General features: G+C 44.5%; 1 protein-coding gene and 1 pseudogene across 3 annotated transcripts; one reads left to right on the top strand and one right to left on the bottom strand.

Moving 5' to 3' along the window:
• The first annotated feature begins 68,498 nt into the window (after positions 1 to 68,498).
• Positions 68,499 to 82,556, top strand: LOC136519113 (hexokinase-10-like; annotated as a pseudogene).
• A 24,284-nt stretch (positions 82,557 to 106,840) lies between these two features.
• LOC136516647 (uncharacterized) lies at positions 106,841 to 119,006 on the bottom strand. Of its 3 annotated transcripts, none has more exons than XM_066510095.1 (12): positions 116,658 to 119,006; positions 116,087 to 116,573; positions 115,721 to 115,960; positions 115,132 to 115,258; positions 112,531 to 112,683; positions 112,131 to 112,372; positions 111,965 to 112,034; positions 110,949 to 111,155; positions 110,580 to 110,803; positions 108,442 to 108,520; positions 108,226 to 108,363; positions 106,841 to 107,701 (listed from the first exon to the last, which is right to left on the bottom strand). In XM_066510095.1, exons 1-12 carry the CDS (start codon positions 118,795 to 118,797, stop codon positions 107,519 to 107,521), a joined length of 4,290 nt encoding a protein of 1,429 aa, XP_066366192.1. In that variant the 5' UTR covers positions 118,798 to 119,006; the 3' UTR covers positions 106,841 to 107,518. The 3 variants fall into 3 exon arrangements, with proteins under 3 accessions (XP_066366192.1, XP_066366193.1, XP_066366191.1); XM_066510096.1 differs by having other exon boundaries at positions 116,087 to 116,309; positions 116,400 to 119,006; XM_066510094.1 differs by having other exon boundaries at positions 116,087 to 119,006.
• Positions 119,007 to 144,179: the final 25,173 nt, after the last annotated feature.

Raw genomic sequence — 144,179 nt, forward strand, 5'->3', positions numbered from 1 at the left:
GATACCCCTAAGCAGAAAATAGCTAGAAATAGCTAAATTTCTGGACCTTTTAAAGTTCCGACAGAAAGATAGCATAGTCAGCCTCAAAGATGTTAAGATGGTGCTTAAAGCACTATATGAGGTTTTAATAGATTAAACCCAAAATAAGATATTTGAAGATACACTATCTTTAGAAAAGATGAAAAGATCTAGGGGAGCATGGTATATAGAGGTATGTAGAGACCTAAGACTTGAAGAGAAGCGAAACTACGTGCCCACTTCAGTGATTCAAAACAACGAATTTCTTAATACCTATTGATGTTGTATGACTTATACAACACCCGTTGTTGGCTTTTCGAAGAAAATGAATAATGTAAACAAGGATCTTGTCATACAGGAGCCTGTAGAATCAATTGTCTCTTGACAATGAAGAGCAACAACGGCCCCATATAAAAGTGCCAGTAGCTGAGGCCCTAAAAGATCTCAAAGAATTAGTAAACTAGTTTTCTGATGACTATAAAGTCTATGTTAGTAAAGAAATTCAAATGAAGGGTGATCCCACCTCAAGCGTTTACTCGTTTAAATGGCAAGAAGATATAAAGTTGAAATGTATTCGATGAGTACCAACGATGTTTGTGACTTAGAAGTAATTCCTAATGGAGACAAAATAGTAGGTTGTTGATGGGTCTACAAGACAAAATGTGACTCTAAAGAGAATGTAGAAAGATATAAAGCACGACTTGTGGCAATATATTTTACGCAAAGAGAATGAATAGATTACAATAAGAGTTTTCTCTCCAGTCTCATGCAAGGATTCTTTAGAATCATAATGGTGTTCATGGCATATTACGATTTAGAGTTACATTAGATGGATGTAAAGACGGCATTCATCAACGGGGATTTATATGAAAACGATTACATGGTACAACCCAAAAGATTTTGTTGTGGAAGAAAAGAATATATGGGATACCGCCTATAGATATTCATTTATGGGTTAAAAGTAAGTCTCTAGACAATAGTATTTAAAGTTGATGAAACAATAATTTTTTTTGGGTTTTAAAGAAAATGAGAAGGACAATAGCATTATGCGAAGATCAAGAATGGAAAATTCATTTTCCACATCCTGTGAATAGATGACATTCTACTCACTAGTAGTGATGTTAATCTGTCATTGGAGAAGAAGAAGTTTTGTCCTCAAGTTTCAGTGTGAATGATCTTGGTGAAGCGTCATTGATTATAGGAATCGAAATTCACCAAGATAGAAGAAAATAGGGTATTAGGACTATCGCAAAGGCATACTTAGAAAATATTCTAAAGAAATAAAGTATGCATGCGAGTAAACCTACGCCTGCTCCTATAGTCAAGGGTAATAGATTTGGGAACTTTAAGTGTTCGAGGAACCGATATGAGATCGATCAAAAGAATATGGTTCCATATACTTCAGCTGTTGGAAGCTTGATGTGTGTACAAGTACAAGTAAAAACTTACCCTGACGTAGTTTATGTATCTGGAATATTTTAGCAGAAGTCTAGTTCAGATATAGATCACTGGAATTGAGTAGAGAATGTCTTTTAATTTTACAAAGTATTATAGGCCTCATGTTGAGTAAGAAAGAATAAGAACTCTCAAATAGTTGAGGGTACAAAAGGCTAAGTCTTGACGAGATGTGTAGTGAAATCCACAGCAGTTGTTAAAACTCATAGTTAGAGTATTATTGTGAAAAAGCTCCAAAGAAACAGTTGTGGTGTCATCAGTGATGCATACCGTAGTATAGCTTGTCATAAGGCTTAAGAAACAGGCAAAAGGAGGTTAAGGGAATTTGTACCCGGATCTAACAATGGTAGACAACATCAATAACCATTTAAAGTAAGTTAACTCCTAAGACAACATGTCAAGTATGCTGCCAAACACATTGACACTAAGTTATATGTTGTAAAGGAGAAAATCTAGAATCATTTTGAAAGCATTGAGCACATAAGTACCGAGTAAGTACTTGCGGATCCGTTTACCAAAGGCTAACCACCCAGTACGTTCAGAGAATACACAGTCGACATGGATTTATGGGAAAGCCTATGATTTCTGGATACTAAGGGCCTAGTTCAGTATCTGTTTCAAAACAAAGAAGTGTATTATAGCTGTTAAATCTAATGGCAACTGACCGTGATGATGAAGCACGCTCTATGCATTGATCTGTGATGGAATAGGAAAGAGATAAAGAAAGTTGAGTTCAAGTATGAGGTAAGATCAAGGGGCAGATTGTTAGTGTTGATCTCATCCGACTCGGCCCAATGATCGAGTCGAGCGCCCTGATCGGGGGCATCCAACCAAAACCGAGGTTGGTGGCCCCCCATCGCGCTGCACTATTTAGAGGGAGATGGGGGCCAGGGCGTAGACACGAGGTTCACCATGATCCCCACTTCCTGCTCTAACCCTACCGATCAAGGGAGTGCTGAAGCGGCGGGAAGTGTCACCACCGAACCGCAGCACCTCGTGTCGCCGTCACTCACCGTTACTGCACCGCACCACTGCAACTACTACACTGACGTGACGGGACTCGGATAGGATCCACTTTAGGTAACGATGATCTAGGGCGAGTTATATCACCTAGTTTTCTATCTAAGTTATGCATTTACCATCTGCACCTAGAGGTTTAGAATTCCTATCAGTAATAGCTAGCCTCTGATGTTTTAGGCTCACCTAAACCAAAAGACGCTGCTGCACTGGTGACCGAGGTGGACGCCGCGCCATGCTGCACTGGTGACCGAGGTGGACGCCGCGCCATACATTCTGCATCTGCACCGGTCGATCCATCGGTCCATCCATCGTCTCGAATTGGCTGTGATCGATCCATGGCAGCCGCCGGCCGGCCGTGAAAATGCTGGTGGCTGCTGCCTGCCGCAGCTGCATGCATGCAGCAGTGCACCAGCTGCTCCTCAACTGAAAGTAGCACGTACCTTTGGGTTCCAGGTTGACTTTGGGATCGAAAGCTGGAAGAAGACCTTTCTCTGCGCCGTTGCAATCCTCAGCGGTTACGGAAATTGACAGACAGACTAATGGCCGCTGATGATGTCGCTGGTTGCTCGTAATAAAGCCACTTCGTTTGGGTTTGCCGTTTTGCACTTTCTCTGGCGTGTCATTGCGGTTTCAGCGGCTGTGAAAGGGACGAACAATGGACCCCGGCCGGGTTGTTATGTTCAGGCCATTTCTTCGTCAGTCCGGTTGGATTGTGTGCGTTGAGACCGATATATCAATAACAGTTTGTTTCTGTTGTTATGTTCAGGCCATTTCTTCGTCACTCCGGTTGGATTGTGTGTGTTGAGACCGATATATCAATAACAGTTTGTTTCTGCAAGTTCCCTCTTTATTAAGTAGGTGTATGTTTAGGCGGAGGATGGTTTGCTGATTCTGTCAGCGTCCTTGTCATGCATGCCGTGTGTGCTTGTACTAGTCAAGAACTTCGGCTGCAGCTAGGGCCATTCATGGGCAGACCAAATTAATTAAACACTATCTTTAATATCTTCATAAAATTAGATGAACTCCCAAAGATTATGGATGATATATACTGCCTCCGTCCCTAAAAAAAAGTCGCTATGGAAATTGTGCTAGTCAAACTTTCTTAACTTTGATTAGGTTTGTAGAAAATACGTGCAATATTTATATCTTTAAATAAGTTTATTATGAAAGTATATTCAATGATTTACCTAATGATACTAATTATGTACCATAAATATTAATATTTTATTAAATATATTTGTTCAAAGTTAAAAGTTGTTAACGTTTTGGAAAGCGAGAATGATTTTTTTTAGGGAGAGAGGAAGTAGTCAAATAGTACCTTCCACCTTAACTATTGTCTGAGCATGGACCCACAACCACATGCATCTCGCTCTGTGCAGGTTACACTAGAACCGATACTGATAAGGCGGTAACAAAAATCAGACAGTGATAAGTGCCTCCAAGTATTATTATTGGTTCTGGTTAAACCGACAGTGATAAGCTCCTCTATGTACTGTTGCATCTATTTAGAACGCTTGAAATTCTAGAAGTCAGTTTTTCAACCAACTTTCCGTAGCAGTTTACTTCTTGAAAAAGCTTGAACCAGAATAGCTAACGATTTGGTACATTGCCATTTTTTTCTTCCAACTCTCACCTGCTTCCATGGCCAGATTTTAGCGATGAAGACGAAGGAGAGCTCGTGGGCGTTAGCTTTGGGAGCTTGGTAGATGAGTTCGGGGTGGTGGAATCTGGAATCTCATCAGCTTCCACGACCAGATTCCAACGCGTTAGATGCAATGATTTTTCTATCTAACTGTTCTTTCTAAATTTATATAATAGTCACATGTGTTGGATGCTTACACATAGATACGTGTCATGAATTTATGGTAGGTGTCCATGGCTGTCCCATGAGGACAGTCCTACCAAATTTTTCCAAACTGGATAGCACGTGGAGACTATCCTCATGGAGCAACCATAGACTTGATTTTACGATATGGGTCCATACATAATTATCCAACTCATGACAGAGGCATAGCTTTCTATCTATAATTCTTGGCAAGCACCACCATTGGAACAGGAGTAGGGAGCACGACCCAAGAGATGAAGGTCTGGAACTCCTATTGAATCTAATGTCCATAATAGGGGGGGGGGGTCGAAATAAAACGACGGGGCCGCTAACCAAGCTAGCGAGCCCTCGCGCGACACCAAGGGCGTATTTGATATGGTGGCCTGACAGCCTGGCTACGCTCGTCGGCTGCAACTCCCGTGTTTGATTTGCTGGGCCCACCACTCCTAGATTCTGAGTGAAACTATTGCATCTGTTTAGAATGCTTGAAAATCTAGGAGAAGTCAGATTTTCAACCAACTTCCCATAGCAGTTACCTCTTGGGAAAGCATGAGCCAGAAAAGCTAACCATTTGGTACATAGCCTTTTTTCCAACTCTCACGGGCTTCCATGGCCAGATTTTAGCAATGAAGACGAAGGAGAGCTTGTTGGCGTCAGCTTTAGGAGTTTGGTAGGTGAGCTCTGCAGGGTGGTGGAATTTGGAATTTCATAGGTTTTCGACGGTTCAGATGCAATAATTTTGTATCTAACTGTTCTTTCTAAATTTATACAATAGTCACATGTGTTGGATGCTTACGCATGGATACATTGTCATGAATTTATAGTAGGTGTCCATGGCTGTCCCACGAGGATAGCCCTACTGATTTTTTTCCAAAACAGAATAGCACGCAGAATGTATAAAATTAGTGGAGACTATCCTCATGGAGGAACCATAGACTTGTGTCAACGATTTAACGATATGGGTCCACACACAATTGTCCCACCCATGAGAGAGACATAGCTTTCTGTCTTTGTTGGTGTTTTGTAAACTGGACTAGTAAACCTATACGATTGTCGCGCTGCTCTAGAAAGATGATGGTAGCATCCAATAGACACGAGGATTTATACTGGTTCAGGCCAGAGCCCTACGTCCAATCTCAGAGATGATTGAGTGCATGTTCCTCGTTTGAATGCTCTGAAGTTCTTACAATAGGAGGTGCAAGAAGGGTGGAAGAGGTGGAAGGACCTATGCTAGGCGAAGGGCTGCCCGAAGGGAAACTCCAGGAGCCTTACTACAATGGTGAATGAATAGAATGGTAGAGGATGTGAATTCCCTCCGAGATGGGTGCCCTGGCTGCTCTTATATAGAGTTCGGGGCCAGGGCATATACAAAGAGGAGGTTCTCTCGATCGAAGGGTCGAGAGCTTGAGGGAGGGCCTAGCTAACTTGGCTTGCAAGCTACGTCGTCTTCTAGCGCACGACCAGTCGTGGCTATTGTCATGGTCCTTTGGCCACGTTATGGCAGGGTGTGGCGTGGCGCTACTGTACCAACTGTGGCAGCACTGTAGACACGGTGATGGTTCGTTGGCCATCCTATGCAATGTTGTATCCGTCATGGCCTTCGTTGCCTTCTCCTGGTTTCTCGGGGCGTCACATGGGAGTTGGTAGCCATCTTGGGTCGTCGATCGCCTAGTTGCTTCATGGGATTGAGGGCCATGACCCCGACTGTTGGGGTCGGGGCTTTTAGTCGGTCTGGATGGCCTCTGTGTTGAGACCCTTGTCGTGGATCCCATTCCATAGTGGGTGGGATCGTACATACATCTTGTCGGTCCGTATCTGGACGGTGGGTTTCATACCTATTGCCTTTGCTATGCGGTGTTATCTCGTTTGGCGTGCTTGCTCCTATCAGAGCAGGCACATTTAGCCCGGCGCGACCTCTCTCCACCCCTTTTGGGGGTTGTGATGGAGGAGAGGTCGTGCGTCTTGCGGGCGCCGCACGGATTAGACCGGTGAAGGGGTCGTGGCTAGCCCTGGCCTTGGTGTCTGACTCGGCATGCCTGGCTTAGCTGGGCCTTGGCCATTTGGGCCTTCGCTATTGGGTAAGTTGTGGCCACGTGGCCTACAACTAAACGGTGCCTTGAGACACCCTAGGGTCATAACCCCGACAGTAGCCCCCGAGTGTTTTTACGATCACGTAGTGGTCATGAAAGCACTGGTATGCTTGCGCGTTTGGCACATGGGTTGACGTTCATTGCTTACTACCTCATTGCTCGACCCCTTGCGGGCTTGTGTGTTCAATGCGGTAGGTGGCCGTTGCATTTTGCTCCGTCAGGATGCCCTGACGATGTGGTACGTGACTGATGTGCCTTGCCGTGTTAGTGTATTGTGTGTCAGGGCCCGTGACTTAGGCGGGACTGAGCGGTCTCATCGGTGTTGCACCGGTCCTTCCTTTGTGAGAATCTCAATATCCCTGTTTTTTGTAGGTATCTAACATTGGCTGTGACCTCCCATTGTTTACCACACAGCGTAGGGGTTTTGTCTGTCCAGTCCACCTTAGAATCTATAAGCAAAGGCTCTCTTGCTGTTTCGAGCTACTCTCAGCTTGTGGTGATGAGTCGCTTCCTGTCTCCCCACCGATGGAGTACGAGAATGAGGGATATTGGGAGGGAGCCATGGGGTCCTGAACTCGCGTCTTTCTGGGGCATTTGGAAGTTGGTGGTGCTCCTCCCATCGTCTGGTGCCAGAAGGGAACTTCCAAAAGGAGGAGGACGTGCCCATGGTGTGCGCGCTCTATCGGGATCAGACAATCCTGTCTCTGGCAGGACAGGATTGTCCTGATCTAGAGGCTCCCTGCCCGAGCTCCATTGGCATTTGTGAACGCCCACGGGTGCTCGCTCAGGCGACCTTGAGCTGGCACGACCTCTGGGCTTGCCCCCATGGTCCCGTGCCCTAGGAGTTGTCTCGCTATGGGAAGGTTGGCGCGATGCCTGTTCTTCCGTGGCGGTAGCGAGGTTTCCCAGGGCTTACTGGAGATGTCATAGATGTGGTGATTTCTAGATTTGTATCATGACTTGGCCACACGCATCTCTGCAGTTTGATGAGAGAGACCCTTTCTTTAGATTTGCTTGTTTCTTTGGGGTCTCTGGGCAGAGGCCGAGTCATGGTCGCTTGCATTGGTAACGACACGGGTCGGGATGCCCTCATTAGTCGAGGATTACCACATGGGTTTTGTAGCATCTTTCATCGTGTGGGATCAAGGGGTGACCCACGTGACTATGGGTGCCTTCCTTGTGGAGGCACCTTTGCAGGACTTTCTGCTGGTCTGGTTGTCCTCCCGCAATGGGGCTGTCAACCTTCATTGGTTCACGGGACCCGACATGGCAGTGGGCTGGTGACCCAAGACGCTAGGAGGAGATGGTCATGGATTGGCCACAATCCTTATTGAGGGCGCATGGGCCTCGCTCCTTTCTCCCCTGATGTCTTTCATGACCTCGAGGGGTCGCGATACCAGTTCACAAGCAACTTCGGTTTCCACCACACGTGGGGAGAGGCTTGTCCACCGTAACCACATGGTCGGAGCGGTGCGCCTCATCGAGATCAATGGGTAATTCGAATGGGACCCAACATCCTCCCTAATCGACGTGGAGTTTGGCTGTGCCTCACGCGAGACGTCCTGTAAATCATCTGCCGTCAATCCCATTAGTCCCCAACTACCACCGTAGCGGCCAGAGGGCATGATGCCTCCCCCAGAGGGCGTCAACCTAGGAGACTTCGAAGCAGATGACTTGAACACAGGGAGAGATGGTTGTGTGGCTCCGCACCACCGATTAGAGCCATGGGGGCTCATCTCCTCTTAGCCCCTATCTCTTTTGTGGCCTTAAACCCATCTAAGGGTTGGCCCAAGGATGGGTTTCCTAAGCGCGTGGACTTGGGGGCTCGTTGCCTCCTTGGTCACGACGCGGCTTAACGACGCTCATACGCGTGTGAATACATGATGCTCCACACTGCACGATTGCTGCAGCACTGCGGTTCGCTTGCCGAGGGTCCATGGGACTTGCTTCAGGTTGGACCCCATGAGGGGGTGGTTCGTGTCCCAAGTCGCCGCCACATATATGACCCCTTTGGCTCGAGTTCCCTTACCTTGTTTTTGGCCTTCCACTGTTGCGTGCCGCAATTAGGGGAGGAGAGGAAGGGAACCAAACTAGAGGGATTTACCTGGGAGGTGCATAGTTGCCGGTGACCGCTCGGCACCGTCTCCCTCTGCCGCTGTCTCCACTTTTGCTCCTGCCTATGTTAAGGATGAGTGAGTGGGTAGCTTCGACGGTGACGGAGGTGTGGCTGTTGCAGCTTGTCGAGGATGGTCTTCTTCTGCCGAAGGGAGTCACCGGGTGGAGGGCCGTCGCCGGTGAAGTGCTTCCTAACCCACGGCTCGTGGAAGTGGTGTCTTTCATCGATTTCCACGAGCGTGGCTTTGGGATCCAGCATCGGATTTCTTCCAGTGATTCCTTCAGGAGCATGGCATCCAGATGCAGCATCTTCCTCCTAACGGCGTGCTGTAGCTGTTGGGCTTTATGGTCATCTGCGAGGCTTTCCTTGGGATGGAACCCAACAAAGACCTATATCGGTGGCTCTTAGAGGTCAAGAGCTGGCGGGTGCTAGGGTCCACCGGTGGAGCATTGGCCCTTGTGGTGGGATGAACATCCAGATGCATTCTAGGGTGTCCCATTTCTATTCGTGCCTGTCATTGAGGAGTTCAAACTCCGACTGACACAGAAATTGGTTTTACATTCGTGATGACACCTCTGCCACCTTGCTTCCCTTCTCAGTCGCTCCCCCAGTGAGGTTGGCCTCCTAGGGTCGAGTATACGAGTGGAGAGATCAGGCAGAAGTGGTGGAGATCCTAGAGATCCTCAAGGGCCAAGTGTTGGCCGGTCTAGATGGCGTTGCGGTCCTCTGGGTCATGGTCGAGCACCGAATCCTCCCGTTGAAGCGGCGAGCTCATCTGCTATCGGATTATGTTGGAGTTGATGACTTGACTCACAAAGCTCTAGAGGAGCTTGAAGGCGACGTGATTGTGGAATGGCTGGCTGGGCTGGTTGGCGTGGGGTCGTAGTTTCAACCGAGTGCGCCATCATGGCATTTTCGGTGAGTTGCCCTGACCTGGTGAGTTGCCCTTCCTTTCGTTTTTCTTTTTTGATTGCAGCTTGCATTAGTTGGGTGGCTGCTGAGGTGGCTTGTTTCTGGTAGCCCATTTCGTTGTTCTGCTCTCACTTTGGCATTCCTTGACCTAAGAGCACCGATGTCATTGACCAGGAGCGTGCGGTTGCTAGCGATCTGAGGCGACCTCAGGTGGGGGAGCCACTCGAGAGGCCAGAGTGGTGAAGGCACAGGGCTTTGCTACTGAGCGAAGGCGACTTTGATGAAAGCGAGAGTCCAGATGGCGATTTTGACAAGGAATCAAAGGTGCTTCGGTGTGTCCTTGCTAAGTCCCGGAGGTCCGGAGATGGGGCCGGGTCGAGCAGTAGGGGTACGGTAGCATGTGTCGAAGCGAGGACCGGGTCACACAGAAGTGTTCGGCTTCATTGCCGTTGAGGGTGCCGAGCTCGAGGCGCCCCTGTGCCATCGATCGTGGTGGTTAAGGCCTTTCGTTGTCGACCTTGTTCGGCCCATCTTTGGCTGATTTGTAGCCATCCAACCATGAGACAAGTGCTAGTGAGCGGCCAGAGGCCGTTGCTGCCGTTGTGGCCAGCAGTGCCTCATCGGCTTTTGGTTCCGTGATGTCGGATGCGGCGACCATGGTCGTGGTTCCGCTTCCATGGAAACACATGATGAGTCTTGTGAACTACCCCAGGAGGTATGTCACCCCTAGCTTTCTTCTTTTAGCAATGAAGCTAGGGTCGTCTTCTTTCTTGTCCTCAAAGGGCTACATTGTAGGGAGGTTCTCCCCGGGTTCGCGATTGCCAAGCCATTGGGTTTTGTGAATCCACCTAGGCAGCTAGACCCTTTGTCAGGCTATGGTGAGGCTGAGTTGACTGTAGCCTGGCACCTCCCTCTCATGACCCTATGCTCGCCGGCCAGGGGCGAGGGCTGTTCCAGCGTTGGAATAGCAGTAGGTGCGATCGAAGGGGAGGTGTCGAGCACCGATGAGACCGAGAGGAGGCCGCCATCCTAGAAGAAGGGACAGGCTTGTCGCCCATCGTCGATCCTTCATTCGTAGGGTCAACAGCAGATCGTGTTGGTGGGTCTGCCTTGGTTCTCCACGAGAAGAAGATTAGTCCTGGTGAGGATCCCTTCGTTTGTCCACATCTCTCAGATCCTCGCGAAGCCCTATTCGAGGTGCACGATGCGACCGAGTAGGCTGCGTCGGGCGGAGCTTCATAGAGCCATGAGGGGGTCCTTGCGACCCTATCGAAGCTGATCGATGCGGCCGCTGCGGTCACCAAATTGAGCATGGAGACCCAACGGCTAATGGCCGAGGATGTCATGCCCCGCGAATAGGTGCGGCCTTGCTGCTCTATTTTGCCTTTTGGTCTTGCTGCGTGGGTTTCTCCTTTAGCTGAATGATGTGGTTGTCTTTCTCTTCTTTTTCATGAATTGACGAGTACTTTAGAGGAGAAATCCTGGTTTTTGTGTTTGGCTTTTCAGGCGCAGTCGAAGGAAGCCATGGATCGTGACCGCCTGGTGAGGGCAGAGGCGAAAGTGCAACTCCAGTGAGAGGAATTAGGGGCCTCTAAGAAAACACAGGTGGAGCTCTACGAGAGCCTAGTCAACACTATCAGTGGGATTGACTTGGCTCAAGATTGGCTCATAGAACAGCAGACGCGAAATCGGTCTCAGATCGAGGTGTTGATGACCCAGGTGGCTAGCCTCCAGGTTGCAATGGCCGCTCAAGAGGCAGAACGCTCCACGGCGGATGCCACCCGCGATGAGTCCAAGCAGAGTCGTCGGTGACTCAAGGCTAAGTGCAAGCAAGGCCTTCGTTTTACTTACGCTGGTGAGTTCTTCTTTGCCCGTGTTGGGTTTTGGCTTGCTGGTCGTGCCCGATTACAGTTCGACCGCTTGTTTTAGATTTGCGCGCGAAGGCGCTTTCGGACCTGGAGGTGAGGATAGCTGCAGAGCAGACGGCGCGAGAGGCGGCTGTAGAGTTAGAGGCACTAAACAGCTCTGGGCAGGCCCTTTGTGACGTCATGCTTGGCGCCGGCTAGGGGAGTGCTGAACTAATGCTTTGCCACGACGAGGCTCATCATCAACTAGACCCCCTTATCTCTGTTGGGGTTCGGCGTGGCGTGCTTGCGTCCTTAACATCGGTCGGCTTCTATTATGACAGCGTAGACTTCAATGCCATGGGTCAGGGATACTCGTTGGGGAAGTCTAATGCCGAGATCCGTGTGATCGGTAATTCCGCCATTCGTGGTGCAGAGGTCCTGATGAGTATGGTGCCGGCCACCGTAGTTCATCTTCAGTTTCAAGCTTCTGATGTATAGGAGCTTTTGTGTAATTGGCCAAAATTTTGTATGCATACCCTTTTGTAAAAGACTTGTTTGGGTTTCTGTGTGTATGACTGGTACATTCGCTTGTCGTTCGACTGCCTTCTTGCCTTTCTTTCTGTTAAAATTAGAACGTTCTTCATCCCCTTTGGTCCTGTGCCCGTAAGCGCGTGTTTTAGCTTGGGGGCTAGCCCACGGGGCTAAAACGGTACTCGTTTTGTCGGAGCGGTGTGACGTCGAGGGAGGGTCGTAGATCTTGCTCGATGCGAGAAGAAAGTGAATGGGCGACTCGTGACCTCTTTCCCTTTGTTTCCCATGCCCTAAGTGAGTGAGTTCCCTGCTTTCCTTCAGGTTCATGTGAATGAGAAATCAAGACTCGGGTCATCGGCTCATCGTGGCAAGGGTAGTTGCTGGGAAGAGGTTTGAGGTGGATCAGTCGCTCGGACGACGACAAACAGTGCTCATGGTGGAGTTGTTGCTCAAGGTGCTGCGAGCCCCCGAGCGTTTGCCCGCGATGGAGTTGTTGTAGTCCCTAGGCCGTGAACTGATGTGGACGCTTCTTTACCACTTTGAGCGGTCGTAGCTGGCGTGGGTCGGCCTTTCGGGCGGCCTTAGGCTGATCCTTGCCGGCTTGACTTCCTCGAGGGGCCTACGAGCCCCCGAGGTGGGCTTCTTCGCACCTGGCTTGTTGTAGCTTCTGACCGAGAGGGCTCGTGCATTCTGGCACTTGGATATTCTTGGCGCGACGGGTGTTGCTGTCGCCGCGTCTCCGCTTCAGGGTGGAGCTGCCGCTTCTGACGAGGAACTGTCGTGACCTGTCATTGTGGAAGCTGGCCTTGAGCGCAACACGGTTCGATCCGCTCATCGTGGCCCGCGGTGCGCTCTGGGGCCCACTTCCTTGGATGCACGCGCCTCTGAGCGATGGCTGATAGTCCTTCGAAGCATGTTGCGCAGCTTGCCCGTTATGGAGGATCGAATCCTGGTTCCAGGCTTGACCCTACGTGGTGTGGTGCCCGTTAGCGGTTTGATTACTAATGACACCGCCTCATGGGGGCGAGTAGCTGAAAGCTCTAGTTTGGTTTTGGTGAATTGATGAAACCCTAAGTGCTAACCTAGTTCATCAAGTGATCATGAGATAGGTAGCACACTTCAAGTAGAGAAGCAAATAAAGATCATAACATGACAATGGTGATAGCATGGAGATGATCAAGGGCCTAAACTTGAAGAGAAGAAAGAAAAAACAAAAAGCTCAAGGCAAAGGTATAACTTGTAGGAGCTATTTTGTTTTGGTGATCAAGACACTTAGAGAGTGTGATCACATTTAGGTTTGATAGCCGTACTATTAAGAGGGGTGAAACTCGTATCGAAATGCGGTTATCAAAGTGCCACTAGATGCTCTAACTCATTGCATATGCATTTAGGATCTAGTGGAGTGCTAACACCCTTGATAATATTTGTGAAAATATGCTAACACATGTGCACAAGGTGTGTGCAGGGTTGGCACATTGGAGCAAGGGTGGAGAAGATAGAAGTGAGAACAGAGCTGATGCCAGCGTCGGTCCAGTGACCGGACGTTGGATCCAGATGCACCAGACGCTGACTGCCTGCGTCCGGTCACATTGACTGTCGAGACAGTGGCTAGGGTTTACCACCGGACGCTGGCTGTGTCCGGTCGAGGTGGACCGGACGCGTCCGATCAAGGAAAACCAGGTTTCGACCCTTACTGTACTCAACCGGACGCTGAGGTTCCAGCGTCCGGTCAGTTTTAACCGGACATGTCCGGTCGTGGTTAGTACCTTACTGGAAACGACCGGACGCTGGGGGTTCAGCGTCCGGTCAGTTGAAGCTGCTGCGTCCGGTCAGCGTCATAACCGTTGGAATCTGACGAATAACGTTTGAAGGCGATGACACGTGGCGTCCATCGGACGACCAGACGCTGAGGGCCAGCGTCCGATCAGTATGACCGGAGCGTCCGGTCAGAGCGTGTTCTGCCCAGTGAAGGGGTATAACGGCTCTATTTGATGGGGGCTCTATTTATAGCCCCATGGCCGGCTCAAGGGCTGTCTCTTGCACATTTTCATTGACATAGCAACCTTGTGAGCCTAGCCAAAGAACTCCCACTTATCTACATCATTGATTCATCATCATAGTGAGATTGGGAGTGAGCCAAGTGCATTGCTTGAGTGATTGCATCTAGAGGCACTTAGTGATCGTGTTTCGCTGTGGATTTCGCTTATTACTCTTGGTGGTTGCCACCACCTAGACAGCTTGGAGCAGCGAGGATCGTCGAGCGGAGGTGGTGATTGTCTCCGGCTCCGATCGTGGTGATTGTGAGGGGTTCTTGACCTTGTCCCCGGCGGAGAGCCAAAAGGTACTTTAGTGAATTGCTCGTGGCTTGTGTGATCCTCATCTTGTGTTGGTTGTGCGGCACCCTATTGAGGGTTTGGCGTGTGAAGCCAATTAGCGCGTGAACCTCTAAGTGAGTGAATCGCCACAACAAGGACTAGCTTGCTGGCAAGCAAGTGAACCTCGGTAAAAATCATTGTGTTCATCCTTTGATTCCGAGGTGATTGGTCTCCATTGTTATTCATCTTTGTGATTGATTGGTACTTCATCTACATGGCGGTATAACTATCCTAATCACTCTCTTTACTTTACCGCAAACTAGTTGATAAGCTCTTTAGTGTAGCTAGTTGTGAGAGCTTGCTTGCTTGGTTGGTGTGGCTCTTTAGTTAGTCTTTGAGAGCACACTAACATAGAATAGTGTCTTTGCTATTGTGTAAATAGACACTATCTAAACTAGAATTGTGGTAGGTGACTTGCATTTTAAGTAGGCTAGCGCAACATTCGCTTTGCCTCATAATTGTCTAACCACTTTGTTAAGTGTTGTTGTAGAAATTTTATTAGGCTATTCACCCCCCCCTCTAGCCATTAGGACCTTTCAGTAGCTTCGTCGTTCATGTACGCCCTGGCTCATCGTGTTCCGTTGGCGGAGACGCTGTCCGGGGTGAGATTCTACCATAGGCACTGTTCGCCTAAACGGCCATTTAGCCCATTTACACACCGTTTAAACACTACATGGTGGTACACCGTTTCCTATTTAAACACACGTTTTGCCTGAATAATGGGCTAAACAGTCGGTGATCGATGGTTTACCATTTAGCGTTTAGGATAACCCTTCCGTAGGGTCCAGTTTTGCCACGCGGTGAGTCTGGACTAGGTAAGAGCTAGTGATAGGCGTTGCCTCGTTGGCTCGGGCGATCTCGTGGTTCCCTGAGAGGATGTGGCCGCCATGGGCCATTCCTCGAGCGAGGTCGCCATGAGCGATGGCCATCTGGCTTCCTGGATGGAAGTCCTGGTCACGGCTAGTAATGAGAGAGGGCAATGGGCCCCTACGTTGGTGAACTCGAGGATGCAGCCCCCATGTGCAGTTCTGAGAGTGTTCCACCGTAGGCCGTGGGACCCAGATTTCCAAGGTGGAGGTCTGGACCGTGGCTGAAGACGGGTATGGGCGCTGGCCTTTTGACGCCGATAAACCTGTAATTTTCGCGGCGGATGTGGCCGCCGTGGGCCATTCCTTCAACGAGTTCACCGACGATGCGAGGAGCCATCGCTTCTTTCTTAACAATCGAGAGTGCACGATTGTCCCCTACCTGGCGTGCCAACTATCGGTATTTTGTAAACCGAACTAGTAAACTTATACGATTGCCGCGCTGCTCTAGGAAGACAATTGTAGCATCAAACTGACACGAGGATTTATACTGGTTCAGGACGGAGCCCTACGTTTAGTCTTAGAGATGATCGAGTGTGTGTTCCTCTCTTGAATGCTCTAAAGTTCTTAAAATAGGGGGTGCAAGAAGGGTGGAAGAGGTGGAAGGACCTATGCTAGGCGAAGGGCTGCCCGAAGAAAAGCTCCAGGAACCTTACTACAATGGTGAATGAATGGAATAACAGAGGATGTGATTTCCCTCCGAGATGGGTGCCCTGGCTGCCCTTATATAGAGTTTGGGGCTAGGGCTTATACAAAGAGGAGGTTCTCCCGACCGAAGGGTCGAGAGCTTGAGGGAGGGCCTAACTAATAACTTGGCTTGCAAGCTACGCCGTCTTCTAGCGCACGTCCTGTCATGGCTATCGTCATGGTCTTTTAGCCGCGTTACGGCAGGGTGTTGCGTGGCGCTACTATGCCGATCGTGGTGGCACTGTAGATATGGTGATGGTTTATTGGCCGTCCTGTGCAATGTGGTATCCGTTATGGCCTTCATTGCCTTCTTCTGGTTTTTCGGGACATCGCACGGGAGTTGGTAGCAACCCCGGGTCGTCGATCACCTAGTCTCTTTATGGGATTAAGGGCCACGACCCCGATTGTCGAGGTCGGGGCTTTTAGCCGGTCTGGATGGCCTCTGTTTTGAGACCCTTATCGTGGATCTCATCTCGTAGTGGGTGGGATGGTACATATGTCTTGTCGGTCTGTATATGGACGGTGGGTTTCATACCCGTTGCCTCTGCTATGCGGTGTTATCTCGTTGGTGCGGCGTGACACAGAGATAGTGTATGACCAAAGCGCTTGCTCCTGTCAGAGCAGGCACGTTTAGCTAGGTGCGACCTCTCTCCACCCCTTTCGGGGGCGTGATGGAGGAGAGGTCGTGCGTCTTGCTGGCGCCGCGCGGATTAGACCAGTAAAGAGGTCGTGGCTGGCCCTGGCCTTGGCGTCTGACTCGGCGTGCCTGGCTTAGTTGGGCCTCGGTCGTTTAGGTCTTCGCTATCGGGTAAGCTGTGGTCACATGACCTGCTAATTAATTGGTGCCTTGAGATACCCGGGGTCGTAATCCCGGATACTTTGAATTCACGGCAAGCGTTACCATTGGAACTGGAGTAGTGGAGCGTGGCCCAGAGAGATGATGGTCTGGAACTCCCGTTGAATCTAATGGCCTTATTCGTTTCTTATGAAAACTAAAAGGGTTGAAGGGAATTTTGACTTGCAGTGGATTTAATCCCGTTCAGTTTCCTTAATTTTGGGATCAAACGAACATGAAACGGGGCGAAAGAAAACGATTGGGCCGCTAACCAAGCCGGTAAGCTCCCGCGCGGCATCAAGTGCATGCACATCGGCTGGCGGCTGCCGTGTCACCTAGTTGCCTAGGAAATTGACGGAACATTTCCGGGGCCCAGCACACAGGAGCTGCCACGCCGAGAGAATGCAGGGCTGCGTGCGCGCGCGGCGTCCGGTCCATCGGCACACGGACAGCGCCACGCCGGCGGTCGTCGTCCATCGGTGAACGAAGCGTGCGCGTGCCGTGCCGTGGCCGGCTCTGGCAGTCTGGCTGATCTGCCTGCAGCTGCAGGGGATGGGACGCCGACGACGGGACGGGTGTTGGTTGCGCGACTGCGCCACGCAAACGGATGGTTGGCCGTGACGGAGCGGGAGAGCAGTCAGCGACAGCGTACGTCGCCTGCTAGATTGTCCGTGCCAAGAACCAAACTGGAGAGGCGATCGCGAGTCTTTACGTGGCGAGATCTCGACTGATCAAATCAGTCCGTCAAATCCTTCCCCGTTGGTTCGACACACAAGTTGCGTGCGTGGGTGGACTACAAAGTAGTACGTAATACTGTGCAAACCTTGCCCCGCCCGGGGAAACGATCATCAACACTCCCACCTGTGACGCCGAGGACACTGTCCGTCCTTGACACAACCGCAGCGACGCGGATGGGCACGCGGTCACTGGCCTGGCGCGCGTTCCCCAGGGGCCGGGGGGCCGCCCGTGCGAGCACTGATTGCCGGCGCGCGTCCGTCGGCCGCGCTCGACGAATGGAGAAGCGCCCGCGCGGGCCGGGCGCGGACGGGACGGGTGTTGGTTTCCTGGTTGCCATCCACCGCCAAACGCCTGGGACGCAGGCCAATCATGACGGAGTGATGCGAGCAACAGAACGTGCCTGCGCTTCACTCACGAAAACAAAAGCTGAGCAACGAGGGCGAGTCCTATTTAGCGCTGTCTGGTATAGCTTATCTACAAAACGCTTCCTAGATAAACGGCATAAATAGAGTAAAAACAACGATCCAAATAAGCTGGTCTGATTCATCTTCTGCTTTTTAGTATAAATGGGAGCTTAGGGAATAAGCGTGGCCAGAATAAGCTACTGAAAAACGTAACGTTTGACTGTTGATTTTAGTTTATTTTAGCCATAAGCAGCTTATAAACTGTACCACACATGTCCTTATTATTCGGTCTTCTCCCGGGCGTGACAGCTGAACAGAACAGATCCGATCAGACTCTGCTCTCAGCTCTGTCTTTCGTCGATCTTGCACTTTGGCACCAGTTTTTTTTTAAGGAAAAAAAAACGAGACCACTGTTGTTTGATCACACGAAAGCAAATGAGCCTTTTTTTTTTTGAGCTGGCCCGGCCGTTCCATCAGGCTTCCGCCAGATTGCCAGCCCAGGAGGCCACGTTCCACGACCCAACATTACTCTCGTCCTATAGGCCCCCAACAATACTCTCGGAGCTCAGGTCCAGTACTCCAGCTAGGCCCGCCTGTGTGACTCTCGTCGCTGGGATCGGATGAGCCCAGCCGCCAAGGACCGCTCCTCCAACAGGACTCAGGCCCGTTCGGCTGCACTCCATAGCAGTGCTGCCGCGGCTGCTACTGGTCGGTAAAAAAAAAAAAACTGATCGGTTGTAAGAGCAAATTATTGGATTGATGCACGAAAAGGTATGATCACATTGTTTGTTGCATACCGCAGGTACTACATACATTGATGTTGTCATATTTGTGTCCAGTTCAAGATGGCATTGCGCTTCTATGAGAGTTAATTTGGTCCTTGGCAATGGGACAAATTTTTAGAAATACATCAAATGATTTTCTGATATATTAAATCGTTGAATATATCTTTTTGGGGCACATGCCTCCCATGTGGGATTTAGTTTTGATCTTCCTACTCCTGGATGATAGTGTTTTTCTAGGGGTATTAATTAATGATGAGGAATAGGTGATGATATGCATATGACCTACCCTGGATGCCCTATAGACTTTGAAATTTTACCTTACATGTTTTGACACCTCTCATAGAATTTTGTGTTGGTAGCTTTATAATCATGTGGTACAAGAGAGTAGATTAAGAACCCTTGGCAATTGGAGAGCTCAAACATATTAATGCATGGTCGAATCTACTTGAAGGCAGGTTCATCAGCTCTCCATCTTCTTTCTTGTTTTGCATACGTTTATGATCGAGAGGCTGTGAGAAGGTTTGAGCCACGGCATGTGTGGGTCTATTGTGGAGGGGCCTGCAATTCTACACTCCCTATTTGATCTCACCAAAAATAATCCCTTCACAAGAAAACTTTTAAAAGATCGAATTTCCACTAGATTCACCAAATGTGTCATTTTTCCTAAAATTCTGATGCATGGATGGAGGCCATGGACACTACCGGAGGCGGCTTCTTTGCCGAGTGCTTGAGGCACTCGGCAAAGGCCGATATACACTCAAACTCGGCAAAGGGCGCTCGATAAATAGTTTATCAGCAAAGACCTCTTTGCCGAGTGCACTTTATCGGGCACTCGACAAAGGCTTTGTTGGTTGCCAATCCGACATTCGGCAAAGAAAAGTGACCGTAACGGCGAGCGCCACCGTGACGGCGGCTTTGCCGAGTGTCAAGGTCAAGCACTCGACAAAGGTACCCGCTTTGCTGAGCGCCGTTGACTTAGACACTCGGCAAAGGTGGCCACTGTGCCGAGTGCCGCCGACAAGACACTCGGCAAACAGGCGACCTTTGCCGAGTGCCTGGCCCGTGGCACTCGGCAAATCTATGATGTTTGCCGAGTTCAATGGCCATTGCACTCGGCAAAGCATGTTCCCAGGTAGTCCCCAAGTAGTCACTTTGCCGAGTGTCATGGCCATTGCACTCGGCAAAGTGACTGAAACAACTTTTTTTATTTGTTTTTTATATCCCATACAAACAAACAGAAGATATATATAACAAACATCACCAACATCACATATATATCATCAACAACACATATATATCACCAACACCACATATATATCACAAATGTCACATATATATCACAAACGTCACATGTCTCACAATATATCACAAATAAGTTCACAAGTAATCCAAGTGCTCCATCATCTTCAACCATAATTGCAAATAGAAGTACCATTAACAACCACAAGTATCATCACTGATTTGGTGAAGGATTCGCTGAAGCATGAGGATCGTTCGATGCCGCCGATTAATTCTGCACAAAGAAGAAGAGATTGCATGTGTGAGACAAGATAAATATATACCATACATGAATAAAACTTTCATACTCCACTAGGTTTGACCGTAAGCATGAACATATAAACTAAAACATTTATACTCACAAGAGTAGAATATTGAGGAGGTGGAGGTGGAGGTGGAGGTGGAGCGAATAGCGAAGGTGGCGGAACTACACCCGTAGCGGCGCCAAGACTTTGCATGTACTAAAGAATCTCCGCCATCCTCCGCTGCTCGGCCTCCCGCTCGGCCTCCACCCTCTCCATCTTTGCCTGCAGCTGCTCCAGTATCCTCCTCTCTTGTTCCAGCTGGGCCTACAATATATTTACCCCAATGTTACAATAATGCAAAGGAAAGGTATTAAAAAACTAATGAACGATGAATAAACCAGGAATAACCTCAAGTGCCTCCACTCGGTGGTGTGAAGTGTCCTGCCGAGGTCGTATGGCCGGGCTCCTGCTCGTGCTGCTTGCTCGAATCTAGGAGAGACTGGGAGTAGCGGCCGAGTCGATTGCGCCGTCGCCAATCTAGTACCGCCCATGCTTCTTGCCTCCTCCCACCCTCATGATGACTTCTCCATCAAGGTCCTCGATGCTCGGATCGTACTGTGGCCCATGGACCTCCCTTGCCATTGGTGTTTACTCACTGAGGCGGTTGTGGACGGTCGCATTGTTGTACGCCTCGGGCCCGTCCTCCGGGTTGTAGTCAATGTCGGACATCGCCTTGCCCTTGTGGGCCATAGCAAATGCCTTGAAGATGGAGCAAGGCTGGCCACCATGTGACGCCGACTGCGAGATAAATAGCAAGATGATTAGAAATCATGTAGAATTGAGCGTTAGAATAAATAAATGAATTCGCGTACCCATGTTTCTGCATATCCGCTAAGGCTGTGGCTGCCTTGATGGTGTGCTACACCTGGCATCATCAAACGCCGCTCCCAGCACAAGTTGTGCGTCTCCTCCCACTCGCGTGAGCAACACTTGTCCACCATCTGTTCCCAGCACTGGGGATGCGTGGTGCACCAATAAGGAATCATCTACAGGCCATCAAGTACATGACATATCAGAAGATGAAATTAAGCCTACTTAATCTCAAAAGAAATCAGTATTAATGTTCTGTATTTACCTGCAGGTACTGGTCCCGGGTCAGTGTCATGCTCCTTGCGTCCTTTTTGGTGACCTTCGTTCCAAGGACGGTCCCATGGTAAGTTACGGCGGTTTGGATGCGCGCCTCATAATGCATGTCCACGACGAGTTTTTTGCAGCATTTGGTAGCCACCGCATCCGCCCTAGCCTCATGTCTGTCCTGGCATCTAAAGAAATCCTGCATACAAACATGATGTATCCATTCATTATTTCAAGAATATCCAATGAATGCGATGTATTGAGCAATGTAGTGTGGGGAAGACTTACCCATAGCTCTTGCTTCACCCGCTCCGCCTTGTTGTTGAATACCCTACGGGCCTGATCTGCAGCATCGCGGGCGACGGCGTAGTGGTCAAACGAGTAGGCCGGCCCCGTCACTCCGACGTACTCAACCAGACCAGGGAAGTGCTCCTTGCACAGAAGACCGAGGATGCCATTGACTTGGCATGTGTGACCACCTCCACTCGCCACAATCGTCCAGCTCCTGCCCAAGTGATTAAGAAAAATTATTAGTTTCTATTTTGATTTTTAACATATCATATATTAGTTTCTAAAGTTACTTACTTTTCCCCCTCGGGTCGAATCAGCAGGAGTCTCTCACGAGGTATCGGTCGCTGAGGGAGGCTCGTGGGTCCTCGCAAGTAGATGCTCGATGAACTAGAGGAAGCGGAACCCCCTGCTGTCGCCTCTTCCTTGTCGTCCTCCTGCACGTCCTCCTACGCCTCCTCGGCGTCCTCCTAGGGCACCTGCTCCTCCTCCTCCTCCTCACGCGACGGGGCGGCAGGCGACGGCTCCCTCCTGCGACTGCTCCTCCTCCTACTCCCACCGCCCATCATCTTGTAGTGTGCAAATGCTGAGATTCATGGGAATAATTCCTGTTGATCCACAGTATTTCTATAGATAGCACTTTTGACTAGAACTTATATATGTAGCATTCGTATCACTCCATAGATCGAAATCTAACTACTTGGTACACACATACACAAGATCAAAGACCAGCAAGCTGCATTAATCTTGGATTCTTGGTATAACTCTGTCATTTGCCATTCAGCATACACACATACATGCATGATTTTTTTAAAAATTGTATTCCTGCTTCAATTGCATTAAATGTAAGGCTTTCTTTGACAAACCGCAAACATATTGAGAACAAGGGTACTGTATGAGGACTACAGAAAAAGTTTGGAGCTCAAAAGTGAAAAAAATATATGGTTTGCCGAGTGTCAAAAAATGACACTCGGCAAAAGGGCCTCTTTGTCGAGTGTCAGGATAAGACACTCGGCAAAGGATTAACGGCGCCTACCGGCCGTTAACGGAGGCGGCCCTTTGTCGATTGTTCTGGTTTGCCGAGTGCCAAGCCGTCTTGACACTCGGCAAACCACCCCTTTGCCGAGTGTTATTGTTTGCCGAGTGCTCGGCACTCGGCAAACCACCTCTTTGCCGAGTACCAGTTGTTTGCCGAGTGCTTTCTCTCTGGCACTCGGCAAATAGCCTCTTTGCTGAGTGCCCGATAAAAAGCACTCGGCAAAGTTTGGGACACTCGGCAAAGAAGTCGTCTCCGGTAGTGGGAGCTAAGTAACATTCAATGATGACTAAAAGGAACATTATTGAAAACCTCGACTGGAATGGTGAGAAAGCTCGCTCATTCTGATCGGTGTTGCCTTCTACCTCTTGCTACATTTTCTTGCGAATTCAAATTTTTATTCATCTCTTTCCTTGGTATGAGATAAAATGAAGTTATGCAAAAGTAACATATCTTAAAATTACAACCTTCAGTGGAATAATTCTTGTAACACAAGACATGTTATGATTTGATAAGAATGATAGTTCTAGGTGTAATAAAACAGATGCATTGGGATACATCAAGTTTCATACCTTTCTAATGATTGGTCAGTTCTGCTAAAATGTATCAGAGGAAGTACTTTGCATCTGTATGATTGCACATATATTATTTGTTGGTCAGATTCTTGTTTATCATCTTGCTTGACCTCTACATCAAACTTTGTGTTTGGTTTGAAAGCTTTCACTAGGCGATACTTGATATCATGTTATCATGGAATCTCAAATGGTTCACATTTTATCTGCAAGGATCACTGATCATTGTCAGGTGATATTTCATATTTTTTCTTGCTAAATAACTTAGTGTGAGATAATTGTATTTTCCAAGGTGAGTACATGACAAAATGAATTTGTTAATTAATTGTGTATGGGTTATATTTTGAGTTCATGCTAAAATCAAAAGGAATGCATGCATAAAAATTTATATATATATATATATATATATATATATATATATATATATATATATATATGTGTGTGTGTGTGTGTGTGTGTGTGTGTGTGTGTGTGTGTGTGTGTGTGTGTGTGTGTGGAGAGTGATAGAGAGATAGGCAGACGAATAAATATAGATACAGATATTGATATAGGTACAGATATAGATATAGATAGAGATATAGATACAGATATAGATACAGATACAGATACAGATACAGATACAGATATAGATACAGATATAGATATAGATATAGATTACTGATACTGATATTGGAACAAATACAGATATAGATATAGATATAGATATAGATACAGATACAGATATAGATACAGATACAGATACAGATACAGATACAGATACAGATACAGATACAGATACAGATACAGATAGAGATAGAGATAGAGATATAGATATGGATACAGATACAGATATAGATATAGATATAGATATAGATATAGATTACATTGTTCATGAGTTACACTTAGGCAAAATCTCCAATAGAAAGGGAAAAATAAATATTTTATAAAGATTTATTCATGCAGATACGTAACTTTAGTCCCATGATTTTTATGTCATTTTTTTATAGCCACGTGTGTGTGTTGCATGTACATGTATTGTTGACCTAAATGATATTCACAGACTATAACAAACAAGGACAAAAGATCCATCAGTGATTATGATGCTTAGATCAAGGGTTTGCTGATAACCTGATACCTCATCTAGACTGGTGTACAAGTTTATTAATTTTCCATCCCATAACTCTAGGGTTTGAATATTAAGTCTTATTTAATAAAATTAATAACTTATATCTATGCTCTATGTTTGTTTGTAATATGTAATGACTTGTTTGTAGAAGAAAATAAGTATAGGTAGACGTAGTAAATAAAGGAATTTGAATTTTGATACTAATTGAATTGTTGTTGTATATGTTGTCGGTCCATATCAGAACACTTTTTATACAATATAGGAATATAGGAATTGGCTTCTCTAAATTTTTATTGTTATATTCTTCCATTATGAGTGGAGGTTTCGTGGACAAACATGTGCACGATGCACATGCTTATCTACTAGTGATACATTAAGGATGGCTCTTTCGCTTGGATCATGAACTTTTCTTGTTGTTCTTGATAACAAGAAGAGTTTTTACCATTACTAATTGTTGACGGTGATTTCATCAACATTCTGGTTGCTCAAAAATGTGACAAAACTGTGACATACGAAAGGACATAAGCTAACCATGAATGATTTTGGTTCAAATAACTTGGTTCCACATGTACATGTCCCTCTATTTGAATGTAGGTACAAAGTGGATGAAAAACCTAGCTTGGGGGCCCAACTTGACACATTGGCCTACCCCCCAAGTATGGCAAATAGACAAACCAACTCTACCATCATGATGCGCAATGCTTCTAGAAGCTACCTGTAGAAGATGGCCTGAGTTGACCCCATATGGCCATCGGGGGACGCCCCCATGGGGCCTATTAGCCACTCTAAGTTTCCATGATCCATGCTTTCTCTCAACGGATGGAGATTAGAGCACATGGATCCATGGGCCCACAAGAGAAGCAAATCGACGTGATAAGTGAAGAACATGCATCATACACACCCTATCCCTATGACATGTGGGACATGCTTCTAGAAGAAAGAGGGAGGGCCCACCTGTCATTGGGGGTTGGGCAAGCCCCTATGGAGCTAACCGGCTCACATTTGCACCCACTGACTTGGTGCATGCTCCCATGCATCTACCTTGAGGTCAATAGTTGAACCGAGGTCGGTTCAAGGTCGATTTGATCCAAGGGTGTGGCAGAACTGCCTAATCTAATGCCTCCCAGGAGTACTTATCTTCCTTTAGACACTAAGTACCCAAGGGAGGACACTAAATTACGTAGTTCCGCTGGACACATCCCAAGGAAAACCCAAAAATCCATATTTTTCCATCAGGATCACAAATGAGAAAATAAAGCTTACATCATTTTAGCCATTTCTTATATCACTTTCCTTGTAACATCAGAGTATAATATTTATTATTTATAATAGCGAAATATGAACATATTATCAGAGTTATGAACAATTTAAGTTAACAGCGGAATATAAACATATGATCAGAATTACAACAGGAAATAAATATCTATTTATGACATGATGAAGCATTGATATATAAACCTATGACAACAAATTATAAAACTTCCATTTATAAAAAAACATTTAGTGAGAGTTATAAATAAAAACTATGATCGCAGCCTAAAGGAATCCTCTCTGAGCCCATCAGGAGAAATCCACATACAAGGGTCAGCTCTAGCATCCACCTGTCACCTATAACAGGGGAAATAAAACCCTGAGTACTCAATTGTACTCAGCAAGACTTACCTGATAGGAGAAAAAGAAAAAGACTCCAAGGATATGCAAGGCTATCTGGCTTGTGGGTTTATTGCATCTGCAGAAAGCATTACTAAGCGTGCGTCCTTATATTCAATTTTATTAGCAATCATCATTAGCTTATTAATTAACCATTCTATGTAAGCACATGTGCTACTTTCAAGCAGGTGGTAAGCAATCAGATTTATTTTAACATCTTTCATCTTCTAGTTCTTACTACGGTGCTAGATTGTAGACAAGTCATACCAACATGGTGGCGATTCGTGAATCAATGAGCCCAGTAGGGTATCCCGAAACACATGTCCCTGCTTATACCCTAGGCACAAGCAGGACCAACCCACTACCCTCCTGTCATAGGGTGCAGGTCCCCGTCCAAACTTGGACTCCAGGCTCCCACTCCTGAGTCCCGGACTTAGTGCGGTGCTTGGACCTCCACCCAAAACCATCCTAAAAGTCAGTTTGGAAAGAGCCAAAACCCATAACAAGAGAGTAACAAGTCTTCCCTGTGCCCATACACAAGTATGTGCTCGGGATAATAAGTTTGTGACTTGCCTAGAGTCCAATACAATGGTCGGTACTTAACCAACACAGACAGGGAAAACAGTGTAAGCAAGCTATACCCCATTGGCCGCAGGACATAACCCATTACACCCACCATTATCCAAACCATATCCCTGCCCGGTCTCCTATTTTTTCTTTCACCATTTATATATTCCAAGTGATAATAATATAGTAACAACAATAATATATTTCCTATCTCTTGTGAGTGATAGGCAATCACTCGAACTTCTATCGGAGTCCTATAGCATAACAATCTACACGATCCCTGGCACCACTAGTAAGACTCATAGGATAAGGATATACATATGCAAGTGGGTTTCATTCAACTCCTTGAAACTTAATGCACAAACATAATATAAAGTACAGAAAAGTAGGGGTTATGCATCGGGGTTTGCTTAGGTAAAATATAACAAAAAATTAGCATTTCATCTCCGTGACATGATCCCTGGCACCACCTTTTCAGCTACTCCAATTGACTCCACGATCCATCATCATCCCTATTATGGTATGCAATGCGATGTAGAGATGATGCAATGATTAATTAACTAGGCAGCAACAACTCTTAAAACGGAGTACATACTACGAAACTAACAAGCTAGCTCTAATGACTAACGTACTAATCTACGTATCAACATCGTCAAGAAAGGTGTCATTTCTCAACAAGTGTTTTAGTTATACAAACCCAAGTTGTCTCTTTATTCCATTCTATCGATTTAATCTCTATTCGACATAGGGCATCATTATTATCTAGCAACTAATTATTCTGGGGCTACAAAAATTACAGTGAGCAGCTAATAATATTAGTAATTTACTATAAAATTTTTAGAGTCAACACCAACACCATTTTCTCATAAAATTCCTACGAACTTATGTCTTATTAAAACTAAGCAATTTAAATTAATTATAGCAACCCTAAAAACATCACCAACTAGATGAACAAATTACGCTAATAGAAAGATCATGATTTTAGGAACTCAACGAAATTTGTTCCACAATTTTTGGACTCCTAAATGATTTTATATTTAAATAACAAAACTAGCTCAGAATTTATTTTAGGAAATCTTCACTAATTCATTGGAAAAAGAAAAGAACACCACGGCCCACTCAGCCCACGGCGGGCGTGGCCTCAGTGTGGCCCATGACCGGCGAGCGCGGCCTAGGTGCGTGAGGCACAAGGCCGGCCCAAGCGCGCAGGCGTGAACAGGCCCAGCAAGCCAGCCCATGCGGCCAGGGCAGGGCGGCGGTGGTACTTTTGCGATGAGGCCCCTGAGTTTTCCTCAAATTAACCCGCAGTACTCTACACTATTCAACACTATTAACATGAGTCATGTATTTTGTAATGAGAACCCTGGGAAAAGTTCTATTCCAATTCTCAGCCTTCTCCTTCCATGGTATGGAATTTGGATAGGTGGGTTTCATATCACATTGATTGAAACACCCACACATGGATTATGGATGTATCTTACATGCTAGATGTGCATGAGATTGCAAATGTCAATTTGCCAATGCATGGGCATGTTGATCTTATTGCATGGTATCATGAGAAGACTTGAACTTCCTTGGTTAGAAGTTTTTATAACCTAAGTATCAAGCAATTCACAATATGGTTATTGATCATTATGACAAGGTATCTAGAAGGTTGGCATATGTTCAAAACTTAAAATGTAACTTTCCTTAGGGATGTAAGACTAATTGGATAGGCATTATTATTGCCCAGGAATATAGAGGTAACCATCTATTTTCATCTAGCTTGGTAAATTCCCTTTGATTGTATGGATCAGAAGGAAGCAAAATTATTAGCCTGTAGGGAAGGTTTTCATCTAAAAAGATGACTAAAGTCTAAGAACATGTATAATGCATAGAAACTTGTATAGGTTCTTAAACAGAGAATAAATACAACACCATGAAGTTAAGCATCATGCAAGGAGCTCTACATTTCAAGGTGATTTTTATAGACGCTTAGGTAACTTTAAGAACCAAGAGCACATCTAAGCATATGTGAGGTGCAATGACTATTATGCACCCAACAACAGTCTTTTTATATTGGGTTGGAGCACTTAACGTGTTAGGTGTCAACCCTATTTGGCATGGCTTAGGCCTTTTTTAGAACTAACATTTTATTGTCTACCCATAGAAGTTATGTGTTCAAGGACTTCAGATGAAAAGCTATATTATATATTTGGCGTATAGCATTTTTTATGGGTGCTCTTCTGTGGAACCCACAAGTCATCAAGAGGGGGGGAGCTCAACCTCATTGTCACACCATGAAGTGAGGCCATACTCCACTAGTCTCGGTGCCTCCATGGAGACCACATTGGACATGGTTTTGTGCTTCATGGAGGTAAACTCAATGGCGCTAGCTAGGAAGCTCGGCTAGTGGAGGGAAATCTTGATAACATAGGGATGCTTGGGTGGAGGAGGGAATCTTGGTGGCAAAGAAGAGCTTGGGTGGTGGAGGGGAATCTCGATGGCAAAGGAGCACTTAGGAGTTGCAAGGAATCTAGCGAAGGGGAGCTTGAAGGCAGAGGGAGGCACGGTTTTGAGAATCTTAGTGGTGGGCGGTAAAGGTGAACTCAGCGGCAGCTTATGGAGGGGCACTCAAGGTCATCATTAGTGGATTGATCAATCATGATTCATGGAAGAGGGGGTGTTTATTAGTGGTAGCATGGCAAGTTTAGCGTCATAGACTAATGGAGGGAGAAAGGCAAACAACAAGAAGCAAATTGTGGTAAAAAAGAGGTCGCGAACAATCGACTCCCGGAAGCTCATTTCATGTTCAATTGGATAGATGGTTACTAGAGAAACCTTGAAAAAGTCTAGTGTTTGGGAAGGGAGGTCGCTTTAAAAACAGAACCTACAAATAATATAGGTCATGTGAAATAGGACTTCTCTTCAATCATCTGTAGTCTTGAATTCTGAGAAAAGCATAAACATTGTTAAGTGTCTGTTTAGTTCAATTGTTAGCTATATGGAAGCTGTTGTCGGCTTTGGAGAAGTTGCGATGAGCTACGAGCTGTGGAAAAGTTCTTATGAGCTATGTGCTGTGAAAAAATGTAAGTTGTTTGGTTGAAACAGCTATAAAACCTACCCCCTCTCTTTATCTCCCTTGAAATAGATGTAAAACATCTCTCTATTTCCACTCATTAGGGAAAACTGAAAGTTGCAAGCCAAAAGTAGGGTCCAAGGTGCTACAAAAATTGTGCTATGCAAAAGCAGCTGCTTCTGGAAAAGCAATTATAGATTGGCGTTATGCTTTATGGCAGTAGAAGCACTTTCAAGAAGCTGAACCAAACACAGCGCAGCTGCCGTTCAATTGAGTTGCAAAAGGACTAATTTAAGACCTCCATTAAACACATGATTCTCAAAACACAGTAATATAAAAAACACATGATTAGAGTGTCCTTGCAACTTAAATTCCGAGAGACAAAAAGCACATGAAACATTGCATGAGTGACTTATTGGATGGAGAAACAAACAATAAGACAAGGAATCAAAAAATAAAGGTAGACATAAATAATTTTCTAATACACAAAGCCTCATGTGAAAAATCCTCCTAAATTCTTATCGAACAAGTCATTAATATTCCGAGTGAATTTCGTAGGAATTTTAAAAGTCCAACTTTTTGTTCCAAGTGGCCCCATAGAAAGATTTCCTATATTGTTTATTCCCTTTATAATTTTGGCTGCATGTTCAATTTGTTTGGCCATGGATTCTATAGCTAAAAATCTAACTACCCTTGTGCAAGGACACAGAAATTATTACGTACCCTTGTTGTTGGTATAATATTACATTTATAACATTACATCTCCTCGCAAAAAAGAGTTAAGGTCGCTTTGCGTTGGCTGCTCTTTACCTTCCCCGCTATGAGGGCTCTGTTGTCTTGGGGAGCGTTGAAGCTTGCATCTTTTTCATACTTTTCTTAATCATTAGGTAGCATACCCGTGCGTTGCTACGGGACAACTAAACTTTTGTACTAAAAATATATGGATCGCAGGATAAGATAATAATAAGTGAAATTAAATACCGACTTAAGTGGTATTTAAATCAAAAACAAAGTTCATGAAATTAACACAGTCACAGAGAGCGCATCGTCGTAGGCTCACCAACTATACTGTATAGACCTTTTCGTGCATTGCAACAGGAACAAATAATACCCTGATAATTTGAGCTTGAACGTGTTGTATTGTTACAAAAAACGATAATGCGAGCGTGATGTTCGGAATATCAATATTACAAATTGAATTTTGTGCATGGCTAAAATTCTCAGTGATGGTTTGCAATCACCGTAATATGCATTTATAGTATTATACATTTGTGCATATGCACATAAAAGTTCATATCATCTTAACAGGATTAATTGATTCCTCAACCTTTTAGAACTAACCGTCTCTTTGAATTATCAGTTTGCTTCGTACAAGACTCGTATACCAAGGCCACCCTTCTTCATATTTAATGTTTGACTGTTACAAAAAAACAATTCTCTAAGTGTGATGAGGGAGTCATTCTACTCTTGCTATTGGCTATCTTCCATAATTTTATTTACTATGGAAGATGATTCTTATTTTTTCCTAAAATAATGGATCATTGAGAAACATTAGCCGTCACAAATAGCCAAGCACATTACAATATCTTCTAGTACTCCAAAAAAAACTTTCACCACTGCTCCAATCATTTGCTGAGTGCTTTCCATGCTGAAGTAATTGCAGCTCTGCAAGGTGTCCAAGCGGCACTGAACTTGGGGGTTAGCAGACTAACCCTGGAGACCAATGTGCTCACACTCCAGCAAGAGTTGGCAGCAGAGGCGTTCTAGTGCAAAACCTGAAGGAGGGCTGGTGCAAGAACTGAAGTCGCTAGCTTATGTGAATTTTTCCTTTTTTGTTTGTTTATTCAAGTGAATGGAATGTAATAGTTTGCTCATGCTTTGGCTGAGTAGGGGTATGCATGTTTTGAAGGGGAAGAGCTGATTTCAAGCTCCATCCTAGACTCTGTAAATATTTTTGTCACTGCCTACCTTATGGTAGACGAGTAATGGAATTTCCAGGTTAAAAAAGTACATCTTGGTAGTCATTGCTCCAGACTATTCCAATAGCTCCGCGGTTGTGGTTATATACTGCTAGAATGAACGTTGTCCGTGATTAGTCAATAGTCAATTCTAAATGAAAAACATTTAGATACTATATGTTTATACTGAATCATAACAGAAAGTAGTTTTCTCTAGATTGCAGATATTATACTTAAATTTTACGTGCAGGGGTTACATGGACAGATGGCATGCAAAACAATGCGCTGAAAGAGTTACAGGGAATCAAAGACAAGCTTCAGAACATCAACGAAGCCTGAGGTCTCTTCCATGGTGCCCACCAATCCATATCCATGGAAAAAAAAACTCATGTAAGCCACATGCATAGTATGAATTAAAATTCATACGTACTAATAACAACGGAGATTAGCTTTCCTCATATAATGATAGAGCCTAAGATAGGAGAATATGCCCAATGTAACAATGGAAATCACACCGCTAATAACAAATAATATATCATGTATCATAAAATCAAAATTCAGACATTCTTGCTATAGGCAGCTAAACTTTTATACTAAAAATACATGGATTTCACGATAAAATAATAATACTATAAAATTAAATACCGATGTTAAAGTGATATTTAATCCAAAAAGCAAAAATTCGTGAAATTTACACAGTCACGGATCGAGAGCGCAGCATCGCAGGCTCACAAACTCTACTGTATAGACCTTTCACTGATAAAGCTAAGATAACATTTTATATCGGCAGAAAGAAATCTCCAATATCCATTTGTTTCGTACGTCAATAAATCCACGAATAAGTTCCGCCGCATCTTCATACCATCCTATACAAAGATTTGGGTATATATATGTAAATATTAGTGCCTGGCACATTGGTAATATTCCATGTCTTGAAAAATCTCTCACATAACCTTAAAACAAAAGTATGTTATACTCATCGTATAAATATGTATTGCTTTAGATCTATTCCACGCAGACATATACTATAGAATACATTATCCACTTGAGTGTTTGTGATAAGATTCACCATCAGCAATATATAGAAATAGTTAAATCATAGATATTGTCCATACTAACGCTACGGTGGCATCTAGAAAAAACTAAAAAGTAAATCAACCGATGAAAGAAACATAAATTCACAAACTAATGAAATAAGACCATGCATTATTATGTGTTAAAAGATATTGGACTTCATAAATAAGAAAGTGAAAAAATAAAATAAAAAAATTGGAAAAACTGGATACTTTAATGAATCCCAACAACATTTGTACTTAATAATTTTTTGTAGGATACCCATCTCAACAACCAATGAGGAAAACGGAATCATCCTTGCGAATCCATTCCTTCCAATCCTTGTTTTTGTCTATCCTAGGCTGTTAGACATCAGTAGCGAGCACCACAGGGCAACAGCGCTGCAACATATTCCTTCCTTCTCCTTGCCTCCATTTTTGTTGCTCCCCCTCTCTGATCTGGCTGATGGCTGTTCCAAGGACCAGGGCATCGCAGCTCCGAAGCGACATATTGAAGTATGCGTGTCATCTTGCTATTATTGTGAAAATGCTAACGCTACGGTAAAAACAAAAGGACAATATGTTTCTTGAAAATGAAGTAAATAGTAAGATAGATTAAGATTCATGCCAAAAAGAGATTGAAAATGAAGATTCATGAACTTAAAATTAGCCTTGTTTTGCCGCCCGGTCAAAATTAACAAGAGCTGTAGCACAGTATAAAATATTTGTAAATTACATTTTCTATAAATTTAGCAACAGTTTAGGGTTGGAGAAATCAGAGAAGCTTAATCACTAACATGCTATCAGTTCACAAGCCATTAACAATTATGCAATACCATATAGCTTGATGGGATTGCTTACTGTAGCTGATCACAAGCTGCTATTTCAAGTGTCTGGATGCAGAGAGCTCACAGTTGCTTGCTCGCTTGCTTTGTGGTGATTAAAAGTGTCGAGCAAAATTGTAGAGCTATTGTTCAGAGAACTAACAGACAGAAGGAACTACGACACCTGAACAACAATATGTTCAACTCAGTAAGTTGCTCTCGTTAGCATTTCTATGCACTATTAGCATAATGTATTCTGCAGGTATATAGATTGACAGATAAAATAGACATGTATTCTGCACAATTGAGATTTGCGAGAAATCAGGACCTATGGCCGGCAGGGAAATCAGGACCAAATTGTGAGGGGGTGCACTGAATAATCCTGAAATTAGAGAACTTCCTGACCAAATCAGGGAAATTAGAGGAAAAATTAGAGGGAGAGAGATGGGGTGTACTTGCACTGAAGAATGGTGGTTCCAGGAACAACAGAAACACCCTTCATCGATCCATTCATATATCCATGAACTGACATCCATTGCGAAGGGGAAAGCAACTCACCACTGTGTATGGATTTATTCTGGATGAAGGAATTGACACTTTTGAGTTTCATCATTCTGCAATATGTATCCACAAAAGTTATTGCTAAATGCCTAAAAGTGACATGAAAGTCACCATTTACATGTTTGATCTTCCAAACAGGAAAATCATCACTATGAAAAGCAGAAACTATAATAAATTAAAGTAAACAAGTAAGCTGAATCGAATCCCCATGTACCTAGCACATATGACTAAATAAGGAACCCAAATCAAAAGATATCTAATTTTGAACAAGGTGTGTTGCTATACCTTGTACTCGTTCTTGGGGGTTTCATAACCCGAGAAGAACATCTGAGCTACAAGCACCTGGTTGGCAATGTCCCCTTTGCGCGCCTCCTTGTACGCATCCTGGAACCAGCGCTGGACGCAGTCGCTGACCACCTCCGACAGCGGCTTCCACTCGCACTCCGACCAGCCGGCTCCATTAGGCATAGCATAGTACTTGGTGTACGTGGGTTCCAGAGCTCAACGGTGCCGACGACGGCTCCGGTCAATTTACCATTACCACCTCCAATTTCCATGTTCTTCCATGCCTAAAATTTGAACAATATGTACCCTGTGCAGATACATGGACCACTGTCCATCAGCACACACCTTGATTACAGCTCCTTCAGACAACACTCTATATCTTCAGATAGAATTGATGTGGGATAAATGTTGCAAGTCTTTTTCCTACCCAAACAACAAACTACAAGCTGAAATAGTGAAGGTAACGAGAAAATGGTATACCAGATACTAATATCAGGCTACCAACGGGCTACGTTCTCTCCTTTCAGGATCATAGCCTTCCTAATGGATCTGCAAAAACCAAGTTCAGATCTGATGAAGGTGAACGGTAATTATCTTGGAGAGGAAGTTAATCTCTGACCATTTCCTGCATCACAGGAGAAGAATGGTCAGAAACATCATGTATCGTCAGTCTTCAAGGTACAACTGAAGATTGGCGGGAAGCAAGATGGGCCGACAATCAATTCTGGTTTTCTTTGTTCTTCTACTTTCAAAAATTGTGCAGAGCTATGAGCTCTCACTGGTTCACTTCAGTGCTCTTACTTATTTCAATTTGCTCCCTTTTTTTTATATACTCCATCTTATTCAATTTCACATGGATGATTCTTATTAATTATGATTCTGTTATTTGCCAAATCCCATACGATGCATAACCATTATCCACCTATGTAGTCCTATTAAAACATTATCATGGTGCATCTTAAGATTCTAAGTACAAGAGTTTTTTTAAGAAAATAATTCTTATTTTAAAAGTAAAAGCATGAAAACAAATAATATATATCTGAACATTCGCATCTCTAAACAAAAACAGTGTAGAAAGTGAACAAAATACCTCCATACCTCACTGAATAATTTTTCTCTAATAAACTGGAAGCAATTTGTATTAGCACATAGATTTAATTTTGTCGTCCAAGTTTGACTAATGTACATATGAGATCATGCAGGTGGAAATATGGTGTAAGTTTTCTCATGCAGTAAAAGAACAAGTCTGAAACAATTGACCTTGTGCATGCAGCAGCAGCGCCGGAACCACAACATGCCCTCCCCATCGAGTTGTTGTTGCATGTGGCATGTGCATGGAGGAGACAGCCTTATTCTTCAGCGTTGAGACAAGTATCCATGGATGAGACCCAGAGGATGCGGATTTGTGGTGAGGTGTGCAACCAGAACGAAAGGGTCCGATAACCGCTGATCGGAGTGGGCCACGCGAGCCACTGACGGCCGGGGATAAGGGGCCGAGTGCCATTGGGAAAGGACCCGAGTATCACGACGAGCCCTACCTAGATCACGACGGCGAGGGTGATGGTGCGGGTGCGCCGGTGCGACGGCGAGGGCGGAGAACTGCGACGCACTTCAGGCTTGGCTAGCTTCTCCCGATGGTGGCGGCCTCCGAGGGCTCATCCGTTTGGCGAGGGCGACGGCGCGGGTACGATGGCGAGGGCGACGGTGTGGGTACGACGGTGAGGGCGGTGACGGTGCGGGTACGACGGCGACGGCGACGACGGCGTGGGTGCCACGGCGAGGGCGAGGGCGAGTGCTGCCGGTCATCGACCGAAGGGGAGGAGATATCGCGGCACGAACTGGGAAGGAAGGTTCAAGAGATCGGGAGCGTGCGGGACTTGGGGAGGAGATTGGGCGCCCGAGATTCCGGTTTCTTCCCTTCCGTCGGTTTGGCACGGCGCGGAATCAACGGCGTGGAGCAGCATCACAGGGGCCATCCCACCTGCCGGTGCCGAGCAGGATCGCAGGGGCGCGCTGCAGGACGAAGGTGACGAATATCCCATAAAAAAGTGTCCACGCTTTATTCTTTTTAGTTGTAGGAGATTAGTACGATGACCTATTCTTAATAGAACCGATCTTATTTTCACTACATGTAATTTCGTGTTTCTGCCGGATCCTCCCTATCTCCTGATCGAACTTGTGTAGGTAGATATTGCCTAATATGGCCACTAATAGTATACAGTATGTTGTTTCAGATGGAGTCAGGGTACTTCTCAGTCACCTCCTACGTGGCGTCCGGCGGAAAACTTTTTCTAAGTGGGGTAAAAGAAATTGGAATAATCATGGATCTCATGCAAAGGAGTCATCATATTTCATTAAAAAGTGTTTATAAAATAAATCTCATAAAACTATATAAAACTATACTATGATAGAGTCTAGCTATATCGATCTACTGATAGAATTGATAGCTTTAAATGCTATATAGAAGTAGTACTATATTTTATAAAACTCTGATACTACAAGATATACGCACCATTTATTTGCATAATAAAAAACTTCTTCCTTCTACCAATATAGTACTAAATTATATCACTAATAATTAAATAGTAAATCATTTTTCTTCCCAAAGATTGTTGAAATTAATGTTGTGCCTAGTATGAAAGAGATAATAATAATAATAATAATAATAATAATAATAATAATAATAATAATAATAATAATAATAATAATAATAATAATAATAATAATAATAATAATAATAATAAAGATGCAAAAATCAGAGTAGAGTATCTGGTGGGCAGAGTGCTTCCAAATTTATGGATTGTGGAGGACAAACTACGGAAAGCACGTATTGATTGTGATCCAAAACTTAGACTACAAGAGAGGGGATTTCAGCCGGAATTTACTGTTCACGACTAAATTCACTGTTCCCTTTCTCATAAATTCCTCCAATTCATCCAGATTTCTCTAGATTCCTTCAAGCGAACAGGGCCAGAAGATATAAGAAAATAAATGCAGGGATTCCATGCCTACTACACAGCATCCACGTCGCCCCCGTCCCTTTCCTCGCCTCGCCTCGCCTATTTATTCGCCCGCCGCTAGCTCGCCGTGGCTGCGCTTCCCCCGCTCCTTCCGATCGCAGTCTCAGTTCAGCTAGCCATATCCTAGAACACCTTCCGGTGCTAGTGCTAGCGCTCGAGCGCACGGGTGGGGCGGGCCGGAGTAAAAGGCACCGCGCTGCGATCGATCGGCCGAGGTCAGGAGATAGGGATCGCACTACCGAAGGCGGCTTCTTTGCCGAGTGCCTGAGGCACTCGGCAAAGGCTGATATACACTTAGCAAAGCCTTTGCCGAGTGTTATACTCGGCAAAGGGCGCTCGGTAAACAGTTTATCGACAAAGACCTCTTTGCCGAGTGCACTTTATCGGGCACTCGGCAAAGGCTTTGCCGAGTGCCAATCCGACACTCGGCAAAGAAAAGTGGTCGTGACGGTGAGCGCTACCGTGACGGTGGCTTTGCCAAGTGTCAAGGTCAAGCACTCGGCAAAGGGACCCTCTTTGCCGAGCGCCATTGACTTAGACTCTCGGCAAAGGTGTCCACTTTGCCGAGTGCCGCCGACAAGACACTCGGCAAAGTGGCGACCTTTGTCGAGTGCAATGGCCATTGCACTCGGCAAAGCATGTTCCCAGGTAGTTCCCGGGTAGTCACTTTGCCGAGTGTCATGGCCATTGCACTCGGCAAAGTGACTGAAAACAACCTTTTTTATTTGTTTTTTACATCCCATCCAAACAAACAGAAGATATATGTAACAAACATCACCAACATCACATATATATCATCAACAACACATATATATCACCCACACCATATATATATCACAAACGTCACATATATATCACAAACATCACATGTCTCACAATATATCACAAATAAGTTCATAAATAATCCAAGTGCTCCATCATCGTCAACCACAATTGCAAATAGAAATACCATTAACAACCACAAGTATCATCACTGATTTGGTGAAGGATTTGCTGAAGCATGAGGATCGTTCGATGCCACCGATTGATTCTGCACAAAGAAGAGATTGCATGTGTGAGACAAGATAAATATATACCATACATGAATAAAACTTTCATACTCCACTAGATTTGACCGTAAGCATGAACATACAAACTAAAACATTTATACTCACAGGAGTAGAATAGTGAGGAGTTGGAGGTGGAGGTGGAGCGAAATAGCGAAGGTGGCGGAACTACACCCGTAGGGCGCCAAGACTTTGCATGTACTGAAGAATCTCTACCATCCTCCACTGCTCGGCCTCCCGCTTAGCCTCCACCCTCTCCATCTTCGCCTGCATCTGCTCCCGTATCCTCCTCTCTTGTTCCAGCTGGGCCTACAATATATTCACCCTAATGATACAATAATGCAAAGGAAAGGTATGAAAAAACCAATGAACAACGAATAAACCAGGAATAACCTCGAGTGCCTCCACCCTGGTGGTGTGAAGTGTCCTACCTGAGGTCGTATGGCCAGGCTCCTACTCGTGCTGCTTGCTCAAATCTAGAAGAGACTGGGAGTAGCGTCTGAGTCAATTGCGTTGTCGCCAATCCAGTACCGCCCATGCTTCTTACCTCCTCCCACCCTCATGATGACTTCTCCATCAAGGTCCTCGATGCTCGGATCGTACTGTGGCCCATGGACCTCCCTTGCCATCGATGTGTACTCACTGAGACGGTTGTGGATAGTCGCATTACTGTACTGCCTCGGGCCCGTCCTTCGGGTTGTAGTCAACGTCGGACGTTGCCATGCCCTTGTGGGCCATAGCAAATGCCTTGAAGATGGAGCAAGGCTGGCCACCATGTGATGCCGACTGCGAGAAAAACAACAAGATGATTAGAAATCATGCAGAATTAAGCGTTAGAATAAATAAATGAATTCACGTACCCATGTTTCTGCGTATCCGCTAAGGTTGTGGCTGCCTTGATGGTGTGCTACACCTAGCATCATCAAACGTCGCTCCTGGCACAAGTTGTGCGTCTCCTCCCACTCATGTGAGCACCACTTGTCCACCATCTGTTCCCAGCACTGGGGATGCGCGGTGCACCAATAAGGAATCATCTACAGGCCATCAAGTACATGACATATCAGAAGATGAAATTAAGCCTACTTAATCTAAAAAAGAATCAGTATTAATGTTCTGTATTTACCTACAGGTACTGGTCCCGGGTCAACGTCATGCTCCTTGCGTCCCTTTTGGTGACCTTCGTTCCAAGGACGGTCCCATGGTAAGTTACTGACGACCTAGATGCGCACCTCGTAATGCATGTCCACGATGAGTTTTTTTGTAGCATTTGGTAGCCACCGCATCCGCCCTGGCCTCATGTCCGTCCTGGCATCTAAAGAAATCCTACATACAAACATGATATATCCATTCATTATTTCAAGAATGTCTAATGAATGCGATGTATTGAGCAATGTAGTGTGAGGAGGACTTACCCACGGCTCTTGCTTCACCTGCTCCACCTTGTTGTTGAATACCCTGCGGGCCTGATCTGCAGCAGCAAGGGCGGCGCGGAAGTGGTCAAACGAGTAGGCCGGCCCCAGTCACTCCAGCGTACTCAACCAGGCCAGGGAAGTGCTCCTTGCACAAAAGACCGAGGATGCCATTGACTTGGTGTGTGTGAGCACCTCCACTCGCCACAATCATCCAGTTCCTGCCAAGGTGATTAAGAAAAATTATTAGTTTCTATTTTGATTTTCAACATATCATATAAAGTAGTGATAACATGTAGAGTTACTTACTTTTCCCCCTCAGGGTCGAATCAGCGAGCATCTCTCATGAGGTATCGGTCGCTGAGGGAGGCTCATGGGACCTTGCAAGTAGACGCTTGATGAACTAGAGGAAGCGGAACCCCCTGCTATCGCCTCCTCCTCCTCGTCCTCCTGCGCGTCCTCAGCGTCCTCCTAGGGCACCTGCTCCTCCTCCTCCTCCTCCTCCTCCTCCTCACGCGATGGGGTAGTAGGCGATGGCTCCCTCCTGTGGCTGCTCCTCCTCCTACTCTCCTCTGTTACAGCGGTGCTTGTCCTTCGGTACAAGGACGTTAGCTTCCTCATCCCACCACCCACCATCTTTGTTCAATCGCCTACAATTAAAAAGAGTAAACCAATAAGCATAGATAAACAAGAAGTACTTAGAAAGATATGCAAAATAAACAAAATGTAATTACAAAATAAAATAGTATTACATGTATTAGAAATAATCTTCATGATCGGGATTAGCCTGCATCATAAGTCTCATCATCACTATCAATCATGTTGAAATAATCAACACTATCCGAATGAGCAATGTTGCCATTGTCATTGTCTAAATGTAATCGCTCAAGCATTTGTAAGTCCTTCACATTTTGCACCTCATCTCTAGCGTCCTCTTCAATAACCATTTCATTGTCTACTTCCATTCCGATCGCTTCGATTAAGTCTATCTCAAACCTCCCTTCTAGTCCCTCTTCTTGAAAGAACTCTCCGTCATATGTGTTTGGGTCTAAGTTGTAATCTTCATCGTTTGGGACAAGCACTTTACCATGTAGCGATACCCTATGCACAATATCCCAACCCTTAAGATGCCTTTTGGTTTGACACGCATATGGGAGATAATAAACTTGCGTGTCCTAGTTGGGCCATAATATAGACATCGTCTCCTGGTAAGACGGAATCCTATCAAATTTCGACTAGACCAAGATTACAATATGTCTGTCTCATTGCTTGAGGATCAAACCAATGGCATTTGAATATGACAGGGATTAAAAGGTTTGGAACCATGAAACTTGAGTTCATATATTTCTTCAATTCTTCCATAATACTCGACCTCATCAACGTCGGGCGTAAAAACTCTAGAACTTGTGGTTCTTCGATTAGGGCCGACTCCTCGTAGCTTGTTGTGCGAAAACGATATCCATTCACGTCATTACCGAAAAATGACCTGACCCTATAGGCAAAGCCATCAGCAACCTGTCTCAACTCAGCACGCATAGACGCATCCCTCTGGCCCTACAAGCTCAAGTAGGATACATCGTTATATTATTCGCACGTACGAGTAACTTCAAATGTCAAACTAAGTATGAGCTAAATTGGACAGTACCTTCTGTTTGAACCAAGAAATAAAATCGGACATTCCATTTTCCCGCACCATGTCTAAGAAGGGTATCTAGCTGCTGATGAGGACATCAACACCGACACGGGAATGGCTACTCCAACTGAACCAGCACAGGCGCCACCAGGACCCATCACTCGAGCTCGTGCACGTGAATTAAACTTCGTGATGATTTTGAAGAATGAAGGACCAGAAGTTTCCTAAGTGCATGCGCCATCTATGCTCATGATGAACCTGCCCAGAATAATGTCTAGGTGCTGCGCCACCTATGTGTTTTTAGTTTTGTCAAGAAATAACCAGGAAGGTGCTGCACCATCTAAATCTGGAAAGGGAATCAAGGAGATGGTGTGTGGCTATTTGGGCACCTATTCCCTGCCTTGTGGGCAGGCTGGGCGTCCTCCTTCCTCCCTCCTCCCCCTATTTAGCCAAGGGCTGCGCCCCCTCTTTAGCTTGGGTTTTGTTTTGCTTAAGTTAGCCATTGCTACTTCCGAAGCTTCGTCTTCGTGTAATTCAGAACTCCACCTTCGAGTAATATTCAGGGTTGCTCGCCTCAAATTCTTGCTTGTTCTTCGATTGCCTGCAGGAATTGATCTTCATGATCAGGTTGATCTCGCACCAGCAAGGTCAATAACCATCGGGAGTTGGTTCAGCGATTGCTAAGGCGCCACGGACTTGTTCGTCGTAGTCGGATCGCGAGGGTCGACACCCACCAAATCGTAGTTATCCTCCACTCACCGAAAGATCGGGTACTCCAGCTCTATCAAGTGGTATCAAATTTCAGGTTGCTCGGTGAGATCTATCCCCTTTATTTGTAGTTTTGTTCATCGTCCTATCATCCACCAGAAAAGCCAACAAAAAACGTTTCAGGTTAGAACCACTGTCCAAGACCTTTTGAGCCTTTGCATCTTTCATTCAGTTTATTGCTTTGTTGAGTTTTTGGTTGCATCGCTGTGTCGTGTTGCTGGTCTTGGCGTCTAGTCCATTAGAGTTTTGAGTTCCTGTCACGTATTAGTTCACATCTTTGCACTTGATCCTCCTTTTCCTTTGTCCTCCATGCTCCTGTAATCTTTCCCACGTCATAGACCCCCTTGTGCACGCCAATTTCCCACCTACAAAAGGAAAGTAATTTATTTCGGGTCTTGATTTATCTCGGCAAGGACACAGGCATTAGCTGTTGCATCCATAGTCCGTTTGGGAAATTTAGGTACAATTTGGAAAGCATATTTCGTGCCCTTTCCAACGGATACTCACTTGCCTTGCGATTCATTTTGGGCGTATCACAGGAGATCATGCGAGATCAGGTAGTCTGTGGCTACACGAAAGGAAAGAGTTCCTGATTTCCTTTTGTTTTCCTTTTTGAGTTGTGCAACGTGTTGGCAGTGTCATCAAACTGAAAAAGGCCAGAGGTGCATAAAACAAAAAAAAGAGCCGCACCAAAAAAAAAACAAAAGGCAAAAGGTGCAAAAAGAGCCGCACACAAAAAAAACAAAAAAAAACAAGAGATGCCAAGGGTGTGTACTCGCTGTCTTTTACTCTTTGTTCTTGCAATTCTGTGTCTATCTTTGTGCGTGGGCTCACGTCTCTAGTATGGTCTAGCCTAGGACCAGCACAACACCAGCTTTGAGTGATTATTCAACTTTGCCTTTGCTGAATGCTTGTGCTACTCCTTGCTACAAATTGAAGCCTTCCCATAGCTCCACAAATTTTCTACAGCGATCAAGCTCTGTGTCCTCTGGCAATCGCTCCATTCAATCTTTGGAAGGTTGTACCGCTGGTTGCAAGTCACCCCTGCGAGCTTGGTAAGAACGGGTAAGAGTTTGATAACAGCTTTAGTTTGAGTGCCTTGATCAGCACCACTTCCTATTAGCTTTAGGACAAATACTGGTTTTCGTGTTCGTTGCTTTTCCACTAACAATGTCAGGGGAGCCAGCTGATCAGGACACCATGCCTCACTCCCCACGCACTAAAGGCATCATTCACCACTTTAATCGCAAGATGAACGAGCATGTGGAGGGCTTGGCAGAGGAGATTAGGATCGCCAACGAGCAAGTGGGTCAATTTCAGGACGCTCAAATGGCCACAAATGCTACGCTCGCGGAGATGCAGCAAGCACAAGCTGCCCATGCCACCAGCCTTGCCACGCTCACTACACGCCTTGATGAGTTGGTACAACAACTTGCTGATCAACGTGCGGACTTTGATTATGGTGGTGATACCGAGATCGACGACCCGGACCGCCATGGAGGGCGCCACCGCAACCGCCGTGGTGAGCGCGTGGTACGTAATCGAAACGACTCATTTACTAAGATTAAGTTCACAATTCCTTCATTTAATGGCAAATATGATCCGGGTGCATATCTTGATTGGGAACTTGCGGTAGATCAGAAATTTCATTGTCATGATGTTCCTGCACAATATCAAGTTAGGGCTGCTACTAGTGAGTTTACAGATTTCGCATCAATTTGGTGGCGTGAGCATCGCAGCAAACACCCTAATAACATTCCCACAACTTGGGAGCAATTAAAAACTGTCATGCGACACCGATTTGTTCCTTCCTATTATGCACGAGACTTGCTTAATAAAATGCAGCGTTTTCAGCAAGGAACCAAATCTGTAGAAGAGTATTATCAGGAGTTGCAAACCGGCATGATTCGTTGTGGTTTAGTTGAGACTAATGATGCTGCGATGGCACGATTTCGTGGTGGTTTGAACCGTGAAATTCAGGATATTCTTGATTATAAGCACTACGATGATATTACTACTTTGTTTGCATTTGCTTGCAAAGCTGAACGTGAAGTGCAGGGACGACGAGCAAGGACCCATTCTAACTCTTTTGCAGGTCACACTACTTTGACCCATTCAACCACTACGACGCCCTATACACCTAGTAGTACGTCACGTGACAAGGCAGCAGCTCCACCTCCAGCGCCCCCTTCAGTTAATAAGAGCGCCTCCTCTTCCACTAGCCGCACAAAGGACATTCAATGCCATCGTTGCAAAGGTTATGGGCATATGATACGGGACTGCCCCAACAAGCGTACGTTGATTATACGTGATGATGGTGAGTATTCTTCCGCTAGTGATTCCGATGAAACTATATATGCTATGCTTGCTGCTGATGTTTCAGGACATGTGGAAGAACACGTGGCTGCCACTGACGCCGACAAGTATGAGAGTCTTGTTGTGCAGCGAGTCCTCAGTACACAAGTTGCACAGCCTGAGCAGAACCAGCGCCACACTTTGTTCCACACCAAAGGCGTTGTGCAAGAACGATCCATTCGCATCATCATTGACGGCGGTAGTTGCAACAATTTGGCAAGTTCGGATCTGGTGGAGAAGTTGTCTCTCCAAACGCGTCCACATCCACATCCCTACCACATTCAATGGCTCAACCAGGGTGGCAAACTCAAGGTAACACGCTCGGTTCGTGTTCACTTCTCCATGGGTTCTTATTCTGATTATACTGATTGCGATGTTGTTCCTATGGAGGCATGTTCGTTGTTGCTTGGTAGGCCGTGGCAATATGATACTGATTGTTTACATCATGGTCGCACAAATCATTATTCATTACTGTTTAAGGGCAAGAAAATTATTCTTCATCCAATGACCCCTGAACAGATTGTGAAAGATGACATTGCTAGGGCTACTAAAGCATTAAAACAATGCCAACAACAACCAGCCACGTCTAAAGAAATTAAGCTACATGCTCCTGTTTTACTTGCTACGCGTGCTGATTTTGATGAACTACATGTTGATAATATGCCTTGCTATGCGCTTGTATGTTCTCATGTGCTGGTTTCACTCGATGATGCACCATCTTTGGATATACCCCCTGCTGTTACTAAGCTTTTGCAGGACTTTGCCGATGTGTTTCCGAAGGACTTACCACCAGGTCTTCCTCCCATTCGTGGCATTGAGCACCAGATCGACCTCATCCCGGGCACCCAGCTTCCAAACCGCGCCCCGTACCGTACCAATCCTGATGAGACAAAGGAGATTCAGCGCCAAGTCCAAGCACTACTTGATAAAGGCTACATTCGTGAGTCTCTTAGCCCTTGCTCTGTTCCTGTGCTACTTGTCCCAAAGAAAGATGGTACCTGGCGCATGTGTGTAGATTGTCGAGCGATTAACAATATCACAATTCGTTATCGTTATCCTATACCTCGCCTTGATGATATGCTTGACGAGCTTAGCGGTGCTGTTATATTTTCCAAGGTAGATTTGCGTAGCGGGTACCATCAGATTAGAATGAAACTTGGGGACGAATGGAAGACGGCTTTTAAAACAAAATTTGGCTTATATGAATGGTTAGTTATGCCGTTTGGATTGACTAATGCTCCCAGCACGTTTATGCGCTTAATGAATGAAGTTTTGAGGCCTTTCATAGGCTTGTTTGTGGTTGTTTATTTTGATGATATTCTGATTTACAGCAAGTCTAGGGAAGAGTATTTGGAACATTTGCATGCTATTTTTGATGCTTTGCGCGCTGCCCGCTTGTTTGGTAACTTGGACAAGTGCGACTTCTGCACACAACGTGTTTCGTTTCTTGGCTATGTTGTTACTCCGCAGGGCATTGAGGTGGACAGCAGCAAGATTGACGCCATCCAGAGCTGGCCCACGCCAACGACAGTTACGCAGATTCGGAGTTTTCTTGGGCTTGCAGGTTTCTACCGACGGTTCGTGCGTGACTTCAGCTCCATTGCCGCCCCGTTGCATGAGCTCACCAAGAAGGGCGTTCCTTTCTCCTGGGGTGTGGCACAGGACGAGGCATTCACCATTCTAAAAGATAAGTTGACACATGCCCCCTTACTACAGCTACCTGATTTCAATAAGATGTTTGAACTTGAATGCGATGCTAGTGGTATTGGGTTAGGCGGTGTTTTGCTGCAAGCGGGCAAGCCAGTTGCTTACTTTAGCGAAAAATTAAGCGGTGCTAGTCTGAATTATTCCACTTATGATAAGGAGCTTTTAGCTTTGGTTCGCACACTTCAAACATGGCAGCACTATCTTTGGCCTCGCGAGTTTATAATTCATTCTGATCATGAGGCATTAAAACATATTCATAGCCAAACTAATCTGAACCGTCGGCATGCTAAGTGGGTCGAATTCATAGAGTCTTTTCCTTACATCATCAAACACAAGAACGGGAAAGACAACATTATTGCTGATGCTTTGTCGCGTAGATACACCATGCTGTCCCAGTTAGACTTTAAAATTTTTGGTTTACAAACTGTGAAAGAACAATACGCCGATGATCCTGGCTTTAAGGACATCATGCTGCATTGCAAGGATGGTAAACCATGGGGTAAATTCCATGTAACCGATGGGTTTTTGTTCCGCGCTAACAAGCTATGTATTCCCGCAAGCTCGGTTCGTCTTTTGCTGTTGCAGGAAGCGCATGGTGGCGGCCTCATGGGACACTTTGGCGTTTACAAGACACAGGAGATTTTGGCCGCGCACTTCTTTTGGCCCCAGATGCGCCGCGACGTGGAGCGTTTTGTTGCACGCTGCACCACGTGCCAGAAAGCTAAGTCACACCTGAACAACCACGGTTTGTATATGCCGTTACCTGTCCCTACTTCTCCTTGGCTAGATATTTCTATGGATTTTGTTTTGGGCTTACCTCGAACTAAGAAGGGGAGGGATAGTATCTTTGTGGTTGTTGATCGATTCTCTAAAATGGCTCACTTCATACCATGTCATAAAACTGATGATGCTAGCAGCGTTGCTGAGTTGTTCTTTTGCGAGATTATTCGTTTACATGGTGTTCCAAATACAATAGTCTCAGATCGCGATGCTAAGTTCCTAAGTCATTTTTGGAGATCTCTTTGGAATAAACTAGGAACTAAATTGCTTTTCAGCACCACTTGTCACCCACAAACAGATGGGCAAACTGAGGTTGTGAACAGAACCTTATCTACCATGCTTAGGGCTGTGTTAGACAAGAATCTGAAACTTTGGGAGGATTGTTTGCCCCATGTCGAGTTTGCTTACAATCGTGCTACACATTCCTCCACGAAAATGTGCCCTTTTCAGGTTGTCTATGGTTACATTCCACGGGCGCCAATTGACTTGCTGTCCTTTGACCCTTTGGACGCCCCACATGTCGATGCTATTGCACGTGTTCAACAAATGTTGGACATCCATGAGCAAACACAGCAGAACATTGCGCACACTAATGCTAAAAATCAGGCTGTTGGTAGTAAAGGACGTAAACTTGTTACTTTTGAACCTGGTGACTTGGTTTGGTTGCATTTGCGCAAGGATCGCTTTCCTAGTTTGCGCAGGTCTAAGCTGATGCCCCGTGCTGCTGGTCCCTTCAAGGTGTTAAAGAAAATCAATGATAATGCTTATATACTTGACCTGCCTGCAGACTATGGTGTTTCCTCTAGTTTTAATGTTGCAGATTTGAAACCATATGCGGGCGAGGGTGAGGAGCTACCGTCGAGGATGACTTCGATTCAAGAAGGGGAGGATGATGAGGACATCAACACCGACACGGGAATGGCTACTCCAACTGAACCAGCACAGGCGCCACCAGGACCCATCACTCGAGCTCGTGCACGTGAATTAAACTTCGTGATGATTTTGAAGAATGAAGGACCAGAAGTTTCCTAAGTGCATGCGCCATCTATGCTCATGATGAACCTGCCCAGAATAATGTCTAGGTGCTGCGCCACCTATGTGTTTTTAGTTTTGTCAAGAAATAACCAGGAAGGTGCTGCACCATCTAAATCTGGAAAGGGAATCAAGGAGATGGTGTGTGGCTATTTGGGCACCTATTCCCTGCCTTGTGGGCAGGCTGGGCGTCCTCCTTCCTCCCTCCTCCCCCTATTTAGCCAAGGGCTGCGCCCCCTCTTTGGCTTGGGTTTTGTTTTGCTTAAGTTAGCCATTGCTACTTCCGAAGCTTCGTCTTCGTGTAATTCAGAACTCCACCTTCGAGTAATATTCAGGGTTGCTCGCCTCAAATTCTTGCTTGTTCTTCGATTGCCTGCAGGAATTGATCTTCATGATCAGGTTGATCTCGCACCAGCAAGGTCAATAACCATCGGGAGTTGGTTCAGCGATTGCTAAGGCGCCACGGACTTGTTCGTCGTAGTCGGATCGCGAGGGTCGACACCCACCAAATCGTAGTTATCCTCCACTCACCGAAAGATCGGGTACTCCAGCTCTATCAGCTGCTGCGCAGTAGGATCCCTTGATTGACGCCAGAATTCATGAAGAAATTCCCTATACCAATGAGAAACAAGGGGTTGGATGCAGAATAGTGATGGCGTATTTAACAAGTTCGTTGAGAACTTACTGCATGTACGGTGCCACTTCGTCAAGGTTGGTCAACACGTATAGCAAGATATGGCGCCACTCTTCATGATTCAAGGTCTTGGGGGTCGATGCACTTGCGCTTCCAAGTTGCCCTTGGAAAAGGCTGAGGTTCGATTTATTTTCGCCAGCATTATAATGAGGGGTAGGATTATGCACGCTAGGGAGGTTGTCACCATAGTATGTTGTTGTGAAATTCGCTACCTCCTCCAGAATGTATGCCTCTGCAATGGAAGCCTCGATTTTGCATTTATTTCTACATTTCTTTCGAAGAACCTTTAGACATCTCTCGATTGGATAGCACCAACGGCCCTACACGCCCCCCCATTCATGCCTCATACGGGAGGTGCAAAATCAAGTGCTGCATCAGATTGAAGAAGCCAGGTGGAAAGATCTTTTCCAACTTACAGAGCAACATAGGTGCCATTCTTTCCAAGCCAGCAATCACGGTCCGAGATAACTCCTTGGCACAAAGCTGGCAAAAGAAATAGCTCAACTCTGCCAGCACTAGCCAGACATGCTCAGGGACATAACCTCGAACCATCGCCGGAAGAAGCCGCTCAATCCATATGTGGTAGTCATGACTCTTCATCCCTAAGACACGCATAGTAGATAAGTTCACTCCCCTCCTTAGATTAGCTGCATACCCATCAGGGAATAATAACGTTTGGATCCATTCTAGTACTTCCCTCCTTTGGGGCTTGCTCAAGACAAAATCGGCCTTAGGCCTTCTCCATGTCTTGCTGCGACTAGGTGGCTTCATATGTTGATTTGGTTTATCGCATAACGTTGCCAGATCCACTCTAGCCTTAACGTTGTCCTTTGACTTGTCAGGAATGTCTATGATTGTTGCCCAAAGTGCCTCGACGACATTCTTTTCAGTGTGCATTACATCAATGTTGTGTGGAAGGAGAAGATCATCAAAATAGGGGAGCCGAGTCAAGCCCGACTTATGAGTCCACATATGTTACTCTCCATATCCCACAAAACCACCTTCTGGATTGACCATGAGACCATCTATCTGTTCATGAACCGTGGCACCAGTCATTATCGGTGGTGCAGGGTCTGTCACTACGACACCTTTCATAAAGTTCTTGATGTCTTGTCTGAATGCATGGTTAAGAGGGAGGAATTGCCGATGTTTGTCAAACGATGAATACTTGCCACCCTTCTGCAACCAAATGAACCTCAGACCTTCCTTGCATACTGGGCATGGGAACTTCCCATGAACACACTAGGCGCAGAATATCCCATACGCCAGGAAGTCATGTAGAGAGTAGTGGTACCAAACATGTATTTTGAAGTTTTTTTGTAGCTCGGTCATATGTCCATACCCCTTCCTCCCAAGCACGAACCAATTCATCAATCACAGGCTCCATGAACACACCCATATTATTCCCCGGGTGTCCAGGAATTATCAACGACAAGAATACGTTCTATCGTTGAAAGCATATGCCGGGGGGGAGATTGAGGGGGATAACGAATACGAGCCAACATGTGTATGGGGCAGCCATCATTCCATAAGGATTGAACCCATCTGTTGCCAGCGCAACATGTACATTACGAGCCTCTTTAGCTTTCTCATGATGAATGCCATCAAAGTGGGTCCATGCTTCACCATCGGATGCATGTACCATCCTATCAGGATTGTATCGTTTGTCATTTTTGTGCCATGTCATCTATTTTGCGGATTCCTCAGTCATGTATAGCTGTTGGATCCTTGGTATGAACGGAAGGTACCGTAGGATTGTCACGAGAATATCAAGCTAGCTCTTCTGGCTATCACCAGAATCTACCTCTAGGAACCTAGAGGATTTTTACACTTTGGACAGTACTTTGCTTCCACGTATTCTTTCCTAAATAGGACGCACCCCTTCGAGCAAGCATGTATCTGCTCATACGGCATCTTAAGTGCACGAAGAAGTTTCTATGACTCGTGCATGCTCTTTGACAGAAGGTGACCCTCCGGAAGCAGGCTACCAATAACTGTCAACATACCATCGAAGGCGTCTCAACTCAGGCTATACTAGGACTTTAACGCCATTATGCGTCTAATGGCATCTAGTTGAGAAACCTTTATCTGGCCGTGAAGGGGTTTCTGTGCCACGGCAAACATGTCATAGAACGCCTTAGCGGTTGCCTCTGGCTCCTCCTCCGTACGTCCTTCAGCAAAATTTGCCTCGTGATAGTCATTTAACATGTCTGCTACCCCCGCATCAGCATCATAATCCTCGGCGCGTGGTCTCACCACCTCCTCTCTCATACGATCGGCTTCACCATGGTAGACCCACCGGGTATAGTCTGCCGTAAATCCATTCTTCTAAACATGTTCCCCCATGACCTTCTTCGTTTTTCTTTTCCTATTTGCACATTTGTTGTAGGGACAGCAAATTTTACTTGCTCCTTTAGCAGCCACGCCAAATGCCCGTTGCAAGAAAGCATCGGTCTTGTCAATCCATTCATTGGTGACCTGACCCTGACTTGCACGGCCCATGTATATCCACTCACGGTCCTCCATCCTCTAACATATATAGCGACGAGTAATATAAACATCAATTGCATCTACACGATGTTCCTACTATCTAATAGGTGAGGATAGGTCCTAATCCCATACGAGGATCCATAGATGAGGTTAGTTTCCATGTTCTACTCCTATCCGAGATAGAATTTCGGCAGCACCTCCCTGCTGTTCTCCAAATACACGTCCTGCTAGGGAGAGTGTGTATCCGGAGAACAAAAGGGAGATGATGCCAAAACTCTGTCTCGGATCAGAGCAGACCATGGAAACTAACCTCACCTACGCATCTGCGGGCTGTCTAAAAAACATGTACAATTCGAAACAGATACGGTTTTAGATATGGAAATATCTGCATATTTCCAACCATATCTCTTTTGAACATGAGACGCCTAACTGGGTTACGTGATCTACGACCATGATACGGAAAAAGGGGTTATACCTAGGGTGGCGGTGGAGTCAGGCTAGCGGGGCCATGGTGGGTCGGTGCAGTGGTGAGGCGACGTGGTGCAGGCAGACCCGCAACGACGAGGAAGGCGATCGGGGTCGCCGAGGTACTCCGGCTCTGCTCCAACAGGCTCTTATCTGCAAAAAAGAAATATAAAACTGTCAATACAAAATTTCGGCAGCACCTTCCCTGCACGGTGAGGTTTCCAAAACCTGCAAGAAAACCAACGACACGATGACCGACATGCACATATATATGAACGGCACGATGGCCGGCATGCACACGAAGGCACCCTAACCAGGACATCTTAATCTATTCATGCATCCACATCCATCAGGCGGAGACGACATAGGGGCTCACCACTGCAGAATGGAGACCGAGATGGCCAGATGCGAAGGCGCAGTTGCTTCGACGGCCTCCTTCTCTTCGTCCTTCTTCCTCTTCTCCTCCTCTCCTCCTTCTCTCTTTCTCCTCCTCCTCCAGCGGCGCTGGCGCGGGCACGGGCGCGCGGCGGCGCTGGCGCAGGTGGCGGCGGCGCTAGCGCGTGCGTGTGTGGGTTGTGTGTGGGCTGGCCCAGCCGGCAGGGTTAAATTCCCCCTTTGCCGAGTGCCCCCGATCTGGCACTCGGCAAAGGTTTTTTTTAATTTTTTTAAATCTTTGTCGAGTGCCCCCGATCTAGCACTCGGCAAAGGTTTTTTAATTTTTTTTAATTATTTGCCGAGTGCCACCTGGCTTGGCACTCGGCAAAGAGGGGTTTTTAAAAAAAAATTTAAAAAATCTTTGCCGAGTGTCTTATCCTGACACTCGGCAAATAGGCTCCTTTGCCGAGTGTGACACTCGGCAAACCATATTTTTTTCACTTTTGACCTCCAAACTTTTTCTGCAGTCCTCATACAATACCTGGTACTCCATGTTCCAATGTGGCACATTTCTCGGACTTTTTCTATATTTCTTTAATTTATTTCATTTCATTGAATTTTCTTGGATAATTCAAATTATAACTGCTAGTCATTCGAATAATCAAAAAAATGAATGGAAAAATAATATTCATGTTATTTAGTATAATGTGAGGCCGTATCTAGGAACAGATCACCAATTTCGAACATCTTGTTCACGAAACATGACCACGAACTTGCGGTCGAGTTGTTTTTAAATTCTATAAAAAGCAAACGAAGTCCGAAAATCATGAAACTTGTCAAGATGTCATGATATCATATATGGAGGTTGTGATAGAAAACTACGAATGTTTCGCGCAAGTTATCACGTACGATGCTTGCAAACCGAAGAATCTCCGAAGAAGTTTCATGATTTCATGAAGAGGGCGACGAGGTGGTAAGCATCGTACATGATAAACTTGCACGAAACCTCCTCAATTTTTTATCACATCCTCCACATATGATATCATGACATCTTGATAAGTTTCATGATTTTTGGACTTTATTTGCTTTTTATAGAATTTAAAAACAACTCGACCGCAAGTTCGTAGTCATGTTTCGTAAATAAGATGTTCGAAATTAGTGGTATGTTCCTACATACGGCCTCACATTATACTAAATAACATGAATATTATTTTTCCATTCATGTTTTTCATTATTCGAATGACTAACGGTTATAATTTGAATTATCCAAGAAAATTCAATTAAATGAAATAAATTAAAGAAATATAGAAAAAGCCCGAGAAATGTGCCACATTGGAACATGGAGTACCAGGTATTGTATGGGGACCGTAGAAAAAATTTGGAGGTCAAAAATAAAAAAAAATATGGTTTACCGAGTGTCAAAAAAAAAATACTCGGCAAAAGAGCCTCTTTACTGAGTGTCAGGATAAGACACTCGGCAAACCACCTCTTTGCCGAGTGTTATTGTTTGCCGAGTTCTCGGCACTCGGCAAACCACCTCTTTGCCGAATGTCAATTGTTTGTCGAGTGCTTTCTCGCTGGCACTCGGCAAACAGCCTCTTTGCCGAGTGTCCGATAAAACACACTCGGTAAAGTCTAGAACACTCGGCAAAGAAGCCATCTCTGATAGTGTCGATGGGGAAGGCGCAGTGGTTGAGCGTGGCCTTGGGCTGCGTGGCGGCGGTGACGTGTACGGTGGCGACGACCCTGGTGGCAAGGCGGGCGGTGGCGCGGTCTCGGTGGAGCAGAGCTGTGGCTTGCACGGGTTCGAGGAGGATTGCGCCACGCCCACGGAGCGGCTGCAGCGGATCGTCAACTCCCTGTCCGTCGAGATGTTCGCGGGGCTCGCGTCCGAGGGCGCCAGCATGGTCCGGATGTTGCTCACCTGCGTCGACGCGCTACCCGACGGGTAAGTGGGTAACGGTCGTGCCAACGCCTGCGCTTTCCTTGTTGGTTCTCTTTCTCGGTCTGCTTCAGTGTTTTCGTGGTGTTCATGCATGGGAGGGTTCATGGCTTCATGCTAGGGTTCTAGCCAAATGAAATGAATTTGCAATTGCTAATTTGCGAAGTTTCTGCTTGCGAGAATGCAATCTTAACCTGGTTCATTCTTTATTGGCCCCAATTTATCCGCATTTGTTGTTCTTTTCTCTGTATCTTCAAAAAGTCACGGCCACGAGCAAACATTATTTGGTGCTTATGATCCTCGAAAAAAAAATGGTCCATATGATGCTCACGACTGACAAGAACTCCGTAACACAGCAAACTTTCGAGTCGGTTGTCATCTTGCATGTTGGTTCATCTTGCAGTACGACACAATTGTTGTGGGACTAATTTTCTGTGAAAATTATGAAACTTTCTATAAAATTGGTCGAAATCTTTTTCTGAAGGCAGTGTCTGAGTCGACACTATATATAGAGTGACGATGTTTTGCCTTGTCCACGATGAGTTTTTTTTGTAGCATTGGTAGCCACCGCATCCGCCCTGGCCTCATGTCCGTCCTGGCATCTAAAGAAATCCTACATACAAACACGAATATCCATTCATTATTTCAAGAATGTCTAATGAATGCGATGTATTGAGCAATGTAGTGTGGAGGAGGACTTACCCACGGCTCGTTGCTTCACCTGCTCCACCTTGTTGTTGAATACCCTGCGGGCCCTGATCTGCAGCAGCAAGGGCGGCGCGGAAGTGGTCAAACGAGTAGGCCGGCCCCGTCACTCCAGCGTACTCAACCAGGCCAGGGAAGTGCTCCTTGCACAAAAGACCGAGGATGCCATTGACTTGGTGTGTGTGAGCACCTCCACTCGCCACAATCATCCAGTTCCTGCCAAGTGATTAAGAAAAATTATTAGTTCTATTTTGATTTTCAACAATTATCATATAAAGTAGTGATAACAGGTAGAGTTACTTTACTTTTCCCCCTCGGGTCGAATCAGCGGGCATCATCTCATGAGGTATCGTCGCTGAGGGAGGCTCATGGGACCTTGCAAGTAGACCTTGATGAACTAGAGGAAGCGGAACCCCCCTGCTATCGCCTCCTCCTCCTCGTCCTCCTGCGCGTCCTCAGCGTCCCCTAGGGCACCTGCTCCTCCTCTCCTCCTCCTCCTCCTCCTCACGCGATGGGGCAGTAGGCGATGGCTCCCTCTGCGCTGCTCCTCCTCCTACTCTCCTCTGTTACAGCGGTGCTTGTCCTTCGGTACAAGGACGTTAGCTTCCCTCATCCCACCACCCACCATCTTTGTTCAATCGCCTGCAATTAAAAAGAGTAAACAATAAGCATAGATAAACAAGAAGTACTTAGAAAGATATGCAAAATAAACAAAATGTAATTACAAAATAAAATAGTATTACATGTATTAGAAATAATCTTCATGATCGGGATTAGCTGCATCATAAGTCTCATCATCACTATCAATCATGTTGAAATAATCAACACTATCCGAATGAGCAATGTTGCCATTGTCATTGTCTAAATGTAATCGCTCAAGCATTTGTAAGTCCTTCACATTTTGCACCTCATCTCTAGCGTCCTCTTCAATAACCATTTCATTGTCTACTTCCATTCCGATCGCTTCGATTAAGTCTATCTCAAACCTCCCTTCCAGTCCCTCTTCTTGAAAGAACTCTCCGTCATATGTGTTTGGGTCTAAGTTGTAATCTTCATTCGTTTGGGACAAAGCACTTTACCATGTAGCGATACCCTATGCACAATATCCCAACCCTTAAGATGCCTTTTGGTTTGACACGCATATGGGAGATAATAACTTGCGTGGCCTGTTGGGCCATAATATAGACATCGTCTCCTGGTAAGACGGAATCCTATCAAATTTCAACTAGACCAAGATTACAATATGTCTGTCTCATTGCTTGAGGATCAAACCATGGCATTTGAATATGACGGGATTAAAAGGTTTGGAACCATGAAACTTGAGTTCATATATTTCTTCAATTCTTCCATAATACTCGACCTCATCAACGTCGGGCGTAAAAAACTCTAGAACTTGTTGGTTCTTTGATTGGGCCGACTCCTCGTAGCTTGTTGTGCGAAAACGATATCCATTCACGTCATTACCGAAAATGACCTGACCCTATAGGCAAAGCCATCAGCAACCTGTCTCAACTCAGCACGCATAGACGCATCCCTCTGGCCCTACAAGCTCAAGTAGGATACATCGTTATATTATTCGCACGTACGAGTAACTTCAAATGTCAAACTAAGTACGAGCTAAATTGGACAGTACCTTCCGTTTGAACCAAGAAATAAAATCGGACATTCCATTTCCCGCACCATGTCTAAGAAGGGTATCTAGCTGCTGATGAGGACATCAACACCGACACGGGAATGGCTACTCCAACTGAACCAGCACAGGCGCCACCAGGACCCATCACTCGAGCTCGTGCACGTGAATTAAACTTCGTGATGATTTTGAAGAATGAAGGACAAGAAGTTTCCTAAGTGCATGCGCCATCTATGCTCATGATGAACCTGCCCAGAATAATGTCTAGGTGCTGCGCCACCTATGTGTTTTTAGTTTTGTCAAGAAATAACCAGGAAGGTGCTGCACCATCTAAATCTGGAAAGGGAATCAAGGAGATGGTGTGTGGCTATTTGGGCACCTATTCCCTGCCTTGTGGGCAGGCTGGGCGTCCTCCTTCCTCCCTCCTCCCCCTATTTAGCCAAGGGCTGCGCCCCCTCTTTAGCTTGGGTTTTGTTTTGCTTAAGTTAGCCATTGCTACTTCCGAAGCTTCGTCTTCGTGTAATTCAGAACTCCACCTTCGAGTAATATTCAGGGTTGCTCGCCTCAAATTCTTGCTTGTTCTTCGATTGCCTGCAGGAATTGATCTTCATGATCAGGTTGATCTCGCACCAGCAAGGTCAATAACCATCGGGAGTTGGTTCAGCGATTGCTAAGGCGCCACGGACTTGTTCGTCGTAGTCGGATCGCGAGGGTCGACACCCACCAAATCGTAGTTATCCTCCACTCACCGAAAGATCGGGTACTCCAGCTCTATCAAGTGGTATCAAATTTCAGGTTGCTCGGTGAGATCTATCCCCTTTATTTGTAGTTTTGTTCATCGTCCTATCATCCACCAGAAAAGCCAACAAAAAACGTTTCAGGTTAGAACCACTGTCCAAGACCTTTTGAGCCTTTGCATCTTTCATTCAGTTTATTGCTTTGTTGAGTTTTTGGTTGCATCGCTGTGTCGTGTTGCTGGTCTTGGCGTCTAGTCCATTAGAGTTTTGAGTTCCTGTCACGTATTAGTTCACATCTTTGCACTTGATCCTCCTTTTCCTTTGTCCTCCATGCTCCTGTAATCTTTCCCACGTCATAGACCCCCTTGTGCACGCCAATTTCCCACCTACAAAAGGAAAGTAATTTATTTCGGGTCTTGATTTATCTCGGCAAGGACACAGGCATTAGCTGTTGCATCCATAGTCCGTTTGGGAAATTTAGGTACAATTTGGAAAGCATATTTCGTGCCCTTTCCAACGGATACTCACTTGCCTTGCGATTCATTTTGGGCGTATCACAGGAGATCATGCGAGATCAGGTAGTCTGTGGCTACACGAAAGGAAAGAGTTCCTGATTTCCTTTTGTTTTCCTTTTTGAGTTGTGCAACGTGTTGGCAGTGTCATCAAACTGAAAAAGGCCAGAGGTGCATAAAACAAAAAAAAGAGCCGCACCAAAAAAAAAAACAAAAGGCAAAAGGTGCAAAAAGAGCCGCACACAAAAAAAACAAAAAAAAACAAGAGATGCCAAGGGTGTGTACTCGCTGTCTTTTACTCTTTGTTCTTGCAATTCTGTGTCTATCTTTGTGCGTGGGCTCACGTCTCTAGTATGGTCTAGCCTAGGACCAGCACAACACCAGCTTTGAGTGATTATTCAACTTTGCCTTTGCTGAATGCTTGTGCTACTCCTTGCTACAAATTGAAGCCTTCCCATAGCTCCACAAATTTTCTACAGCGATCAAGCTCTGTGTCCTCTGGCAATCGCTCCATTCAATCTTTGGAAGGTTGTACCGCTGGTTGCAAGTCACCCCTGCGAGCTTGGTAAGAACGGGTAAGAGTTTGATAACAGCTTTAGTTTGAGTGCCTTGATCAGCACCACTTCCTATTAGCTTTAGGACAAATACTGGTTTTCGTGTTCGTTGCTTTTCCACTAACAATGTCAGGGGAGCCAGCTGATCAGGACACCATGCCTCACTCCCCACGCACTAAAGGCATCATTCACCACTTTAATCGCAAGATGAACGAGCATGTGGAGGGCTTGGCAGAGGAGATTAGGATCGCCAACGAGCAAGTGGGTCAATTTCAGGACGCTCAAATGGCCACAAATGCTACGCTCGCGGAGATGCAGCAAGCACAAGCTGCCCATGCCACCAGCCTTGCCACGCTCACTACACGCCTTGATGAGTTGGTACAACAACTTGCTGATCAACGTGCGGACTTTGATTATGGTGGTGATACCGAGATCGACGACCCGGACCGCCATGGAGGGCGCCACCGCAACCGCCGTGGTGAGCGCGTGGTACGTAATCGAAACGACTCATTTACTAAGATTAAGTTCACAATTCCTTCATTTAATGGCAAATATGATCCGGGTGCATATCTTGATTGGGAACTTGCGGTAGATCAGAAATTTCATTGTCATGATGTTCCTGCACAATATCAAGTTAGGGCTGCTACTAGTGAGTTTACAGATTTCGCATCAATTTGGTGGCGTGAGCATCGCAGCAAACACCCTAATAACATTCCCACAACTTGGGAGCAATTAAAAACTGTCATGCGACACCGATTTGTTCCTTCCTATTATGCACGAGACTTGCTTAATAAAATGCAGCGTTTTCAGCAAGGAACCAAATCTGTAGAAGAGTATTATCAGGAGTTGCAAACCGGCATGATTCGTTGTGGTTTAGTTGAGACTAATGATGCTGCGATGGCACGATTTCGTGGTGGTTTGAACCGTGAAATTCAGGATATTCTTGATTATAAGCACTACGATGATATTACTACTTTGTTTGCATTTGCTTGCAAAGCTGAACGTGAAGTGCAGGGACGACGAGCAAGGACCCATTCTAACTCTTTTGCAGGTCACACTACTTTGACCCATTCAACCACTACGACGCCCTATACACCTAGTAGTACGTCACGTGACAAGGCAGCAGCTCCACCTCCAGCGCCCCCTTCAGTTAATAAGAGCGCCTCCTCTTCCACTAGCCGCACAAAGGACATTCAATGCCATCGTTGCAAAGGTTATGGGCATATGATACGGGACTGCCCCAACAAGCGTACGTTGATTATACGTGATGATGGTGAGTATTCTTCCGCTAGTGATTCCGATGAAACTATATATGCTATGCTTGCTGCTGATGTTTCAGGACATGTGGAAGAACACGTGGCTGCCACTGACGCCGACAAGTATGAGAGTCTTGTTGTGCAGCGAGTCCTCAGTACACAAGTTGCACAGCCTGAGCAGAACCAGCGCCACACTTTGTTCCACACCAAAGGCGTTGTGCAAGAACGATCCATTCGCATCATCATTGACGGCGGTAGTTGCAACAATTTGGCAAGTTCGGATCTGGTGGAGAAGTTGTCTCTCCAAACGCGTCCACATCCACATCCCTACCACATTCAATGGCTCAACCAGGGTGGCAAACTCAAGGTAACACGCTCGGTTCGTGTTCACTTCTCCATGGGTTCTTATTCTGATTATACTGATTGCGATGTTGTTCCTATGGAGGCATGTTCGTTGTTGCTTGGTAGGCCGTGGCAATATGATACTGATTGTTTACATCATGGTCGCACAAATCATTATTCATTACTGTTTAAGGGCAAGAAAATTATTCTTCATCCAATGACCCCTGAACAGATTGTGAAAGATGACATTGCTAGGGCTACTAAAGCATTAAAACAATGCCAACAACAACCAGCCACGTCTAAAGAAATTAAGCTACATGCTCCTGTTTTACTTGCTACGCGTGCTGATTTTGATGAACTACATGTTGATAATATGCCTTGCTATGCGCTTGTATGTTCTCATGTGCTGGTTTCACTCGATGATGCACCATCTTTGGATATACCCCCTGCTGTTACTAAGCTTTTGCAGGACTTTGCCGATGTGTTTCCGAAGGACTTACCACCAGGTCTTCCTCCCATTCGTGGCATTGAGCACCAGATCGACCTCATCCCGGGCACCCAGCTTCCAAACCGCGCCCCGTACCGTACCAATCCTGATGAGACAAAGGAGATTCAGCGCCAAGTCCAAGCACTACTTGATAAAGGCTACATTCGTGAGTCTCTTAGCCCTTGCTCTGTTCCTGTGCTACTTGTCCCAAAGAAAGATGGTACCTGGCGCATGTGTGTAGATTGTCGAGCGATTAACAATATCACAATTCGTTATCGTTATCCTATACCTCGCCTTGATGATATGCTTGACGAGCTTAGCGGTGCTGTTATATTTTCCAAGGTAGATTTGCGTAGCGGGTACCATCAGATTAGAATGAAACTTGGGGACGAATGGAAGACGGCTTTTAAAACAAAATTTGGCTTATATGAATGGTTAGTTATGCCGTTTGGATTGACTAATGCTCCCAGCACGTTTATGCGCTTAATGAATGAAGTTTTGAGGCCTTTCATAGGCTTGTTTGTGGTTGTTTATTTTGATGATATTCTGATTTACAGCAAGTCTAGGGAAGAGTATTTGGAACATTTGCATGCTATTTTTGATGCTTTGCGCGCTGCCCGCTTGTTTGGTAACTTGGACAAGTGCGACTTCTGCACACAACGTGTTTCGTTTCTTGGCTATGTTGTTACTCCGCAGGGCATTGAGGTGGACAGCAGCAAGATTGACGCCATCCAGAGCTGGCCCACGCCAACGACAGTTACGCAGATTCGGAGTTTTCTTGGGCTTGCAGGTTTCTACCGACGGTTCGTGCGTGACTTCAGCTCCATTGCCGCCCCGTTGCATGAGCTCACCAAGAAGGGCGTTCCTTTCTCCTGGGGTGTGGCACAGGACGAGGCATTCACCATTCTAAAAGATAAGTTGACACATGCCCCCTTACTACAGCTACCTGATTTCAATAAGATGTTTGAACTTGAATGCGATGCTAGTGGTATTGGGTTAGGCGGTGTTTTGCTGCAAGCGGGCAAGCCAGTTGCTTACTTTAGCGAAAAATTAAGCGGTGCTAGTCTGAATTATTCCACTTATGATAAGGAGCTTTTAGCTTTGGTTCGCACACTTCAAACATGGCAGCACTATCTTTGGCCTCGCGAGTTTATAATTCATTCTGATCATGAGGCATTAAAACATATTCATAGCCAAACTAATCTGAACCGTCGGCATGCTAAGTGGGTCGAATTCATAGAGTCTTTTCCTTACATCATCAAACACAAGAACGGGAAAGACAACATTATTGCTGATGCTTTGTCGCGTAGATACACCATGCTGTCCCAGTTAGACTTTAAAATTTTTGGTTTACAAACTGTGAAAGAACAATACGCCGATGATCCTGGCTTTAAGGACATCATGCTGCATTGCAAGGATGGTAAACCATGGGGTAAATTCCATGTAACCGATGGGTTTTTGTTCCGCGCTAACAAGCTATGTATTCCCGCAAGCTCGGTTCGTCTTTTGCTGTTGCAGGAAGCGCATGGTGGCGGCCTCATGGGACACTTTGGCGTTTACAAGACACAGGAGATTTTGGCCGCGCACTTCTTTTGGCCCCAGATGCGCCGCGACGTGGAGCGTTTTGTTGCACGCTGCACCACGTGCCAGAAAGCTAAGTCACACCTGAACAACCACGGTTTGTATATGCCGTTACCTGTCCCTACTTCTCCTTGGCTAGATATTTCTATGGATTTTGTTTTGGGCTTACCTCGAACTAAGAAGGGGAGGGATAGTATCTTTGTGGTTGTTGATCGATTCTCTAAAATGGCTCACTTCATACCATGTCATAAAACTGATGATGCTAGCAGCGTTGCTGAGTTGTTCTTTTGCGAGATTATTCGTTTACATGGTGTTCCAAATACAATAGTCTCAGATCGCGATGCTAAGTTCCTAAGTCATTTTTGGAGATCTCTTTGGAATAAACTAGGAACTAAATTGCTTTTCAGCACCACTTGTCACCCACAAACAGATGGGCAAACTGAGGTTGTGAACAGAACCTTATCTACCATGCTTAGGGCTGTGTTAGACAAGAATCTGAAACTTTGGGAGGATTGTTTGCCCCATGTCGAGTTTGCTTACAATCGTGCTACACATTCCTCCACGAAAATGTGCCCTTTTCAGGTTGTCTATGGTTACATTCCACGGGCGCCAATTGACTTGCTGTCCTTTGACCCTTTGGACGCCCCACATGTCGATGCTATTGCACGTGTTCAACAAATGTTGGACATCCATGAGCAAACACAGCAGAACATTGCGCACACTAATGCTAAAAATCAGGCTGTTGGTAGTAAAGGACGTAAACTTGTTACTTTTGAACCTGGTGACTTGGTTTGGTTGCATTTGCGCAAGGATCGCTTTCCTAGTTTGCGCAGGTCTAAGCTGATGCCCCGTGCTGCTGGTCCCTTCAAGGTGTTAAAGAAAATCAATGATAATGCTTATATACTTGACCTGCCTGCAGACTATGGTGTTTCCTCTAGTTTTAATGTTGCAGATTTGAAACCATATGCGGGCGAGGGTGAGGAGCTACCGTCGAGGATGACTTCGATTCAAGAAGGGGAGGATGATGAGGACATCAACACCGACACGGGAATGGCTACTCCAACTGAACCAGCACAGGCGCCACCAGGACCCATCACTCGAGCTCGTGCACGTGAATTAAACTTCGTGATGATTTTGAAGAATGAAGGACCAGAAGTTTCCTAAGTGCATGCGCCATCTATGCTCATGATGAACCTGCCCAGAATAATGTCTAGGTGCTGCGCCACCTATGTGTTTTTAGTTTTGTCAAGAAATAACCAGGAAGGTGCTGCACCATCTAAATCTGGAAAGGGAATCAAGGAGATGGTGTGTGGCTATTTGGGCACCTATTCCCTGCCTTGTGGGCAGGCTGGGCGTCCTCCTTCCTCCCTCCTCCCCCTATTTAGCCAAGGGCTGCGCCCCCTCTTTGGCTTGGGTTTTGTTTTGCTTAAGTTAGCCATTGCTACTTCCGAAGCTTCGTCTTCGTGTAATTCAGAACTCCACCTTCGAGTAATATTCAGGGTTGCTCGCCTCAAATTCTTGCTTGTTCTTCGATTGCCTGCAGGAATTGATCTTCATGATCAGGTTGATCTCGCACCAGCAAGGTCAATAACCATCGGGAGTTGGTTCAGCGATTGCTAAGGCGCCACGGACTTGTTCGTCGTAGTCGGATCGCGAGGGTCGACACCCACCAAATCGTAGTTATCCTCCACTCACCGAAAGATCGGGTACTCCAGCTCTATCAGCTGCTGCGCAGTAGGATCCCTTGATTGACGCCAGAATTCATGAAGAAATTCCCTATACCAATGAGAAACAAGGGGTTGGATGCAGAATAGTGATGGCGTATTTAACAAGTTCGTTGAGAACTTACTGCATGTACGGTGCCACTTCGTCAAGGTTGGTCAACACGTATAGCAAGATATGGCGCCACTCTTCATGATTCAAGGTCTTGGGGGTCGATGCACTTGCGCTTCCAAGTTGCCCTTGGAAAAGGCTGAGGTTCGATTTATTTTCGCCAGCATTATAATGAGGGGTAGGATTATGCACGCTAGGGAGGTTGTCACCATAGTATGTTGTTGTGAAATTCGCTACCTCCTCCAGAATGTATGCCTCTGCAATGGAAGCCTCGATTTTGCATTTATTTCTACATTTCTTTCGAAGAACCTTTAGACATCTCTCGATTGGATAGCACCAACGGCCCTACACGCCCCCCCATTCATGCCTCATACGGGAGGTGCAAAATCAAGTGCTGCATCAGATTGAAGAAGCCAGGTGGAAAGATCTTTTCCAACTTACAGAGCAACATAGGTGCCATTCTTTCCAAGCCAGCAATCACGGTCCGAGATAACTCCTTGGCACAAAGCTGGCAAAAGAAATAGCTCAACTCTGCCAGCACTAGCCAGACATGCTCAGGGACATAACCTCGAACCATCGCCGGAAGAAGCCGCTCAATCCATATGTGGTAGTCATGACTCTTCATCCCTAAGACACGCATAGTAGATAAGTTCACTCCCCTCCTTAGATTAGCTGCATACCCATCAGGGAATAATAACGTTTGGATCCATTCTAGTACTTCCCTCCTTTGGGGCTTGCTCAAGACAAAATCGGCCTTAGGCCTTCTCCATGTCTTGCTGCGACTAGGTGGCTTCATATGTTGATTTGGTTTATCGCATAACGTTGCCAGATCCACTCTAGCCTTAACGTTGTCCTTTGACTTGTCAGGAATGTCTATGATTGTTGCCCAAAGTGCCTCGACGACATTCTTTTCAGTGTGCATTACATCAATGTTGTGTGGAAGGAGAAGATCATCAAAATAGGGGAGCCGAGTCAAGCCCGACTTATGAGTCCACATATGTTACTCTCCATATCCCACAAAACCACCTTCTGGATTGACCATGAGACCATCTATCTGTTCATGAACCGTGGCACCAGTCATTATCGGTGGTGCAGGGTCTGTCACTACGACACCTTTCATAAAGTTCTTGATGTCTTGTCTGAATGCATGGTTAAGAGGGAGGAATTGCCGATGTTTGTCAAACGATGAATACTTGCCACCCTTCTGCAACCAAATGAACCTCAGACCTTCCTTGCATACTGGGCATGGGAACTTCCCATGAACACACTAGGCGCAGAATATCCCATACGCCAGGAAGTCATGTAGAGAGTAGTGGTACCAAACATGTATTTTGAAGTTTTTTTGTAGCTCGGTCATATGTCCATACCCCTTCCTCCCAAGCACGAACCAATTCATCAATCACAGGCTCCATGAACACACCCATATTATTCCCCGGGTGTCCAGGAATTATCAACGACAAGAATACGTTCTATCGTTGAAAGCATATGCCGGGGGGGAGATTGAGGGGGATAACGAATACGAGCCAACATGTGTATGGGGCAGCCATCATTCCATAAGGATTGAACCCATCTGTTGCCAGCGCAACATGTACATTACGAGCCTCTTTAGCTTTCTCATGATGAATGCCATCAAAGTGGGTCCATGCTTCACCATCGGATGCATGTACCATCCTATCAGGATTGTATCGTTTGTCATTTTTGTGCCATGTCATCTATTTTGCGGATTCCTCAGTCATGTATAGCTGTTGGATCCTTGGTATGAACGGAAGGTACCGTAGGATTGTCACGAGAATATCAAGCTAGCTCTTCTGGCTATCACCAGAATCTACCTCTAGGAACCTAGAGGATTTTTACACTTTGGACAGTACTTTGCTTCCACGTATTCTTTCCTAAATAGGACGCACCCCTTCGAGCAAGCATGTATCTGCTCATACGGCATCTTAAGTGCACGAAGAAGTTTCTATGACTCGTGCATGCTCTTTGACAGAAGGTGACCCTCCGGAAGCAGGCTACCAATAACTGTCAACATACCATCGAAGGCGTCTCAACTCAGGCTATACTAGGACTTTAACGCCATTATGCGTCTAATGGCATCTAGTTGAGAAACCTTTATCTGGCCGTGAAGGGGTTTCTGTGCCACGGCAAACATGTCATAGAACGCCTTAGCGGTTGCCTCTGGCTCCTCCTCCGTACGTCCTTCAGCAAAATTTGCCTCGTGATAGTCATTTAACATGTCTGCTACCCCCGCATCAGCATCATAATCCTCGGCGCGTGGTCTCACCACCTCCTCTCTCATACGATCGGCTTCACCATGGTAGACCCACCGGGTATAGTCTGCCGTAAATCCATTCTTCTAAACATGTTCCCCCATGACCTTCTTCGTTTTTCTTTTCCTATTTGCACATTTGTTGTAGGGACAGCAAATTTTACTTGCTCCTTTAGCAGCCACGCCAAATGCCCGTTGCAAGAAAGCATCGGTCTTGTCAATCCATTCATTGGTGACCTGACCCTGACTTGCACGGCCCATGTATATCCACTCACGGTCCTCCATCCTCTAACATATATAGCGACGAGTAATATAAACATCAATTGCATCTACACGATGTTCCTACTATCTAATAGGTGAGGATAGGTCCTAATCCCATACGAGGATCCATAGATGAGGTTAGTTTCCATGTTCTACTCCTATCCGAGATAGAATTTCGGCAGCACCTCCCTGCTGTTCTCCAAATACACGTCCTGCTAGGGAGAGTGTGTATCCGGAGAACAAAAGGGAGATGATGCCAAAACTCTGTCTCGGATCAGAGCAGACCATGGAAACTAACCTCACCTACGCATCTGCGGGCTGTCTAAAAAACATGTACAATTCGAAACAGATACGGTTTTAGATATGGAAATATCTGCATATTTCCAACCATATCTCTTTTGAACATGAGACGCCTAACTGGGTTACGTGATCTACGACCATGATACGGAAAAAGGGGTTATACCTAGGGTGGCGGTGGAGTCAGGCTAGCGGGGCCATGGTGGGTCGGTGCAGTGGTGAGGCGACGTGGTGCAGGCAGACCCGCAACGACGAGGAAGGCGATCGGGGTCGCCGAGGTACTCCGGCTCTGCTCCAACAGGCTCTTATCTGCAAAAAAGAAATATAAAACTGTCAATACAAAATTTCGGCAGCACCTTCCCTGCACGGTGAGGTTTCCAAAACCTGCAAGAAAACCAACGACACGATGACCGACATGCACATATATATGAACGGCACGATGGCCGGCATGCACACGAAGGCACCCTAACCAGGACATCTTAATCTATTCATGCATCCACATCCATCAGGCGGAGACGACATAGGGGCTCACCACTGCAGAATGGAGACCGAGATGGCCAGATGCGAAGGCGCAGTTGCTTCGACGGCCTCCTTCTCTTCGTCCTTCTTCCTCTTCTCCTCCTCTCCTCCTTCTCTCTTTCTCCTCCTCCTCCAGCGGCGCTGGCGCGGGCACGGGCGCGCGGCGGCGCTGGCGCAGGTGGCGGCGGCGCTAGCGCGTGCGTGTGTGGGTTGTGTGTGGGCTGGCCCAGCCGGCAGGGTTAAATTCCCCCTTTGCCGAGTGCCCCCGATCTGGCACTCGGCAAAGGTTTTTTTTAATTTTTTTAAATCTTTGTCGAGTGCCCCCGATCTAGCACTCGGCAAAGGTTTTTTAATTTTTTTTAATTATTTGCCGAGTGCCACCTGGCTTGGCACTCGGCAAAGAGGGGTTTTTAAAAAAAAATTTAAAAAATCTTTGCCGAGTGTCTTATCCTGACACTCGGCAAATAGGCTCCTTTGCCGAGTGTGACACTCGGCAAACCATATTTTTTTCACTTTTGACCTCCAAACTTTTTCTGCAGTCCTCATACAATACCTGGTACTCCATGTTCCAATGTGGCACATTTCTCGGACTTTTTCTATATTTCTTTAATTTATTTCATTTCATTGAATTTTCTTGGATAATTCAAATTATAACTGCTAGTCATTCGAATAATCAAAAAAATGAATGGAAAAATAATATTCATGTTATTTAGTATAATGTGAGGCCGTATCTAGGAACAGATCACCAATTTCGAACATCTTGTTCACGAAACATGACCACGAACTTGCGGTCGAGTTGTTTTTAAATTCTATAAAAAGCAAACGAAGTCCGAAAATCATGAAACTTGTCAAGATGTCATGATATCATATATGGAGGTTGTGATAGAAAACTACGAATGTTTCGCGCAAGTTATCACGTACGATGCTTGCAAACCGAAGAATCTCCGAAGAAGTTTCATGATTTCATGAAGAGGGCGACGAGGTGGTAAGCATCGTACATGATAAACTTGCACGAAACCTCCTCAATTTTTTATCACATCCTCCACATATGATATCATGACATCTTGATAAGTTTCATGATTTTTGGACTTTATTTGCTTTTATAGAATTTAAAAACAACTCGACCGCAAGTTCGTAGTCATGTTTCGTAAATAAGATGTTCGAAATTAGTGGTATGTTCCTACATACGGCCTCACATTATACTAAATAACATGAATATTATTTTTCCATTCATGTTTTTCATTATTCGAATGACTAACGGTTATAATTTGAATTATCCAAGAAAATTCAATTAAATGAAATAAATTAAAGAAATATAGAAAAAGCCCGAGAAATGTGCCACATTGGAACATGGAGTACCAGGTATTGTATGGGGACCGTAGAAAAAATTTGGAGGTCAAAAATAAAAAAAAATATGGTTTACCGAGTGTCAAAAAAAAAATACTCGGCAAAAGAGCCTCTTTACTGAGTGTCAGGATAAGACACTCGGCAAACCACCTCTTTGCCGAGTGTTATTGTTTGCCGAGTTCTCGGCACTCGGCAAACCACCTCTTTGCCGAATGTCAATTGTTTGTCGAGTGCTTTCTCGCTGGCACTCGGCAAACAGCCTCTTTGCCGAGTGTCCGATAAAACACACTCGGTAAAGTCTAGAACACTCGGCAAAGAAGCCATCTCTGATAGTGTCGATGGGGAAGGCGCAGTGGTTGAGCGTGGCCTTGGGCTGCGTGGCGGCGGTGACGTGTACGGTGGCGACGACCCTGGTGGCAAGGCGGGCGGTGGCGCGGTCTCGGTGGAGCAGAGCTGTGGCTTGCACGGGTTCGAGGAGGATTGCGCCACGCCCACGGAGCGGCTGCAGCGGATCGTCAACTCCCTGTCCGTCGAGATGTTCGCGGGGCTCGCGTCCGAGGGCGCCAGCATGGTCCGGATGTTGCTCACCTGCGTCGACGCGCTACCCGACGGGTAAGTGGGTAACGGTCGTGCCAACGCCTGCGCTTTCCTTGTTGGTTCTCTTTCTCGGTCTGCTTCAGTGTTTTCGTGGTGTTCATGCATGGGAGGGTTCATGGCTTCATGCTAGGGTTCTAGCCAAATGAAATGAATTTGCAATTGCTAATTTGCGAAGTTTCTGCTTGCGAGAATGCAATCTTAACCTGGTTCATTCTTTATTGGCCCCAATTTATCCGCATTTGTTGTTCTTTTCTCTGTATCTTCAAAAAGTCACGGCCACGAGCAAACATTATTTGGTGCTTATGATCCTCGAAAAAAAAATGGTCCATATGATGCTCACGACTGACAAGAACTCCGTAACACAGCAAACTTTCGAGTCGGTTGTCATCTTGCATGTTGGTTCATCTTGCAGTACGACACAATTGTTGTGGGACTAATTTTCTGTGAAAATTATGAAACTTTCTATAAAATTGGTCGAAATCTTTTTCTGAAGGCAGTGTCTGAGTCGACACTATATATAGAGTGACGATGTTTTGCCTCTTAAAACATTTCAGGCAATTTGATGCAGCAGGATGTTGCATTTTATTAGCTGCATAGAATGTCTATGTTAATGCCTACTTTTCTTTGAATCGAGATGTCCAATTGGCAACTTAATCGAGTCTTATATGACATGATTTTTAGCATATGGATCTTTTGTTGCTTGATTTGTTGATCAGATACAGTTATTCATATATACATGTGATGAGCAGGAGTGAGGAAGGCATCTATTGCTCTGTTGATCTTGGGGGGACAAGCTTTAGAGTCATGAAACTAGAGCTTGGTTCAGGATCTATGGTTATCAATAAAAAAGTTGAGCATCGACCTATTCCAGAAGACTTGACCAAGGGTACAAGCGAGGTAACTATTATCATTTTATTTCAGTTCCTTTGCAAGATCTATATTGTTCCTAATACTAATGTAACTCTTTGTTTAGGATTTATTCAATCTAATTGCCTTGGCATTAAAGAACTTTATTGAAAGAGAGGGTGGGGGCGATGAGGGAAGGGCACATGGTTTTACATTTTCCTTCCCTGTCCGACAAGTTTCCATATCCTCAGGATCATTAATTAGGTGGACTAAGGAATTTTCAATTGAAGAGGCTGTAAGTTACAAAGTTGTTCCTTCAATTATTCTTCTTTTTGTTATGGGTTGAAGTGAAGTTTCCATTCAAATAGCTGAATCTTTCTTTTAGAGATGATGTTTCAAATTGAGACATGATATCATGCTACTAATGTCTTGTTGGTATATATACATTATATGTTGATAGTATCTTGTTGCATGCTGATAATAACTTGATATGCAATCCTTAGACTACCTTATTAGTAGCCTTATGCAATTAAATTCTATCTTTCTTTCTCGATAGATGAAGCACATAGAAAAGAAGTATTGCTTGGTTGCCTTTGTGATTACAGCTGAGATTATAATTTTCTTTTTCTCACTAGCTTGTTTGAACTTTTTTGCAATACTAGGTTGGAAAAGATGTTGCTCAATGCTTGAATGAAGCCCTTGTTAGGAATAGACTAAATTTGCAGGTCACTGCATTGGTATGTTCCTAACTACTTCTGCTGTGCAACTAGGTTTTCAATCTCTGGATATAGTGGTTTGAGGCAGGATGCTTCATGTATAATTTTTAGTGGCTACATCCCGCTATAGTCTCATTTAGCTTTGCTATTAGTCTGATTTTTTACCGCCTTAGATAAGTTTTCTGTGCTTGTGAGGGGCCCTCGGCTAAATGACATATGGATATTTAAAACATTGCTGCTACGAGTTAGTTTGTATTCAGATTCAGAAAATTAATTCCATTTATAAAAAAAGTCCTACTTGATTGGTTCCATCGTTTATCTCTGTTGTATGCATGTGCTGTCTTAGTTAGCCTTCTTATCTGGAACATATTGAAATATTATCTGTTCTATCTAAAAATTCTACCAGATAATCTTTCATGTATGAGAATTGTCTATGATGTAAATATTTTGATAACAACTGCTTAAACACATATGTACTACTGTTTTCTAGTGTGTGCAACAGACGAAAATGATATGAGATTATTGTTTTTCATTGTTGTCTCCATGGACATGATTGTGGCTTGCTTTTAAATAATAAAGATATATATTACAACCAATTCTATGTATCTATGCTCAAATAAATACCAGTGTTGGATCTAGATCTTTGCATGTTGTATGATACTAAAAAATGGACATTTAGTTCCAGATTTTGTGAACTGCAAACATAATCTTATAATAATCTTATATCTTGTAATTAATGAATAAATATGTGCTTCCTGATTGAGTATAGCAAATTTGCTTTTCAAGTCTGTCACATGCAGTTTATTATTCACTAAAGTATATAATAATATACTCATCATATCTTTCTTTAATTTCATCTGCTACTACAAAATAGGTGAACAATGCTGTGGGTACATTGGCCATGGGGCACTATTATGATGAGGATACAGTTGCTGCAGTGATTGTAGGAGCCGGTAACAATGCTTCCTATATTGAACGCAATGCTGCTATCGCAAAATGTTGGGGTCTTCTTACCGATTCCGACCTAACGGTAATATTGTTTTGTATTATCTTCTTTATTTGTATTCTTTAATGTGATTTGATAAATTTTCAATGTGAAAATATTATTGTAGCTTATACTATTAATTTATATGCTCTATTCATTAGGTTGTCAATGTAGAATGGGGTAGTTTCCGGTCTCCGCAAATACCATTAACTCCTTATGACATATGTTCCAGTGAAGCAGAACGCAATCACTATGACCAAGTAAGAATTTATTAAAGCTTTTCCATTGTGGCATTGTTTGTGAAAATCAAGCTAAAGAGGCTTGTGTTAATGAATCTGAAACTGGCACCTTGGATGCATATATAGGCTTTTGAGAAAAATGATCTCTGGTGTGTATCTTGGGGAAATTGCAAGATTGGTATTCCAAAGAATGGCTCAAGAATCAGATTTATTTGGTTCTTCTGTGAATTGCTTATCTACCCCTTTCATATTCAGGTACTTGTATTTTTCTAGTTATATTGTGATCTTACAAAGTTATATTTTGTAGCACACGATTTTAAGAACAAAACCAGATACACACCATATGTGAACCTAGGAAGTCAAATCTCACATATAGCTAGAAATAAGGGTAATATCAAAAGACAATGCTTAAATACATATCGTATTAGTATAAATATTATAACCTCAGATTATAGATAGCGGAAAGACAACTCCGATCCTCAGGCGAAGACTCCAATTCCATAGGGACAACTGACTGGTTGATCACAAGCCTAATTCCTCCTAACTCTAGCAATCTGGTACCAATCTGGGATTTTTCCAAAAATGTGTAAAATAAAACAAGCGTAAGTACATGTCGTACTCAATAAATATAACATGGGGTCCATGAGGCTCAAAAGGCTGACACTATTTTAACTGTGATTAGCTTTTAATGGTCACAATTTTAGCATAGGAGTAGCAACAAATTTATCTCAAGCCCATATAAACACATGATCAGGTAAACATGAATAATGAATAGCATAAACAGTATTCATTAATGAGCATGTTCATCATCAGTATCATCCGTGTTCATCATCATTAACCATTAGCGATCATCTATTCTATAAATGTTTAAGGCCACTCGTGACCGTGAGCACGGCTGATATACCAGTTTTACACTCTGCAGAGATTGTACACTTTTACTGTGAGTCGTGATTTATTCTTTCGCCCGAGGTCCCGAGCCTCTTGACCTACTACCAAGGAAGGTCCGTAGGGTTCACTATGAAGCCTTTCAAAGGTTCGTCTAACAAGTTAGGGCCGCTAAGGATTCCCCATCAGTAAGCATGAACCCCCTCCAAGGAGTGACTAACAAAATACAAAGAAACCAAAGTGCACCCTCTTGGCAGGCCCAGATCATACAAACCGGAGCCCATCTTGTGCCATAAAGGTAACCTCTAACAAGCTAGAAAAGATCCTCATACTGAGCTAAAGCCAGATCCATATAGCCCTCACAGTTGTACTGTAAGTCCCGAATGATCACTTACAGATAAGTCCTTAGGGAGAGAAATCTAGAGTATTTAGAAAGTAGCTAAATACTCCAGCCCTCTGTTTCCATGTTGCTAAAAAACAACTTTTAGTGTTTATTGCATATACCATTATTCAAGTTACTAGATTATGGTTGTAGTCAAGCACTAGCAAAGCTACCTAATGCAATAACCCAAAGGCATCAAGGTATAAGTACAAATTAGTAGGAAATCCTTAGTGGTAGTTAAGGTAGACACATGCAGTATGAATTAAATGGTTAAAGATGTATAGGACAACAAGGAAGATCCCATGCTATACTTGCCTTAAAATACCGATCCTTCGGTAAGCTTTAATCTTCAATGTTCTTCTTCTTCTTGGTCACCACGTATATCTCACCGACTAGACGTAATCATAAAGCACCACACAAGCATCCATACAATCATATACGAAGCAAACAATAGAACTAAATCAGAACAGTACACTAATCATATAAAAATAAGTAAAAGAGTTTGAAACACGATTCTACGCATTGCTATGAACACACAGTCACGAGAAGCACTCTAATCAGAGCTACGGTTGAAAAGATACAACTACCGAGAGATTTGCTTTATACGTGGAAAAGAAAACTATAGGCTTCATTTGTTTTAACTATATAAATTCATATATATAAGATATTTTATAAACAATATAGATTTAATTAAGTCAATTTTAGATTTGAATTATAAAACTAAAGTAAAACAAATCATATTTTATTTATAAAATCCAGATGCATAATTATTAATCAAGATATGATTTAAACCATGACATTTCAGAAATAGTAATATAATAAACAATGTTACAAACGCGTAGATCTCATCGCTATGAATCTAACACAACTTGAACAGGTCAAATCAGAGCTAAAACGTAAAAGATATGAATTAAATAAGATTTCCTTTAATAAAAATAATAGATTAAATCTAACCTCAAATTTTAAAAGTTGAAAACATATCTAACAGTAGTATGAACATGTAGATTATGAAATTACAAACCTAACGCAAGTTAAACGGATCAAATCGGAGTTAAAACGGAAATTTTATGGCTAAAACAAGATCAGTGGCAAATCTGTAAATAAGTGAAAACGCATTTTGGATCTAAACCGACGAAACTACGCTTTCCAAAGAAGAAAATGTAATCTGTGATTGCGCTTTGGACCGTGGGTTCTATTTTGAAGAAACCGAGGGACACTTTAGCAAAAATGTCTGCGAACCGGTATCTTCTAATCAGAGCCTTAGATCTCCAGATGGACGGCCGAGAGTGAGCGGAAGAAGAGGTCGCCGGCGTGCAGTTTCCAGGCGGTGGCGCCATGGCCGGGTGAGCACGGCCTCGTCGGAGTTCACGTAAAAGGTCCTACGAGCCACGGTTTGACGAACCGGAGACAAGGGGAGAGAGAGGGGGCGACGACGGACTCACCTCGGGCTACCTCGGCGATGGAGAAAGAACAAGGTGGGTGCGGGGCCCGATGAGGTGGCAGCTATTACGACGGCGCTGACGTAGTGCACGGGTGCACTCACTACTTCCTCACCTTTACACAAAGCCAGGTACATGGCTTGGTGAGTCGACGAGACGACGTAGCGGCGAACCGGTCGGCGGCGGATCTCCTGCGGCGCTGCGGCTCGAATCGGAATAGAGAGACGGCACGGCTTGCTCCAGGGCTTGGTGGGGAATAGCACGGGCGTGGAGGCTCTCTATTTAAGGGCTGGGCAGCTTGGGAGGCATGGCAACGGAAGGAGATGGCGTGGGCGTGGATTCCTCGGCGAAGTCCCGTTCGGGCACGAGGTGGAAGAAAGGGGAAAGAACTAACAGGGCGGCCCGGGGTGGCAGCGAGGGAAGGGCATGGGGTCGCTGTGTCAGTAGGATGGAGCAAGGGAGGGAGGAGACACGGTGATGCTGGGCCGCTTGCCAAAGGGAAGAGAGAGAGCACGGGTGGGCTGTGGTCTTCGGCTTGTGCCTTTGGGCGCGAATGAGCGGGAGCGAAGGGAGACTAGGCCGGGGCCAGGAGGGAAAGGAAAGAAGTGCTAGGCCTATGCAGCTGGGCTGCCACGGGCGTATGGGCTGAAGACGGAGAGGGGAGAGAGGGGGTTTTATTCTTTTCCTTTTCTATTTCTTTTCTTATTTCAAATCCCATTTCAAATATGGTTTAAATTTCTTTGAACCAAATCATGTTAAATATTAATTAAAATATTCTTTTCAATTCAAATAAAAATGGAAAATTTTAGTAGGCTTTCAAAAATAAAATTTATAATTTTTTTAAATTCCTTCATTTCCCAATTCTCTTTTATTTCAAAGCCATTTTTAATTTATTTTTCAAAAGCATTTTGAATGCTTTCAATTTGAATCAAATCCACACAATTCAATGAAACAAATGCACCGGCATGTATGCACAAACATGTTGCTAACTTATGATGAATTTTAATTTAATAAAAAATTTTATTTTCCTATATTTTCATGTGCACCAAAAATTCATAAATAAATCATTTTAACTCTATTTTCAAAGGAGCAAATTTTAGGGTGTTACAATTCTACCCCCTTAAGATGAATCTCGTCCCCGAGATTCGGAAGATAGTGATAAAAGAGATATGGATACTCTGCCTTTATTCGATCCTCATTTTTTTCAAGTTATATCTTTCATTAAGAGCCATTCTAAGATCCTAGTTGGCTAATCTAAGTAAGCATGATCGTCTCTCGTATTGAGGTCCTCCAACGGTGTTTGCTCCTTCACACTAACATCTGAAAACTCACAGTCCACATTACTATCCTCATAGGATGTACCTTCTAATAGGTCATTCTCATATTCCTCAGGTGCAGGTTGAATACCCTCATACTCAATTCTTTCTCCTGATGGTGTGGTTAGAAGCACCGAATGCTGGGCATACTTAATCACTCCTTTGCAAGCAGATAACCATCCATTTTCAAGAATAACATCAATGTCCATTAACTCCAAGACTATAAGGTTTGCCTCGAAGTTCTTCCCTTTTATGTTAAGATTAACTTTTGAGCATATACGGTTTGCCTTCTTTTCTCCTCCTAGAGAGTTAACTATTAGGGATTTCCTCATCGGAAGCATAGTTATCTTATGTTCTTCCACATATTCCCTAGAGATAAATGAATGTGAAGCACTAGGGTCAAATAACACCATAGCAGTGTCTGAGCTTACTGCAATCAAACCATAAACAACCTCCTTAGCTCCATGAATGGTAATCAGATCCACATTGTTCAACTAGCCTTGAACGTAGTTTCACTTTAGCTTATTGCTTTGCACCTGCTCCTTATGGACGTTTTGTTCTGACTCCTGCTATTGTTGATTCTGGCTTTGATTACTCTCGTCAAACTTCTCAAAACAACCGTTCTTATAGTGTTCAATCTCACCACAATCATAACCTTCCTTACTAGTAGAAATATTTGTCGTTATCAAGGTGATAGTGGGAGATGACAGACATGGCTCTTGAGAACTAAAATGCTGCACTTCATTATTCGGTTGATGATACTGATCTTGATCATTGCTTCCAAGCAGATCCATAGGGTATGACTGATTTTCTGGTTGTGTAGCGAAATGGAGACGAGTATTTCTTAACTGGCGTTGAAGGTCACGTTTTCTCTTCTTCTCTTCCATCTCTCGATGCTTGTTCTCAATTACAATTGCTCTGTCCACCAATGTTTGATAGTCAGCATATACCACGGTCATCAGCTGTAGTTGCAAACCATCATTCAGTCTTTTCAAAAAGTGTTTTTGCTTTTTAGCATGACAATTGAGTGAACCGGTTACGATACTCATACACTGACATAGATCCTTGCTTCAATTTGAGGAACTCTTCTTGCTTAAGTTCTACCTCACCTAATGGGAAATGATAGGATCTGAAATTATCCTTGAACTCCTACCAGGTGATAGCAGGAGCATTGTTGGGACACCCATACTCAAATGACTCCCACCAATCTTGGGCAGTTCCTTTCAGTTGACCAGAAGCATAAAGCACCTTTTTAGGGTAATCACACTGAGCTTTGTCCAATTGTCGCTCCACAGCTCTAAGCCAGTCATCAGCTTCTAATGGTTTGCTTGTATGAGAGAATATCGGTGGATGTCCCTTCATAAAATCACTACGCTTATCAATAGGTGGCTCTTGATGTGGTTTATTCAACACACTTTGAGCAATAGTCTGTAATAACTGAGTCTGCATCATCAAAGCTTGCTCTATAGATGAGGAATTGGATGGCGGTGGACTAGAATTGGTAGGATTCCTTCTAGCACCTTGTAAAGCACTTCTCCTAGTAGCAACCATCTGTTTTCAACATGTATGAATTAGAACTCAGTCGTTCATAACATCCTTAATTGTAGCTTCAAGTGATGACAAGATAGGATTGATGGCAATTGAGACAAGAGAACACCAAACCCTAGAGATAACTAATACTTCCAAACGAAGCGCTAGAATGTAAGAAACTTTATCTTACAAATCCTTCAACTTAGCTACCCCCTTATGAAAAGATCAACTAGGGGACACAAAAAGGGTAGCTTGCACCATCTTCCAGATGATCTAACTATAATCAAGACGTTCTAACACCCCAATGATACTCTTGTGTATGGGCAAGAACAAGAAATCTAAAATTCCTCACGAGATAAAAAATAGCAGTGCAGTAAAATAGTTGTAACTCTCATTCTGTTAATCCAATGAAGTTGTAGTTTATACCGTTGGAAAGCTTATAAAATTCTCCACAACTTCCTTATAGAACACTTTTCCAAATTCTACAGTTAACTTGGTCGAAAATAGTGTACATCAGAAACTACTCTAGATTCCAAACAGCATAGATGCATCGCCTTGTGATTTTCGTATCTCCATAACCAAAATAGCTATCAAGCTGATTCTTACATTCAGAGAAAGATACTGAAGTATACTATTGTCCAGAATTTTCTCATGATTTTTTGTCATCCAAGATTAGAGATCTAAGCTGAAGAGTACAGTCTGCTCTAAGAAGACAAGATAAAGGAAACAGGAGAAAACCATATCCCAACTATTTATTTCACTAATCCTTATACCTTAGGCCTATAAGCTAAATGAAATTGTGGGAACACCCAATAAGATCATTGCAATCATTACAAAGATTCAAAATAATCATAAGCATAATGACAATTCAACAAAGCAATAAAGATGCACAACTCAATAATTGACTCAACTTGCGATACTATCGTTCTCATTGTACTAGGGGTAACAATCCTAAGACTCATCTTCAGATTACGCAAAAAGGTGGTGAGAAACTGTTCTAAAAGCATATCAAATCAAAGAGTGGAGATGAGAACAAAGACTTCAAAATAAGCACCAAGGTAGAGATAAATAGCAAGGGTAGAGATATAGTAGAGAAGAAAATATCAAGGTTCATAGAGCAAGGGTTTTTGCAGCAACTTCTAAACATTAGAATGACCAGTTTCTACTAGGCTTTTGTCCTACAGTTAGCATTGCTCTGAAACCACTTTGTAGCACCCGGTTTTAAGAACAAAACTAGATACACACCATATGTGAGCCTAGGAAGTCAAATCTCACATATAGCTATAAATAAGGATAATATCAAAAGACAATGCTTAAATACATAGTGTATTAGTATAAATATTATAACCTCAGAGTATATATAGCAGAAAGACAACTCCGATCTTCAGGCGAAGACTCCAATTCCATAGGGATAACTGACTGGTTGATCACAAGCCTAATTTCTCCTAACTCTCGCAATCTGGTACCCATCCGGGATTTTTCCAAAAATGTGTAAAATAAAACAAGTGTAAGTACATGTCGTACTCAATAAATATAACATGAGGTTCATGAGGCTCAAAAGGCTGACACTGGTTTAACTGCAATTAGCTTTTAATGGTCACAATTTTAGCATAGGAGTAGCAACAAGTTTATCTCAAGCCCATATAAACACATGATCAAGTAAACATGAATAATGAATAGCATAAACAGTATTCATTAATGAGCATATTCATCATCAGTATCATCCATGTTCATCATCATTAACCATTAGTGATTATCTATTCTGTAAATGTTCCAAGACCGCTCGTGACCATAAGCATGACTGATATACCAGTTTTACACTCTGCAGAGGTTGTACACTTTCACTGTGAGTCGTGATTTACCCTTTCGCCCGAGGTCGTGAGCCTCTTGACCCACTACGAAGGAAGGTTGGTAGGGTTCACTATGAAGCCTTTCAAAGGTTCGTCTAACAAGTTATGGCCGCTAAGGTTTCCCCATCAGTAAGCATGAACCCCCTCCAAGGAGTGACTAACAAAATACAAAGAAACCAAAGTACACCCTCTTAGCTGGCCGAGATCATACAAACTAGAGCCCCTCTTGCACCATAAAGGTAACATCTAACAAGCTAGAAAAAGGTCCTCATACTGAGCTAAAGCTAGAGCCATGTAGCCCTCACAGCTGTACTGTAAGTCCTGGATGATCACTTATAGATAAGTCCTTAGGGAGAGAAATCTAGAGCATTTAGAAAGTAGCTAAACACTCTAGCCCCCTGTTTCCATATTGCTAAAAAACATATTTTAGTGTTTATTGCATATACCATTAGTCAAGTTACTAGATCATGGTTGTAGTTGAGCACAAGTAAAGCTACCCAATGCAATAACCCAAAGGCATCAAGGTACAAGTACAAATTACTAGAAAATCCTTAGTGGTAGTCAAGGTAGACACATGCAGTATGAATTAAATGATTAAAGGTGTATAGGACAACAAGGAAGATCCCATGCTATATTTGCCTTAAAACACTGATCCTTTGGTAAGCTTTAATCTTCAACGTTCTTCTTCTTGGTCACCACGTATATTTCACCAACTAGACGTAATCATAAAGCACCACACAAGCATCCATACAATCATACATGAAGCAAACAGTATAACTAAATCAGAATAGTACACCAATCATAGAAAAATAAGTAAAAGAGTTTAAAACACGATTCTACGCATCGCTACGAATACACAATCGCGAGAAGCACTCTAATCGAAGCTACGGTTGAAAAGATACAACTATCGAGAGATTTGCATTATACGTGGAAAAGAAAATTATAGGCTTCATTTATTTTAACTATATAAATTCATATATATAAGATATTTTATAAATAATATAGATTGAATTAAGTCAATTTTAGATTTGAATTATAAAACTAAAGTAAAACAAATCATATTGTATTTATAAAATCCAGTTGCATCATTATTAATCAAGATATGATTTAAACCATGATATTTTAGAAATAGTAATATAATAAACACTGTTACTAATGCGTAGATCTCATCGCTATGAATCTAACGTAACTTGAATAGATCAAATCAGAGCAAAAACATAGAAGATATGAATTAAACAAGATTTCCTTTAATAAAATAATAGATTAAATCTAACCTCGAATTTTAAAAGTTGAGAACATATCTAACAATAGTATAATCATGTAGATTATGAAATTATGAACCTAACGCAAGTTGAATGGATCAAATCGGAGTTAAAACGGAGATTTTATGGCTAAAACAAGATTAGTGGCAAATCTGTAAATAAGTGAAAACGTATTTTGGATCTAAACCGATGAAACTATGCTTTCCAAAGAAGAAAACGTAATATGTGATTGCGCTTTGGACTGCGGGTTCTATTTTGAAGAAACCGAGGGACGCTTTAGCAAACATGTCTGCGAATCGGTATCTTCTAATCAGAGCCATAGATCTCTAGATGGACGGCCGAGAGTGAGAGGGGAAGAAGAGGTCGCCGGCGTGCAATTTCTAGGCGGCGGCGCCATGGCCGGGTGAGCACGGCCTCGTCGGAGTTCACGTAAAAGGTCCTACGAGCCACGGTTTGACGAACCGGAGACAAGGGAAGAGAGGGGGCGACAGCAGACTCACCTCGGGCTACCTCGGCGGCGGAGAAAGAACAAGGCGGGTGCGGAGCCCAACGAGGTGGTGGCTCTCGCGACGGCGCTAACGTAGTGCACGGGCGGCACTCAATGCTTCCTCACCTTTACGCAAAGCCAGGTAGGTGGCTCGGCGAGTCAACGAGACGACGTAGCGGCGAACCGGTCAGCAGAGGATCTCCTGCGGCGCTGCGGCTCGAATCGGAATAGAGAGACGGCGCCGCTTGCTCCAGGGCTCGGTGGGGGACGGCACGGGCGTGGAGGCTCTCTATTTAAGGGCCGGGCAGCTTGGGAGGCACAGCAACGAAAGGAGACGGCGTGGGCGCAGATTCCTCGGCGAAGTCCCGTTCGGGCACGAGGTGGAAGAAAGGGGAAAGAACTGACAGGGCGGCCCGGGTTTGGTAGCGAGGGAAGGGCATGGGGTCGCTGTGTCAGTGGGATGGAGCAAGGGAGGGAGGAGGCGCGGCGACGCTGGGCCGCTTGCCAAAGAGAAGAGAGAGAGCGCGGGTGGGCTACGGTCTTCAGCTTGGGCCTTCTGGCTCGAATGAGCGGAGCGAAGGGAGACTAGGCCGGGTCCAGGAGGGAAAGGAAAGAAGCGCTGGGCCTGTGCAGCTGGGTTGCTGCGGGCGTATGGGCTGAAGATAGAGAGGGGAGAGAGGGGGTTTTATTCTTTTGCTTTTCCTTTTCTATTTCTTTTCTTATTTCAAATCCCAAATCAAATATGGTTTAAATTTCTTTGAACCAAATCAAGTTAAATATTAATTCAAATATTCTTTTCAATTCAAATAAAAATAGAAAATTTTAAGTAGGCTTTCGAAAATAAAATTTATATAGCCATTTTTAATTTATTTTTCAAAAGCATTTTGAATGTTTTCAATTTGAATCAAATCCACACAATTCAATGAAACAAATGCACCGGTATGTATGCACAAACATGTTGCTACCTTATGACAAATTTTAACTTAATGAAAAAATTTATTTTCCTATATTTTCATGTGCACCAAAAATTCATAAATAAATCATTTTAACTCTATTTTCAAAGGAGCAAATTTTAGGGTGTTATATTCCAATATGATTCTTCTTTGTTAATAGTTTCATACTGCTAGTTGCTATTGAAATATAAAATCGATGCAGTATGCCTAATCTTTACACTAAATCTGATACATTGTTTTATCGATAAGCTTCCCCAATATGTTCCACTTTGCTCTATTGTTTTACTTTTGTTCTGATCCTTTTGTTGTGAAATTGGCTTGACATCTCTCTATTCCTGCCATCCAGTACACCTTCTCTAGCTGCTATTCGTGAGGATGATTCCCTAGATCTTAGAGTAGTTGGTAGGGTGCTCGAAGAACATCTGAAGGTTAGTTGTCACTGCTACTTGGCTCATATATATGAAACAATGTTTATATGTTAATATGGTATACTTTAATCAGACAATGATCTCATCAACTACATCATTCTCCTTACAGATACAAGATGTTCCACTGAAGACTCGAAGACTTGTTGTTAGAATATGTGACATTGTCACCCGAAGAGCCGCCAGTCTAGCAGCTGCTGGGATTGTTGCAATACTACAAAAAATTGGTCGTGATGGAACTCTTTGTGGCACCACCTTTGTTCGAAAGATAAGAGGTGAGCCAAAGAAATCGGTTGTCGCGATTGAAGGTGGTCTCTACCAAGGCTATTCTATCTTTAGGGAGTATCTGAACGAAGCAGTGGATGAGATCCTAGGGGATGAGATCGCCTCCACAGTTAGTCTTAGAGTTATGGAGGAGGGTTCAGGGATTGGGGCTGCGCTCCTTGCAGCATCATATTCGTCGACTAGACAAAATTCTGTTTAAGCTTGACATGAGTTTAAATTATCTCCTGCTAAGGTAAAATGTGCATCTGTCCATCCAAATGTTGTACCTAGTAGAAATCTGTTCTTGTACTATTGTACATCGTCCCATTGTTTTGCTGAACATGTTCTCTTCTCATCAATGTAAATGTACATGCAGTGATGCAACTGATATCTAGTGTTTAACAGTGGATCATTAGAGGTAACTATCAGAGAATAATGTCCATGAACTATGAGCCCAATGAGGTAGTGCAAATGTTGATTGAAAGAATGTTATGGAACTGCAAATGTATTTGATATATCTTTGTGTGTTAATTAGTGCATATATGATGCGGATACATCCAGCTTGATCAACGGGCTATTGCATGCAAGGAGCCTCGAATATATGTACTACTTACTCATAGAAACATGATAGTTTGTTCCAGTCCAGATATTAATTGCATCAGCCTCTTTGATGCTTTTTATTTTTTGAGAATGTGCACACGCTACAAGAAATATCAGTACTAGATCATTACATCAAAGGCTAACGACCCAACCAACCCAAGCTTCAACAACTACAAAGAACACAAAGGCAAGAAGGAACACTAAATGAAATGAAAACATGCATGGAAAACTAAGAGTCGTTGTCCAGCTAGCTATTGTACGCCATTGGGCAAGGCTGCCACCACCACCTGCCCTGTGCCAATGCATTGCTTTCGCCATGATTCTTGCCGCCAGCACCTATAGGATTGCATAGCCTAACCTCTGAAAATCAGAGCATTATTGCATTCCACAAACTCCAATTGATTAGAAGAACTACGAAGTCAAATGTCTTTCTATCTCCTTATGTTGGATTTGTCTAGCTATGCAAAGTTAGCCACCATGCAGTGCGATTAAATAGTCTTGGGTGGAAGGTGTTTTAGACGCCACAATAACTGAACCTCCAGAGGACTTTGAACCATGTTTTCTAGGTGAACACAAGTAATCAACATGTGGTCGAGCAGTTCTGGTAGCTGCAAACAGAACGCACACATCGCATAGTTCGAAAGGCCACACCTCTACAACCTTTCTGAAGTTTAGACCGGTTGTGAAGCACCACCAAATGAACAAGCCGCATTTGTTGGCCCCCCTTTCCAGCATTCCCTCTATAGAACAGGTTAATAGCAAAACCATGGAGGAGAGAGTAGGCGGAATAATTTGCATCACCAGATCATTTCTACTTGAACGGTAGAACCTATTATGTTCCTCACTCCTCAGTGAGGGAAAATCCCCGACCAACTCCTAGACGTGTAAGTATTCTAGGATCCCTTGTATACTTAAGGTGTTGTTTCGTTTGGATCTTTTGGACCATAATGACATTGGCTGGCATTTGGTTGGACACAGCCACAATCGATCACACCATGAACCGATACGGGCCATGCAACTTGGTTACCCCTCCCCACTAGGCACTATCTAATCACTACCGAAAATGTCAAATTTGCTGAGTGTTTTTATGTTTGCCGAGTGTATTCTATCGGGCACTCGGCAAACAAGTTCTTTGCCGAGTGCTTCCCTAAAAACACTCAGCAAAAAAACACTCGGTAAAGAGGAGGTTTGCCGAGTGTTTTTTTTTTGACACTCAGTAAAGAAATAAAATCTTTTTTCTAGGAAAGAAGGAGAAGAAAAAAATGAAAAAAAAACTTTGTCGAGTGCCCAGATCTAGGATACTCGGCAAAGGAAAAAAAATCTTTTTCTGGGAAAGAAGGAGAAGAAAAAAAAATGAAAGCAAGGCCGGTACAGCATCGACGAGACCGCTCGGCCCCCACCTAGGTCACTAACCCTGATACGCAACACACTGACATGGCAGGGCTCAATAGTCACGTACCACGTTGTCAGGGCGTCCTGACGGGGCAAAAGCACAACAGCCCCCCACTGTATTGAACACACCAGTCTGTAAGGGATCGAGCGATGAAGCTCGAATAAGCCAAGACTATGACCCCACGCTCTGACACACGCGCATATCAGCGCTTTCACGATCACTTCATGATCATAAAAACACTTGGGGGCTACTATCGGGGTTATAACCCTAGGGTGTCTCAAGGCACCGATTAGTTGAAAAAGACCCAAATGACCGAGGCCCAGCTAAGCCAAGCAAACTAGGCCGGACGCTAAGGCCAGGGACAGCCGCGATCCCTTCCTCCTGTCTTAGCCACGTGACGCTCGAAGGGCACACGACCTCTCCTTAGTCCCGACCCTTGGAAGGAACCGGGAAAGGTCAAGCGCCGCCAAGTGTGCCCACTCTTACAAGAACGAGCACGCCGCACTGACCCCGCAAGGACTGAAGGGATAGCAGTCACCTCGGTCCGGTTAGATGCCTTCCCTGTGCCACACTGCACAAACAAGACAATACCGCCCAAAGCGGTGATGACAGGTACGATGACCACCAGCCAGATACGGTCCAACGAGACGACAGTATGATCCAACCCACTACTGGTGAGAACCATGACCCCAACGATCGAGATCGTGGCCCCCTGGTCCTCAAGATAACGAGGTGATCGATGACCTAGGGGTGGCTGCCAACTTCTATATGATGCCCTATGAAATCAGGAGACGATGACGAAGACCACGGCGGAGACCATGTCGCACAGGATGGCTGGTGCACCACCACCGTGCGTACAGTGTCACCACGACCGGAGCAGAAGCACCATGCCACACCATGCCATGACGTGACCACAAAACGATGACGACAACCACGCCCGGACATGCTCCACAAGATGGCGTAGCTTGCAAGCCAAGTGAGCTAGGCCCTCCCTCAGGCTCATGACCCTTCAATCAGGAGAACCTCCTACTTTGTATGGACCCTAGCCCCGAACTCTATATAAGGGCAACCAGGGCACCCTTTCCATCATTATGCATCCTCTACTATTTCATTCTTTCTCCATAGTAGTAGGGCTCTTGGAGCTTCCCTTCGGGCAGCCCACCACCTAGCTTAGGTTCTTCTACCTCTTCCACCTTTCCTGCACCCCCCATTGTAAGAACTTCAGAGCATTCAAGTGAGGAACACACACTCAATCATCTCTGAGACTGGACATAGGGCTTCGGCCTGAACCAGTATAAATCCTCGTGTCTTTTGGATGCTACCATCGTCTTCATCAATAGGTTACACAAATTTAAGGATCCTGCTACACATTCTTCGACAGAGTTCTTTCTCCTACCTTGTACTATCTTTCCACCCTGTCTTTGAAGACCCAACAGTCCTCTATGGGGTGGCCTAATGTGGTACAGACAACAATTTGGGTTGTCCAAATCATAGTTAGGTGGCATCCATTCCGCAGTGGGCAGACGTCACACTGCCACTTCAATAGCAGGTGGGTAATAATCTGAAAGTGAATCATCAACCACTCATTTAGAAGCCGCTCATGCAACAACGTTTAAGTCAATCCATCCACCCATATTATTTAGTCTAGTTGTTGGAGGAAATGCGCCATGAACACATTACATATACTAGCTGAGCTTTGTCCCTAATCGTGACTAGTTGTTATTCGTTTCGATCAATTGTCCCCCAAGCCAGCAATGCCTCAGCTTCTCAAAATCTAGGAAGTAAGTTCTCTGGAAAAAAAGTAATCATTATGAAAAGATACTAGCGCTACTAATAAGGAAAGCTACTTTTTTCTAATAAAGGAATAAAGCAGAAAACTAAAGAAAGAGATCAAAAGTGGGTCCCGCGAGTAGTTTGTCTTGTTTTAGTCCATACAAGAAGAGACTTTAAGGGTTGCCCAAGAAAGGACGGGCCTATCTATTGGTGGTACTAGTTCCCCACGGGAGGGGTAGGATTTCGGTGCCGTCAGCATGGGTCCGGCTATCGATGACAAAGGTCTAGATAAGGTCTCGAACAGAAAAGTATGCTACATATTGCTCTGCTCCGGTTCCCTCTGCTTACACCTGGTCAATTCATTGATCGCCCCTCTTATTTCTTATTTTCAAAAGGGCCCTGCTCTCATCTCTGCTGACGAAGCCTTTATCTCTATCTCTGTTATCCTCGTACCTGCTATCTGTTCGACTGATAGAGTCTATGCTATTGGTGAATCTGGTTCTACCTCAACAACAGGATCTGCAAATGGATTTTCAACTAACTGCCTCTGCTTCAATTTGTGATGAAAGGTCGACTAGTTTTCACCGAATCTTTAATTACGCACCGGTAACTTTTTTCCATTTTGACCTGTTACGTTCAGTTCTGAAGGCTAAAAATTTTACTTTCCGAAGGCCCAAAAACAATTATTTTATAACTAAAGTGGAGAAAGCAGAACCTTTCTTTCCCAGAGCGTTGTAAGCCCTTCTGTCCTGCTTTGGGCCTTCTACCTGTCGAACGAATCCAGACCCTGCTTGAAAATCTGCTTCAAACGAGGTTGCTAGCCTCCCATTCCCTCACCTGAGAATTGCATTTCCTCTCACGGCTCTCCTTTGCACCTCTCTAGATAGGTGTCTTCTTCTCGACACGCCTTTCCTCTGCTTCGCACTGACAAGGTCTCTCTTACAACCTCCTCTGTCTTTGTTTTGTGAAACATCGAATACTGCATCTACACGGCCATAATTGTTGTCTTAGCTAGTGAAAGAGGCCAGTCCCATTTATGTGTTTGATAAGATGACGTTCAGCTGTATTGTCTTGGTTACACACAAAAAATCCATGTATTTGCAAAAATGCCTAATAGATGTAAAAAAACTACTAACACTACCGCATATTCTAAATTGTTCTATTGCCCCTGCAGTGTGAGTCTAAATTGGAGGGTGTCAAAAGGTGTTGCCTCTATCCCTCTTTGTGAGAGGTTGGAGCCCCCTCTCTATATTTCAAAAATAGACTCAACTACTTGCTTCTCAAACTGTTGTTGTTGTAATTGTTTTTTACTTGCTTCTCAAACTGTTGTTGTTGTAATTGTTTTTGAGCTTGAAACTCTTCACTCTGTTGTTGCATCCATTGGGCTAGATCTACTTGGATCTTATCCATGGATTCTCTCATAGCTCTAACTTGCTCCTCAAGTTGTCTAGATCGGGTCTGAGTTCCTTTGTTTGCCATGATCGAGCTCTGATAGTCTAGTTTACCAAAGGCCCATGCCAATGCCATAGTTGTGACGAAAGTACTAAAACAAGTCACATATGCTTTTAGAAGAGTCTTGATTTCAATAAGGTAGTTCCGCGAGAAGGTAGTTATTCTTCTTCCGATAGTCATATTGATTGATTCGAAGAGACTAGAATGATACACATTCCCTGCATTTGGATGGTGGAAACAGATGCACAAAATACCAAAATAGGAGCAACTTATTAAATAGGGCTATCTATATAGTAGGTCAAATAGGATCAAGTTTTCCGAATTCAAGTACGAAAACTAAGAAGTTGGCACTTTTAACACAAGGAAAAGGGAGCCCACATAAAAAATTGAAAGCGAGTTGGTGCATGGGAAAGATACGGGTACCTTTAGACTAGGGTCAATAATGAATTAACATTTATCGATTTTCCTGGCTTAAGGCTTTCACCACAGTATTGTCTTATGCTTTAGCCAAGTATGGCTCTGAAATATGTCTGATTTGCCAATGAATCGTGATTTCCCTTGATTTTCAGATAGCCTTGACATGAATGAAATGTGCACTTGACCGTTATCCCTTGCTTTGATTACACTCTCTCTATTCATCTCTCAGAACCCTAGACCATGATATATAGGCTATAATGGAGACGGGGATCCCGATCTTTCGTCGGGTAGAGGTAACTATCGTTGTGGCGGAGAATGACACACCGATCCGGCTTCAGATCGAAAGATCGAACCCTACAATCTTAGCACCACAACTCCTCTGGTTATCAACCGAGACACAGATCCAGTTGACCTCACCAAGAAGGCTAACCCCTGTCTACGCAATGAAGAACACAAGCAAGAACAAGAAATAAAACAACCAAATTGCAGATGAATGATTAATCTCACGATGTTGGGGTCTCACAAACCAATGAACGGCAAAACTGTTCTTGACAGATTAATCTAAGCAAAACCCAACCCTAATGGAGGGGTGGTGGCTGTTTATGAAGACTCTAGGGTCATGCAAAGACCCTTGTATGCGCCCCTAATGGGCCCAAACACGATACACGGTCCAACGGACCAAAAGATGGTGTCGCAGCACCCTGACAGATTCTGGATGCTGACTTGTTTCAATGATTCCTGTTGATTCCAAAGGGCTTTTGATGTGAGACCACTTGCATTGGCTTTCTTATCTAATTATCTTTCCATCCATATGTGGATCATCGAAAATGGAGCCCGGACGCGCTCGTGTGACCAGTTTTATGACAGACTGGTCCTGAAACCCGAGATAGGCTCCATCTTCAGTTGGACTGGACCTCCAGCTTGTGTTGGTCGTCCTTGCTGGTCTTCTCCACCTCTGTACCTTTCTCTAAGTTCCTCATGATCCTCTCCTATATTTCTAAGCAAGATAACATCATTAGGTAGTAGTCTATTCTTAAAAGTATAAAAAGGATCGCTTAAGAACGAGCTCACCTCTAAATTGAGTTGACGCATTCGAGCTTGGGTCATTGGACCTTGCATAACGGTTGGAGAATCAGCGGATACATCCGAAGGAGTGATATCCTCGTCAAGCTACCCCTTCATACACATTACCTAGTATCTCCTTCATTTTCTATTATTTAATAGCTTTTAATGGCATACCTCTCTACTCAAATAGATACTCACTAGAGTCTATTTCCTATTCGCTTACCACCGGTATCTACCTTTCTAGTAGCAATAAATAAAGCCAATAATGATTAGTATACGATAAGCATTCCTTTTGTCAAAACTTGTTTAGCGGTGACTTCTATTGATCAGGGTTATCCCATGGATACTATTTGTATTTTGACTGTTGAGTACAGGGAATTCCATCCTAGAAACATAGCATCTAACAATATAGTTTACTCTTCCATTCTGATATGAGGAAGGTGTCATTAGGGTTAAGCAGATAGGTAGGTTCAAAGAATGGGTGAACCCGACCACTGTTGGGCAAATGAGTACGAGCTGTCTAGCTGTGGACAAGAAAGGGGGTACTTCAAAGAGCATGAATACAGTTGGTTGTGCTCTTGTAGTCATATCCTTGGTAAGAAGATCCTACCCAAGGACCAAGGATAGCGAGTGAACACTCCCACCATAAGATCTGGTGGAAGGCCACTGGATGGAAGGCGTAATATCAAAGTCAAGTCAAAGTTTACCAAGAGGTAAGCCTGAATGCTTTAGGTTCGCTACGATAGTTGTTACTCACTGGGTGGGTCAACTAGTCATGATATAGTTGTTTACATGGTAGCTGGTTGGTTCGACAGACCAGAGAAAGAGATTCTGGGTCATCCCCATGAGGTGATACTGCTCTTGTTTGGATCGCCTTCTGGGCAACTAACTAAGGATTATCGGGATTCATTCCAATTGTGGGTTGAGAAGGATGGCAAGCTGGTTACTCAAATTGGAGATACCCTGCTCTAGGAATGAAAGGCTTCATCACACCGGAACGAGGTAAAGGGCTACCCCTTGACCGAGTGAAGGCGAGCCTGGATCCAGAGATTGATGGATGATGGAATGGATCCCTGTAGAACCGCGAGGTACCCATTCTAACCATGAAGGGTAAAGGAGCCAAGCAAGCTATCAGGATTGATTCCTGCTCACGGCCTGACAGCTTGCTTGGCTTGCTGAATCAGCATATGGATATGGATTACTTCATTGAATTTCTTGGCCCGAGCTCTTGTGATTGACCTACTTGGCAGGTGGAATGGATCCTTAGCAGGTTCATGTGTTCCTTGTTTATGTAGATCTTCTGTTGGATCACGTAGCCCCTCTCCCTCTGTTGGATTACGTTGCTATGCCCTTGGATTACTTGAGTCATGTCTGGGTTTACTTGGCTGCTCCGCAACATGTTGGTTACTTGATCCTTCGCTTTGTTTACTTGGGAGGCAAATTTTCCTTGGAAGGTCATTTTCCCCCCACTGGACCAAAACAGCAAGCGGAAAGTCCCCTCGGATGGGTTTCACCGCCGGGTAAAAGGAAGTGTGTAAGGAGTGGATTCCCGTTTCCGGCAGAACATCTATCAAATCTGTATTTATAGAGTACCGGAACTGCTTATTATTCATCATCCCAACTAAGGTTCCGAGGTGGGCCAAGCTTTCCTAAGTAATTTGATTATCTGAGGCAAAGGTAGCTCAATGTTAGAGAAGATCTTGACTGGGACAGACTTGTCCCAATCTATCGGGGCTTCTGGCCTTTCATGTTGAGTATGAAGGCGGACTGGAGGGATTGGAGAAATTTTCGTTCGTCAGTTGTTCCATTTTCGAGTAAGCTCCTCAACCCTAGAAAGAGTGATTTGCTTTATCGGCTTTACCGAATCTGGAAAATTCCTGAATGATCGACTGAAATATATAACAAACTAATTTGGATTATTGTGTATATGTTCGAATGCAAAGAAATTGCGTATATAATTGAGCGAGCGAGTGGCCGGTGCCTACACAAATTCCAGAATTCAAAGTCATCACTACCGGACTCAGGCTCTTTGCCGAGTGCCTGTGACACTCGGCAAATCCTCATATACACTCGGCAAAGGCTTTGCCGAGTGTAACCGTCGGCAAAGATCACTCGGCAAAGCCGGTGACGGCAAATGCCTATTTGCCGATGGTCTTTTGTCGGGCACTCGGTAAGGCTTTGCCGAGTGCCCGTAAACCACTCGGCAAAGAAAAGTTGTCTGACGGCGCCAAATGACGATTACGGTCGCTTTGCCGAACGCCTAACGGGGGCACTCGGCAAAGCCCGCTCTCTTTGCCGAGAGTCACTCGTACTACACTCGGCAAAGGTGGCCGCTTTGCTGAGTGCCTATATGTGACACTCGGCAAAGGCAGGGAGGCTTTGCCAAGTGTCTGACTTGTAGCACTCGGCAAAGGAAGCGAGGCTTTGCCGAGGGCTTCCGGTTGACACTCGGCAAAGCCTCCCACCTTTGCCGAGTGTCTTGGTCGTTGCACTCGGCATAGCTGGGAAATTTGCTTTTTTTTACATTTTTTTGTTTATTGCATCCACACATACATATATCACACAACCATCACATATCACACAACAATCACATATATCACACAGCCATCACATATAATCCATAACCATGAGAAATATCATCACAAGTTGTCCACAAGTATCACATAGTCCACAAATATCATCACAAGTTGTCCACAAGTTGATATAATCCACAAATATCATCCAAGTGCCACCATTCACAAATAAGCATCACAAGCACAAGTCCATCTACCTCTATTGTTGACGGCCACTCCACCGGTCCCACTACGACGGAGGTGTGCCCTGAGCTGGAGGTGTGCCATGAACATTATTCGACGCCGCCGATTGCCCCTACACAAAAGAGAAGTGATTGCATGTGTGACACAAGATCTTGAAAAAAAAGCAACATATTAGTGTCAGTTCGAAATTTGTGAATGATGTAAGAGAGGCCATTGTAGAGCCTGCCAAAGGTGCTGGTTTGAAGCATGTACTCCTTTGGTAATACTGATTTTTTTCTCATTCATCCTAAACCGAAATTCAGCAGAACTGGACCTATTAGTAATTCATTGTGAAACATTTAGCAGGTTTTAATGTTAGAAAATATTCCTGCAGTATCAACCCCATATAATTGACATGATCTATGATTCTTATTATCTGTTTGATTTGATATCAATTACTTTTTGTTTGAAAAAATCATTTTTCTGGCTAGAGAATGGTCTTTCCTACCCCTCTATTTTCTTCATATCATTATAGTACAAGATTCATTTCATTATATGACAAGGCCGGACGTAGGGATGAGGAGCCATATACAATTACATATGACAAGGCATGGCAAGCAAAACAGAAGGCATTGGAGAAGAGGTTTGGCACATTTGAAGACTCATACCACAACTTGCCTCCTCTACTTAAACTTCTGAAAACAAGAAACCCGGGCACATACACCGCAATTGATGATTTTGTGAACCCAGATGGGAAAAGAATACTTCGTCGGGCCTTTTGGTCGTTTGGTTGCATGATTGAAGAGTTTAAGCACTGTCACCCTATCTTGTGCGTACGTGGATGGAACATTCTTGACTGAGAAGTACAAAGGTCAGATCCTAACAGCAATCGGGGTTGATGTGGAGAACCGTGTTGTGCCTATTGCCTTTGCCTTCATAGAATCTGAGAACACAGACAGTTGGCTATGGTTTCTGAGGCATGTGAAGATTGGTGTTGTCGGCGACATCTCTAATGTTTGCATTATCCATGGCAGGCATGCCGGTTTGCTCTCGGCAGTCCATAAGTGCAAACAGACCCGAATGAGCCGCGTGCATGGTCAGACCTGCATAGCAGATGGTGTATGCGATACTTGGGGGCCAACTTCTAGTTTTTGTATCAAGTTTTTGTATCCAGGCAGCAGCTTCCAGAGCCTGCAGCTTGCCACAGGGCCCCTTCCTACTCCACTGATCTCACCCCACCAAACTACACTAGCGACAGCTCCATAAAAAATGCAATTGTTCCTATGTTTCCATACTTCCCAATCAGTAAGAATAATGAGTGTATTCAGAATTTCTGTGGTTCATTGTTTACACTTTTGATCACTTGGCAGTTGGCACTACCAATCCAAATGTTTTCTATGACTGTCACATAACACTTACTACTAACAGAGTTTCAGTTCTCATAGTTTCAATTTATCTTGGATTCATTTTCTACTACTACTACTACAGCGTTGGATGCTGCTAGCTACTGAGTGGATTTGGAGTAAACAAATGGCGATACACACACAAACATAGTACTACTACTACTACTACAGCTGTTGGACCTTTGGGATAGTAGAGTGCCAATGCACACTTTCCCAGAGCATTTCTGCTTTGTGAAAGGAAAGACAACTACCCTTGCAAAAGCCACATTCACATATCATGGTGCATTTGTCTCAACATATCATTTGGATTCACATTCATATATCCATATCCACATTCACATTTAGATTTAAGGTAGAGAAACTCACAGGAGTGACAGCAGGATCATTTGGTGGAGTGAATATCATCGGTGGCGGAACATAGCCTGAGTGAGCTCTAAGACCTTGAATATACTGAAACATCTGCTCCATCCTCCGTCGATCCTCCTCAGCCCTCGCCTCAGCCTCCTCCCGTCGCCTCCTCTCTTCCGCCACCTCGGTCTACAATATTTCACCCCAATGATACAACGCAAAGCAAAGGTATGTAAAAATCAATGAACGACGAATAAAACAGAAATAACCTTGAGTGCCTGCACCGTGTGCTGTGTACAGTCTGGCCGTGTGCGTATGGCCGGGCTCGAGCTCGTGCTCCTTGCTCAAATCTCGGCGAGAGACCTAGTACGGGTCGGGTCGATTGCGCCGTCGCCAATCCAGTACCGCCCGTGCTTCTTCCCTCCTCCCAACCTCATGATGACTTCTCCATCAAGGTCCTCGGAGGTGGGATCGTACTCTGGCCCATGGACCTCCCTTGCCATCGCTGTGTACTCTGTGAGGCGGGTGTGGACGGACGAGTTGGTGTATGCCTCGGGCGGGTCCTTCGGGTTGTAGTGGACGTCGGACGTCGCCTTGCCCTTGTGGGCCATTGCCCATGCCTCGAACTGGGAGACGGGCGCGCCTCCATGTGACGCCGACTGCGAAAGAAACAGCAGGATGATTAGAAATTTGCATAGTTGAGCTTTAGAATAAAGAAATGGATTCAGCGTACCCATTTAGCTGCATAGGCCAGGAGGCAAAGGTTGCCTTGATGGTGTGGTGCACCAGGCATCATCAAACGCCGCTCCCGGCAAGCGTTGTGCGTCTCCCACCACTCGGGGCTGCACCACTTGTCCACCATTGCCTCCCAGCAGTCTTCGTGCCCAGTGCACCACCACGGAACCACCTACACAACATCAAGTATATGTAGATCAAATTAAGCTTATTTAATCTTAGAAAAAATCAGTATTAATCTTATATATTTACCTTCATGTATTCTTCCTTGGTCAGCGTCTCCTTTCTTGCCTCTTTTTTCGTGACCTTCCTAAACTCGAAGGTCGCGCTGTATGTCACGACAGCCTGGAGGCGCGCCTCGTAGTGCATGTCACCCACGAGTTTGTGACAAACTTTGTTAGCCGCCGCCCTCGCTGCCACCTCCCATCCCGGCTCGCATATGAAGAAATCCTGTATGTAGATGCAATGTATCCTATCATTATTTGAAGAATGTCCAATGAATGCGATGAATTGAGCAGTGTAGTGAGACGAATACTTACCCACAGCTCCATAATCACCCGCTCTGCCTTGTGGCCGTAGATCCTGCCATCCCGATCATATGCATCTGCGCAGACGGCGTAGTGGGCAAACGTCCAGGCCGGGTCGATGCAGTGGCGAGGCAACGCGGTGCAGGCAGACCCGCAGTGGCGAGGAATACGATCGGGGTCGCCGAGGTACTCCGGCTCGGCTTCGACGGGCTCTTCTCTACAAAAAAAGAACATACGGGCTTAATTGAAAATTTTGACAGAACCTCCCACTACTGGTCTCTGCTCGCCCTGCACTACCAGCAGCAGCAGCAGCAGTTTCTGGCTTCTGCTTACGAGGCTTACGGCTCCGGCGTGAACGTGGACTTCACGATGGGCACTAGCAGCAGCTACACTGGCAGCGGCGTCAAGTGGCCATACAAAAACAAAGGGTGAACGACTGAACGGCATTCCAATTTGTATGGTCTATGGAGTAATAATAACAAGAGGCTGCTATTTATTTTTTGGGAACGTCAAGAGGCTCCTACTTTCAGTGACCGTCCGCACAGGCACAAGACAAATATGCAAAAACTTGCATACATGCATGACTAGAGCTAGATAATACACACCTGGACACAAGAGGCTGCTACTTTCAGTGACCATTTCTGATGTTTCTTTAATAAGGGACGTTTCTGATTTTGGTGTGATAGTGACTATTGAGGTAAAGGAGTGTGCGCTGATAATACACACCTGGACACGAGTCAAGTAGTTCTTCTCATCTAGCATTATAGTTCTAGTTTCATCATTAATAAAATGTGTTGAGCTGAGTTTCTTGAGGGTCACAATGGTGTTCCAGCGAGTTCTCCAAGTCTTAAGGTGATTGGAAATTTGACTACCATTCAAATTCACATGAAATCTTTCATCACGAAGTTCACCTATAGCACGTAGTACTGACTTAAAGTAGCGGCTGACTGTTTCTCCCGATCTCTTGAAGTTTTTGGATATTACAGTATTCCTCTCATAGTGGCCAATTGTGTGAAGGAACATTGCTACTTGTTCCTCGACGCAACATTGGATAGTACCAGAAAGAAGCCCTCTTTTGTTTCAGTGTATCACATAGCAAAAAGAATGGTGCTCTCCTCATTCTCAGCATGCGCAAACAACTCATATCATCCTTATGATAGATATTAGAAAGGTAATCATCTCTGCTTGCTTCTATATCACTCATTGGGGCATACGAGATTCTTTTCCTTTTCATTCCTATCCTCCTTACTATTAGGTATAATAAAATGTAGCAGCAGAACTGCTCTAATAATTAAAGACCTTCGCAGTTGATTTGCATCCATCTACACCATATTTGCATTCTGAAATCACATGCTGATGTGTATCGTTGCAAATATATTTTGAGCAGAGATGGAACTATTCCTGGGCATGCATATGCATGCTGCTGCTTTAGCTGAGCACAAGCACAAGCTGGCCATCACATGTGCAAGACAGACATAGCTACTTATACAAACGTGTAAAATCTCCTACTGAGATTGTGTGTATGATTTGCTCCTTTCTAAGGAAACCTGAACACCCTCCCAACCCATTTTAAGCAGTGGCAGAGGTCAGCTAAGGGTATTACACAAATCGCACGCTAGTAATGGCATGTGCAAGGATAGCACGGACCTTGTGCTATAGCGACACGTCTTCTCTGGCATTTTTCACGACAACGTGCAACTCTCTCACACGAAGGACCAGCCATAAAAGCACGCACTGCACAATGCCAGGAAGTAACAAATAATACCGGGGACACACTAGTATAGAAAAAAGGGCATCACCGCAACACAAACCATAACTACAAAAGTAGTTGGTAGGCAAAAGACAAGCACACATGAACAAACAGCACACGGTGCAAACAGACATATCCTCAGAAGAAACTAGAAGTAAAACACACAACAATCAAAGCCCTACAACATTATGAACATCACGACCACAGACAGTGGACTTACAGCTGAAACGTGTCACAAACGCACACCGGAAAAGCGGCAGCAGTCGAGACTTCCACAGAACAGCACCAGAGCCTGCAGCCTTCCCTACAAGATACATAAGCACAATGAGTAGAGTGTTTTGGTATGGCTAGGCTAGGCACAAGTATCTTTTTTTACGCGAGCTAAAAAGACGGATAATGGAGAGATTATCAAAAGAACAACAATCATAGCCTCATATGCCAAATGCATTAGATCAGTAAGAATGGAGAGGGCATGAAAAGAACGGTAACCGTCACTGCATATTAGCATCTCAAGAACAGCTAGCAGAACAAGCAAAATCAAGCCATACATATGCAAAATGAAATCAGAGCAGTTTACAAGTGCCTTCAGGCTCTGCACTTCTGCAGTACTCAACATGTAGAAATTGGAATCAAAGAAATAGACCCATGCAGGAAGATGCCTATGAAGAGTCTCGTGCACAAGTTTGGCATGTATCAGCAATGCACAAGTTTGGTACTACAGTCTAAAATCTAGGTATAGTCCAAACAATCAGCAGCACCTGAGATAATTTTTTTGCTGAAGCACATGTTTATTCTGTTGAAGAAAACACCTAAACAAACCATTCTTACCCAAGATCTTAAAGCGCCTGATTCAGTTAAATGTACAGTTAGACATATTAAACCACCACTAAACTTAAGGGCACAACTACAGAACTATTGCGCAAATCAGCATTCTAGTAGTGTGCAGCAGCTATGGAAAAAAGTCTGAAAAAGGATTTTACACCTTTACTTCCTTTTTGACCGACCTCCAATAATCCTAATAAAACCACTAACAAAGTGCTAAGGAAACTTTTTCTATGGTTCTCTGTAAAAAAAAAAGTGTATTTCGGTAGGAAACACATAAAGCATACAACGCCAGTGTGCTAGAAATTTTGTTTTCAAAGCATATAACTCATGTAGCCTTATATCACATGTGCAAGAAAGAAACCATATATGATTAATTAAAATGTAGCAGCAGCAAGGGCAGGTTTGTTGAAGGGTGACTTGGAGCAGCAGGTCGTCCAGGGAGCTGAAGCAGTGAAGATGGCGGCTCCTTCTTCCACAAGCAGGATATGCAGTCGCGTACTCAAGATGAAAAGCAGCTGGTCCCTTATGCCGGTTAAGCTAGAGTTGTATCAATCGCAGCTTGTGCACTGCTGTGGGTGAAACTCCCGTGTTTGGAACCCCAGTTAATCTCGTAGTGTATCTTTTGGACAGCTAGTTTGTTGCCTAGTTTCTGGTACTGGTAGTAGCGGTAGTTTGTGTCTATGCCTATGTGTGATCATTTGCATGGATAAGTTTTGCAGTGGTGGTTATGTGTTACGGTCACTAAACTGATACTATCTGTAATTTCGTTGCCATGGTAATGAAATTCGGTTTTACCGGTGTGGAAAAAAAAAGACATAGCTACTTAAGCCCATCATCAGTAAAATAAGTTGTAACCTCAAATCAACATATTGTAACAACAACCCATCATCTATAACATTAGATAAATGATAGAAGGAAATATTTGCACACAATTACCCTTGCAATTTTTCTTCAACACTTGCTCTGGTTGTCTAGTCAATTAAGTGCTTTGAAGAAAAAAGATTGACCAAGATTTGTTGTCTAGAAGGGAGGATCAAGGGGAGGGAATACCTAGTGTCCTGGTGGTGCTCGTCACCGGCCAAAGTGGCGAGTGGTGAAGTAGGACAGCAGCGACGGTCGCTGGGACACCGGGGCTGCAGAGGGCGGACGTCGTGCCGGAGATGGTCGTAGGGACACCGGGGCTGCAGAGGGCGGACGCCGTGCCGGAGATGGTCGCGAGGACGCTGGACCCCAGGTGGTGCTCGACCGAGCGCAGTCTCCTCTCCGGGTTGCGGCGCGGCGAGCGGATGGAGGAGATCGGCCGCGGGCGAGACGAGTCCAGGCGGCGGGCCGCCGGCGGGAGCGGCCGGCGTGGGCGGGCGGGCGCGCGCAGGGTGACGCGCAGGCGCGGCATTGCGGGCGAGGCGGTGACGGGGGCGGCCGGCGGGCCAAACTTTGCCGGTGGAGGCGGCTTCGGGGCCGCGGCCGCCGGGCGCGAGCATGGCGGGCGGGCACGAGCGAGGCACCGCGGGAGAAGGCTCGGCGGCGCGAGGATGACGGGCAGGGCGGGGGGCGGCGCTGGCAGGGGCGGTGAGCGGGCGTGCGTGAGTGAGTCTCGGCCTTGGCAGTTAAGTATTGGGTCAAGCCTTTGCCGAGTGTCCGCGATCCGGCACTCGGCAAAGCCGGGATTTTTTTAAAAAAAACATTAAAAATCTTTGCCGAGAGTCAAACCGATAAAGCACTCGGCAAAGACTATACTTTGCCGAGTGGTAACCCTAGGACACTCGGCAAAGGTATTTTTTTAAAAAAACTTTTCTATTTCCTTTCCCTTTTCCTTTACCTGTTTTTTCCAAATTTGTTCCAATACACTTTGAAAATACCTTGTCAAATTCACTCAACAATGCAAATTTGATGTTTCAGCGAAAAATAAACCATGATTTCATGTAGTTATAGCTCAAATTCCATTTATATAATTGCAATTACAAATTAATAATTATCAAATGGATCCAAAAAATCACTAAAATTTAACACGACATGATCTTTGATGTCTATTGGCTATACAAAAAGTTTCGGAGTCAAACCACAACTCGACCATTACTTTCACTCCAAATCTTACCAGATCATACTCAACGATCATGAAACTTCTTCGGAGATGTTTCGGTTTGTAAGCAATGTACGTGACAACTTATGCGACACCTTCTCAAATTTTTACCACAGCCTCCACATAAGATATCATGACATCTTATCAAATTTCATGATTTTCGGACTTCTTTTCGTTTTTATAGAATTTAAAAACCATTCAACCACACGCTCGGGGTCGTGTTTCCGAAATAAGATATTCGAAAACCCTTATAATCTTATAGGTAAGGCCTCAAACTGGGTTGAATAACATGAATATCAATTTTATACTCATTTTTTCCAAATATTTGAATCACTTGCAGTTCAAATTTAACTTAATTCAAAAAATTGCTTGAAATGCAATTAATTAGTTAAATATAGCAAATAAATTCAAAAATACACCAAACTTAAGCATGGAGTACCACATGTGGTGTGTGGAGAGGTGAAAAATTTTGAAGTGTAGGAGCCAAAAAAAAATTATACTTTGCCGAGTGTCTATTATTGACACTCGGCAAAGAGCCTCTTTGTCGAGTGTTGCATTTGTACACTCGGCAAAGAGCTGACGGCGGCAGGCTGGATTAACGGTGGGCTAAAATTTGCCGAGTGTCAGACGTTGACACTCGGCAAAGAGGACGTCTTTGCCGAGTGTTACCTGTTGGCACTCGGCAAAGAGACGTCTTTGCCGAGTGTCAAGCCTGAGCACTCGGCAAAGAGTAGCTTTGCCGAGGGTCGTGTCTTTGTCGAGTGTTGAAGTTTGGGCACTCGGCAAAGACATCCTTTGCCGAGTGCCCGATATAAAAAAACTCGGTAAAGTTCTTGGCACTCGGCAAAGCTTGCGATTCCGGTAGTGCATGGAACTAAACTGTGTTCAGCCAGTCAAAGCAATAGAATCTAGTATCAGCAGTTGTGCCCCTGTTGCCTATATTATTGGATTTTTTAATGCAACCCCTACCAAGTTATACAAGGTAGTATTCTTATGAAGACAACGCTCAGCCGGTCCTTGTGATATGCTTTGCATTTTCATATTCCTCCTCAGTTTATTCATATAAGTATTTCTACATACCTTGCTATAAACAGACAGTAAAAGAGAGATAGAAGTCTGTTGTGTGGCATCTTTCGGTATAGCACCTTTGGGTTGTGGATTGCATAGATAGCGCGGATAGAAAATGATAAGACTGACTACTATGGAAAACAAGACATCTCTTACTGTTTCAAAGCATTAAGAAACTCATTGGAATCACATTCCTACTCCTTTCGGTAAACCAGATGAGCGAAAGATGCGCAAATCGAAGAAAAAAAAGAATCTTTTTCTTTTCTATTTCTAGACCTGCCGAGGAGGGCACACGAGAAAAGGTCTTTCAACTAATTGATAGCAAACACGTACAGATGTAGTAGGGTAGCCAGAGCCTGCCAGTTTTTCATTAAACAGGCATGATAGTCTTCAACGGCAAAAAAAGTAGTGCGGAGAACTAGTAAGAATTGTGCCTGCTATCCAATTCGTGACGTGGATGATCCGCCGAATTCATTGCGGAATCGATTAGGGTCCAGTTTTCCCTTCCAAAATGCCAAATTTTTCAAGATTCTTCGTCACATCGAATCTTTAAACGCATGTATGAAGCATTAAATATAAATAAAAAATAAAACTAATTACATAGTTTAGACAAAATTCACAAGACGAATCTTTTAAGCATAATTAGACTATGATTGGACACTAATTGCCAAATAACAACGAAAAGCGCTACAGTGTCATTTTGCAAAAAATTTCGCCGTCTGAAACCGGCCCTAGGTGAAACGGCTCTGCAAAGTTTGTTTTTTCATAAAGGCTGCATGCAGCCATGCAATTCGTACTGCATGGCGATATTACTCTACCACTCTATAAATGGAGGCTCGAGGAGTGTCTACACATCATCACAAAGAAATTGAGTACTAGCACGTATGGCTATCGATGCTACAAACAGGCTTTCTACAATTGCAGCCGAAATGGGGCAACTGCAAAATGAAATTGATTTTGATACATAGAGTGCTAAACTTCCTTTTGATAAGTGTTAGAACAACAGATCCTGCAAGGAAAGAAGCGCGCATTCACGCTACCAGAGAGCGCATAGAGGGAGGAGAGGCAGCAAGCGCTGCGGGCGGAGTAGCAAGCGCTCATTGTTCATGGAGCAATCGGTCGCCTGGGAGACTAGAATAGAAGAGTTTGTCTACTCGTTTGAGTTTCTAAGGTTTAAGTGTCGAGACATTTGTTTTCATGTCTGGTGTTCTTTGTCTTAGCTCTTAGTTTGATGGAGATCTACTCCTATGCTAAGTGTCTTTGTTTGGTTTGATTTGTTGTGTTTGGTTTGCATGTATGGGCTAGCCGTCAGTGTTCAATGCTTATGTTAATATAATACCGTCAAAATGTGCTGAAAATTCATGTTCAAGTTGAAATAAGGCCAAAAAGCTAAGTGTACTACTGGAGATTAAGCCTTTCCTGCTTTGAAGTTTCCTTTTGAGTCTGCGCCGTCTGAAATACCAAACCCTAAATCTTGCTAGTTCAGTTCGTGTGTTTTACGTGAGCGTGCTTCACTAGTGTGTGTAGAAAAAACACACTAACTTGATCATAAAAGAAAGTGAAACGTTTTGTCTTTCACAAAGTAGATACAATTACCCGCAAGCGCCTCACATGCGACGAATGGACCTTAGCCGCAAGTTGTCTCGCCGGCCTAGACACTGATAACGCAAAGACACCAGGGGAAGATCGGCTAAAAAGGTCAGTCGGTGAGTGAGCTAACCATCCATAAAAGAAACTAAGAGACACACTGAAGCTCCTGCAATAGGGCAGATCGCTGTGAAGGCAGATTTGTTTCCATAAGGATGATCGATCGTAGACCACCCTAGTGTCCAGGGGCGAGAAGCCACGCTTTGCTGTTGATAGTCATTTCTAAAAAGGTTCTAATAACTTATGTTGGAAGGCTTTGTCCCCCGTCTTGTTCTCCTAAGTCCTAACTAAGATTCCATTCTTCGAAACAGAAGGCCGGCCAGCCCACGGAGCTGCTTCTCCTTTTCTCCTCCGCAGGCGTCCATTCCAAATCCAAACAAAATAGGTCTAATATAACAAACAACAATCCGTTACTCGTTATCCGGATAAAAAAGTCTTTCGCATATTTTATCAGGGGGAGGGCTAATTCCTTGACCAACCCAATTGATTTGAGCCCTTTAACCAAGCCAAGGAAATATGGGAAGAGTTTAGAAAGTTTTGCAAGGACGACGACATTCCAGGCTAAACTCTGTCCTAAGAAACTTTCTTTAGAGTCGAGGAGCCCTTCAATGATCCTGTGCCTCCCTTACTGAAACGCCAGATCTCATTAGTGGATGTCATCCTAAAACGCCATATGACGACGATCGGCCCAAAGCCGATAGAAGAACTGATAGAGATTGGGTATCCGAAGAAGTTTATGAACGGCCCAATGCCATTGACAATGATCTGGATGTCGAAAAATCTAAGGAGACTCTAAAGAATGATGAGCGGCCTAGCGTCGTCACAATCATGCTATACTGCCATGGGAAAAAGACTTCCACCAGTATATTAGTGGCTTTTCCCCTTCAAGCTGTAGTTAGAACTTAGAAGGAGTCCTCTCGCCAAAGGCAAGACTTTCTCTCAAGAGTCAGAGCTTCGAGACGACTTTCGCAGATGTTTAATCTTGCGAGGCGTATGAGCAAGATTTTGAGTACCCTCCCGACCTGCTAGAGGCCACCCTAATAAGCAGAGATTGCTAGGAAAACATTGCTCAACAAGAAGATCTCAGTAACCAACTCAAAAAAAGGAGACCCTGGCATAACTAGTGGTGATCTTTGTACTAGGATGTTATGCTAATTATGAAGAACCCACAGCCGGGAGCGTTGGCAACTGGATTTTCCCACACTCCGTTATACCCTCCCTTGGGGGATGGTTTGGTGCTAATGTAGGACTTTTGGAGACCTTCCGCTTGCTGTTTTGGTCTAGCCTGAGTTGCCATAACTTCTATTGTGATTTAGTTTGGAATTGAATATAGTTGAAAGTTTTGTTTGGCTGTAGGCAGAAGTCTTTGGTTCTGCTTTGTTCACAAACGTGCCTCTCTTTGCTTTCTCACTTTCTCATAACTGCTACTTTCCTGCTTTTAGTACATTGCTTTTCGTATCATCTATGAGAATTCTCGTTTTCTCCACAGTATAGTCGTTTCGGTAGTCCAAAGCAAGCTCCCCTCACAAATCACATCCAAAGGAAAGCTCAGTGACGCTATCTAAGGTGCGTGAATCGACGTCGCGGTCTGCTGGGCTCCCTCCTCATGGCTTGCTTAGGGCATCTCTAATGTATAGAATCACCATGTTTCTATATGAAGATGTGACATCATCTGTTAAAATGCTTTCAGTGTTTAGGTGTTGTATCTATAAATGGGACTCACATTACTTGGCAGCCCGACTTCTCCTCTCATCTTTTTTTAAGGTCAAAGGGGGGGGGGGGGGGGGGGGGGGGGGGGGGGGGGGGGGGGGGAGTTGGCAAACAATGAGTTCACCGGATTTCAAGAGAGGGAGAGAGTTAGGGATTACATTACAGTTGTCAAATTACACCAGAATAGACGAAGAGGAGCGCTATTCCTGGGCAAATGGCATTGCCAGTGCTTGGGACTCTGCCGCCAGGCAGCAAATAGGCGGTAGTGGTCTTGATTCATCCCTCGGAACACCACATCATGTCGATGTTTCCAAAGTTCCCAACAGTAGAGCAAGATGAGGGTTGATTGCGCTTTAGTTGGGACATCCAGCGGAGCTCTTGTTTCCCTGCCTCTGCACTTCTACAATGGGCTCAGCATTCCATATTTCCGTCCTAATCTCTCCCAGAATTCTTTGGCAAAGCGACAGCCGGAGATGATATGATCAGCAGTTTCGTCCTCCTGCCCACAGATGTCACAGTGGGCATCCTGGAGCACGTTCTTGCGTATAAGAACCGTCTTAGAGCAACTCCAACAGAGATGCTATTTTTGATTTTGAATCCAGTTTAGATAATTTATGGTATAAAATAGACTCCAATAGATATTATATCTGGCTTTCTAAAATACCCAGCCGGCTATCCCATGAATTCTGCTAGGTAAATAAAGCAAACCTACGACGCTCGCCATCGCTCCTCCCGCGCGATCTCCTGGGTGCGGGGAGTCCTTTCCGCGAGAGAGCGCTTCGCGTGGCTCTATTCTCCCGACAACCCGCCGGTACACTGCTTTGTCTGGCTTCGACCCTTCCCGTCCACAACCACCATCGTGCTCTACGGCATTGTCGCTTCCCTCTAGGTGCCGGTGCTCGTCAACATTGTCATGGATACGCACGTAGCTACGTGCCTGCGTTCGCCATTATCCTCCCTGTCCCCGTGCCGCCCCAGTGCCCCACACCGGCCGAGCTGCAGGAGGAGGCGGTCATGGCGGCGCGCGGGTGACGATGGGAACAGGCACAGCTTAACTAGTCATCAGATCAGCCGCACCCGCACCAGGGGCTCTGTGGAGGCCACCGAACTCTGGCGCCTTGTAGCAAACTCGTATGCTGCTGGTTCTGCTGGCCACCGCGCTGCACCTGCACGGCTCTAGTAGTAGCAGACTAGCAGCAATGTTGTTCTTTTAATAGAGTACTAGGCTACTACTCCAGTAGAACAAATCAAAGAGATCAGCAGCTAGCTCTGGAAATTGCAGTGATCAGACTTGACAAAGTTCATTTATATTGTGCTGGAATATACAGTTTTGTACTGAGCCATGTCAATGATCTGTACTTTGCAATGTCATCGATAAGAACTCTGTAAAGGAGCTGCTTCTAATGTGAGCACGATGAAGATGCTACTACCTGTGTTTCAGGCACCATCACGGTAGTTTGCCCGGTTGGGATTTGGGCAGATGACGTCGTACTTTTCAATATAGAAGATGAGAAACAGCTAGGCTGTTGTAGAGTCCTCTTCTTTTGAGGAGTTTTCTATTTTACAGAATAGCTAAAATATGGAATTTGGCAACTAATTTTAGACAATCTCTTGGAGATGCTTTACACTGAATCCGCTGTTTAGTTAACATACATCCAAACACCTTAACCCTGGGAGGAGCAAAATTCTTCCAGACAAAGTGAAAAAATGGGCAGGTTGAGCTGCTCCGGGTTGATGACTTATAGATTAGCCCCGTACGCAGACGGTGACTATCATCTTCGAAGAAGCTGGACCTTTCATCATGTTCATCATTGAGTGTGACCTCCTGTGTTATTGCCTCTAGTTCTTCCAATTCCCGGGCTGCCTGAGGGGAGAGATTTCCTCTACTTTTTTGGACAACCCTCTGAATAGAAACTTCTTTCTGCCAGTGTCCTCACAAGCTCTGATCAATTGACTAGGATTCAAACTATTCTCCAAGGTAGACCTTGGGATCTGGCTCCTTGAACTCTAAAAGACCTTCAACTAATAGGTACATTGCCGGCTTCACCTCTCTTCAAGTGGATTTGGAGTTAGTGTCCTCGGCAAACACAAGTTCTTCTGATTCCTTTTAAGAGACAGACTAAATACCAGAAGTTTTCTCAAGACAAAAATAAACTCCTGGATGACTACACAATTGTGTTCTGTGCAACTCAACAGCTGCAGTCTCATGCATCTTTTCTTTGAATGCCATTTTAGCCTATCGTGCTGGGCCTCTCACCTCTCTATACATGTTTGGAACTTGCCCTGCTATCATTTGGAAACATCGCAACAGTGTCATCTTCGACAATGGTCACCTCTCTCTCACTCGATAGAAAGTGGGGCTTACCTTGGTTTGTATCAAGGCTAAGCCTAAAATAAAGGGACTTCTATTAATTTGGCTAGAGACATTCTCTTAACTGGTCTCCTCTCTTCTTTTGTTTGGGCCTAAGGCCTTCGAATATGTATATATCCCTTTTATGAATGAAAAATAATTAGGAGGGCTCCCCTGCCCGGCTCCCGTTCCCGTGAAAAAGAACACATGCAGCAGCCTAACGGTGTCTACCCAACAACCATGTGTTTTATACAGTTTCAACACATGAAATTTTTTTGCACCATAAAATTAAGATCCAACAGCCTCTGACCTCCTCCTACCTCCAGCATCCTTCTACCTCCAGACAATCACAAATCACAAGATCACAGATCCACATATCACAAAAAACAATTGGTTGTATATCATTTCTGATTATTATACAAATTAGTCAATCATTCCGGCTGAGAATAGTTCCAGGGCATAGATCCTAGACAACCGAACGAGCCCTAAGGGTTTAAGTCGTTCCAAATAGTTCATCACAAGCAACATGACAGAACCTGCACTTAGCCTATGTCACCACAACTCGAGCCTCTTTTTTATATGAAGGAACCTTGATCTCCTTAAAATACTCCAAACACTGGGCTAGCAAGTCTAGTAACAAAGAATAAATAAATAATAATTCGAGATTTCAACATTGGGCAGTTAGCCAGTTACAATATGTACCCACTCTGTTTCCAGCGCTACATCATTTGGATAAAAGGGAAACAACAGAACAAAACTGCACGCGCCAAACAGAAGAGCATGTCTCTTTTCTTTCAGCTGATCTGCTGTAAACTGCCCGTGCCAAACAGTAGCCATGCATTCAGCAAAAGAGTGCCTGTAGATATTGGAGAAACCGACATCTTTATCCATGTTTCACCTTCGATGTTGTTCTCAGTGTTCAGACTTCAGAGCGGATACCATCATGCCGGCCACTCCCAAGCAGTCAGTGTTCAGAAATCACCAGGCCAACAAAAGATAATTTGATATACACACTTCCTAATCCCGCATATTTGATGTGCTAGTCAAGTCACAACACTACCAGTGTCAAGCAATCATCCCAGATCCCCAGTTGATCAATCCTAATATTTCCATCCTCTGGAAAAGAAACACAGCAAACAGACAGGAAAGCTGCGACTGCTGAGGCTGGTGCGTTAGCACCGGCACCTAAAAACCCCAGGAAGGCAGGTGCCTCTCATCTTTGGTGCAAGGAGGCCTTTGCTCCACATGCAACAGATGCAAAAGTTGTTTCTCACCACATGACCAATCCATATGTAGTGGCTTCTTTACCAGTAATAATCGTCTGAATTGCTGTACCAACGTGAACGTGATGCTCTGCTTGACTGCCACTGGCGTGGATTAAAGCCTCTGTTGCTGTAGTTCTGTTCAGGTGACCTATGCATGCTCCTTGAACTAGATACTCTCCTCCTAGCATTTCTTAGATCCTCTTCAAAGTTGTACTCTTGACGCTGCAAAATCCAAACAGGACAGGGTTCGAAACAAAATTCATTTATCTAGGAAGCGATGAAAACAAAGCAAACAGCATAAGACTGATATTGAGACTATAATAAGTTTGAATTGTCATCAATACGTGATATAAGTAACAAAAGTAAAGTCTCCAATAACCATGGATGATAAATCTTTTGTAGACAGGAAAACCTAGTGATAGTGGAGCTGTAAAGCACAATTTGTGGTAACTAGGGTCATGGATTCAAGTACACAAAGTTCTTAAAATCAAAAGAACCGTTGCTCCCTCTATGTATTCTACACTTTTTTTGCTATTGCTAGTCTATGTCCCCAGTAGCAATGAGAGATCCCGCAAGGGTCGACTGATTTATCCTTTACTCCTATCATTTCCAGCAGAATGTTTACACAACAATTGTGACTTGATAAAATGGACTTAAGTTATTTTCCCAAACTCTCAATATTCTCCAACCGTGTATATAATTAATTCAAGACTATGCAAATCTTACTGGTAGTCGGTTATGATTACCTTGCCCGGGTCTGAAAGAACATTATATGCCTCCCCAATTGTTTTGAACAGATGATCCGCATCTGCATAGACTTCCTTGACAATATCCCTCCAAAATCCATCTTCAGCATTCTCATTCCTTACTAATAATTGAGCAGCCTGCAGGTCACAGCATTGTTAAAAGCAAGGTTTAATGTATAGAATCAATAAATAATAATCGTCAAAAGCAGTAAGGACCTTGTCTGGGTGATGTCTCAATGCAGCTTTCCGGTATGCCTTCTTAATATCTTCTGAAGAGCAGGATGGCTCCACTCCCCTGATACAGAAAAGTATAATTAGTAATTAAGTTTATCTCCACATAATACCAGCAAAATAGAATCTGCCTCATGTCAGGATAATTCATCAGAAGTTAAGAGTGGAATATAAATGAAATAATATTTTTCACTGTATTATGGCCTGACTATCTCACAACACAATAATTCTCTCAAACATTTCTGAGATACTAAATGAAGTTCTAAGCAACTAGTGCAATTACCACTGCATCTAAAAAAAATGCAATTACCAATGTTTCCCCATCACTAAGCAACTTTATTAGTAGAACCCTATTATGCTAGCACCACTCACTTGATTGCTTTAGACTTGCCAAAATGGGTGATTAAAGCAATTGACAATAGCCCAAGAGGGTTTCTGTGGAAAAGTCAGGAGCAGGCCAACGGTGGTAATTGTCTTGTTTCTTGGAAGAAAGTCCAATGTCCATTGCAGTATGGTGGCCTGGGCATTCATAACCTTGAGTCTTTGAGCTAGGCTCTACGAATTAGATGGTTGTGGGCATAAAAAACTGATCATTCACGACCTTGGGTAGGATTACCTATTCAAGTGCCGCAAATTGCCAGAGCCCTTTTTGACGTAGCTGTTGATTATATTTTGGGCAGCGGAGAATCTATAAAGTTCTGGAAAGATCGTTGGCTACAAGGAAGGACCCTGGCTGAGATTGCACCCAACCTGTATAATTCGGTTCCAAAGAGGGTAGTAAAGACTAGGACAGTTGCACAGGCCCTTGTCAATCGTGGTTGGGTTGCAGACATAAGAGATGTTCTATCAGTTCAAGTCCTGGTTGTAGGTTTGGGACTTGGTGGATGGGCTGATTCTGCAGTCGCTGGAAGTTCACACAATCCAGTTCCTACTCCAGCAAATCAGCATATGCTGCCTTTTTCTGGGAATCATCAAATTTTCTCCCTGGCAAAGAATTTGGAAGAGTTGGATTCCTCTAAAATGTAAATTTTTCATTTGGCTAGCCATCAACAACCAGTGTTGGATAACAGACCGTCTGGCGAAACGCGGTTTACCTCCCCCGTCGGCTTGCCCCTTCTATGATCAAGAGGAGTCAATTCAACATATCCTGGTTTCCTGTGTGTTCATTAGATAGGTCTGGAGTCTGGTCCTCAATAGGCTAGGCCTCCTGCTCCTCGGACTGATGACTCGTTTTTCCAAATGGTGGTGCCAAGCAATCAAGGGGTTTGATAAAAAGATGAGGAAAGGGCTGAATTATTTAATTATCTTGGTCGCTTGGGAAATTTGGAAGCGTCGCAATGCTTGTGTGTTTGAAGGAGCTATTCCAGGTGTCCAGTTGGTGCTTCAAGCTGTAACTAATGAGGGTGTTCTTTGGTGCATGGCGGGAGCCTCTGCTCTAAAGCAGATGCTTCTTCAGCTAGGCACAGAGATAGGAGTGGTGTTTTAGTGTAGTGAGGTGTGAGTGTGGGTTTGGGGGTTTCTCTCCCTTGTTGTAGGAGTAGACTCTTGTCTCTCTGAACTTCTATCTCTTCTTAATGAAATTCTCTTGCGTTGTTTGCGGAAAAAAAAAAACACCACTCTTATACTGAAAAGTAAGAGTCGCAATTGCTGCAAACTCAAGATATTCTATGTTGTTATCTCAGAATATGTATTTAAAGCACTCTACACAGTTCCAAATAATGATATTTTTCGAGTCGCAGTCTCCTCGCATTGCACGGGCGAGGGTAAGGCTTGCCACTAACACCCTTCCCTAGACCCCGCACAGAGCGGGAGCTCTCTGCACTGGGTACGCCCTTTTTATTCATTACATTTATTGTGAAACCAATGTTATTGCAACACACATATGGAAGAGCGTAGTTCCTTAAAGAGCTACTAAGTGTATTTTATACTAGTATCCATATAATAAGCTATGCTATTTGTATTGTCTGGGTCAGTAAAATTTATAACGAAAGGTGAAAATTAAATGCAGGGATAAGCAGTAACTGCTTTCAAGGAATACAAACATTCAGGTTAACCAGGCACAAACTGAGGCAAGAAAATCATACAGAAGGAACAAAAAGGTAAAACCAATTTGGAAAACTTACAAGATTAAATACAAATTCAGGGGGGTATCGTTTTTTGCTTCATCCTCTATGGATGAAAGCCTCGCATGTGCTTGCTTGAGATCTTTGTGCTTGTTGAAAGTTTTTGGTGATATTCCAGACACATTGACTTTCTTTTCAAGAAGAGAGATTAGCTTCCTTACATCATTAGCAGCTTGGCCATAATCCCTTATCATCTCGTATAAGGTGGCTCGTCTTGAAATTGCCTGAAATAGGTACATGACATAAGGTCTGAAAATAACCATGCAAGGCATAAAAGTTAAAACAGTTTGCATGTCTCTCGGCGTTGGGAAATGGATCATTTCAAAATGAAATGCTTATTATACAAAATAAAGAGCTGCAGCAGTATACCTTGGGATAATTTGTATCAAGAACCATGGCAAGTGAACAATCTGCTATTGCATCAGTAACTTGACCAAGTGCTTGATACGCAGCTGCGCGATTGCAAAAACATACAGCTGAAAATGGGCGTGATTCACTATTGCATGCCAAAGCTGCTGAATACTGTTTGACAGCATCTGAATATCTACCAGCTTGAAATGATTCATTTCCAGCAGCCTAATGATTAGAAGGTAACAACAGATAAGTGATGCTAGTTCTGTCATCCATATAAATGAAAATCAAAAGGGGAATTGATATTTTGCTGCTGCGAAGATTAAACCATTAGGGTTTGCTAACCATGCATCATGGATTTGCGAATCATGTAGTCACATGTCAGCAAAAAAGGAGGAGGAAATCCTGAATGCAACTAGACGGAGTAGCAAATCTCAATTTTCAAGCTCATCTAATTTCAGGCTTATTCTGTGATTTTGTACTAAACATTAAGAATAGATGGATATTTAGCTATATCAATTTTTCTGTTTTTATTAAGCAGCGTGCACTTTCTAGCACCAGTACATCCTATGCTCAAAAGAAGAAAAGCAGCATGAAAGCTCGGCATGTTTCCATTTTTAGAGCCAAACTAAACAGTCAAGGTAACTTGGGACATTATAGTACATTTAAAGAGAACAATCATTTGGAAACTATTTCTTTCCTCGAATTTGTGGGAGAGCTGCACATCATCACATTAAAAAGAGTACACAAACAAGCACATCACTGGCTCATATCATCACTAGAAACTTATGCAACATGTCCCACAAAGAGATGTCATATGCTAGGGTATTTTTAGATCTACCACATGCTAATTCTTAATCTCCATGAGAAGATAAATGTTGGAATACACATGGACATCAAAAGGAGAGCAAATAATAGCATATAATTACATAAAATGGGAAGTATTAGATATGATAAAAACACATCACCAAATTTCTGCCACTGCTACTCAGTAAGAGGACCAAAGATGCAACAAGAGAGATTTTAAATCATACCTTAAGGGAAAGTAGTTCTCTTATAGTCGCTGATAATGATGAGAATTTTTCTTGATATGTGCTCACGTCACTGTGAGTTGCACCATTCAGAAGTCATACATCACAATTCACTAGACCAGCATGAACTGCCAAAACAAAGGAAATTCAAAAAACATGACAAATTTACCTTTCTTTGACAGGTGTGACTTGCTCATGTTTCTTTAACAATTCAAGAGCCTCATCAAGCTTGCCTGAAAGGAAATAAGACTTGCAAATGAGGTAGGGCCGCCAATACCTTCCAGAGAACTGTGTATGTTCAGAGACTCTGGAATTCTTTGGTTCTCCATTGTCTTCGAATAAAACTGAACTTCTTTCAGTCGGATTTACAGACTCCTGACATAGTTGAATCACTTCTTCATATCTTCGTAGCTGTTCAGTGCAGCGATGACATTAGCAGCAAGAAATAAATATTATGACAAAAAAAGGACATTCCCTGAACATTAGTTAGTATAGACGCTCTTGTAATTCATTGAAGTACACGCGCTCTTAATAATTCATGGAATGAGCCAAAAGAGAAAAATACAAACCATCAGCAATGCCTCTGCTTTCATCTCCTTGAGGCTGTCCGAATGTGGACATATGTGCAATGCGTTGGAGATCAATTCTAAGGCTTTTGTTGCTTCAGGAGATGTTCTTTTCTCAAGAAGTTCCTTGCACTGGGATACCCAATCGGTCACTCTCTGCAGAAGTAATAAAAGCACATGAGTGTGGTAGAATGATAAACCTCATTTGTGGAGAAAAATCAACCTTAAATGAAATAGAGAGACTAAGGAAATAATAAAGAAACAGAACACATATCTAAATATAACCAAGAATAGATTATATGAAGTGTTAAAGCACAAACTAATAGCTAGGTGCAATCATGGAAGCCAGTGGAACAAAATCAGGAAACAATTTTAATTTGGGCCCATGCTCCATGGAAAACTTTGCATCTGTACCACCCTTTAGAAATAAAATGCTGGTGAAAATTCAAATAATGCTAGCACAAACTAAATCTAAAATATGGAACTTGAAAGTTACTTTTAAAGAAGAATCTGTGTGCATTTCGTGCCTGAATCAAACCAATCCGCTTGATTGCACCTAAATATTGGTTTATACTAGATATACATACCTCCAAACCAAGAGAAATAAATCTAGGCAAGGTACAGGATAACTCCATAAGTTGTCTAGTGGAAAAAATGGGCAGCTTTGCTGAGCCCATAGATCACAGCAAAAGTTTCTAGTTTGAAAAATAATGTATAGAAATTATGGGAATCACATTAGGCTGTTTCTAAAAACATCCAGGTCAAATTGAATGCAAAGTATAATGGGAAATCAAAGTGCCACTGCACTAACGTGGTCACACAAACAAGTATTTTTATCATGTTTCTGAATAATTTACAACAAATGCAACCATGCATACAAAGATAATTTGATTATGCTGAAAAATTCAATCTCAATCATGCTCCTAAGTCAGCTTTACGCATTGCACAGCATCTTAAAACAAATGAATAACAAAACCCAAATGATTTTGTTAGACACTATTGAGAATTCAAGGCTACATGATAACACATGTCTTTTTTTTTCTCGAAAAACGCAGGAGATCTGCGTCTCATTGTATTAAGAAGAAAGAGGGTAAAAGTACCCAACACTTACAAGACACCCAAAACACAACTCACACACACACGCTACTGCAGCCAAGATGGCTGCAAAACGACCCACATAGATCCATAACACATGTCTTAGTCTGTAGAATGGTATTCTTGGATTTTGTGGATTGTAGAGTGAATTCCGTTGCTAAAGCGTAATGCAAAATATTTAATTTGTCCAACTGCAATGAGCACTGTGGAGCCTGTTACAGAAGTAATAGCTTTCTAGTATGCCCATACAAGGCAACTACAGGTACAAAGATAGCGAATGAGCCTGCTACCTGACGGGTTAGCCTGATCAAGTATAACCCCAGGTCCTAGGTGTCCTTGTGGGAGTGAATTCAAACATGCATGGGTTAAAAAAACACCCCTCGTCGGTTATGGCCCTAAGTAATACAAGTAACCTCCTGAGTCGCTTTCAGCGAGATGCACATGGCCACAGGCATGCGTGCTGAGCACTCAGAGGCACAAGGTGGCATGTCGAGGGCAGCCGGCCATCGGGGTGTTTCTCGGCCTATGCACGAGAAGCTTCTAGTGCCCGTGGGGGTGGTCTTTCCCCCGCAGGTCAATTTTTTTTTTACAAGTACAAAGATAGTTATATTAAAATAACTTCAGGTTACAGAACCATCAGTATACCTACTTTTCCTGATTTAAACTTATCATATTAGTCTTGGCATGAGGAAACAGATATCAAACTGAGCTGCATACAGGAGAGGTGTGCAAACAAGAAAGATAACACAAGAATTAACAATGCAAAAGTGTGTGTTGCCATCAATTATTATGACGTAAAAGGTTGGTCAACTGAGAACTGATCCTTTCTATGTCGAGGGGTATAGAAAGTGCCATGAAAGAATCAAATCAATACATGTATTTCACCCAAACAGGTCAGTACTTCCATCAAAGTTGCATTCTGAATTCTGATGATCAGATGCAAAGGGATATCATCACTTTTGGCAACTCAAAATGTTATATTGCGAATCAATAGATAGTCAATAACCAATTGAGGAATAATTAACCTACATCACAATAGTACCTGAAGGTGTTAAAGACAAAGATAAACTTGGTCTCCTTGCATCATTACTAATAAAGAGTACACATTGTTGAGCACACCAGTTTAAATTTTTAGTCATTCTTTTCATAACCTAATTCAGAGTTTTCCATGCTTGATTGTGCCAAATTATAGTTCCGAGCTAATCTCGACCATCTTCTTCAGATAGCACCAAGTGTTCTGCTAACCAGTCCTTATACACCAAGGAAGGCAAAAGCTTACACATGTGGTTCTGTGGAGCATTAGTATTTTTCAAAAATAGTGAATAATCTTGGGAACTAAATAAATAGGCAATGTGTTTATATCCAGAAACAGATACATACATACTATAATTTATTAATTTTAGAACATAGAAATATCAATTTAAATATGTACAAAATATGGAATGTAAAAGTTAGATATAGTGAACAGATGCATTTAAGGTCAGCCCTAGCAAAAAAAAGACAAGATACCTTGACCCTTTCCAAACCATCAGAAGCCTCAGCGAATATTTTAAGGTCAGAGCTCCCAGTGTTACTGTTCAAACAGGACATGTAACTCCTTGATGCATCTTCAAGATCGCCCAATGCAAGCTGGCAACTGCAATTAAAGACGATAAAAAATTCAACCTAATAGACATTTAAGGATGAAATAAAACAATAAAGAAAGAGAAAATATGTGCAACTGAAGCTGCAGAGTCAATAATCTCTGCCAAGTCCTCAAATATAACACAAGTGAAGTAAACATATTCCCAGTAGAATACATTTTAGTCCATTTCAAATATAACATGGTTATATTCAAGCTGAAATATCAAAAGCACAATGTTGCTGAAACATGTACCTATGATTTCGCAACTAAGCATATGGTTGAAAACATTGATAAGCTATCATGGCGTGTTACATATAAAAGCAGTACACTCCACCAGTGGGAACATAACAGAATGTTCTTAGATGTACTATGCTTGCAGTCACTGAACTCACCATACTTACATGTTTAAAAGAATAAAAAAAATATTTAACAAATAGAAGAAAAGGTTGAATTGAGGATAAAAAAAAGTCTTACTTGGCAGCTCTAACTTTAGCTTTAAGAAACGTGGGGTCAATTGATGTAGCAGTCAAACAATCCTGAAGCGCCTCCTGCATCATGCCAAGTGACATTCTTGTAGCTGCACGGTTGCTGTAACACAGCATCAATGCACGGGAACAATGTCCAGAAACGCCATAGTGGGTAACAGAGTTTATTCCACGGGTATAATAATCCTCTGCAGTAGCAAAGTGCCCATTTGCATAGGCTTTATTTCCACTGGAACAAATGAAACAACAGGCTATGTTATATGAAATTGTGCGTAATCACATGAGTTAATACAAAATTATATACAAGTCATGAAAAATGAGATACTAAGATAGCATTAAACATGTTCACACAAACCTAGTACGCCAGGTTTCACAAGTCTCCAAGGCCACAGAAGTAGAAGAATCTCTTGATGATTGCTTGTTCACTGAGTCTTCATTTTTACTTGTTTCACCGAAAAACCGCATGCCCTTAGTATCTTGTGAAGATTTTGGCTGTTCAAAAGAGCCGATAGTAGAAGGTTTCGATGCCAGACTGCCCTTTCTTCTTAACTTCCTTCTTGTGTTACGTCTTTGTGCTGCTGCAGAGATTTGTGGAGAGGATGACACACCGAATCTAAAGTTCAGCCCACTGAAATTTGATGAGCTTGATTGAAAAGCAGCAGCCTCACCAAAATCATGGAGAGTTCTGTAGGAATTCTCATCACAGTCTTGCCCAATATTAGTGAAAGAATGTTGTGATGCATTACTTCGATCTCCTTCAAAACTAGAAAAGCTGCTACCAAAATTGCTCTCAGATGCATCTAGTTTCGGTCCTCTACCTTGATCTCCAAACATCGGTAGGTCTGCATCAATAACCAAGTGCTCAGTTGCAAAAACTACATCATCTTCAGCACAGCTGGTGTTCAAGTTCGAGATAACACTATCACCTATGTGAACAGGCTGATCAGAAGCCACATATCCCTCTGTTGGCACATGTTCAGCTTCTGCAGGATACGGCGAACAATCCATTAGTGAATAGTCACCTGCTAAATCTGATGCTTCTCCATTGGTACAGGCTTCCTTAGAAACAACCTGATGGAGCTGAGCATGTTGCTTTAGCCTAGTTGGCCTTTTATTTTTCATTTTGCCTTTACGTGCTTCCTTTTGGTCCTTGTATGCAGATTTTATACTGTCTAAACCAAATAAGGTCTCTCCGGAATACCCAGGCAAATCCTGTTTGACAGAAAAATGATCATCTGGAGCAGTTTCTGTTTCTGCATTCATTGTCCCAAAACTGAAAGCAGGAACTGCATTCTCAAAAGTAGAGGAACTACATGAATTATTCAAATTTGTAAATGGGTATGACTCCTGAACTTTGGTTTGGGGAACAGCCCCATATCCTGAAGTTGCCTCTGCTTTGCTTTGAAAACAAAATTCAGGGGTTGTGGGATCATTCGATTTACTTGCAGTCTGGGCAGAAGAAAAGCTAGAAACATTACATCCAAATACAAATACTTTTGGTGGTTCAGTAGCAGTTTCATCTTTCCTGCTATGATATGGAACTCCGCATCCTATATTTAACTTTGTCATCTTCTCTGGGAGAGCACCTGCACACTCCACTGTACCACGAGCTGAACTACAGGTGTCAGTATTTTCATCATTGACAAAATTGCCACCGTCATCCATGGCTATGCTTGCAGAGTGCGAAACTGAGCTTCGGGTTTCATTTCTTTCAAATAAAAAGGTCTGCGGTGGACAATTAGAATTATCACTTTCCAAGCTCCGCGACATGACTCTGTCTCCTGCATTCAAATCTGATGTCTTCTCTGGAGGCAAACAGTAAGTGTCATTAGCTGAATTAGAAGCGTTGCTATTTGCTGTAGAGAAAAAATCACTGCTTGAACTAGAAGTATTGCTATTTGCAGAGAAGAATTCACTGCTCCTATCTGATGTGCTGCCGGTTTCCTTCCCAAAAACAGCGCCTGCGACTCCTCGACTTCCAAATGTAAACACTTTGGGTTGATAACCACTTTTCATCTCATGCAAGGGCATGTCACTTCCTATACTCAATCGTGTTATCTTTTCTGGAAGCACATCTACATCACCCAAACCTTTAGCAACAGTGGACGAACTGGTATTGGCACCAGAGTTGACATTGTTTATATTATCCACATGACCACTTACTGTGGTACTTCGAAACGTGAAAGCTTCTGGTGCTCCATTAGTACGATCAATCACCCCACCCCTGGAAGGTGCTTGACTGCCTATATCGAACTGCATCGACTTCCCAGCCATAGCTTTTGCATCAGTGCCATGAACTGAACTAGGATCATCTGAATGTGCACCAGGGCCAGGTGTGTTCTTACAGTCAGCAAAACTCCCAGCTCCATTACCTCCAAATACAAATGCTTGTGGCTCACCATTAGCACTATCCCTCTTCTCACTTTGCAAGGGGTCTCTGTGGCCTAAATTCAACTGTGTAAGCTTCTCCTGGAGCACATTAGTTTCCTTGTTATTAGAAAACAAACCAGATATATCAACACCAAATGCCGAACTTCCATCCTTTCGATCCCTTCCCTGACCAAGACCATTGCCAGCCTCACCCGACGTCCACAGGTTCAGCTTCTCCATCTTATCAGGGAGCTTTGATGAAGCAGACAGTCCCTCGTCAAACCGAGGCAGGCTCTCCCTCACGCTCCCAAACACGAAGGGCGCCTCAGTGGGTGAAGCTACCGCCACTGCTGGCTCCGAAGGCTGCTGGCTCACTGCCGAAGCAGCACCAAACACAAAGCCTCCGGTCTGTCCATCCGTACCGCCGCCGCCGCCACCACCAAACGGGTTCCATGTTCCGGCTGAGGCCTGCGGCGCGCGGGAGCGGGAGGAGGCGGGCGCGTGGCGCCGCTTGGCCAAGCGCGGAGCGCGGCGTGAAGACGGCGGCGCTCCGGCGGAGGGCTCGGGGCCCGGTGGCGCGAGGCCAAGCCCTAGGCCCAGGTTCGCCATGGAAGCCGCGGCGGCGGCGGCGGCGGCGGGGAGCTCAGCCCCGCTAGGGTTTTGGCGCGGCGATGCGGGCCCTACCGCCGGTGGCATCCCCCGCGTCGGCGGGCTCTGGAAGGCTGGGAATGGCCGAATGGAGCGGGGCGCGTGTGATCGATTGATTCGAGGGGACCCGAGGTTGCTTCTACACGGGCACACGGCAGCTTGGTTGCTGGTTGGTTGGCCGATTTCGGAATTCGTAGTTGGGTTGGGGAATGCCTTCGTAGTGATGCCGATTTTGAGTTCGGATACGGGTGGGTGTGGGTCTGTAGCACGTTCAAATTTCAAAGAGTTCCGACCTGTTTTTGCCATGCAGAAGAAGTGATCCTATTGGCAGCTGTCGGCGGGCGGAGCACGAGAGATCTCGTGGAGTCGTCCCGAGCGAAACTCGATTCGAGTTTTGAACCACTTGAGTTTATTTCGCTCATTTCATTTGCAATTCAAGCCGACTCTGGTTCTACTGCAAGAGTATTCTCAGCAACACAGCTAACATCTCTAAGGAGCTGCTTGGTTGTTTGATTTTTTTGGTGTGATCTCGTCACAGTGTTATTAGATTGCGTTACTTTTTATTTGTTTGATTTGATGCACGATACAAACGGATACCGGGAGAATAGATCGGAGCCTTCAGCGAGCTCCCGTTGAATCTAGCGGTATGTTCGTTTGGCTATGGCTTGTCGTAAATGATCGTAAATTTCTAGCTAGAATAGTATTTTTCTCTCACACAAACCAACCAGCAGTACTTCTTCACGAACCAGCAACGATACAGCCAACCATAGCTGATTGCGCTCGCATCTAGTAACATGAGATGCCCAACCAAACAAAGAACACAATCGTTGATTCTCCTCCCGCTGTCTCTCAGTATATGTTCTATTTGTTTAACATTGTCGGAGGTGAACCAAAGATCACTTTAGTTGTTTTACATCAACTTTACTTTTAGTGTCATAGAGACAGCGCGGAAACTTTGTTAACCCATCAATTCACGAACCTTAAAAAGTATGAATCACGTCTATTGGTTATTTTATTCTTTTCCCAACTTGTTTTTATGAGACTCTCTAAACCTCGACTCAAACCCTCTTAACAAACTTATCTCAAGTTGCTTGATGACGCACGGGTCCTCCTTGCCGAAGAACTGTCTCATTACCTTCCTTAAGGACCAATGTAGTTCTCTACTAGGGCAAAAACTCCAAATTTGCTATCCGATCGTATCGGCTCTCTAATTAACCCAAGTCAACTAGGGTCAACCCTAGTCAACTCCTTAGTTGATCTGGCAAATATTCTAAGGTGTTCATTAGTTCTCCAATGACTTAGGTCAACCCCTTGATTGAAGGTGAAGGCCACTGTGTCAAACCCCTCTCTCTAAATCAAATTTTCCAAAATCATTGACCTCTCAGACTGTCTGGTGACCCTACAGACCGTCTGCCCCATTACTTATTCAGCAGATTCAGATTGGATGAGCTGTCTTTCTCTCTCCCCTCTTTGGACCCACCTGTCAGCACGAACTGGAGAGCCGCCAGCAAAAACCAGCTCACTCCCACCCACTCTCCCGATCACTCATTCATTCCCCCACTCTCCCTTTCTCTGCTCAAGTGAAGAACAAGATGAACTAGAGAGAGAAAGAAAGAAGGAAGGAAAAGAAAGAAAAAGAAGAAGATCAAGGAGTTCTCATGCATCACCATCTCAAGAAGAAGGTGGAGATCTTCATCTCCATCTCCATTCTTGGATGAGCTCAAGAAATTCCCTCTTCATTTTCTTGAAATCATCTCTTAAACCCTAACCCTTGATTTTCTCCATGCATGTATGCAGGATGAAGATTTTTAGTTACTCCATCATCTCAAATGTAAGCTTAAGGGCTTTTTGGATCTGCACCATTATAATTTTTGAAGTTTGAAGATATGCCATTACAATTCATCTATTTCGAGAACTACCATTGCAATTCCATCTCTCCCTCGTCCATACCATTTTCTACGCCTTCAGTGTACATGGGCCCATTGGTAGACTAGTATATGTACAGAAACGTGTATGGACGTTAAGTCCCCGGCTTCTCCGTTAGAAGGAGCTATCGTCGCTCTGCGTCGTCGCCGTCGACGAGCTCCACTTCACGTGGTGCCCACCGCGGACGAGAGCCGCTCCGCTCACGCGCAGGCTGTCGTCGGCGAGCGCCGCTGTTTGGCCTCTGGCCCCCATGTGCAGCCACCAGCACGGGAGAGGAGTGTGTCATCTCCATACATGGCAGCGCGCGCTGCCGATGGGCTCCTGGCCGGCACCGCGCTGGTGCGCATGGAGGCCGCGCTGCCGATGGGCTCCTGGCCGGCACCGCGCCGGCAGCCCCGCGGCGCGGCTCGCCGACTTCTTCGACGCGGCTGCGGGGTCCGGCACGGGGGGCGTTCTAGCCGCCCTACTATTTCACGCGCGAGCCGCGCGGGCAGCACATGTGCAGCGCTGACGGCGCTGGCGTTCCTCCTCCGCAACACGGCGCCCCGTGCTGGTCCCCTGCTACGACCTAGCGACGCGGGCACCCTTCTTCTTCTCGCGCATCCGTAGACGACTTTCGGCATGTGTGCATCATGTCAGTCCGAGAAACAGAGCAAGCCACTATCTTTCAAAAAATGAAAAAACAGAGCAAGAAACAACTTCAGGTTCAGTTCAGTTCATCATGTTATCTGCAACATTGCGATATTCAGGCACACTTTTGTGTTGGATCAGGAGCTTTTCTTTCAAGCAGGCCACTGAGCGCTAGCGTAGAACAAAATATAGGATCCGTGAAGAACAAGCTAGCAGTAGAGTTCATGTCCCTACCTCTTTCTTCAGGGAGATCTGTGTCTCGCTCCTAGGCTGATGAATTTCCTTCTTAGTTTCGCATTCTGCTGAAGGTTGGAGTTTCTGCCTTGCTGGAATGCTCGGACAAAACAAACATGGAAAAACCACAAAGAAATTCTTAGATTTTCAGAAGGCGATGACTACATGAAGAATTTCGAAATCATTGCCGCCACGCAACCAACAACAGAATAATTTCCCTAATCGTGATCATTGTGAAAAGGTAACAAGAACGAAAGAAATGTGCAGAGGCGAGCTCGTGTTCGTGCACCCAACCAACCTCTTGGAGCTCCTCTACCTCGCTAAAGGACTGGATGGCAATTGCTGCTCGGACTAAGGGCGTGTGGCCTCATCTCTTCTTCAGCGCCGGAGTGGAGGTGGCAGTCCGTGGTGGATCTGTTGAGGTGGTGTCGGACCGTCGTCGGTGGTGTCGCGCTGGGCAACCCCATGGCGGCCGCCATCGCGCACTGCTCAACAACCGGCGCGAGTTCCCCACCACGGCCACCATCATCGACTTCCTCGTCATGTCCATCAGCACGAGGACATCACCGGGGAGCTCCGCGTCCTCAACAGAGGAGACGGGGACGAGGACTCCGCGTCCACAGGCATGAACAGGGAGCTCCATAGGCCTAGACGTGCCCTTCACGGACCACGGCAGCGGCGAACTTCTCCAGTGGCCTCTTGGTGCGTTGGAGCAGGTGTCGTAGCCTGCTCTTTCATGCTCCTCGTCTCCTCCGTGGGTAGCACGGGACAGGGTTAGAGGCCCACAGACATCTGCGCCCTCTCCTTCATTCTCCGCATCAGTGTGCTAGGACTATAGGTGCTTGCGCGTGCCCGCGGTGGCGGCGGCGTTGGCTTCTCGCCCACGCGCCCACGCGGCAGCTGTTCGCACACGCACCCGGATTGCGCGCGGGCTATGCTACCTCCACCACGACTGCACGCCCAGCGACAACCTATAGCCTACAGGGCCAACGACCAAGAGCGCCCCATCGCTCTCGCATGTAGGCCGTCGTGGGGAGACACTAGTTCTAAGTATCATTTGGTGTTGAGGAGACACTTAGAGTAGTTTAGGACATTGTTTTTCCTTTGGTCATACTATTAAGGGGGGTATGGACAGGTAGCTTGACCTAGATGAGTCTAGTGAGTTAGGTGTGGTGCACACTTGCTAAATCTAGCACTAGGTAGCTCCTAAAAAGCTCTTAGATCCATTGAAGCAAACTTTATTCACGTATGATTGAGAGTTGGAAGTGAATGGAGGGTCAAATGCTGACCGGACACTGGTTCTGGAGTGATCGGACGCTGGCGCAGAGTCCGGTCAGTTTATTTGATCAAGGTGAAATCGTCTGGACGCGACCGGACGCTGAAAGGTGAGGGACCGTACGCTAGGTGTCAGCGTTTGGTCGACTCCAGTAAGGTTCTAGAGAGCTAAAATCATGACCGGACGCGTCAGTGCTGATCGGACGCTGTCCAACGTCTGGTCACATCTTAAATACCGGAGTTCGGGGAGAACTGACTGGAGCGTCCGGTCAACATGACCGGAGCGTCCGGTCACCCCGCAGAGGCACATAACGGTTCATTTTTCAACCAAGGTTATAAATACTTCCTCTATTCATGAGAGGGGGTACTTTTGCTCATTTCAACAACTGAGAAAACACCTTTGAGAGTGCCAAAAAGAGCAAGGTCCTAGTGAGGTGCTTGAGATTTGAGAATCCCAAAGAGAGCCCTCATTAGTGAAAGCAAGAGTAGCAAAGTGTGCATCCACCCTTCTCATTAGGCTTGTCGTGGTCAAGTGAGAGTTCATGCTTGTTACTCTTGGTGATCGCCATCACCTAGACGGCTTGGTGGTGATTGGGAGCTTGGTGATCATCCGACGGAGCTTGTGGATGACCCAACTCAAGTTGTGAGCTGTTGTGGGTGATTCACCGTGACGGAGTGTCAAAGAATTAACCCGTAGAGAGCACTTGATCCTTACGCGGATCAAGGGGGAGCTACATCCTTGCGCGGGTGCTCTAACGAGGACTAGTAGGGAGTGGCGACTCTCCGATACCTCGGCAAAATATCACCGTGTTCCTCTTTCTCTCTTTACTTTGAGCATTACTTTGAGCAATTCAATTCTTGTCATTTACATTCATAGAATTGCCATGCTAGAGTAGGATTGAAATATAGGTTGCTAAACTTTTGTGCGGTAGATCAATAGAAATACTTTCTAGGCATAAGGGGTTAATTGGGCTAACCATAGGACTTAATTATTGCAAAGAAATTTAGAATTAGCCCAATTCACCCCCCCTCTTTGGCATCTTGATCCTTTCAATTGGTATCAGAGCCTCGTGCTCACGTATTTAGGCTTAACCGCCTAGTGAAAGATGTCTCATGAGGATGGACCTCCTCCTATCTTTGAGGGGGATGATTTTCCTTATTAGAAAATCCGCATGGAGGCATATTTAGATGCTCTAGACGTTAGAATACTTAGAGCCGCCTCACAAGGCTTCCTAAAACCTCGGGATGCTACACACCTATAAGGCGATGAGGTGAATTACGAGAAATGGAATACAAAGGCTCAAAACACCATCTTTAGAGGCATTTGCAAAGATGTGTTTAACCGGGTGAGGAACCACAAGGACGCCCATGCACTATGGTCGGACGTTTGTGCGCTCCATGAGGGAACAAAGAGTGAGCATGAGGAACGTTATCATCTTGTCATGAAAAAGCTTAACTCTTTTGAGATGCTTCCTAAAAAATGTGCTAATGAGATGTACTCATGTTTGAATGTTCCTGTAGAGAAAGTCGATGGGCTAGGACTCACTCAAATGCAACCATCTGATGTTGTAAGAAAAATCTTGAGTGTCCTCCCCATTGTTAAATATGGGCATATTGTGACCGTGCTTCATCAAGGTGATCTTTCCACCGCTACACCAACACAAATCTTGAGAAAGATCAATGCTCATGAGATGTACATGCACATCACACCTCAAGATGGCTCATCCTCTACTAAAAAGAAAGAAAAAGACTTAGCATTCAAAGCTAGCCAAGAGAAGGGCAAAGTAAGGCTTGAGTATGAGAGCACAAGTGATGATGAAATTGATGATGCAAGTCTTGCTCTCATGGTGAGAAGAACCACCAAGATGCTAAAGAAGCTCAATAAGAGTGGCATCAAGTTTGATGGCAAGAAGAAGTTCTTCACTAGCTCTAGAAGAAAGCCAATCTCCGAGATGGATTGCTATAATTATGGAGAACTTGGTCATCTAGCACACCAATGCACCAAGCCCAAGAAAGACAAGTTCAAGAACAAGTACAAGGGCAAGAAAAATGACTCAAGCAATGAAGAAGAAGATGAAAAGAAGAAAAACAAGCCATACAAAAAGAGAGATGGCAAGAAGGACTTCCACAAGAAGAAGGAAAGTGGAAAGGCATACATCATCGGTGATTGGCTCACGGACATTGATTCATCTAGTTGCTCATCCGATGATGATAGTGACAACGAGAAAGTGGCCGTCATTGTTATTGACTCTTCATCATCTTCACCGCCACCACCGCCATCATCCTCTACACACCTATGCCTTATGGCCAAGGGTGATCGCAAGGTATCAAATGATGATAGTAGTGGTGATGAACATGCTAGCAATGATGATAGCGATAGTGATGATGATGAATATGAATCACCTTCTTATGATGATCTTGTTAAATTGCTAAATCAATACACTAAGATCATTAGAAAGAGTAGAGCTAAGAATGAAAAACTAGAAGCTAAGAATGATTCTCTTTTAGCTAAATGTGATATAGCCGAAAAGACTAGTGTTGAGCTTAGAGAAGCAAATGATGCTATATCATCCAAACTCAAGGAGTTCAAAGCTTCTAAGAAAGAGCTTAAAGATAAACATGATAAATTTGAGAGGACACACAATGAGCTCGTCACTAGCCACAACATAGTAAAAGAAGAATATACTACTCTTAAGATTAATCATGATAATCTTGTCATTGCTCAAGAATATTTATCCAATGAGCCACATGATGCTACTAACAATGTTGTTAAGATTAATACAGCTACATCATGTGATGATTTGATCATTGAGAGCATTGAGCAAAGTTCTAGTAGCAAGGGCAAGCAAGTGGTTGAGACCGAAGATTATGATAAGTTTGTCAAGCTCAAGAATGACAATGAAAAGCTCAAGAAAGATCTTGAAGAGATCAAAAGCCCCAACACTATTGTGCTAGAAACTCTTGATCATGATAGTGATTTAATTCTTGAGAATGAGAAGCTCAAAGAAGAGAACAAGAAGCTCAAGGAAGAGAAAAATAATGATGCGCTCAAGGAAGAGAACAAGAAGCTCAAATTGGAGAAAGAGCATCTCAAGATTGGATTGAGCAAGTTCACAAGAGGCAAGCATCTTCAAAGTGAGCTACTAATAAACATCGTCATGAAGATGGATAGAAGTGGCATTAGATACTTGGCAAACCAAGAGAAGAAGGCTCAAGCTCAACAACAATACAAGTCAAAGCCAAAGCTAAAGAGATGTTTTGAGTGTGGACAAGAAGGCCACTTTGCCCATGAGTGCCAAACTCCACCACCACAACCCTTACCCAAGCATGCTAGACCTTTTGCCTTCAATGCTCATTACATGCTTAGAAAGGATTCTAGTGGGAAGATGAAAGTCATGTTCTTACGACCTCCAAACAAGAATAGGCCTAAGAAAATTTGGGTTGCAAAGTCACTTGTTGAGAAGGTGAGAGAAGGTGAAGGGCCCTCAACAAGTTTGGGTTCCTAAAGCTTGATCTCTTGTGTGTAGGTGAACTATAAGACCAGTGGAAGTCATTGGGTTATTGATAGTGGTTGCACACAACATATGACCGGTGATCCTCGTATGTTCACCTCACTAGATGAAGAAGTAGATGGACAAGAAAGAATCACTTTTGGAGATAATTCAAAGGGCAAGGTTAAAGGATTGGACAAAGTGGCAATATCAAATGATCATTCTATCTCAAATGTGCTATATGTTGCTTCATTGAGCTTCAACTTGCTATCCGTTGGACAATTGTGTGATCTTAGGTTCCAATGCTTATTTACCGAGAAGGAAGTTGTTGTATCTAAGAAGGATGATGATCAAGTGATATTCAAAGGATTTAGATACAACAACCTATATCTAGTGGACTTCACCTCCGAAGATGCTAACTTGAAGACATGCCTATTCTCTAAAACAACACTTGGGTGGCTATGGCATAGAAGACTTGCTCATGTTGGGATGAGCTCACTCAAGAAGCTAATGAAGAATGATTTGGTGAGAGGGTTGAAGGATTGTGAAGTTTAAGAATGACAAGCTTTGTAGTGCATGTCAAGGCGGCAAGCAAGTTGCAAATACTCATCCAACCAAAGCTTTTATGTCAACCACAAGAGTGCTAGAACTCCTTCACATGGACTTATTTGGATCAACAACATACAAGAGTTTGGGAGAAAATCTTTATTGTCTTATGATTGTTGATGACTATTCAAGATACACATGGGTATTCTTCCTTCATGACAAATTCAAAGTTGCATCTTGCTTCAGGAAGTTTGCCAAGAGAGCACAAAATGAATTTGAAGTAAGCTCAAGAAGATTAGAAGTGACAACGGTAAAGAATTTGACAACATAAACATAGAAGCCTATTGTGATGAAGTTGGGATCAAGCATGAGATCTCCGCAACATATACTCCATAACAAAATGGTGTAGTTGAGAGAAAGAACCGGACATTGATCACTCTTGCAAGAACAATGCTTGATGAGTACAACACTCCTGAAGCTCTATGGGCGGAAGCTATCAACACCGCTTGCTATGCATCTAACCGCCTATTCCTTCAAAAGTTTCTTAGCAAGACACCTTATGAGTTGCTCAATGGGAAGAAGTCGGACGTCTCCTTCTTTATGGTGTTTGGTTGCAAATGCTACATCTATAAGAAGTGACAACACCTAGGGAAGTTCAAAGATGTTGTGATATTGGTTTTCTTGTTGGTTACTCATCAAAGTCCAAAGCATATAGAGTATTTAATCATGCCACCGGCTTGGTTGAAGAAACATATGATGTGGAATTTGATGAATCTAACGGCTCCCAAGGAGCACATGAGAATCTTGATGATGTAGGTGATGAACCATTGAGGGAGGCCATGAAGAATATTTTAGCTGGAGACATCAAGCCTAATGATGATAAAGATGATGTACAAGTGATCAATCCACCTTCTTCATTAAGTGTGCCACAAGATGGTGAAAAAGATGGGAGAGTAGAAAATGAAGACACTCATGTCTCCCATGAGCAAATGGTGGTACAAGCACAAGATGTTGATGCTCCACAACCTCCTCCTCAAGTGGCTGATAGAAGAAATTCACCTCTACTTCAAGCTCATCCATAAGATCTCATCATAGGGCGTCCATCAAAGGGAGTAATGACTCGTTCTCAAAAGCTTGCTGCATTTATTGAACATCACTCTTTTGTCTCTTGCTTTTAGCCTACTAAGGTAGAAGAAGCTCTTCAAGATCCGGATTGGATAAATACCAAGCATGAAGAGTTAAATAACTTCACCCGCAATGAAGTTTGGACTCTTGAAGAGCGACCAAAAGGTACAAAAGTCATTGGAACAAAGTGGGTGTTCCGCAACAAGCAAGATGATCAGGGCATTATTGTGAGGAACAAGGCAAGACTAGTTGCAAAGGGGTTCTGTCAAGTTGAAGGTTTGGATTTTAGAGAGACCTTTGCACTGGTTGCAAGACTAGAAGTTATTTGTATCCTCCTTGCATATGCATCACATCATGAAATGAAACTATATCAAATGGATGTGAAAAGTGCATTTTTAAATGGCTTTATAAATGAACTAGTCTATGTTGATCAACCTCCCGGGTTTGAAGATCCTAGATATCCTAATCATGTTTATAGGTTATCCAAGGAGCTATATGGGCTTAAGAGCTTGGTATGAGCGCCTTTGGGACTTCCTCATTGAGAAGGGTTTCACCATTGGGAAGGTCGACACCACACTATTCACCAAGAAGCTTGATGGACATATCTTCATTTGTCAAGTGTATGTTGATGATATCATATTTGGATCATCAAATGAAGATTCTTGTAAAGAGTTTGGTGAATTGATGTCGAAGGAGTTTGAGATGTCTATGATTGGAGAGCTTAGATTCTTTCTTGGTTTTCAAGTCAAGCAAATAAGAGAAGGGATTTTCATCTCTCAAGAGAAATATACAAATGATCTTCTCAAGAGATTCAAGATGGATGAATGTAAGCCAATCAAGACACCAATGTCAACTAATAGACATCTCGACCTAGATGAGGGAGGTAACACGGTTGATTAAACTCTCTACCGCTCTATGATTGGTAGCTTATTATATTTAACCGCATCTAGGTCTGACATCATGTTTAGTGTGTGTATATGTGCTAGATTTCAAGCTAATCCTAAGGAAACTCATTTAATTGCTGTTAAAAGAATCCTTATGTATCTTAAGCACACACCAAGCATTGGCCTTTGGTATCCCAAAGGAGCTATATTTGAATTAGTTGGCTATTCTAATTTGGACTATGTCGATTGCAAAGTTGATAGAAAAAGCACATCTGGAGGGTGCCATTTGCTTAGTAGATCACTTGTGTCTTGGTCCTCCAAGAAATAAAATAGTGTGGCTTTGTCCACCGCCGAAGCGGAATACATTGCTGTGGGTGCTTGTTGTGCACAAATTCTTTATATGAAACAAACTTTGCTAGACTATGGTGTAGTTCTAGAAAAAGTACCTCTTTTGTGCGACAATGAAAGTGTGGTAAAATTTACAAATAATCCGGTTCAACACTCTCGTACCAAGCACATAGATATCTGCCATCACTTTCTTAGATATCATGTTGCAAAGAATAATATATCATTAGAAGGTGTAAGGACCGAGGATCAATTGGCGGATATCTTCACTAAACCGCTAGATGAGGCGACTTTTTGTCGATTACGGAACGAGCTCAATGTGCTTGATTTTAGTAACTTCACTAAAAAATGAGCTTGTGTTGTCCCTTGCATTGCATTGTAATATACAACATGTTTACTTTATGGTAATGCACTTAGGGCTTATCTAACATGGTTAAGATAACCGCCGTAAAACATGTGAAGAAGCTTAACCTTGGATCAAACTTGACAAGCAACTAGATTTACTTTCAAGTATTGCAATGCATATGCATGAATGTTGCTTTATCGTTTATCTTCAATTGCCCTCTTATTGCCTATTTTCTTAAAAAGAATTATAGCCTAAGGCAAAATATTTTGAAAATTTTGAGGGTTTGAGAGAGGTCACTCTCATCAGTCCCAATTGGTGTTTATTTGGATTTTATTAAAGTTGGGACTTGATTGAGAACAGGCAGCACAAAGGACTTTGAAGATTTGCTAGAAAAAGAGTGACCAGACGCTGCACCGGACTCTGAAGTCTAGCATTCGGTCAGTTCACAGGAGGTGAACCTACTGCGATAGAGTGACCAAACTCTGCTGTTCAGCGTCCGGTTAGATGACGTTCCTACGTTTGGTCGAGCGAAGACGATGGAGACAGGATGGACCGAACTCTGGCTGCGTCCAATCAGTTGTGATTGGGCGCGTCTGGTCACGATTCCAGGGGTTTTGGACCTCTTTGGAATTGACCGGACGCTGGATGGCAGCGTCCGGTCGCTGCCACCGGATCGTTCGGTCAATAGGAAACATGCGGTTTCAGGACTTCTTCCCCATTTCCTTATCTGTCACGGTGGGCCACCTCATATAACCGTAGCACCACCTTGACCTAGCCCCGCATCGTGCCGACTTCGCTGTCCCGAGCCACCGCTGAAAGGTCCTAATGGCTAGAGGAGGGGGGTGAATAGCCTTTTAAAAAATTCTACAACACTTAACAAACCGGTTAGACAATTATGAGGCGAAGCAAGTGTTGCGTTAGCCTACTAAAAATGCAAGCCACCTACCACAATTCTAGTTTATATAGTTTCTATCCACACAATAGCTATGACACTACACTAAGTTAGTGTGCTCTCAAAAGCTAACTAAAGAGCCACACTAACTAAACTAATAAGCTCTCACAACTAGCTACACTAAAGAGCTTGACAACTAGTTTGCGGTAATGTAAAGAGAGTGAGCAATTTGTTTATACCGCCGTGTCGAAGAAGGAGCCAATCAATCACAAGATTGAATACCAATGAAGACCAATCACCTCGGAATCAAATGATGAACACAATGATTTTTACCGAGGTTCACTTGCTTACCGGTAAGCTACTCCTCGTTGTGGCAATTCACTCACTTGGAGGTTCACGCGCTAATTGGCATCACACGCCAAACCCTTAATAGGGTGTTGCACAACCAACACAAGATGAGGATCATCGAAGCCAAGAGCAATCCACTAGAATACCTTTTGGCTCTCCGTCGGGAAAAGGTCAAGAACCCCTCACAATCACCATGATCGGAGCCAGAGACTATGACCAACCTCCGCTCAACGATCCTCGCTGCTCCAAGCCATCTAGGTGGCAGCAACCACCACGAGTAATAAGTGAATCCCACAGCAAAACACAAACACCAAGTACCTCTAGATGCAAACACTCAAGCAATGCACTTGGATTTACTCCCAATCTCACAAAGATGATGAATCAATGATGAAGATGAATGGGAGGGATTTGGCTAAGCTCACAAGGTTGCTATGTCAATACAAATGGCCAAGAGGGTGAGCTTGAGCCGGCCATGGGGCTTAAATAGAGAGCCCCCATGAATAGAGCCATTGTACCCCTTCACTGGGCACAACACGGGGTGACCGGACGCTCCGGTCATATTGACCGGACGCTGGACCTCAGCGTCCGGTCACGTGGTGCGTGCCATGTGTCCCCTCTCTTCAAATACTGAGTGCTCGATCTTAATGGTCAAGTGATGACCAGACGCGCTGCTGCGAAGTGACCGGACGTTGGACCTCAGCGTCTGGTCGTTTCTAGTAAGCATCTAGAAACATTTTTTCATAGCTGGACGTGTCCGGTCATGCTCAACTAGACTCACCCAGCGTCCGATCACTCGACGTCTCCTCTGTGCACTGCCATGTCAGCAGGACTGGACGCAACCCTCCAGCGTCCGATCACTAAGTGACCTAGTGTCCGATTAGAGACTGACGCTAGCGTCTTCACTGCTTCTTCTGACCGGACGCGCCGGTCCTACCGAGACCAGCATTCGGTCACTTACAGTGACCTCCATCTTTTCTGTCTAGGGCATCGGTGGCACCGTCGGACTATGCGCACTCTATGGGTGGACACTCCGCCGGTGAAGTTCCTAACCCTTGGTCAAATGTGCCAACCACCAAGTGTATCACCTTGTGCACATGTGTTAGCATATTTTCACAAACATTTTTAAGGGTGTTAGCACTCCACTAGATCCTAAATGCATATGCAATGAGTTAGAGCATCTAGTGGCACTATGATAACCGCATTCTGATATGAGTTTCACCCCTCTTAATAGTACGGCTATCGAACCTAAATGTGATCACACTCTCTAGGTGTCTTGATCACCAAAACAAAATAGCTCCTACCATTTATACCTTTGCCTTAAGCCTTTTGTTTTTCTCTTTCTTCTTTTCAAGTCCAAGCACTTGATCATCACCATGGCATCACCATCATTATGTCATGATCTTCATTTGTTTCACCACTTGGAATGTGCTACCTATGTCATGATCACTTAATAAACTAGGTTACCACTTAGGGTTTCATCAATTCACCAAAACCAAACTAGAGCTTTTAGCTGCGCCGCGCCCTGCACGCGCCGTGCCCATGCCACTCCCCATGCCGCCGTGCTGCACAGCCCCATGCTGCCACCACGGCCCTCACCGCCATCCACTCCCGTGTCGTGCTCTAGCGCCGCTGCCCACGCCGTGCCCTAGCGCTGCCGTGCCCCTGCCCTACCTCAGCGTCGCATCCAGAGCCCTGCCAGAACCCTAGTCGTTGATCCACACCTGATCCAGCGCAACATTGTCTCACTAAACCCTAGCCTCGCATTGTTGATCCGATGGTTCCCCGATTCATTCCTCTTCTCGTCGATTCGTCGGTTCATAAGATAGCAAGCCTTCATTTCCGATTTCGTATCTATTGCTTGCTTCTTAGGGTATCATATCTCTAAATATGTTGTAATTATTTATAAATGTAATTATTTATAAATCCAATCTATTCTAACGTGCAGCGAGTCAGTGTTTCTGAGGTCTTAGTGGTAGTTGTCAGTCAACTCAGGGCCAAGCTCACGAGTACGGATCAAGGCCAAGCCTCGAAAGTGACAGTTGGCAGTTGATTCTTGTTAGGGCAGTTGTTCTTTTTAGCTTCATCAGATGGCTCATGTCAAGAATGTTGGAGGAGGTCCCGGTGATGAGGATTCGAGGCCCTCGCCTCGCCAGCCTATAGATGCAAAAGGCAAGGCGACGAAGAAGCTAGCGACAAAGAAGCGCAAGTACCCTAATGCAGATACAACGAGAGCAGCCACAGTTGCAGAAGTCGTAGAGCGCGCAGAGAGAGAAGCTACTCGGAGTGGTGTTGTTATTGCAGATCAGCTTTCTCCATCTACGAGAGCTGCACTTGAGCAGGTTGAGCACCGTCATGGTGGTCTAGCTGGGACTATCATGGTTGGAGAACAGCGTGTGGCTATTGATGAGAGTTAGCCTTAGGGGGGTCACAGGCAGCTGCCATATGCTCACTAGATTACATTCTTGATCCATAGGGCAGTTACTGTGAGGCCACCTGAGATGCTAGCAGAGTATAGTGGTGCTACTATAGAGTTTCCTACATACAACATGACTTAGATGATCCGCCATAGTGTAGTGAGGACACCCAGCCAGCCATGTCGTCGTTCCAGAGGTGCCAGAGACTATAGCCTAGTAGGATGAGACCATCAGGGGCATAGCAGCTATAGAGGAGGAGCAGTTAGATGCTCAACAGGAGGGGATGGTCGACAGTGACCCCTAGTGACAGCTCAGATGATGACTACCGTGATATCCCTCAGATGCCTCCATGACGACATGACCATGAGGCCGGTAGGTCCAGTTCAGCTCCACCTGCACCATAGACAGATCCTACTCTACTTGCTATACTTGAGCGGATGAGGCAGGATCAGGCTCGCCAGGCTTACGAGACCGCTGCTATATTTGCATAGTTTCAGACTCGACAGGATGAGTTCCAACGATAGTAGCAGGCGATCCAGCAGCAGCAGTAGGCTATACAACAGCAGCAGCAGACCATGCATCAGCAATAGCTTCTCATGTAGCAGTAGCTACTTGGGTTTATGCAGCATGTTGTGATAGCTATTGGGGCTCCACCGCCACAGCCTTTGCCCTAGTTTGGTCAGCCTGCCACCACTTCTATGACTCTAGTTGTACAACCTAGTGGGCTTCAGAGTCAGGGACAGCCAGCGCCATAGTTTCCTTCACCTACAGAGTAGGTGTCTAGTGGTTTGCTTCGCTAGTGCTAGCCTCACAGTTCACTCCTCTACATACGGGCTTTACTCCGCCTCAGAGTTCATCAGTGCTCACCCTAGTTTCTAGGAGCCTTTGTGCTTCATTTAGTGAGTTGAAAGGGTAGCGTACTCCACCAGAGCTACATGTCCTAGGTCCTTCCACAGTTGCACCTATTACCAGGACTACAGAGATGCTCCCTTCATCAGTTGCATCATCAGAACAGGCAGCGCTAGTTATAGATCCAACCTAGACCGCTTTAGCTAAGCTTCCAGCTACAGAGGGTCAGACTGCTTAGAGCTCAGGATCAGATGATGATGGCACACAGTTCTAGCTTGCTTCTCGCACCTTAGCGTCCGACTCGTCTGCTGTAGCCCAGTCGACCGACCCTTAGGTTTTGGTGTTTGACGCCAAAGGGGAGAGGGATCGAGTATGTTAGACTTAGGGGGAGCTTAGTTTATCTATTATATTTGGTTTTTATGTGTGATATACTATTATGCATTCATGTGTTTACTTTTATGCATCAAACTATATTTATGTGATAGTGATATCTACATGATCGTGATATGTGACATGTGTGCTCTCTACTTTGAATTATTTATATGTCATATCACTTGTGTTATGCTCATTTGCTTTGCTTCTGCGTTTTACTCCAATGCAAATGAGCTTTATCACTTGTACTCTTGCTTATTTCATATCTTTTGAGTACATCATGTTGGCTTGGGTCATATAAGCTTGCCTAACACTTTTGTTCTTATTGTCAAAAGCTTATATGAACCAAGCATGTTAAAAACCTCATCTCTTTCATATACTCGAAGTGGTATTGTCATCAATCATCAAAAAAGGGGGAGATTAAAAGCATCTAGGGCCCTAGCTGGGTTTCGATGATTAATGACAATACATGAATACTGTGACTAACGTGTATTTTGCAGAGACAATTAAGTTAGGTCACGGTAATAGAGATCGATTGGACTATCATGGTGGTCATGCCCCTATGATGGAAATCGTTTTGGTTTTCAAAGGATAAATGACAAGGTTAAGGATGTACTAGTTCTAAGTGTCGTTTGATGTTGAGGAGACACTTAGAGTAGTTTAGGACTTTGTTTTTCCTTTGGCCGTACTATTAAGGAGGGTATGGATGGGTAGCTTGACCTAGGTGAGTCTAGTGAGTTAGGTGTGGTGCACACTTGCTAAATCTAGCACTAGGTAACTCCTAAAAAGCCCTTAGATCCATTGGAGCAAACTTCATTCACGTATGATTGAGAGTTGGAAGTGAATAGAGGGTCAAATGCTGACCGAACGCTGGTTCCAGGAGTGACTGGACGCTGGCACAGAGTCCGGTTAGTTCATTTGATCAAAGTGAAATCATTTGGACATGACCGAACGCTGAAAGGTGAGTGATCTGGACGCTGGGTGCCAGCATCCGGTCGACTCCAATAAGGTTCCAGAGAGGGAAAATCATGACCGGACGTGTCCGGTCACATCTTAAACATTGGAGTTTAGGGAGAACTGACCGGAGCGTCCGGTCAACATGACCGGAGCGTCTGGTCACCCCGCAGAGGCACATAATGGTTCGTTTTTCAACCAAGGTTATAAATACTTCCTTCATTCATGTGAGGGGGTACTTTTGCTCATTCCAACAGCTGAGAAACATCTTTGAGAGTGCTAAGAAGAGCAAGGTCCTAGTGAGGTGCTTGAGATTTGAGAATCGCAAAGAGAGCCCTCATTAGTGAAAGCAAGAGTAGCAAAGTATGCATCTACCCTTCTCATTAGGCTTGTCGTGGTCAAGTGAGAGTTCATGCTTGTTACTCTTGGTGATCGCCATCACCTAGATGGCTTGGTGGTGATTGGGAGCTTGGTGATCATCCGACGGAGCTTGTGGATGATCCAACTCAAGTTGTGAGCGGTTGTGGGTGATTCACCATGATGGAGTGTCAAAGAATTAACCTGTAGAGAGCACTTGATCCTTGTGCGGATCAAGGGGGAGCTACACCCTTGCGCGGGTGCTCCAATGAGGACTAGTGGGGAGTGGCGACTCTCTGATACCTCGGCAAAACATCGCCGCGTTCCTCCTTCTCTCTTTACTTTGAGCATTTACTTTGAGCAATTCAATTCTTGTCATTTACATTCATAGAATTGCCATGCTAGAGTAGGATTGGAACATAGGTTGCTAAATTTTTGTGCGGTAGATCAATAGAAATAGTTTCTAGGCACAAGGAGTTAATTGGGCTAATCGTATGACTTAATTATTGCAAAGAAATTTAGAATTAGCCCAATTCACCCCCCTCTTGGGTATTGAAGGGAATTGTGACGCCTAAGAGGGGGGGGATGAATTAGGCAACTTAAAATTCTAACTCTAAACTATGGCCTCTTTTTCTAACCTTAGCAAAACCTATGCAAAAGGCAAACTATCTAAATGTGCAACTATGGTTTTGCTAATGTGTTGCTATCTCTACCGCAAAAGGAGTAATGCAATCAATGTAAATGCGGAGGCTAAAGAGCAAGGTAGAGATATGCAAACTCTCATCGATGACTCCGGTATTTTTACCGAGGTATCGAGAAGTGCGCAAGCTTCCCCTAGTCCTCGTTGGAGCCCCTCGCAAGGAATCCCTCACAAGGGCCAAGCTCCCGGTCGGGTAACTCTGTGGATAGCCTCGGGCCTTCTCCACACGCAAGTGGGTCTCCGACGTGCCTTCCGGCAAGCCTCTCTAGGATGCTCTCCGCTGTCTTCACTATGAAGCTTCCGACCGAAACGGCGTGGGCCTTGTTCCCTCTGGTACACGGTGGCGGCCACACTACAAACGCGGTTGGTGTGATCTCGCAAGACTACAAGCCCCTCTGATGTACAACAATGGTGCACGCAAGCATCGAGTGGTAAGAGGTATGAAAACCTCACTAAACACTAGACCTAAACCTAGAGCAAGCGCATAAGTGGTGGTCTAATCAACCTAAGCACTTCGCAAAGCATCTATGCTAATCACCTAATAAAACACTAAGCACTATGCATGTGGAGATCACTAAAATGGTGTATCAACGCCCTTGGTATGTTTCCTTAGCTCCACACAACTCATTTGGCCGGTTGGGGGTTGTATTTATGAGCCCCACTGAGAAAGTAGCCATTGGGGACGAAATCTCGCTTTTCTGTGACTGATCGGACGCTGATCACATCCTGACTGGACACGTTCGGTCGTCCCAACCGTTGGAGCCGTGAATAACTGATCGGACGCTGCCAGCGTCCGATCACATTTTCGCCGCTCTAGAACCTCTCTGTACTCGATCGGACTCTACTGTCCTACGTCCGGTCGATCTGCCGCCAGCGTCTGGTCACGCCTGTTGCCGAGCCTCTTGATTGGAGCATCCGGTCACTTTCCTCCAGCGTCCGATCACTTCTGTGAGCTTGTTTCTTTGCGATCTTGCATACGGCTTGGTTCCTATCTTCATGCTTGGACTTTGCTTGATATCTTGGGTCTTCTCTTGTGCTTCTAAGGTCTTGCCTATGGTGTTGATCATCGGATCATCACGTTGCCTTTATCCAAGTCACGTCTTGCATCCTATTGAACTACAAAATAATCACTTGTAAATTCATTTGTCCAATTTGGTTGTGTTGGTCATCAAACACCAAAATCCAAAGTAAATGGGCCTAGGGTCCATTTTCCTTACAAACATCTTGATCCTTTCAACCTAGACTCGGATACGGACAGATCTAAACCTCTCTAAACAGATTCGGTCTCGAATACGATCGGAAAATATATGTACCATTTTCACCCATACCCAAGGGTCACCCAAATCTCAAAGATAAAGTGACATGTCCAAGTTCATGAATTTTTCCCTCTTTTTCATGGATGGGCTAATCTCTAATCACTAGTTTCATTTTGCACTTAGGAGCCAAACTCTAGCTTTCACAAGCCCAACACATCACCTAAACATCTCTAGAGCCCCTCTGCACATGCATGGTAAGCATCACCCACTAGCTAGGTCACCTCAACCAAGAACACCAAGAATATGTGAAGAACATAGTTTCTATCACCGTTCCCGTGGACCAACTGATAGAACACGGACCGTGCGCAAGAACGCCCACAGAGCACATCCAACATTAGCCACTCAGAGCTGGTCCATTGTAGGTTTCCTAAGACAAGACAAATACTAGTAATTTCTACGTACCAAAGCTATAAATTAAACTTTAAAAATTTGCTAACCAAACTCTACCTACTTGAACCGTTGTCTTGTTTCTAAGCTCCGAAGGGTATAGGCAATTTGGTTCAAAAAGATAAGAAAACTAGAAAATATATAGGCATATGCCTCACAAAGTCAAGGCTGGTTGTAAAAGCACGAGTTTTTTTTGAGTTTTGGTTGGCTAGGCTCGTCCGCATGGCGTGTTTTATGATTTATATAAGCTGATCTTGAAATTAGGTTAGAACGAACTACCAATCTATTACCACCTATAAAAAATCTCTACGGTTTCGTCCAACCGCCATTTTCATGCGCGCGCCTGCCAAAAAAAACCCGATGCTGCCTCAAATGAGATTTGGATATCTAATAACGAGAAATCAAGAGATCGGGCCATATACGTATGTATCCCTGATCTGTTTTCGTCATCAAACTCCGAGTGGAGTCTCGACGACCTCCCGCGTCTACCGTCATTCGTGGTGCTTCCCAAGTACATCTTTCTCACATTGTCGTCCTCCGACTCTAGCGCCACGACCGTCACCAGGAGCACGGTGACGACGTCTCGGCTAGCGCCCGTGGTGATCCCGCACGTGGGCATGCCGCATGAGATACCCTACAAGGAGAGATCGTCGCCATCACCAACGATTTCTCCAAGTCATAGGTGGTCGCGGAGTTGGACTTTAGGATAGGGTACGAGGGCTTCTAGGACACTGGCCATGGCCGCGTCCATGTCCTCGTCAAGCGCGTCAGCATGAAGACGTGCCCGGCGCTGCGCCTCCGCTTCGCCAGGGAGCTCTACAACCTAGCAAAGCTCCGGCATAGGAACCTCATGCAGCTGCGCGGGCGGTGCACGGACCACGACGAGATGCTCGTTGTCTACGACTATGGCCCGAGGAGCCTCCTGAGCCACTACCTGCTCTAGCACCGCCACAGCGGCGCGGTGCTCACGTGGCGGCAACGATATAACATCGTCAGGGCGCTTGCGTTGGCCAGCCTGTACCTCCACGAGGAGTGGGACAAGCATGTCATCCAACGCAACATCACCACGTCGGCGGTGTTCCTGCACCCTGACCTGAACCCATGGCTCGGGAGTTTCGCGCTTGCCGAGTTCCTATCGAGGAACGAGCACCACGACGGCGGGCACCACGCGGTGGTGACCGCTAACTTGGCGCGTGACATCTTCGGACCCGGTCAGACCCGTCGGTGTGGCTGAGCATGAGGAAGATTGTCAGTGCAGAAAGTGATCAACTGGTAAATATTTGTAGTTTTGTTGTACGTTGTGATTGGAGGTGGCCTAGCGCTCAATAACACAGGATTTATACTGGTTCGGGCAACGTGCCCTACATCCAGTTGGGGTCGATCGGTGACTTTATTCTTGAGCTCAGACGCTCGAAGTCTGTAGTGGGGGTACCAACAAGAAGGAGGAAGAAGGTGGGATACAAGAGGTTCGGTTGGCTCCAACCGGAAGGGTCGCAGTCGGAACTGGGTGGTCCTACAGTTGGGAGTGTTGATGTCGATCTAGTGAGTTTGAGCTTGAAGAAGTTGATCTCTCCTCGTTGGAGGGAGCGCATCCCCTTTTATAGATGAAGGTGATGGCTTTTACAGGTGAGAGGGTGAGAGTACAGATATTTCTAAGCCTTGCTGCCTACGGTGATGAAAACTGGATAATGGTTGAAGCCCCCCAATACTGTCGATGTCGCTGTAGGATGTCAGATGTGCACGGGAGGTCGAGCTATCTTCTTCAGGAAGGATGATGTCGGTACCTGCAAAATACTTCTAGATGCCTAGTGGCATGTGAGGAGCCGCGCTATGTTCACCCGGTATGGCAAATCCTGGAGCCCATACCGCGATTGATGTCTAGAGACACACGGGGGGCTTACCATATGGGAGTTTCTAGCAGCCCCTACAATACTTTGTGTTAGGGTGGCTGCAGAGCACTGTTTCATGCAGGGTATGGTCCCTGGTACAGTGGTTTTGACTTGTGAGCCATGCCTTGCCTTTCTCCGCATGTCTTCTAGTTCCTTCCGAACGGGGTGTCCCCGGTCGGATGGCCCCAGTCAGCTCTCAGTGCGTCGGTCGGAGAAGAGCGGTGAGCAGGGTTCCCACGAGCCCCGGTCGTAGGTGTCGCAGAACCGACCAATTTATAAGAGTACAAGTACAATGGCAGCCCGTAAGCGGTCGCACTGTCATACTTGAACCCATATAAACCCGGTAGTCCGTCGAGTACCACGACGGGTCTCGATAAACGATTTACAACAACCAAGATCATACAGGATTCAACATACATGCCACATATTACATAAAGTTCATAGATACATTTCGTCATCAGAGTACGAATAAAAGTTATTACAAACCGAGTTTGATAAATAAAGCGGAAGCAAATAAGTTCAAAAATAAAGTTTCCAACATAGTTTAATATAGTGCCAAGTAAGATCACGGTCCACAAAAGCAAGGATAGGAATTAATAAAGAAGCCTGCCCAAGGCTTACTCCTCATCCACAGCGGGATAGAAGCAACTCTTGCAATAACCATGATACACAGTGCCATCTGCAACAATGGGAAATAAAACCCTGAGTACGAGAAGGTACTCAGCTAGACTTACCCGTCATGAACCAGAAATAAAATGACTCCAAGGATTATGCAAGGCTGTATAAGTGGACGTAACTTGACAACATTTTGCGTAAAAGGCAATTGACTCATTGTACAATTATGATTCCTTTATCAAGTTAATTATAACTATCCATTTCTAGATTAGCAACTATCCTGTGCCAAACATGTGGTATATCATTTAGAAGCATACAATAGTAACCATAGCAGGTATCGTAATTCCAAATTAATCCGAACCATCATGTTTCATAACACAGTTGCTACGATGTTGGGACTAGCCAAGTTTCTCACTATCCGGGAGAGACGGCGATTCGAATCGATTTCAACCAGCTGGGAATTTATTCCTAACACAAACCCAGGTCTACCAGCCACGATAGCCTTAGGTCACCTTTGGTACAACTCAGGTACACATTTCACGGGTCCGTACCACGCCGCACAATCTGGAACACCAGATGCCAGGATGCTCAGGCCAAGCCTACCCTTGGGCTCAGTCTGATCGTTCCCCGGAAGGAGCGCACAACAGAACGGTTCCCGGCCTGAGTTGAATTACTCGGCTTCGCCGTCGGAACGAGTTATCCGGCCAGCTAAGTGAGAGGCATGCGTTCAATCTTGTCAGAAGGGCCAACAACGGTACGGTCCTTAATCGACACAGACGGGGATAGATCCACACCCAAGACCTCCATGTCTTGTTGCTTCTCTATCGACTTCCGTCCAGTCTCGATTTTCTGTTACCCCATGGTTCTGTTCCACGATAGCAAATATAGCCAACCGTGCTCTGTTATCCACCTACATCTCACAGGTGACAGGACATCACCCGACTTCTACTGGTCTAAGCATGGCTAAGCATATATTCGATCCTGGACCTATACCGGTTAAAGGTGTAATATCTGGACAAGGAATGTACATGCATCAAGTGGTTTCATTCAACTCTTATAACCTAATGCATCAATCATAAGTACTTAAGTAAATATTTGTAAATTACTGGGAGACTTATAATGCTCTGGGGCTTGTCTCGCAGAAAGGAAGTAGGGCAGTGGTTAGGACACTCTAGAAGCTCTTCAGGGTTCTACTCCACGCCTTCGGGAGCTGTGGCTTGCGGATCCTCCTGCTGATTCCCTTCCTCTGCTTCTTTGAATTCCAGCAACGTGATCTCTTCCTCCGATCCTAGATGCATGAATATGACATAAGTATTACGAATGCATATATGTTAACAAGTGCATCATGTTTATTGAGTAGGTGCATATCTCTTCTCGATTATTAATTAACTACTTCTACAATGCATCGACTATGCCACAAAACAGTAGCTACTTGTTTCACTCATAACTAGAGTTCTACTAATCCAAACACAGTGATCCTGGACTTTCTGGAAAGCTTATCGAATTCTCTACAACTTTGTTATTAACTATTTTTACAGTACCCATCATTTTCAACATGCAATTCATCAAACTCCAGAATCTGTCCGGAAACTATTGAACATGCAATATAAAGTAACACTACTTCTACTTCATGTAATCATTCCAAATTTGACAACATAAAATCTACCAACAGTGTAAGCATACCAAATACATTTTAGATAATATAATGGTGAAGCCCAAACTATTTATTTAAATGCCTTTATTATTTTATTTAGATATCTAGGTTAAATAATAAACACATATCAGATGTACTTCATAAATTCTCAAAAATTTACAGTGCCTTACTAATGCTATCAAAGGACTACTATAAAAATTTCATGTCATTTTACCAAGTAGAACATCCTATGCAAAAATGACAAGGCAGCAAGGCTTGAAATAGCATAAATGGAAAACCCTATTAAAAAGTGTCAAGCAACAGATTTCCTATTTTTCTTAGCATCCATATACTACTAGGATTACCTCCAAAAATTTTCATGAATTTTGGATTCATAAATAATTTATAAAAATTTACACAAGGATTAACTATTCATAAAAGAAAAATCTATAACTATAGATCTACACATGTACTGGTCCTCAAATTTTTACCAGAGTTCATATATGCTAATACTAGCTTACCACAAAATTTTCATAAATTTTGGAGCACAGGAACTCTAGATATAAAATAAACAAATTTGAATGCATTCAAAAGCACATTTCAAATCCCTATTTAAATCTCCAAAAATTTCTACTGTACAAGTCAAGAACATATTTTTCCTAAATACTACACTTCCTAAGGAACACTACCAAATTTATTTCACAATTTTTGAAGCTACCAAACTGAAGATACAAAAATTACAAAACATATGAAATCTGCATTCAAAATGAACTGGCTTTAAAACATGGAGTCGCTGACACGCGGGACCCACTGGTCAGTTGACCCCACCGGTCAGCGAAACAAAAACAGAGCCGGTGGCGCTGAGCAAGCTCGCGCGGCCATGGCTCGTCGACGGCGAGTCCGCCGGCGGTGACGTCTTCACGGCGTGACCTACTCGACCTAGCGCACCTAATGAACCACTTGGCCGGCCCTATCGTCGACGCTAGTGACGACGGCGGCGGCCATGGCAGATTGGCGCGGCGGGACAACGGAGGTACGCCGGTGATGACCTCGGTGGCTCGATCTAAAGCTTGGACGAGCACCAGTGTCCTACGGTGAACCTATCGCGCTAGGTTTCATGGTCTACGGTGGAGGGAGGTGTCCCAGCCACGGTGACGGGGCTAGCGGCGGAGCTCCGGCGAGCTCGCACGCGTTGCGGTGGCTTACCAAGCGCTATCAGCGGGCACGGGAGGAGGCAGTGGGTCACTGGGGAGCTAGTAGTGCTGCTGCGGTGACGATTGGGCGGCTCGTCGCGAGCTTACGCACGGCTATGGCGACGGCGGTGCTGCAGGAGCTCGGCGGCTCTGCTGTGGGCGAAGAAGGAGGCCGAGAAAACGAAATGAGGGCGCTGGGCGTTGCGGGTGAACGTTGGAGTGTTGAAGCCACGCTCAGGCACATCGTGGCCTTCACGGTCAGGGCAACGGCGACGCGCGGCCACCGCGACCTCCACGCGGCGCTCGGTTCCTGCCGATGTCGGCCACTGAACATTTTGATTCAGTCGATTCAGACAAGGAATGCCGAGCCTGACGACGTGTTTTGATGTTCATCTAACTGCTAATCCATAGCTCTATTGCGTAAACCATCTAAATGGAACTTGTAGACCGATGTACCATCTACAAATTTCGTTCAAGAATCTAGTTCTAATTCGCAACCGAGACGGAGTAAAATCATGCTCAAGGTCAGCTTGTCAGGCTATCAGTGATCCAGGACTTAGAAAAATTCGTTAAGTGTTGAAAGCTTGATTTTGCTGGTTTTTGTGGGACCCATTCAAGCATGTTAGAAGCTAAATCAGTCCATGACCTAAAAATAAAAGTTGTTCCTTATGTCAAACACTACAACTTTGCTTTAGTGATCTCCTCCATG

The sequence above is a fragment of the Miscanthus floridulus genome, chromosome 17 (assembly GCF_019320115.1).
Source record: "Miscanthus floridulus cultivar M001 chromosome 17, ASM1932011v1, whole genome shotgun sequence".
NCBI lineage: Eukaryota > Viridiplantae > Streptophyta > Magnoliopsida > Poales > Poaceae > Miscanthus > Miscanthus floridulus.

Coding starts and splice junctions, on each gene's coding strand:
- LOC136516647 (XM_066510094.1), bottom strand. CDS start 118,797: ATGCCACCGGCGGTAGGGCCCGCATCGCCGCGCCAAAACCCTAGCGGG. Junction 108,521..110,579: donor CTGAATTTGTATTTAATCTT/GTAAGTTTTCCA, acceptor TTTCTGTATCAG/GGGAGTGGAGCCATCCTGCT. Junction 108,364..108,441: donor TGAGACATCACCCAGACAAG/GTCCTTACTGCT, acceptor TGTGACCTGCAG/GCTGCTCAATTATTAGTAAG.